Genomic DNA, 144,179 nt, shown 5'->3' with positions numbered 1-144,179 from the left:
TCTTTTTCTCTTCTTCTTCTGGAACCCCTATAATTTGAATGTTGGTGCGTTTAATGTTGTCCCTGAGGTCTCTGAGACTGTCCTCAGTTCTTTTCATTCTTTTTTCTTTATCCTGCTCTGCAGTAGTTATTTCCACTGTTTTATCTTCCAGGTCACTTATCCGTTCTTCTGCCTCAGTTATTCTGCTATTGATCCCATGTAGAGTATTTTTCATTTCACTTATTGTGTTTTTCATCGTTGTTTGTTTCATCTTTAGTTCTTCTAAGTCCTTGTTAAATGTTTCTTGCATTTTGTCTATTCTATTTCCAAGATTTTGGATCATGTTTACTATCATTATTCTGAATTCTTTTTCAGGTAGACTGCGTATTTCCTCTTCATTTGTTAGGTCTGGTGGGTTTTTATCTCGCTCCTTCATCTGCTGTGTGTTTTCTGTCTTCTCCTTTTGCTTATCTTACTGTGTTTGGGGTCTCCTTTTTGCAGGCTGCAGGTTCGTAGTTCCCGTTGTTTTCGGTGTCTGTCCCCAATGGCTAAGGTTGGTTTAGTGGGTTGTGTAGGCTTCCTGATGGAGGGGACTAGTGCCTGTGTTTTGGTGGATGAGGCTGGATCTTGTCTTTCTGGTGGGCAGGTCCACGTCTGGTGGTGTGTTTTGGGGTGTCTGTGAACTTATTATGATTTTAGGCAGTCTCTCTGCTAATGGGTGGGGTTGTGTTCCTGTCTTGCTAGTTGTTTGGCATAGGATGATGGTAGCTTGATGGTCGTTGAGTGAAGCTGGGTGCTGGTGTTGAGATGGAGATCTCTGGGAGATTTCTGCCGTTTGATATTATGTGGAGCTGGGAGGTCTCTTGTTGACCAGTGTCCTGAAGTTGGCTCTCCCAGCTCAGAGGCACAGCACTAGATCCTAGCTGCAGCACCAATAGCCTTTCATCCACACGGCTCAGAATAAAGGGGAGAAAAAGTAGAAAGAAAGAATTAGTAGAAGTAGGAAGGAAGAAAGGAAGGAAGGAAGGAAGAAGAAAAGAAGAAAAGAGGGAAAGAAGGAAAGGACGGAGGGAGGGAGGGACGGTGGGAGGAAGGAAAGAAGGAGGGAAGGAAGGAAAAAAGAAAGAAAGATAAAGTAAAATATAATAAAGTTATTAAATTAAAAAATATTAAGAAATTTTTTTTTAAAAAAGGATGGATGGAACCTTAGGACAAATGGTGGAAGCAAAGCTATACAGACAAAATCTCACACGGAAGCATACACATACACACTCACAAATAGAGGAAAAGGCGAAAAAATCATAAATCTTGCTCTCGAAGTCCACCTCCTTAATTTGGGATGATTAGTTGTCTATTCAGGTATTCCACCGATGCTGGGACATCAAATTGATTGTGGAGCTTTAATCCGCTGCTTCTGAGGCTGCTGGGAGAGATTTCCCTTTCTCTTCTTTGTTCTCACAGCTCCCAGGGGCTCAGCTTTGGATTTGGCCCTGCCTCTGCATGTAGGTCGCGGGAGGGCGTCTGTTCTTTGCTCAGACAGGACGGGGTTAAAGGAGCCGCTGATTGGGGGGCTCTGGCTCATTCAGGCCGGGGGGAGGGAGGGGCATGGAGGGCGGGGCGAGCCTGTGTCTGCAGAGCCCAGCGTGACGTTGCCCCACCCTGAGGCGCGCCGTGCGTTCTCCCGGGGAAGTTGTCCCTGGATCCTGGGACCCTGGCAGTGGCGGGCTGCACAGGCTCCCCGGAAGAGGGGTGTGGATAGTGACCTGCGGTCGCACACAGGCTTCTTGGTGGCGGCAGCAGCAGCCTTAGCGTCTCCCGCCCGTCTCTGGGTTCCGCGCTTTTAGCCGCGGCTCGTGTCTGTCTCTGGAGCTCCTTTAAGCAGCGCTCTTAATCCCCTCTCCTCGCGCACCAGGAAACAAAGAGGCAAGAAAAAGTCTCTTGCCTCTTCAGCAGGTTCAGACTTTTTCCCGGACTCCCTCCCGGCTAGCCGTGGCGCACTAGCCCCCTTCAGGCTGTGTTCACGCCGCCAACCCCAGTCCTCTCCCTGCGCTCCAACCGAAGCTGAGCCTCCGCTCGCACCCCTGCCTGTCCCGGCGGGGGAGCAGACAAGCCTCTCGGGCTGGTGAGTGCCGGTCGGCACGATCCTCTGTGCGGGAATCTCTCCGCTTTGCCCTCCGCACCCCTGTGGCTGCACTCTCCTCCGCGGCCCCGAACTTACCCCCTCCGCTACCCGCAGTCTCCCCCCGCGAAGGGGCTTCTAGTGTGTGGAAACCTTTCCTCCTTCACAGCTCCCTCCCATGGGTATGCGTCCCGTCCCTATTCTTTTGTCTCTGTTTTTTTTTTCTTTTGCCCTACCCAGGTACGTGGGGGGTTTCTTGCCTTTTGGGAGGTCTGAGGTCTTCTGTCAGCGTTCAGTAGATGTTCTGTAGGAGTTGTTCCACGTGTAGATGTATTTCTGATGTATTTGTGGGGAGGAAGGTGATCTCCGCATCTTACTCTTCCCCCATCTTCCCCTCATCCCCTGCCCTTGATTGTTGAATGTAGTTAACCGGTGTCCTGGGTGGGCCAGAGCTGAGGCTCAAACTGTCCAGCAAGTAGAGTCCGTGCTTCTTCAGGAACCTCTTTATGGCCCTAATTTTCAGCTGAGGGCATACACCCGACCTTTGTCTACAGCTGACACCCAGACGTCTACAGGCCCATGTGACATACATGACGGGGGTGGCAGATTGAGGTCAGTTTTCAGTGAGCGCTATCAAGCCTCCCAAGAAAAAGTGCAGCACGGGGACGAGGAGGTTGGGCAAAACACATAGCCCCCCTCCTGGCCAAGTTTCCAGAGGGTGTGGTACTTAAACCCACCCTCACCAAGACACCTGGCCACACTCATGGTGCGGCCTGAGGAGCAGAGTAGCTGACTCTGGGACGTGCGGGGGCCCCTCCCCGAGGTGCCATCAGGGTGGTAGGTTCTCTTCTGTCTCTGGGTGTCACTGACTGGGAGAAAACTGCAGGGCCTGACATGCAGGCAGAGGAAGACATGGCCTACCAGGTGGAACACTGGTGGCCCTGCCAGCCCTCCACGGAGGGTGGGTGGCACCTGGCCTCCTGTGCAGGCTGCCCAGAATCACCCAGGACCGCTGCGTGAGGCCTGACGTCAGTGTTCGAATAATTGCTTTCAGACCAGCGGAGAAGCCAAATCTTTGGGTGGTTTGTGGGGGGGAAAAAAAAAAAAAAAGAAAACCACAATCTAAACTACAAAAAAACCCAACAACAACCCAAGTAGGGAATGTTTGTCCTAGAGATTGTAAGATAGGGGCTTGAAAATCGCCAGGCCGCACGCAAGCTTCTCGACTTGAAGCCACAGACTTGAGGCGGACGTTCTAGGCAAACCTTCCAGGAATGTAATCAGAATCCCATTGAGTGCCCATCAGTCATTTTTCTGTAAATGTCTGCCCCTTAAAGACGACGTCTTGCTTGGCTGTGACATCTCTCAATGCACCCGTGTCACAGCCGCCCTGGTGAAGCTCGTGTCTGGAGAAGGTTCCTCAAAGCCGCTGTGAAGTCATCGGCTCCCAGACCCTCACAGCCGTCCCCAGAATCTCACTGAGGGACGTGGGGACGTGGGGCACACATCATGGTGCCCAGAAGTGCCAGCCCCTCTGCGAGATCACAGCAGCCACAGGAGGCCCAGGTGCTGGGGGCACAGAGCCTTTGCCCCAGAGGAGAGGGGTGAACAGACTGCAGGCGTGACAGACGCAGGCTGATAGCTTTTAAGCCGCCCCCCTGCATCTGTTCACGGCTGGTCAGGCGCCCCCTGTGGTACGTTTTATGCCTGTGAGACATTCGAACCACAGGAGTCCCTCCCAGCCTGTGCCCGACCCTCGCCCTGGCCCCAGTCCCTGAATACCAGAAAAACCCCACGCCCGTCTTCCCCTGCAATCTCAAGACATTTGGGGACCTGCTTGGGAAGCCTGCCCGCTCTCCCCAGGAAGCCTCCTTGTGTGAGTAAAGAACCTTCTACACCTTCTTGGCGTGTGCGGGGTTCATCGTTTAAACACCTGGGGCCAGCTTCCGATGAGACCCACCCTGGTTCCGCAGGTGCCCCCAGCGTGGCCACAGGGAGCACGGCCTTGGGCTCTGGATTAACTAAATGAAATTCAGCTGTTGAGTGGGGGTGCAGGTGGGCCCCTCTCCCCACCGCACTGTGCACACAGCTAGGATCGGGGGCCACGTGTGCCCCAGAAGACATTTGCATAAAGCTTTTAATTAAATTCGCTGGCTGATAAGGTCATTCACGAGGAGCGCTGCTGCAGACCTTTAGGGGAGCCCATCCTAACCCCCAAGACCTTGCATCCTGTGACGATCAGTCTGCTAGGGCTGCCATGCTGGGGGGCTCAAAGCAAGACATCTTTCCCTTGCGGTGCTGGAGCTGATGGTCCAAGGGCAAGGTGTAGGGGGGGACTGTTCCTTGCAACCTCCAGCTCCAGCTCACCCCGTGTTCCACAGGGCAGCATCCTTGGACAGGCGTGAGGAGGGCGCCCATCCTGATCTCTAAAGAGGTCTGACGGGAAGGTCTGCCCTTGACACTCCCCCGCTCTGCCCAGCTACAGGGGCTCCAGCACGCGGAGTGGACCAGCCAGCACCCTCCCCTTGCCGAGTGGCCTCCTGAGGCAGCTGCCCACGCCCTGTCTGGAGGCTTCTCTACTGAGTCTGGCCATGGCTTTAGGGAACCGTGCAGCAAAATCCCAGCTCTGGTCCCCTAGGCACTCGGGGCCTGCTGGCCCCCAAACGAACTGGAACCCTCCTCCTGCACTTCAGCACTGACTAGAGCAAGGCTTCCGCAGGCTTCTGAACACAAATCACGGTGAGAAACACGACACCTCACAATCCTCTACGCACGTACACTAAATGTTCTATTTCTTTTTGCCGATGCCGTTTATGACCTCGCAAGTCGATTTCACACCTTCTAACAGATTGCAACTCGCATTTAGAAAAACACTAGACTAAGGAATTCATACCTCGGGGATCTGTTCATTCTTTCAGCGAAAAATTTTGAGTCCCTCCCACACGCCATGCCGGCTGGACACCTAATAACATAGTGCCGAGCTAAGAGGAAGTAATCCCCGGCCTCAGGAAGGATACGTTTTACAAGATGGGCATTCAGTAAACAAGTACATTTGTAACCGTAAATTGTATGAAGGGCTTGGGAGGAAAGAGCAGGAGAAGGGGACAGTTTGTCTGATGTGATCAGTGAAACGGCTCTCCAGGCAAAGAGAACTCCGCGTGCCATGGACCTAAGACTGGAGAGAACTCGACAAGTTCAAGGATGAAAACCAAAAGCCAGTGGACCTGAGCGCAGTGAGCCTGGGGGACACTGCAGGTGGGTGGCAGCCAGAGGTGGCAAAGCTGCCCCATCCAGTGAGGGAGCGGCCGTCATGGGCACCGCTGAGTGTTGGAACGTGTGTTGAGATGTGTCGTTCCTGGAAAATATACCAGGATTGCCAAGACTTAGGGAAAGAATAGTGTCAACTATCTCAGCAACTTTTTATATTGATTTCGTGTTGATACTGTATTGGGTTACATATATTATTAAAATTCATTTCACTTTTTAAAAACTTTGCAACGTGGCATCTAGAAATAGAAAATTATACACGCGGTTGGCATTTGTGGTTTGCCTTAGAATTCTATGCAACGTGCTGCAAGTCGCAGAGGTTTAATCAGGGAGGTTATGAAATGACCCGGCCGCTCTTCGAGAGGCAGATTTCAGGAAGCAGGGTGACACAGAGACTGGTGGGATGGGGACGCCCCACCCAACAGAGAGGGGGAGGGGGAGGGAGAGAGCGCTGACCTGGATGAGGGGGCCGTGAGGACAGAGAGAGGGGGATAGTGTCCACATGTGTCTTGGAGGGCGTGTTTGCGGAAGCCAGCACCTACCCTGAGCATCGGGAAAGGAGCCTGTGGCCACCTCCTTAGTCTCATGCGTGTGGCACATAAATCTTGCCTATGTCCCTTAGCGGCATTATTAGTAGCAATACTGCCGTGTCCCTTAGCCTGTTTTGGTACGTGTGCCAGCTAGAGCCACCCACTATTACCCGTGAGATATGGGCAGATCCCTCATTTTAGCATTTATGTCAATAATGGGGGCATTTCTATTTTGAGCCAGAGGGCAAGGGATCTAATACCCGACATCCTGATCATTCCTTCAAGAGTTTAGTTCACTGTACATGATCAATATTTAATATAACTTCCTCAGTTATTAAAGCTCTGCTTCTCTAAAAACAATGATTTGCCCTCTCCTGCCATGGGATTCAGTGACACCGGAGCCCTGGGAGCCTGTGATGCTGGTCACTCTGTGGTAATGATGGATGCCCTTCGTCTGCAGGTATATTCTTCTCTTTGTAAAACTGCACTTGATTGGGACAAACGCATGGATGATGTTTTGAAAAATGACCCAAACTCAGCTTTTGGGAGAGAGTAAGATCTCAATATAACCAATCTTTGCAAAGAAGAAAGACAGGAAGGTAATAAGTGACTCAAAAGAACACTAGGGTTGGGGACAGGAAGGGCCAAGGGCTCCCCAAATAAGAGGCTTGTTCGGTTCAAAGTGCTAGTGATGGGATCACCTTCCACCGTGGTCCTAGGAGTCACAATGCTTGGGTTTCAAATCCTCATCCTACCTCTGTGACACAGGCATGTGAACTCAATCCTCAAAACAGCTCCCCCTTCCCTGTGTTCCGGATGGGGAAACTGAGGCACGGAGAAGTTAACATATGCAGAGGACTTAGAAGATGGCTCAACACGTGGTGAGTCCAATATAAATGGTAGTTACTCGAAAACTGGCAGCTGGCTAAGGGCCACACACGAGATGAATAGGGTTCATCTCCTAAACTACCAGCAACGGTAGCAAGGTTGCAGGATACAAGGTTTAATACACAAAAGTCAACCACTTTCCTATTCACCAGCACAACCTGGGCACTGGGACTTTCAAAATCGCCCCAGGTGATTCTTATACACAGCCAATGTTGGGAACCCCGGCTCCAGGGCATTAAGGCACCCCTGACCCACCAACCGAGGCCTGATGAACAGGTGGCTTTACATGATCATGATATCAAGTTTGCATTCTGCTAAGAAAAGTCAGCTATCTTGCTATTTTGCTATCTTAATCATGCTAACATTGTAGTGCATGGCACAATTTGGAATCTTAATGAGAACTACTTTCTCAGTCTTAATTGGATTCCAAGTCACATTAATTCTTTATAAAATCTCTCAATATATTATGCTTACTAGGCCAGAAATATTTTGTTCACGCTGCATTTTAAACATGAGAGAGAGAGGGAAGGGAAAAAAGGACAGAGCAGATAGCTCATTTTAAAATACTCTGAAAGGCAAGCGCAGCCCTTCACACACGCCAGCGTGGCAGACGTGGATTCAGTCCCAGCTCATGCTGTAGAAACGAGACTTCTTTTTGCAGGACACGGAAAACAGCAGCCCAGGAAGCAGCGTGACTCGGGGCTCACGACCTGCCCGGCTGGAGACACACCCCTGCCGAGGCCACCTAACCTCTTTGAGCCCCTGTTTCCTCAGGTCAGGAAAGAGAAGAAACCAGCTCTCACTACCTGTGTGGGGCAGGTGCTGGGCCAGGGCCCTGTGTTTACAACTTAATGAGATAAATTATAAGATTTGCTTTAAACTCAGGTGAAATGGAGGCCCAGGCACGTGAAGTAAATCGTCCAAAATCACACAACCAGGAAACGCAGAGACAGGACTCAAGGCTGGGTACCTCTGAGTGCAAAATCTTTCTGTCTGCATCACTCTGGCTTAACAATTCCAACTGAGATTTAAAAAAAACCAGTTAAGACCTGAAGACACCATGCCAAGCGAAATAAACCAGACTAAAAGGACAAACACTGGGTGACTCCGCTGACACAAGGTGCCTAGAGCTGTCAGATCACAGAGACAGAAGGTAGGATGGTGGGTGCTGAGACTGGGCGTGGCAAGAAGGGAAGTTAGTGTTTAACGGGGACAGAGTCTCCGTTTGGGAGGATGAAACATTTCTGGAGATGGATGCCCAGGGATGCGGACACACACGACGCTACTTAGCTGTCCACTTAAAGATGGCTAGGATGGTAAATTTTATGTCCTGAGTATTTTACCACAAGAAAAAAAGATAAACTATATTAAAAAAAAAAAACCAGGTGCCGAGAAATGAGCAAATAGAGGGATTGAGACCCACTTTGGGGCATGAAAAGCAGTGGAATGCCTGAGCCCATGACTGCCTGCCCAGCAGCTGGCTCCTCCCACCGAGGGCTGAGCCCAGGGACTCGTCCTCCAAGGCGGGAGGAAGAGGAAACCCAGAGCTCCTGATGTCAGGTGCCTGGTGACCTGGGACAGCTCCTCAGTAACTTTTCCAAACCCCACCAGGAAGCCAACGACGTCAGTTGCCATGAGACGCGGTAAGACGCGGCTTTGCTTCAGGCTAACCCCCTCACCCCGGGGGAGGACGATCCGGAGGCCAGGGGCAGATGTGCCGCACCGCATCCTGCAGGGTTCATCCACTGGGGGCCCGACTCAGCAACGGCCCCACCCCGGACCTACTGAATCAGAAGCCCAGGGAGGGACCCCAGCCATCTGGGCTTTAACATGCCCCCCAGGTGAGTCTGCTGGCCGCTGGTGTTTGAGGACCAGCTGTGTGTCTCGCTCCCCATGAGGGAAACACAGTCACCTGTGTACTCACGGAATCGCCAACAGGGCTTTTAGAAAACATTAGAAACAGGGAGACGGGAGGGCTGTCATGACAAATGTACACTCAGTGTGGACGGCCTTGGTGACAGTAGCTAACGTTGCCAGAGTGACCAGGACAGTCAACGTGGTCAGCGGTTCGAGACAGAGACGGGACTCGTAACGCTGGTGACCGTTCTGAGAAGCCAGGGAGACCAGGGTCTGTCCTCAGAACAGGGCAGATGAAAGAAGGAAAGGTGGGACCTTGGAAAGGAGGCACTGAGCAGGGTAAGAAGCGCACCGGAGTGAAGACCAATGAGATCGCACAGCACCCAGATCATAGGGGGCAGAGAGGCGGGGCGACAGCCGCAACGTTGGGGGTAAAAGTCACAGACCGTTCTTACCAAGGCCACGCGTTCCTGGTATCAGACCCTGAGCAACCCTGACAGCGAGAAACCCCTTACACAGTCCCGTGTGGGCAGCAGGTGCGTCCCTGGTGGGCACACCGTCAGCGGCCGATGCTGTGTGCTGTCGACTGTCCTATTGTGGCCTCACCCTTCACCCCGGATCTACTGGATTTGGAAGCAGAGGGGGGTCACTTTCACTGTCTTTGAGCAGAATAGTACAATTCTCAAGGCAGGACTTATGCTGGTGAGACTTGTGTGTTTGGGACTTGCTGGCCCTCGTTCTCTCGGAAAGGGATCCTGAAGCATCTAGGGTTGCACCCCTGCTCACACTGTGATGGACAGGGTGTCAAAGGGCTGTCACCTGAGGCCACATCAGGGATTACACCTGAGGTGAAGGTCAATAGGTCATACCTTATAATCCAGAAAATCCAGTTTCATGTTGCTCTCTCTTTTTTCTTCTTTCGATCTTCCTGAGGCTTAGAGAAAGGCTTCTCTGAAGTCCAGCCTGGTCTTAGTCACACTCTGGGGATATGAAGATACAGTCATAAGTCCCTGCGTGGCTGAATAAGTATAAGAACACATACAGGTTAAAGGTAAAAGGATGGAAAAGATACATGATGCAAATCTAGTCCTAAGAAAACTAGAGTGGCTATTTTTTAAATTAATTAATTAATTTATTTTTGGCTGCGTTGGGTCTTCGTTGCTGTGTGCAGGCTTTCTCTATTTGCCGCGAGCGGGGGCTACTCCTCGTTGCAGAGCACGGGCTTCAGTAGTTGTGGCACGTGGGCTCAGCAGTTGTGGCTCGTGGGCTCTAGAGTGCAGGCTCAGTAGTTGTGGCACACGGGCTTAGTTGCTCCGTGGCGTGTGGGATCTTCCTGGACCAGGGCTTGAACCTGTGTCCGCTGCACTGGCAGGTGGACTCTTAACCACTGCACCACCAGGGAAGCCCCTAGAGTGACTATCTTGAGTGGACTTCAAAACAAGAAAAATCGGGCTTCCCTGGTGGCACAGGGGTTGGGAGTCCACCTGCCGATGCAGGGGACACGGGTTTGTGCCCCGGTCTGGGAAGATCCCATATGCCGCAGAGTGGCTGGGCCCGTGAGCCATGGCCGCTGAGCCTGTGGGTCCGGAGCCTGTGCTCCGCAACGGGAGAGGCCACAACAGTGAGAGGCCCACATACCACAGGAAAAAAAAAAAAAGAAAAATCGAGAAAAAATACTTCAAAACATATATTTTGCTCACAAGTCTGCAGTTTTGGCCGGCAGATCTCAGAGGGGGTGATGTCCCTGCCCCAGCGGGTGTCAGCTGTGGCAGTTCATGGCGGGGACTCGAGAGTCCTCTGAAGGGATCTTGCCCACTCACGGGGCTGGCAGGCGATGCTGGCTGCTGGCTGGGACGGGAAATGGAGTTGACGGACCCCATCCACGCTGTCTTCCACAGATGTATTTGGCTGCAAGGAAAGAGGCTTAAATTAATCAAAGAACAGTGGCTGAAATTATAAGGACTTGGCTGTGGAGGGAGGGAGTCGCAGGGTGAAGGAATTCTGAGGCTCAGTGAATCCCAGGCTCTTGTCCGGACCTGGGAAGGGTCTGACGTTTTACCTACTTGCAGAGTCACTGTTTCATGGACACTGGCGGCCACGGCTCCTGACTTCACACAAGATCTCAGGATGAGAAGGGAGACAACCAAGGTCTCTTCAGGCTAAACTGCAATCCAGAGCTGGAGAACTGACATGGTCTTGAGTGAAGAAAATACAGGTGAATTACTGATACTGGCCCGCAAGCAAGTCCACTGTTTTATCAGAAGGTCCGTCTCTTCTCACAAGCTCCACGCTGACTGCTCCCAGGTTCCAACGCGAAACCATGGCTCCATTGGTTCTGTTTCTCCAGGGAATCCTGACCAGTACGGGGACAGGAAGACAGCAACGGTTCTGTATCCGGGCAGGCTCACCCTGTTTCATACCTATTTCTCTGGATGGTGGGAAGCGTGCATCAAGCCCGAGTAGCCACAGGACTCGGGAGACCTGGCCCCAGGGGACCCTCACTCTCACACTAGGACATTCGCCGGGACCCTCTGCTTCGGCTCTGTCCCGTAGGTCGGGGCTGAATGGCAGGAGGGAGCAGATCCGGCCACAGCCAGGCTCTCGGAAATGGGGCTCGCCACCTCCAGTTGCGGATTCCCAGGCCGGGCAAGGTCAGGTGCCACAGGGACAGGCCCTGTTTCCTCCGCTCCTGCCTTTCTCTGCTGAGCGTTCTTACCAAGCACACACGGCAACATAATCCTTCTCACAACACCAGCCTGCCCAGAAGCTTCGGCCCTTAGTGCACCTTGGTTGGAAGACTTTACTGCTCAGAGTGAACGAGGCCAGGCCCCCAAGATGCAGAGCTGACAGGGCAGGGAGACGGGGAGTGCGCTCAGCTGGGAGCCCAGCCATGCAGAGCGTTTGCGTGGGGAGTAGATCAGGGTCAAGGGCAGAACCGAGGTGTCCACCTCCTAGAACCCGGCGCTGAGAACCCGTGGGACTGGTGGATGCAGGGCAACTTCCTGCCGACGCTTGTCGACCTCCACAGGTGGGTCTTGGCTTCCAAAAGAGACTAGAACTTAGAGATGATAATCTCATCTCACCCACCGTGCCCTCGACGGAGCTGTATCGTCACTGAGGCAGCTCAGTTGAGATCTCTACACTGTAACGTGTTTAGAATCAAAGCCACTGATTCAGAAGAAATCCTCCGAAACCTTACATGGAGCAAGCCCGCCTGCTCCGATCCTCTGCACAGGTACCCTAACCTCCAACACCAGAGGGCCAGTTGGTATGTGCCCGTTTCACTTTACTTCTGGGAGAAAAGAAGAGTACTCAAAAGTCTTCAGCGAGGCGAAGCACAAAACCAGAGAGCCGTAATGAACCTGCTGGCAGGAAGACTACGGTGGATAAAGGGGTTTCTCAGACCCAAGGCGGTAAGTAGCAGAGGTGGGGACCAATTCATTCTTTCACTTGATGTGCCTTTGGCCATTCAGCTGCTGAGTCCAGGAGACTCAGGGTCCCCTCCCGCAGTGTAAGGGGTCCTCCTCCCATCGGCCCAGGGATGGGAACGGGATGCGGGGCCAGGGAGGCGAGGGCAAGGGGACGGGGGTGCACACGATGAGGCACGGCCAGAATCCTCCCTCGCCATCCTCGGAGGCCGGCCCTCCCTCCCTCCCTCCGTCTCCAGCCCCCAAGAGGGCCTCAGGGTCCCAAAGCACGGGTGCAGGTAAGTCTGTGGCTTTCCTCCCCCACCCAGCCCCCATCCCAGCCTGTCCAGGGGCCACGGCAGCCTCGGCTGGCCGGTCCAGCCTGCTCTAGCCTCGGTTTCTCTTGTACAACAGCCTGGCAGCTCCGAACACGGAACTTACTTACTGTACTTCTTGTCACTTCTGTTTTTGAGTCAGCGGCTCCGTGGAGCAGAAGATGCTGTGGGGAAAAGCTTCCAGGTCAGGGAGGCGCTCACCCACCGGTTGCTCGGTCTGAAGTGACAGCCGCCTTCACTGAACACGCAGCTGTGTCCACACAGCCCCCAACCCCCCATCGAGGTCTCTTAAAGTGTCCTTCAGGCCCATCAGGCAGCGGTTAGAGAGCAGACGAGGGCTACGTGACACAGCATCCTGCCAGTGAGGACCCGCCCACTCAGACCCACATCTGGACGCAGAACTGACGGCCTGCAGTTGGAGGAGGGTGATTTAATACCTGCTCCTTCCAGGCAGGAGTGAGGACCCAGGCCGGGCACCGACACCAGCCCGCTCTCCCAGGCTCCATCAGGGGCACGTTCCGTGCGGTAGGAAATGCCTACTTTCAGGCAGAAGTAGCCTTGGGAAGCAGAAGTTTTGGGTTAGACCACTCTGACTGCATACCCTACACTCAGAAGGCTCAGCTGGGGGGCCGGGAAGCCTCTGGGCTCCAGACCCCGGGGTGGAGGACGGGCCCAGCGGCAATGTCCACCTGCACTGGGCAGCTGGTCACTTGAGGGCAGGGGATGACAAGGCAGGTGGGAGGCCCCGCAGGGGTGCTGAGGGTCCCTGCGCCGGGTGACACCTCATCCTGGTCCTTTCAGACACATCCAGGCGGGAAGCTTCCGAGGTGCTCAAGGCAGTGCTGACCCCCTGTGGAAGGTCCCTGCGCTTCTCCGTGAACTAGCTTCCCAGCCAGCTGGTTCCCGACAGCACGTGTAGCAGCAGCGCTAAAATCCACTCGTCACTGGATTTGGGTCCACCGACGCTCCCGCTATGGAGTAGGCATCGTTCTCACCTTGTTACAGGTGAGGAAACTGAGGCTCAGAACCCGTATGTGAGTAAGGCCAGCAGGTCCGGGGAAGGGCCCAGGGAGCCAGACGGAACCCCCGCCAAGGAGGCGGATGCAACCGACACCCAACATTGCCACAACACCCGAAAGATTACCAAAAAGGGTGGCTGCTTCACACAGCAAGCGCCTCCCCTGCGTCCACCCCTATACATTTTGTTGGCGCCCGCACCCGGGCGCGACTTCTCTGGCCCCTTTCTCTCGGACCAGTGAACCTCGCCCGGGAGCGTTCCCAAATGAAGCTTGTTTAAGCTCTCCTCCGTTTTTGGTGCCCTTCCTTACATTTGGTGCCGAAACCTGGGAGGGGTACCCAGCCCCACAAATTACCGCGGGGCCACCCCTCCCCACCAGGGGACGACCGGCGACCTCTGCTCACCCACCCGATCCGGCAGAAGCGGGGTAAGTTCCTCCTTCGTTCCCCTCGACCCCCGGGGTCCCTACCCACCGGACTTCCTGTCCTTAACCGCGGCCGCGTCAGGGACTCCTCCGTCCTCCCTCCGAGCCTCGGGCGATTGTGGAGACGTCCCAACCGCCTGACTGCTCTCCGATCCGCCGTGACCAGAGATTGAGACCAGAGACGTCTCTCTCTTTCTCTGTTCACCTGGGGACAGACCGGAGGTCATGGGGACTTCAGAATCCAAACCAGATCCTAAGGCACCCCTGGGGTGTCTCCTGGCCAACTTTACAAAACTCGGCTTTTCTCAAGATCTCCGCCGCAGGCGGCTCGTATTCTCTTCCACCGAGGCCTGGCCGCGGTACCCTCTAGACAATCAGTCTAAATGGCCTCCTGAAGGGACTTTCGATTTCAACATCCTCCGCGATTTAGATAACTACTGCCGCAGGATGGGTGAATGGTCCGAGGTCCGCTACGTCCAGGCCTTCTGGTATTTACGCTCCCGCCCTTCCCTCTGCGTCGACTGTTCCACTTCCCAGATCCTTCTTGCCAAACAGACATCTACTACATCCAAGCCCCTAATTTCCTTTGACGATGACCCCTCTCCACTCGCCGACCCACCCGAATCTCTCGCCTCTCCCCCCTCCAGAGCTCCTCTCCAACCCCCACCCTACCCTGGACCGGCCCCTCTCCCTCCCGAGCCCACTCCATCACCCCCCACCTCTCCCCCCTTCCCCCGCTTCCTCTCCCTCCGTCTCTCTCCCATCACCCCTCTCCTCGCCGGTCAGCTCACACACCCGCTCTCACCACCACGACTCCCAAAACCCAAACCTTCTCTGTCCCTTAAGAGAGGTGGCCGGAGCGGAAGGATTAGTTAGGGTTCATGTTCCCTTTTCCCTCCAAGATCTCTCTCAAATAGAAAAGCGATTAGGCTCCTTTCCTGCCGACTCCTCCCGCTACATCAAAGAATTTCGCTACCTCTCTCAAGCTTACCATCTAACCTGGCACGACATCTTTGTGATCCTATCTTCCACTCTGACCCCCGACGAGAGGGAACGAATTCAAGCTGCTGCCCATAACCACGCAGATCAGGCCCACCTCACTGATTATGCCCGTCGGAGCCACTGCCGTTCCTGGCACCGATCCAGGCTGCAGTTATCAGGACGGCCAAGACGGTCGCCGCAAACGCGATCTAATGATCCAGTGCCTCTTGGCTGGTATGCTGGCTGCCTCCCACAAGACTGTCAACTTCGAAAAGCTAAAAGGGATAACCCAAGAGCCCAATGAAAATCCAGCCGTTTTTCTCACCCGCCTTATAGAGGCCCTAACTCTCTACACCCGCTTGGACCCTGACACCCCCGCAGGTGCAATGGTCTTGGCCACCCACTTTATCACCCAATCAGCCCCTGATATCAGAAAAAAACTTAAGCGGGCAGAGGATGGCCCCCAGACTCCCATCCGAGACCTGGTAAAAATAGCCTTTAAAGTCTACAATGCCTGTGAAGATTTGGTAGAGTCCAGCCGACAGGCTCGGATGCACCAAAAGGTGGCCCTCCAGACCCAAGCCCTCGTAGCCGCCCTGCGGCCGGCCATCTCCCTTGGACAACATCCACGGGACCCGCTGAAGGCAGCCCCACCAGGGGCCTGCTTCAAGTGCGGAAAAGAGGGGCACTGGGCTCGCCAATGTCCCAATCCCCGGCCTCCTTCCAAGCCCTGCCCTGGCTGCGGGCTAACAGGCCATTGGAAGAGTGAATGCCCTACGGCCGGCCCTCCCTCAGCGCCTCCACGCGGAGGGCGAACCGACCCGACGGCTCTACCACTCGAACTCCTGGGATTGGCTGACGACTGACATCACCCGGACTCGAAGACCCCCATCACCCTCGCCGAGCCCAGGGTATCGCTACAGGTAGCGGGTAAGTCCATCTCATTCCTGGTGGACACAGGGGCTACCTATTCGGTCTTGCCTACATATTCCGGGCCAGTTTTTCCTTCCCAGATCTTGGTTATGGGCATTGACGGTAAGCCGTCCTTCCCGCTCCAGACCGGCCCCCTCTCATGTTACATCGAGAGGCTCCCTTTCACTCATTCTTTCTTAGTCACACCGTCCTGCCCGGTTCCTCTGCTAGGTCGTGATGTTCTCTTCCAATTAGGGGCCTCTCTCCAACTTGCCAGACTTGATCCTAAGGCCTCCTCCTCTCGACTCCTGCTCCCCCCCCTCGGCCTGGTAGCGGAGCCCTCTCCCTCCTCCCATCTCCCCCAACCTGATAGACCCCCAGGTCTGGGATACATCAAAACCCATAATAGCGACACACCACCCCCCGTCCTAATCCGTCTAAAAGACACCTCCAAGTTTCCATCCAGGCCCCAATTCCCCAGCTCTGAGACTCATCTAAGGGGCTTACAGCCTATTATCACCAGACTCTTAGACCAGGGGCTCCTCGTCCCCACGGACTCTCCCCGCAACACCCCCATCCTGCCTGTCCGCAAGGCCTCAGGAGATTACCGCCTGGTCCAGGACCTCCGACTGACCAATGAGGCGATAATTCCCCTCCACCCAGTTGTGCCAAACCCATACACTTTGCTCTCCCATATTCCACCATCCACCACCCATTTTACAGTCCTCGATCTCAAAGACGCCTTTTCTATCCCCCTACACCCTGATTCCTACTTCCTTTTTGCTTTCACCTGGACAGATCCGGATACCCAGGCTTCCCACCAGCTCACCTGGACGGTTCTTCCCCAGGGCTTCCGCGACAGCCCCCACCTCTTTGGCCAGGCTCTAGCGCGGGACCTCGCCTCTCACCCCCAGTATAGTCCTCCCATACGTGGATGACCTCCTCCTCTGTAGCCCATCTCTCAGCCTCTCAAAACAGCACACTGCTGACCTCCTCAATTATCTTGGCTCTCGTGGCTATCGGGTCTCTCCAACCAAGGCCCAACTGTCTACACCCTCAGTAACCTACCTGGGAATCCACCTCACCCCCACAACAAGGAGCCAGACAGCCGACCGCACCCAGGCCATCCGCGACCTCCAACCTCCAGAGACAGCTGACCAGATTCTCTCCTTTCTGGGCGTAATAGGATTTTTCCACACTGGATCCCTAACTTTGCTCTTCTTGCTAAGCTCCTATATTTAGCTGCTAAAGAAACCCCCCAAGGACCCCTTACCTCTCCCTCCACTGTTCAACGGGCCTTTCTCACCCTCAGAGACGCCCTGATATCCTCCCCTCCCCTCTCTCTGCCTAACCCAGACCGTCCTTTCCACCTCTTTACAGATGAACGGACCGGAATAGCTACTGGACTCCTTGCCCAACCCGTAGGGCCTTCCTACCACCCCGTGGCCTACCTCTCCAAACAACTGGACCCAACCATTCGGGGATGGCAACCATGCCTCCGAGCTGACCAAACAAACACTCAAACTGACCCTGGCCCACCCGCTGACTGTATTTTCCTCCCACCGTAAGTCTCTCTCTCTCTCTCTCTCTCTCTCTCTCTCTCTCTCTCTCTCCCCCCCACCCCCACCCCGCATCCAGGAATTCCACCTGCTGTTCATTGAAAACCCTGCTATCTCCCTCGACCTCTCCCCCCACCCCCGCCTAAACCCGGCCTCCATCTTGCCTATCTCCGATACCAGGACCTCCCCTTCCCACTCCTGCCCCCAAGTCGTAGAGGCCCTCAGCCCGCCGAGGGAGGGACTCTTTGATACTCCACTGTTAAACCCGGACCGCATGCTCTTCGCAGATGGCAGCTCAATACTCGGCCCCGACGGACGCCGCCGGGCGGCCTATGCGGTAGTAACCATCTCAACCATTATCGAGGCCAACCGCCTCCCAGAAGGGACAGCCTCTCAAAGGGCTGAACTGATAGCACTCATGCGGGCCCTCGACCTCTCTAAGGGCCAAAGGGTCAATATCTATACAGATTCTAAATACGCCTTCCTGATTGCACACCGCCGTTCAGCTCTTTGGAGGGAGCGCAGATTTTTGACCACCAAGGGCTCCCCGGTGGTCAACGCCTCCCTCATCGCAAAACTCCTGGATGCCCTCCAGCTGCCTGAGGAGGTGGCAATCATCCACTGCAGGGGCCACCAGGCTCCCTCTAACCCAACAGCACAAGGTAACTCAAAGGCCGACTCCGTGGCCGCGAGCTCGCCCAACAGGCCCCTCCAGCTCTGATCTTGTTCCTCACCACCTCAATCCGACCCGCATACGACCCCCACGAAGAGACGGCCCTACTATCCAAAGGGGGCCACAAGGCCGAAAAAGGATGGATTTTTATGGACAACAAAGTTGCCCTCCCTTCAGCCCAAGCGGCCAGCCTCCTAGCAGACATCCACAAGTCCCTACACATTGGCCCGAGGGCGATGTTCCGTTTCCTAGATCCCCTCTTTTACATGCCTGGACTCAGAGATGCCATCTCAAAAACTCACGCGGCTTGCCAGACTTGCGCGTCCGTCTCTCCACAAGGAGGGCTACGGCCCCGAATCCCTACTCACCAGATGCGCGGACACCAACCTGGCGAGGACCGGCAGACTGACTTCACCCACGTGCCCCGCCATAAACGCTTCCGATATTTGCTCACTCTCATTGACACCTTTTCAGGTTGGATCGAGGCCTTCCCAACGGCCCAAGAAACGGCAGATACGGTCGCCACCATCCTTCTCCAACATATCATCCCCCGATTTGGCCTGCTGATCTCCATCCAGTCGGACAGCGGACCCACCTTCGTGTCTCAGGTGGTTCAACAGGTTTCTCCGCAGCCGTATACAAGAAGCCTCTCGGGTGGCGGTGAATCAGATGCTCCTCCACCCACATGCCTTACTACCCACAGAACCCCCCGCTGCCACCCTCCCCTAACCTCCAGACCGCTGGCCGCCCAACTTCCTTCCGGCGCCCCCATACAGCAGGAAGTAGCCAGCGACCAAACGTCACCCCATTACACCAAAGAAGTCGGGATGTAAGGCCAGCAGGTCCGGGGAAGGGCCCAGGGAGCCAGACGGAACCCCCGCCAAGGAGGCGGATGCAACCGACCGGTCTTCCCGCTCCCCGAGGGGCGGAACCAACGGCTCTGAGGCTGATGCAGCCGACACCCAACATTGCCACAACACCCGAAGGATTACCAAAAAAGGGGGCCGCTTCACACAGCAAGCGCCTCCCCTGCGTCCACCCCTATACATTTTGTTGGCGCCCGCACCCGGGCGCGACTTCTCTGGCCCCTTTCTCTCGGACCAGTGAACCTCGCCCGGGAGTGTTCCCAAATAAAGCTTGTTTGTTTAAGCTCTCCTCCGCTTTTGGTGCCGTTCCTTACAGTGACCTGCCCGGGGCCATGCAGCCAGCGGAGGGCCGATGGGTGACCAGAGCTCCGGACACAGGCAGGGCCCTGCTTCCCGCTCTACCTCGGTGCTGCCCCTCCCCTAATCCCACCCTCTCCTGATTACTGCAGCCTTACAGTGAGCCTTAAGCAGGAGCGTCAGCCCTCTGACTCTGTTTCCTCCTTCAACATCGTGCTGGCTGCTCTGTGTTTTGCCTCTTCTCAGACCAGCCCTGGCCCAGCCACACCCTCTCCTGAGCCCAGCCCCCCTGCACCACACCCTGTGGCCAGGCCAGGTGCCTGCCTGCCCATCCTCCAGGAATAGTGGCCGCTGTATAGACCGGTGCCAGCCCACAGCCTGGCAAAGGGCTTGTTTTGTCTTAGTCTGGTTTCCCCCCAGCAGACTGCGGGTTCCTGCGGGACCGCCGTGTGGGAGGGGTCCCTGCCCTAATCCTTCATTCCTTCACTGCCCCCTCTTGCCCAGCCGAGAAGCAGTAGCTGTTCTTTCATACCTCTTACCTCTGCACTCCTCGGGGTCCTCTTAAGGAATTAACCACCTGGTAGGACTTCACCTGTTAGGAATTAACCACCTTGTCTTGTTCTACTTAATAATTCTTTATAGAATTCCCTGGTGGTCCAGTGGTTAGGATGCCACATTTCCACTGCGGGGCGCACAGGTTCAATCTCTGGTCGGGGAGCTAAGATCCCGTAAGCTGCAGGGCCAAAAAAAAAAAAAAATCTTTATATTAAAATACCCCTGTTCAAATAAGCAGTAAGTTTCTGTCTCCCAATTGGACACTGACAGGCCCCGGCAGAGCTCCAGGCTGGCAAGAGGGGCAATGTCTCTGGCAGACTCCCCGCCCCAGGGCACAAAGCAGGGTGGGGAGAGGGGGTTGGGGGACGGGGTGTGCCTGTGGAGATATGGGAGAATCACTCAACAACGAACTGAGGGTGAAATAAAGATGTTTTCAGATGAAAAGAATGAGTTCTTTTCCATCAGCAGATACTCACTGAAACAAATTCTAAAATAACATACTTCAGGACAGAACGAAGTGATCCCAGATGGAAGTCTGAAATACGCAAAGAAAGGATGCGCAAAAATAATGATAAATATTGGGATAAATCTACAAGGACATGAAACAATGCTATCTTATGAGGTTAAAAAAAAGGAACATGCAAGTCAGATGGGGGCGGGGGGGAGCTATGGACAGAATCGTATTTCCCCAAAATTCACACGTTGAAGCCCTACTCCCACTGTGATACCATTTGGAGGCAGGGCCCTTGGGAGGTGATTAAGTTATGAGAGGGGCCCTCATGACGGGATCGGTGCTCTTATAAGAAGAGACCCCAGGGACTTCCCTGGCCGTCCAGTGGTTGACTCCGCCTTCCAGTGCAGGGGGTGCGGGTTCGATCCCTGGTCGGGGAGCTAAGGTCCCACATGCCTCGTGGCCAAAAAAACCAAGACATAGAACAGAAGCAATATTGCAACAAATTCAATAAAGACTTTAAAAATGGCCCACATCCAAGAGTAAATCTTAAACAAACAGAAAAAGAAGAGACCCCCAAACAGCCCTCCCTCTCCCCCCGCCCTGCCGTGTGAGGACACAGTGGGAAGGCGGCCGTCTGCAAACCAGGACGGGGGGCCCCACCAGAATCCAGCCACACTGACACCCTGATCTTGGACTTCCAGCCTTTAGAACTGTGAGAAAATACATTTCTGCTGTTTAAGCCACGCAGGCTGTGGTACTTCATTATGGCAGCTGAGCTAAAACAGGGATAAATGCTGCAAAGACCCTTGTTATTGTCCTGAAGGAGTGAGCAGACAGGGCTGGCACCCAGGCGGCGTGAACCCGTACATCGTCCCAAGTGAATTGGCCACTAGGGTTCTGATTGGTCCGTGTGTGTCATAAAACAAATATTTTCATTACCTCTGCAGAAAATTACTGACTAACTTTAGACTTTGATAAATTAAGCTTTCATATTATAATTCTTAGAGTAATGACCCATTAAAATTTTTCCATTTAAAACAAAGAAACTGTCAGAATGAGGAAAAAATCCAAATATTTGCTAACAAGAGGCATATCTAAAACATAAGAATACAGATGTTGAAAGTAAAAGGACAGTAAAAGATGCAACAGGAAGATGTTAATCAAAAACAAAAAAGCCACTGGAACATTATAAATATTAGACAAAATAGATTTAAGGCAAACATAATCACCAGGACGAAGCTCGTGTCATAATGATAGAAGCTCTTTCAGTAGAACAATGTCAGTTTGGTTAGAAGAACAGGTTCCAGAGTCGGTCTGTTCAAATTCCAGCTCGGCTACTGACTATACGTGTGATCTTCAGCAAATTGCTTCGTCTCTGTATTCTTCAGTTTCCACACGTAAACGGGATGCATTATAGTAAGTACCTTGTAGGATGGTTAAGAGGATAACAGAGTTAGCATATATTTAAAGCACTTAGAACAATGCCTGCCATGTATGGACACAGTAGGCATTACACACATAGGGCATGAAATTGCAAACCCTAATAACATTCATCAAAATATGTGAAGAAGGGCTTCCCTGGCGGCGCAGTGGTTGAGAGTCCGCCTGCCGACGCAGGGGACACGGGTTCGTGCCCCGGTCCAGGAAGATCCCACATGCTGCAGAGCGGCTGGGCCCATGAGCCGTGGCCGGTGAGCCTGCGCATCCGGAGCCTGTGCTCCGCAACGGGAGAGGCCACAACAGTGAGAGGCCCGCGTACCACCAAAAAAAAAAAAAAAAAAAAAAAAATATGTGAAGAAAAGTTTAACAGAACTACAGAAATGAACAGATACCAGTCCAAATTCTCAATGGGCTATTTTAAACACATCCTCTGAGTGATTAAAAATTCAGTAGCAATATGGAAGAGTTGACAATACAAAAAGTCTATGGACACATAAAACACTGCATCCAGTAACGTATACGTTATTTTCCAAAATTTGCCGTATACTGGGTCGTAAAGTGAATCTCATCAAATTTCATACAAAGCATGCGTGAAATCATGAGAAACATGTTCTAGAACTACGTGCAGTAAAGCTAGAAATCAAGAACAAGCCAAAAAACCTCGAAAATCCTCATTTGGAAATTAACATTTCTAAATAATTCACACAAGCTGGAAAATGTCTTGAACTGAGTGCACCATCACTCCCCATTGTACAGAGGAGGAAACTAAAGAATCGGTCATTTGAGTAACTTGCCCAAGGTCACAGAGCAGAGGCAGGATTTGAACCCCAGAAGCCTGATTCTAGAGCCTCACTCTTTACTGTCGTACTTTACTGTTTCCCTTAATTGTAGAAAAATAAGGTGAATGTTATGATGGGCAGCAGCAGTCTTTCGTCTCTACATCACCATGTCCAGCATATCAAAAGGCCTTTATACATTTAAAAATAATTGATTCGTTTTTTTAGGTAGGTGAACATTTACTTGGTTACAGAACTGACAGGTACTGAAAGGGGAGCGTAGCAGAGATTCCCCTCCCCACCCCCAGACAGCCGGGTGCCCTCCAGAGGTAATGCTGTCACAATCTTATGGGTCCTTTCAGAAATATTTTATGCACATATAAACGAAGACACATATTTTTTCTTTTTATCTAATGAATAGCATATAGGCACATTTTTCTGCTCTTTGTTTCTTCACTTTAATGATCTATCTTGAAAATCACATTAATGCATTTGAAACACCCTCATTCTTTGTACAGTTGCAGGGTATTCCATTGTGTACGTACTATAATGTAATCCATATTCTGTTGCTAGAACAGTAGGTTGTCACCAATCTTTTGTTATTTTAAACCATGCTGTGGGGAATATGTCATTTTGCACATGTTCAACTAAGTCTGAAATACCTATCCATCCCAGTTACTGGAATCTGTCTCGGTTCCTAAAGATGTATAACCAGTTACACCAAATCTGAGTTACCTAAAATGATGACATTTATTTTTGCTCACGGATCTGCAGTTTTGCCCTGATGAGCTCTGTCGGGATGGATGTCCCTGCCTCAGCAGGTGTCATCTGCGGCAGTTCATGGCGGGGACTCTGAAGGGGTCTTGCCCACTCACGGGGCTGGCAGGTGATGTTGGCTGCTGGCTGGGACCATGGCTGGAACCAGACTTTGCATGTGGCCCCTCAGGTGGCCTAAGCCCAGAGGTGGGTCCTGAGGGAGAGCCAGGCTTCTTGCCTTTGTGACCTTGCCTTGGAAGTCAGGCCTGCAGTGAGGCAGTCCCATCAGCTCCAAGGGGAGGGAAATAGAATCCACCTCTTGCCAGTGGAGGGGCAAAGTGCTGGAGGAGAACGTGGGGCTGAAAATACTGTCCTCACACTTTGGGAAAATCCACTCTAGATGTGGATTTGCTTGGTCACGCATAGGTACAGTCTTTTTTTTTTCTTTTCTGTCCTTCGTTGTTGGCATTGCCTACCATTATTACTATTATTATCGTCTTGGCTGTGTTGGGTCTTTGTTGCTGCGCGCGGGCTTTCTCTAGTTGCGGCGAGCGGGGGCTACTCTTTGTTGCAGCGCGCGAGCTTCTCATTGTGGTGGCTTCTCTTGTTGCAGAGCACGGGCTCTAGGCACGTGGGCTTCAGTAGTTGCGGCACGCTGGCTCAGTAGTTGTGGCTCGTGGGCTCTAGAGCGCAGGCTCAGTAGTTGTGGCGCGTGGGCTTAGTTGCTCTGCGGCGTGTGGGATCCTCCCGGAACAGGGATCGAACCCGTGTCCCCTGCATTGGCAGGTGGGTTCTTAACCACTGCGCCACCAGGGAAATCCCCTACCATTATTTTTAAAAAAATTTTTTATTGGTGTATAGTTGATTTATCAACACAGTGTTGTGTTAGTTTCTGCTGTACAGCAAAGTAAATCAGTTACACGTATACATACATCCACTCTTTTTTTTTTTTTTTTTTTTTTTTTTTTTTTTTTTTTGTGGTACGTGGGCCTCTCACTGCCGTGGCCTCTCCCGTTGCGGAGCACAGGCTCCGGGCGCGCAGGCTCAGCGGCCATGGCGCACGGGCGCAGCCGCTCCGCGGCATGTGGGATCTTCCCGGAACGGGGCACGAACCCGTGTCCCCTGCATCGGCAGGCGGACTCTCAATCCCTGCGCCACCAGGGAAGCCCCATCCACTCTTTTTTAGAGTATTTTCCCATACAGGTTATTACAGAGTATTGGGTAGGGTTCCCTGTGCTACACAGTAGGTCCTTATCAGTTATCTATTTCATATATAGTAGTGTGTATATGTCAATCCCAATCTCCCAGTCTATCCCTCCTCCTCCCCTCGGTTTCCCCCCTGGTAACCACGTTTGTTTTCTACATCGGTGACTCTATTTCTGTTTTGTAAATAAGTTCATTTGTGTCATATTTTAGATTCCACATATAAGCGATATCACATATTTGTCTTTCTCTGTCTGACTTACTTCACTATGACAATCTCTAGGTACAGTCAGTGTTGACAGATGTTTGCTAACTGCCCTTTGGAGAATGTGTCCCAATTCACTCCTAACAGCAGGGCGCGAGAAACACATTCAGGACGGATTGAGGGAAAGAACGGGTTAGTGGACGTGCCGCAGGAGTGAAGCTGGTGCACCATGTGGCCACTGGGGGGCGGAGCTGCGCCCTCGGGAGGCTCCCTAGCACTTGGTGACACGCACTTTAGCAGAAGGAGGCCGGAAGCTCCCTGCATCCGGTCCGTACTTCGGGGTCGCACGGCACGGATGCCTCGGTGGACGGAAGAGGGGAGCCGGGATCACAGATTTCCGTTTCTCTAGCTCATCTGTACAGGGGGCGTCTGTTCCCCGTGGAGAGTCCTCCCAAAACCACGGGACCGGGACTCAGAACCCACCTGTCTTCTGCAGGGGCCTCACGGGGTGATGCAATTCCTTTACAGGCAGGTTTCCAAACGGCCTCCGTGTTAAGCCGGGAGTCGCTCCGCCCCGGGAGAACAGGAGATGCTGCTCTGCGGCCCAGAGACCGTGCGGATGCTGAGCCCCGCTCCGGCTGTTGCCCAGGTGATTCCAGGGGCGCCGCTCCTCGCCCCGCCCTCCCGCGTGCAGAATCCTCAGTCGCTTCCAGGGACCCCAGACCAGAGACCCCGAGACCACGGGCGTTGTGGGCTCCGGGCGTGGCATCCTACGGGCAGCAACTCCCACTCTGCAAACGTCTGCCCACACGGTCGTTTGCGGAACCTCACATCCTGAGATGCAGGCCCGCCCTGGTGTCATCATCATACAGATGCCTATTCCTGACAGACCCAGTGGGGATGTCCGCGTCCACCACTGAGACCCGGGCGGGGCTCGGGACCTGCTGGAGTCAGGGAGGGTCGCGGGAAGCAGCACAGCGCCTCGGGACATCCAACAATTTGCTTTTAGTCCAAAGTGGGGGACCAGCAGCTTTCTTCGGCTGAGCCCTGCCGCCTACCATGAAGAGGCCGTGTTGCCCCTTGCATGGACTCGTCTAGTTCTGGGGTCCATTTGTGCCCCAGCCCCTCGCTTCCACCTGCAGTCCAGCCTCAGTCCGGCAGCAGGGAAGGCTGCCCAACGAGTCCTCCTGCAAACTTCTCCAACGCCTGGGAAGGCGGGGGCGTGGAGTCCCATCAGGAAGGCCTGGTTTGAACCTCAATCCTGGGACCCCGGGCGGGTCACGTGGCCTCACTTTTCTCACCTACGAAACGGATCACAGCCCCCACGGCACAGAATCGCTGTGTTCAGTCAGAAAGCACACGCAGCCATCCTAGCGTGAGGCCTGCCACGGGGGGCTGCCGGGGGGTCAGCCCCTGTGCCAGGCCCGCCACTCTGGCCCTGCCCTGACCTTACAGCTCCCAGCCCTGATGCCTTCATCCAAACAGGAGATGCAGGCGTCCTGGCCACACTCACGGCAGAGGCGGGTCACGCTGAGACTCAGCACCAAGGCTGCCGGGGCTCACGAGCCTCCCTCCAGCTTCCCCCCCCCACGCTCTGTTCCTCCAGCTGACGTGGACAGGCCCTTGGGGACACGGCAATTGCTCCCCCTGCATCACCTGTGTTGGGGGGCAGGTTGAGTGTCAGGCCTCGAGTGCCGGCTCCACCAGGGCCCAGCCCCGCCTGACCCTCTGACCCTCTGCTGGACTAAATGGATGCTGGACTTGGCCCTGAGCCCGGCGCTGGTGGCTCCAGGCCACAGAGGGGTGAGATGCGCTCCTCTCCATGCCGTGGCTGGCCCCTCACTGCCCTCTATCCCCATCCACTAAGGAGCCCGAACACGGGGAAGCCTGCCTCCTACCCTCCCAGGTCGGAAGCGAGGCCTCTGTGCTAACCTCCTTTCCGGATTGCTTTCTTGCAGTGGCCTCGGAGCAGACTGCGTACGAGCCAGCGGGCAGGGCCGGTATGGGTGGGCAGGCTCCAGCAGGCTCCCTGGGCCCCCAGGCTGAGCACAGGCGCGTCTTTTTCGTGCAGAGGTGGAGGGCCCGCCGGGGCGTTCATTAGTCTCTTTGACCGCTTGTCTTAGCAGAGGGCACATAACCATGGTACTAGGTGTGGGGCTGACTGGAGGATGTTTATTCTGTTTCCCATTTAAAGGCAGTTACCACATGGGAAAGGACAACCTAGGGTGCTCCCCACCCTGGGTGGTTAGGGACCCACCCGCCTGGGTCAGCTCTGCAGACCAACTGCACCCGGGGCGAGGAAGCCCCCTGCCCCCCTTCCCCACCCCGCGTGACGGGCCAGGACCCCACAGCAGCATCTCTGTAAGACACGCGGCCCGAAGAAAATCAAGGAAGTGCTTGGCTCTCTTCCACGCCACCTTTGACGCTGCCCGTCCCCGCGGGGCAGGGCACCCCCCGCCATCATAACCTGCCCCACAGGCTGGTTTTATGGGCCATGAAGGGAGATATGGGAGCCTTTAAGAGTGGGGTGCTCACAACCCCAGGAGAGAAGTCCCGGGAGCTCGGGGCCAATTCATGCACCTGCGTGCATCATGCCACCTTGTTCCCACCCCAAGGACCCCACGGCGGTAGAAATAGAACCGAGAATCAGACTAACATCTCCCAGTCCAGCCACGGGAGGACGAAGCCCTGTCCAGTGAGTGACATCAACGGGGACAGCCCCCAGGCAAGGATCAGGCCCCAGCATTTGTCTTCCCAGGTTCTGAGGCCAAGAGCTCAAAGGGGCTCCTAAATTACCTGCCCCGGGACCATAACATCTCCCAGGGGCTTTGGGCAGCCAAGACCCATCGATATAAACAAGTGAGAAGCTTGGTGGAGGTGCCGAGCCGCAGGCAGGTTTGGAAACGAAGGGACAGCTGCCCTGAAAGGAACATGGAGCTGGGCCACCGGATGTGAAATTAGGGATGGCGATTCTGCATCCCTGCGCCTGGGGTCCAAAGACGAAGATGACCAGCAGGGACTCAGCTCACCCCCGAGTGCACCAGGGCTGCACAGAGCCTCCTTCAGGAGCCAGAGTGACAGACAGCCCCTTCCTGTGGTCTGGGGCCCAATGTCCAGTCCATCTGGTGCCTCCGCCGGCTGAGTAACAGCCTAGGTCACCGCAGGGGCATCTCTGGGCTCCTGTCAACCATGTAAGGGCACGTGCTGACCTGGTGTTTCTGGAACTTTGGTGTCCCTAAGAATCACTTGCGTGATGGGATAAACTGTGGATTCCAGAGTCTCGCGCTCAAGGTTTGGGAGAGGGCCCGGAAATCTGCATTTTAACACGCATCCCAGGTAACTTTGAGGTGGGTAGGGTGAGGGACCGCACTGGGAGAAAACCCCGGCTCTGCTGGTAAGACAGGGAAGGGGCGCCTGGCCTGGCTCCTCCCCCCACATTCAGGAGCACCTCGGCTCCGATGCCAGGCTGAGTCCTCTGTTAACTGCCTTGGGTCCCTGTGCCCCCAGCGTTGCCTCAGAACCCGCTGTGGCCGCCGGGGGGCGGGGGGCGGCGGGGGTGGGGAGTGGAGGGGCGGGAGCGCCCTGGAGGGGATTACGAGAATACCCCGCAGTGACTCACTCAGCTCTGCCTCTGCACAGGCCGTTGAGACTCTCTAACTTACAAATCAAATGAATGCCTGGGTCCTTGAAATATTTCAAAGGAGCTCAAAGCTAACAACACCCGACCTTAATTATCAAGGTCATAAAGTCTCGATTTCGAGAGGGTACATTTCGACCAACCGTCACGCGCGCACGAGGAAGGCAACGTCTGATCCACGGGAACGCTAAGTTACACTCACGTCTGCAGGATGTGAAGGCTACATACTCTTCAATTGCCCGACTTCAATTGAAACTGGTTTTAGGCCAGAACAGCCGAAGCACATCCTAGAATATTAAATGCTTTGAAATGTCACTTCATGCGAAGGCTTGGTAGACTTTAATTACTCTCAGAGGGCATATTTTCTTCATTTATCTTCATTGTGAATCAGCGACCAATTCACCACCTCTAGCTAACCATGGTGCCGTGTTTGAAGCTAATTACTCACATCACAAATGTGCGGGACAAATGCAGTGGGGGATTTGGAAAGACGACAGAAGCAAATATTCACAACAGAGCTGTTGTGTTTGGGCAAATACACGTCCAGCAGGTGTCAGCTCTGTGAAGAAAGTGTACTTTGAAAGCAAATCTCTTTCTCATCTAAGTCCCTGTCAAGAAAGATACCGCTACAAGTTACTCACACCTGCACGTTCAATGTGTAAGTCTTCTCAAGCTTTGACATACCTCTGGATTAGCGCTGCCTTTGCAGAACACAAAACTGGCGCACGGTACGATGCGCTGTTAGCGGCGTGAATGCTTCTTGGTCTAAGGATACGAGAATCAGAGAGCGATGATGTCAAGCAGTGGTTCTCAAACCGTTAAGTGGTGAAACCATATTTTCAAATGAACCCCCAATAACAGAATTTACATCTCTAACACTCAGTGAAAACATTAAGGTTCTTTGGGGAACATAAAAATTTGAGACTGGGGTTAATTAAGGCCGGCAATTTGCAAAAGTAGCTTCAATCTCCACATTACTTATGTGCTGTGTTTTGCCGGCGGTTTAGAGAACATCCCGATTCACAGACATAAGGAGGTGCGTACAGCAAGCGTTTCAGAGCACGCCACGCGCGCAATCCTTCTATACCATATGAATAAAGATGTCGCAAGCTTTACTGCAGAGTCCTTGCAAAAACAGGTTTGCCTGGTAGAAAATCTGAACCGTTGGTAGTCTGTTATATTTTGGCATTCAACAACAGTCTGCATTTTAAAAAATCACATTTAAAAAGATTTAAAAAAATAAACATGGCATCAAATATTTACAGACTGAGGGCTCCTGGGAAGGAAGGACTAACCCATTCCAGACCAATTCTTTACAGAAAACAATTATAAACTGGACAAAATAGACCTCACAACTATTTAAGGCACTGGAGAGAAATCAAAAAGACAGTAGAGGAAGCTGATGCTTGGGAAGGAAAGAAGTTTGGTGCATTTCCTGTTTTTTAATGGCTTTTTTTGCCTGAGGACAGGCTCCATCCTGCCAAGCAGGGCAGCTAAACTTGAATAGAAACCCTGAAGCCTTGCTGGCGTATCCCAAAGTCCACTGGCTTAAAGAATAAGAGGACCAAGTTCAGAGTGACCAGAGGAGATAGAAAGTGGAGGAGGATCCAAGAAAGGAGAGCCAGAGAAGGGACATTCTGTGAAAAACTGCCCACCTCGCGGTGATCCTGCAACTAGGCCTGAGTAACGCCAACTCCAGGCAGCCTAAGCCAAAAGAACTTAAAAGATTTCTGCTGTTATACATTGCAAGGGGAGTGGGGACGCATTGGGAGCTTAGTTCTAGCCATGTTAACTGTCTCTCTTAAAAAAAAAAATTGGCACTTTTCAGAGGAACATAATGGAATCCAGAGTCTCTAAAATGACTTATCACCAAGTTTAGGATACAAACCCAAACTACTAGGCATCGTGCGCTCAAGAGAGGAGGCCATCAATAGAGATTCATCCTGAAAAGATCCAGATGTTGGAATTAGCAGGCAAAAATTTTTAAAGAGCTCGCGTAACTGTGTTCGAAGATGTAAAGGAAAATAATTTTAATTTTTTTGCTGTGCTGCGAGGCATGCAGGATCTTGGTTCCCCGGCCAGGGATCGAATCCGCGCCCCCTGCAGTGGAAGCTCAGAGTCTTAACCGCTGGACCAACAGGGAAGTCCCGGAAAATAAGCTTTTAATAAATGAACAAGTAGGAAATCTCATCAGAGAAACTATAAAAAAAAGAACCAACAGCAAATCCTAGAATGGAAAAAAAAGAACAATGAATAAAAGATATGCTAGATGGGCTTAAGAGCAAATTATAGATTACATATGAAGATCCAGTGAACCTGAAGATGGAGACATAAAAATTATCCAATCCGCAAAACAGGAAGAAAAAGAATTTTTAAATCGAAAGAGTCCCAAGCAATTGTGGGCCAACATCAAAAGGTCTAACATATGTATACAGGCAGACCTCGGAGATACTGAAGGTTTGGTTCCAGAACACTGCAGTAAAGCGAGTCACATGAACTTTTTGGTTTCTCAGTGAATATAAATTTATGTTTACACTATACTGTAGTCTATTAAGTGTGCAATACATCTAAAAATTAATGTAAATGCCCTAATTTAAAAAACTTTATTGCTAAAAAATGCCAAAACAATTAACAATAGTAACATCAAAGATCACTGATCACAAACCACCATAACAAATATAATAATGAAAAAGTAAAATATGGAGACAGTTACCAAAATGTGATGCAAAACATGAAGTGAGCAAATGCTGTTGGAAAAATGACACCGACAGACTTGCGTGAGGCAGGGCTGCCACAAAGCTTTGATTTGAAAAAAATTCAGTATCTGTGAAGGGCAATAAAGCAAAGCACAAAACGAGGTCTGCCCGTAACAGCAGTATAAGAAGGCAAGTATGGAAAGGGGCAGAAAATATATTTGAAAAAATAATGTCCAAATATTTCCCAGATTTCATGAAAGACATAAATTTACAGATTCAATATCAGTGAACCCCAAGCAGGATAACTACAGAGAAGATCACATCTAAGGATGTGGAGCAACATCGCTGATGGCGATAAAACAGTATATCCACTTTGCAAAAGTCTGGAAGTTTCTTATAAAACTAGACAGGCACCTACCTACGATACAGAAATGTCACTCCTAGATATTTATCCAAAGATAGATGAACATGTATGTCCAGAAGGGACCTGTGTTAAGTCTTATCCAAGAAAATGGATAAACCCACTGTGGTATATTCATACAAAGGAACAGTACTCAGCAACAAACAGGAACTAACAATTGACACACGCAATAACGTGAATGAATTTCAAGAACGTTACGCTCAAAGAAGCCAGATGCAAAAGGGCACGTACTGTTTTATTCCATTAGATGAAGTTCTAAACAGGCTAAATTAACCCATGGAAAACAAACAAACAAAAAGCTAGAACAGTGGTTGCTCTGGGGACTGGAATAGGAGAGAACTGAATCTGAAAGCGCCCGAGAGAACTTTCTGAGGTGAGGATAATGTGTCTATCTTGATGGGATTTGCACTACACGAGGGCACACATTTTCAAACTCATTGAATGGTATACCTAAGATGTGTGCATTTCACTCTAAGTATGTTTTACCTTAAAAGACTAAATGCAAATATTAAACTCTAATTTATGATATACTGAAGTGCCCAGGGGTGAAGTATACTGGAACTTTGAAATGCATAAAATAAGGTGGACTGATGGACGGGTGGATGGATAGATACGGGTGCGTGGGCATTTACTGAACAGGTCTGCTGTGGAACAGGGGTGCCACAGTTTGAAAATAAGACTTAAGAGACCAAGTTCTGCAACCCCAGCAATGGCCAGATTCCCCATCTTTAAGGCTAGGGAGCTGGACTAGCCTAGCACTAAGAAGCCTTCTAAATATAATATAAATAAATAAGTAAAACTGACCTAAGTGAAACTAACACGCTACATAGAGTATTAGTACTAAGGCACGAGGCTGTCAAGATCAATGAATAACCAACATGCTGCAAATATGGAGAGATTTTCTATACGTTTGAAGCTGCAGCTGTGGTGGCTTAAAAAGCCCCCTCAGGGGCTCCCCTGGTGGCACACTGGTTAAGAACCCGCCTGCCAATGCAGGGGACATGGGTTCGAGCCCTGGTCTGGGAAGATCCCACATGCTGCGGAGCAACTAAGCCCGTGCGCCTCAACTACGGAGCCTGCGCTCTAGAGCCACAACTACTGAAGCCTGCATGCCTAGAGCCCCTGCTCTGCAACAAGAGAGGCCACCGCAATGAGAAGCCTGCGCACCGCAACAAAGAGTAGCCCCCGCTCGCCGCAACTAGAGAAAGCCTGCACATAGCAACGAAGACCTGATGCAGCCGGAAAAAAAAAGCCCCCTCGGTCCTGAGTACTGGGCCCAGGAAGGTCTCCATCCTATTTGTACCCCATCTCATGACACCCCCCTTCTTCTCGCTCCATTTCACTGATACTTGGGTTCCATGGTCACCTGTCACGGTCTTTCCCACTCAGCAAACACCAATGCTGTCCCCGCTATTGAGAAACTCCCTCCCCGCCCTTGGCTCCCAGCTAATTTCTGCCCATTCCTAGACCGCAGCTTCCCCTGGTCCCGTCTAGACTGAGGAGACCTCACCTCACCCCTGACTAAAGTACACAGACAATGATCGAAATTACTTATTCGACAACATATGACGTCTTTCTCTTTAGACGAGATGCTCCACGAGGGTTAAGACCGACCTGTGCCTCATCATCAGCAAGTGGCCTGCGGACGCCTATGGCCCACATCCCCGTCCGCCGACAAGGTGTCCGGCACAGTTCTATGCACTTTACGCGGGTTATTGCATTTACACTCTTCTTAAGCCTTCGAGTGTGTGTTGACGAAGGCTTCTCTTCTGCTCTTTGCTCTTTCTTCTGCAGGCGACCATCAGTCAGTAAAGCTGTGTGGACCCCTACGAAGTGCCAGGTGCTGGGCTCCACAAACCGGCTGTAACAGTAAACACGAGGCCCCACGTCTGTGCTGCGGAGCCCAGGCTGTCGCGAACACACCCAGATAGAGTGGGAGCCGTGCGTCCAGGGACAAGGAGGAAACACGGGGTACCTGGCAAAATGCTTCATGTTTTAAAAATGGCACACAATTAACTTTTGGTGAAAAAAAGTAACTGGAAAATGTCATTCATCCAATCACTGCACAAGCAGCTGCTCGCCATCGAGGGGTCGGGCCGTGCCGGGAGGGTCTCAGGACATGCAGGGGAACGTAGCACACGCGGAGCACACCATGCACACGGGCAGCTCGGGGCAGCGGCCACAGCAGCCTCGACGCCAGCCTGCTCCCGCTAAGGCGCCCCTCTTACCCCCCGACCCCCTGCAATGCTGCAGTTCAGATCCCCCGGGAACCTTCCCCGGGCCAGCAGCTGATCTTCACTCTGTTCCCTCCCACAGGAAGCAGAGAGAATGCCCCTTTCAAAGGTTAAATGGAAGCATCTCAGAAGCAATCAATGCTCCAGAGTATCAGTCGCTATGATAACCGAGACTGGATGCGGTCGAGACGCCTCTGTCTTCCGGGCAGGTTGCTTCCTGCTCTGGGAACGGCTTCTTCTTTCTAACTATACCAGTGCTTTCCCGACTCACTCGAGAATCCAACCTGAACTCCTGGTTACGCAAGAATTGTGCAGAAATTTAAATGGAAATCAGAGCAGTATCTTCTGTCACCTAATAATGAAAATGCTAATTAAAAGCCCCACCCTTGGGCTTCCCTGGTGGTGCAGTGGTTGAGAGTCCGCCTGCCGATGCAGGGGACGCGGGTTCGTGCCCCGGTCCGGGAGGATCCCACATGCCGCGGAGCGCCTGGGCCCGTGAGCCGTGGCCGCTGAGCCTGCGCGTCCGGAGCCTGTGCTCCGCAGCGGGAGAGGCCACAACAGTCAGAGGCCCGCGTACCGCAAAAAAAAAAATAAATAAAGCCCCACCCAACCCCCAACTTCCCCCCCACCCACGTCCCCGCCAAAGATTAAACATACAACACTGTTATAAACAAGCAAAAGTGTTTAGGGTTAAAAGTGTAATTTTATTTAGATGTTACTTGTACATAATCTATAGTAAGATATACAAACAGATAAAAATTGTTTACTAGGAGGTTTTTTTTTTTTTAATACCACTTTAAATTCAATGTACAACAGCATTGGTAATACTGCAAGATGACAGACTCTGGTTTAGAAAACAAAAATTACTTGCTACTGTCGCTGACACATTCCCATGAGTGTTCAATGGATGAAAATGTATCATGAATTTCAGCTGCAAATTATTACAAAACTTTCACAACCTAGCCACTTGGCGCTCAGAAAAGATTTCGATATTCTAAAAATTCACTGAAATGAAAATGCTAATTCTCCAACAGTATACTTTTTACTGAAGAAAACCGTAAGTGACCAAATCTTAGGGTTTGGGGCCAAGAACAGAAAATCAACCACATCATGGGTGGTTCTGAGGAATCTTCTCATCCCTCTGCCTGATCTATGACATGAGGAAAAGCTTGTAAGAAATTAAACTAAATACACACTGGGGGAAACGGGACAATTTAAAATAACCTTACAACATACAACTACTTTAAAATGTAAAATCCACGGATATGAGGGATGCATTTACATGTTTTTCTCCATCTGTTTTGTAAATACTTTTTGAAAATGAGAACGGACAATTCAAAATAGTCACCTTTTCCTTTTCATGTACTATCATATTAGAAAAAGTCTGGATTTCATTTTTAGAATAAATCAAATGCGCTGAGAAAAATACTGCAAAAAATAATCTACACTGGATTTTAGTCCTCTCCCCTTCTGTTAAAGGCTACATAACACATCAGGGCAAAAGCTTTTTCACTAGTCAGAATATCAAGTTGAAAATAACTTGCTAATTAAACTACAGGAAGACAACCAATACTTAACAGGCTCGTGAATATTTACGGATAAAGTGCCACTAATTTTATCGTAATGAGATATAAATAGAAGAAATCCTGACATGGATGGTAGCTTTACGCATTCTCTCCATCCTGAGGACAGAAGGGCCATAAAAAAAAAAAACCAAAGAAGCATTACCAAATACAAGTTCTAGAATGACACAGGTGATTCCTTATCCAAAGTAAAGCTAAAGACAAAATATTATAAGAAAGACAAAATATGATCAAAACTGTCCCAAGGAAAATGCCAACACAGTTGGCCTCCACATTGGGGGAAAAAAAAAGGAGAGAAATTAAAGAGAGAAACTGAGAAGTTCATTAATAACTACTACTTACAGGCAATAAACGTATGGCGACGAGCTCCAAGACACAGAAACTCAATCAAGGACCACGTGCCCAGAGAGCTGGCTTTAGCTGAAAAGACTCAGATAACCCGGCCCGGGCACTGGGAAAGGTAATACAGACCTGAGGCTTTTCAGAGCTCCAACCTAGGTGACTAAAAGCCCGTCAGCCTGGCCTTACAGGATGACCACGACCTTCCACAGGCCACAAGTGTCCCTCGGGGACACAGACGTGGTGGGGGGCCAGTGACGTCCCGAGGAGAGCTCACTGACAAAACCCGGCAGTCGGGGTCCTGCTGACATTCTACCACCCACCCAAACACCTCCGTCTCAGCTACAGATTCCTGGGTCGCAACTGAGAGTCACTAGGACCCACAGTCCGTTTGACACACGGTACGGACGAAAGAACTGCTCAGTGGGTAAAGTGTCTCGTACATCTGTGAAGTTATATCTGAGATCAAAGCCTGAGATGTTTATTCCTTCCAAACAAGCAGTTACCCTTCACCCAGCATTACAGAATGTCAGCTCTCATTCATGAGTTTCCCAGGGGTTTGCCTTGGGCAGGAAAATCTGCCTGGGCTCACGTGTCACCACATGGGAGGGGCGACTCTCCTCTGAGGTGCCTGGTCCAGCCTCGTGTGCTGACGACCGTGTGGGAAAGGGACCGATGTACCTCTAGGACAGAGCGAAGGCCCTACTCGTGCTGGGTCCCTAAACGGCCACAGCACCAGGAAAGGTGAAAAGCTGCCCAAGTCTCCTTTCACCTAAACTGAAGCGGTCAGGATTCAGACCAGGTGGGGCGAGGTGCCACCCGGCCCCTCATCTGCAGCACCGAGGCCTCCACGCGGCCTCACTTGGCACATGGCTCCAGAAGAGAGGTTGTACAGGGCTCTGCACCCGGGGCCACCCGGGTCCGGGCAGGCTGGCACCCGAGCTGCAAGGACTGCCAAGGGTTCTGTGTGCCATCGCAGACGGCAGTGGCCCTGAAGGAAGAAGGGCTGTTCTCCACTTTCATTACGACTGCGCTGCTGAAACCTCTTACAAAACTCCTCAACAAGCACCGACTCCATGGATGCCCACAGGGGATCCTGCCTGCAAAGGGCCAAGTTCCCATTTCACAAGAGTGAGCAAAGGAAACGCAATTCTTCAACAGAGCGTTCCAACGCACAGAGGCTACCGGGCCGAGAGACTGAAAACAGAAACATCTAATTCTCCTACTTGTCAAATCTTTCTCTCTAGAACCAACTTCTTCTGAAACACATTAAAAAAAAAAAAAAAAGTGGAAACAATATCACTTACTGATAGGAAGACATCAGTCTGACGCAGTCATTCATCTTGCAAAGACCAGACATCAGGCAGCTTCACAAACACACAGCGAGTCTGCAGGATTCTAATGATCAAGGGGAGCGAACCCAAACTGCACTAAGTACTTTGATGGCCAGGAGAAAGGAAGCAGAAGGCTGTTTTCAGGACAATGCAATAGTTACAGCTTATTTCCTCGTATGCAGCACGGTTTGCTATGTTTCGTGGCACTTAAGTATTCCACAGTAAATACTGAAAAACCCAGAATTTTTGCATGTGCTAGAGCAATCTCACATTATCGATACAAAAGTCGCTAAGCTACGGGATTATAATACCACTATGTGGGCGCCGGGGCCACAGAGATCGTCAGCGCACTCCCCAGCCCGGTGCCCCGGGCGCCAGCCTCAGTCGGACCAGTCGTTCTCGTCCAGCTCCGAGTCATCGTCCGAGTCGCTGTACTCGACGGCGATGCGGCGGGACAGGATGGTGGCCACGTCGTTGCCCACGGGCTCGCGCTTGGCTTCCTGCTCCTGCAGTTCTTGCACCTTCTTCAGCTGGATTCCTGGATACACGGGACACGGCTTAGAATGACACCCCTCGGCTTACTGCTCCAACCACACAGAACGGACAGGGAAGGCTACCCGGCGGCTGTTCTCCCTACTGACACTCTCAGAAAAAGCTTGAGAAATCTGAGGGGAGAAGCTTGGGAAACAGAGTTTCACGAGCAAGAAAAAAGGAATGTGCAAAGTCATAAGGTTCTTTACAGCGATGCGTTGAAATGTAAGAAAGTCAGTTACAATTTCAGCGCACACAGCACCGTGAAAGAAAACTCCAGGACGGCACAGCCTGACCTGGCAGCCACCGGGCACGAGAGGCTGTTTCAAGGTAGATTTACGGTGGCCGGTGGCCCCCATAGTGGACCGTGCTCCTGGACAGCCTGGAACCCAAAGGCTTGGGAAACAGAGCCAAGTTCCTGGCTAGGAGGGCGAAGTAAGTGAGGAAGCTCAACTTCAACAATTACCGTTGAAAATGGGTATGAGATCGCAATCATCTTACTCTCTTACTTTTGTAAGTAACAAAATGGGATATCTAACAATGTGCTGTGTTATTTCCTTAACCTTTTCTTTCAGAGTAATTTCAGACCTCTAAAGTAGCCGTAAGACTAGTAGAAAAACGTTCCCATATAACCTACTCAGATTCCCCAACTGATAACATCTGACCAAATTTATCCGCTTTCGCTCTCATTTACACACACACACATACTTTTTTTCTGGACCATTTGAGAGTTAAGTGGCATATAATGTCCCTTTGCCCCTAAAATACTTCATGTGTCTTTCCTAAAAAAAAAACTGATCAAAATCAGACTATCAGCAGAGATACAATAGCACCATCTATTCGGGCTTCCCTGGTGGCACGGTGGTTGAGAGTCCGCCTGCCGATGCAGGGGACACGGGTTCGTGCCCCGGTCCGGGAGGATCCCACACGCCGCGGAGCGGCTGGGCCCGTGAGCCACGGCCGCTGAGCCCGCGCGTCCGGAGTCTGTGCTCCGCGACGGGAGAGGCCACAGCAGTGAGAGGCCCGCGTACCGCAAAAAAAAAAAAAAAAAAAAAAAAAAAAAAGAGTACCATCTATTCTATGAATTTTATTTAAATTTTGCAAACAGACCTAATATAACAAACGAAAAAAGTTTTCCACCAGGTTTGGGATCCGCCATGGGATCTCACCTGTTACATTACTTGCCACGTTTCATTAACCTCCCTTAATCTCTGTGTTCTACGACCTTCATGTTTTTGTAGGACGTCCCTCGATGTGGGCCCCTCAGAGGTTTCCTCTGACAGATCCAGGTTACGGATCCCTCTCATTGGACACGGCTCACAGGTGTCAAAAAGCAAAACACTGTCCTACCAGGATCCCAAACGCATGATCAGTGAGGTATTCTGACTCTGGGACTTTTTTCTTGACAAAATCATCGTGCGTCAGTAACGTCAATGCATACAAGAGCTCCCCGCCCTGATCTGACCAGAGACGCTCCACTTCTTAAGGTTTCATGCTCTGGGGTTTGGTGTAGGACCTTCACCTGACAAGGGTTTTGCTACTTAAATAAATGTTGAAAATCTACTGGCTTAGCACATCAAACTAAAAATATGAAAAGGCTAAGTAAGTTACATCCTAGGTTTCTAAAAAAACTAAATCACTGACATGAGCTCATGTTCTTTCATTTATACTTTGGCCCTGAGAGTAGAACGCAGAGAAAAAAGATCCCATTAACTCGTGATCATTTTTATTATCCGTTTCTGCTCAAGTAAAGCTTTCCTGAATTCAGTGCTTTATCACTGAGCTTACTTTGCACTGAAAAACAAATGTATCCACTATTAAGAAAAAAGAAAACCAAACAAGGCTCCTTCAACCCTCTTCTACCGGCCCTCTGGGGCAGAGGGGGTCCCTGGAAGCAGACGAGGCTGCAGCCGCCGGGACAGGGGGCAGCGTCCCGGGACGCGCACTCACCCATCCGAATGGCAGCGAGGAGGTCGCTCCGGGCGTCGCTCACGGGTGGCTGCGCAGCCTCCGGCCTCTTTGCCTCGGCTCCAGGCGGGCCGTGCATCGGGGAGGGGGAGAGCGAAGAGCCGGCACCTGGAGGGCCCGGCGGCGGCGGCGGGGGGCCCGGGGGGGGCGGGGCCGTGACCACCAGCCCACCGGAGGGAGGGTGGGTAGGACCCGCGTAGGAGGGGCCGGCGGACGCTGGGAAGGGGGGCTGCGTGGGCATCTGGAGGGGGCTGACGAAGGCAGTCTGTGCGGAAGGGATCATGGGCGGGGGCGGCGGCGGCGGGGGTCCTGAGGGGTTGTAATACTCCATGATCTGTGCCGGGAGCATCCTGGCGGAGACACGAAACAAGAGTCACCAAAGAGCAACCCAGGGTCCCAACCTCGGAGGTTCCTGCACGCCTCGGAGAGGGGCCTCCCCGGACAAGACGCACACTGGCAGCTGAATTTACAACACTGCAGGACACGAACATCCACGCTTTGGACCACAGAACCACATAAATCCCTAGGTCGGAATTCAAGAGCATCTACTGACGTGCACCAGAAAGTTAACCACTGAAAACGTAACTTTCTGTGGAACACTGGAACGGCTGACTGCAGAGGTAAGAAGGCAGCACAAATGCATCCTTTGCACGAGGCATCTCAGAAGTGGGGGCTTGAAAACCCATCTTACAAGGGTTCTGTGGCCAATCAGGTTGGAAAATTCTGTATTTTATATCGCGTCTCCATGGCAATTCCCCAAGCCCATGACGCCCATCAGAACACCCAAAGCTTTGAAAACCCCTCCAAGCCAAGAAATCTGCTGAGTTCTGTTTAGCCAAGAGCTTTCCAAACCAACTGGACCGCAAACCCTCTCTGCCTGATACTTGGTAAGAGCCACAGAACACACTCTGGGGATCCTGACTTAAAGAGAACCAACCACAGGGAGAAAACCTCGGGGAGCTGAGGGACATACATTCAGAATGTGACCCACGCTGCTCTGGAGTGAAGAAAAACACTGTTGATGGAAACACATTTTCAACTTCCCTGGGCGCTGACTCGGAGGGGCTAACTCTTTAAAGACTGAGGTTGTGCGAAAACTACAGCCTATCAAAACACAGGCGGGGGCTTCAATTAACAAACGCTAAACAGGAGGGTCTTTGTTTAGGTGGTGTTCGAATTTCTCCCGAACGACGGAAAGCAAGAGGACCTGGTGGCAGAAGCGTATTTGGGCACCAAGAGGTCCGGGTCACATGTACAAGTGTAGCAAGAACCACACTGTATAGCCTTCTCCTTTGAGATGCGAGTTCTCTGCGGTTCGCCCGGCATATCAGAGAGACACTGGGGCATCTGGGACAGGCTCACAAAACTGGCAGCTCATCCTTTGTCAATGCCTTGGCTCAGCCATTCAGACATAAAGGGGACGTGCGTTCGCGAATACAGACACCAACCTGAGGTTTCTCTGTAATAAAAAGGGGGAGCAGCATGACACTGCATTTTTTCACACAGGATCTCTCACGACTCACAGCATCCGTATCCGGTCATTCTTGGCTGCATCCTGGCCTCCACAGTGTGACTATTCAGTGAACATTCTTCCACCACGCACAGCAAGACCCCAGCGCAACGGCAAGCCACGGTCAGAGCCGGGAAGTGGGGAATTACCCGTAGTCGGCGGGAGCCAGGGGCGCGGGGGCCTGCGACGCCTCTGCGGCCTGCGGCGGGGGCGGAGGCGGCTTCTGGGGCCGGTTCAGGGCCAGGTGCCTGGCCGAGGCCGACGGGGGCCGGAACTCGTGCTCGGGGGCCTGGGCTGCCGGCCCGCGTGGCGGTGCGTCACCGGCTCCGTGGGAAGGCGTCCCGGGCTGCGGGTGCAGAGAATGGTTGGGGGTGGCAGGATACGAGTAATCCGTGACGTCCGACGCGTGGGACCTGACGGCCAGAACCAGGGGTGGGAGAAAACGACGTAAGTGAAAAAGATTTCCCCTGCCAGGCATCAGCATGTATTTGAATAATAACACGGCCAAGGCACAGAAATCACACGCTTATTCCCTTTCCCGTCAACTAGGTCTAGGCCCACAAGCGACAATGTAATCACGACTTTATCAGCAAGCGCCAGGGTTACGCGGATTCAGAGCCGCAGCTTTGAAGTGAGTGCATCAGACGGACACGGGCGGGCAAGCGGCAGACAGCAGAGCCCCCTTCCTCAACATCGCAGCCGACCCTTTTCTAAGAGAGGCTGCGAGACACACTGTGCGTAACTTGAAAATGGCATCGGAGACCTCAGATTTTAGGGCAGCGAAACTGAGCGCCTATGATGAGACCTTATCAAATGGCAGACGAACCGGATACATATTAACAGTAAGAACAGAAAAAGAAATCAAGGATGCGATACGGTGAGTCGCAGTTTTCTTAAACCGAAGAAACGTATTTAGCCAAAAAGGAGAGGAGGAGTGCGGTGCCATGCGCAGAGGCCCTCTTGCTGTCTCTGAACGCACGGGTGGGAGGGAAACTCTGAAAGGAATGCACGTCTCGTTTTAGTCAGCAGGGTTCAGGAGGATGCTGGTACCCGGCCGCTGGGGGAGGGGAGGGCTCGGCAACGTCACAGGGTGTTAGTCACCCGGGTTACGGGACGCGTGGTCAGTACAGGGGGCACATCCTCTCGTGACGCCGAAGCAGGGGGCTGCTGAGGCTGCGATCCAAGAACAAGCGGAGCGACAAACCCTCTGGGCGTCCTGTCGTCTCCCGAGCTCCCTGCCTGCTGCAGTTTCCTGGCGTCACTCATAAACTCAATGCCCATCTTCCTTCTCTCCCACTCTTCTCTTCTCGTTCTTACTTTTCTCACACTTACTTGCTGGTTTCTGTTAGGATTCAGCTTGTGTCTCTCCCTCTGAAGGAAAGAGGCAAACACACATCGGGTCTTTGGAATTCAGACAGTAGCGTCCCTGGAGCGTCACACCACACCGAAAAGGTCTTTAAATGGCAAAAGATCGCTGGCTCTTTTCTTTTTCCTTCCCTAATTGCAATATAATAATAACCTGTAACTCACTTTCTTCTCCCCGAAGTGCACTATAAACTCTAGATTACGGTGTGCGTATGACTGCCTTCTGAACTATGGCAACTGCTTGCTGGTCAGAGTTAAAAATATTTTCAGCGGGGGAAGACTCTGACCTGTATTTAGATTTATCTTATTTTAAAAACGTAAATACCTAAAACTCTGGAGTCCTTGACGATGGGTGCCTGGCTCTGTCGGGGGGGGGGGGGGGGGCTACGTCACAGACTGGGCATAACTTTCTAAGGGAAACGGACTCATCTACAAAACACGGAGTGCTTCTGAGGGGATGAGCAGCCAGGAACTGGGAGTACTCTGGCACAATTTGGAAAGCTGTCCTGTAAAGCAGCTTGGTGATAAAGGGCCGAAAGGAGGCAATACAAACGGCATAATCGGATGGAGGAAAGGAACGGGCGGTGAATGTCCGACATCAAGAATCACAGCAGGAGAGCGGGAAGGACAGGGCTCTGACGAAGGGTGGGTGGGAGACGGGACCGGTCACTCGAGGGGTCACTGCCCAAGTACAGGGGACACCGGTGGGCTGGAGGAGAGGTGAGGAGGGGGGTGACCTCTGAGAGACAAGGACCCCTACAGGAAGGCAGAAATCAGCCACAGAAGACACGGCACTAGTGTGGGCGTGAGCGGGTGGTCCTGAAGCTGCATGAGCGTCAGGAATTATCTGTTATGGGAAAGAGAACTTGGAGGAGTGAAGACAAGATGGAAACAGGAGGAAGTAGGTGTAGGCCAGTGGAGACCCAGTGGGAGAATCAAACGAATCCCGCAGGGTTCTGTGGGTGGGAGGGTGGGCAGAGTCGGACGTCTGCAACACCCAGGACAGGAGGAGGAAAGGGGCGAGGACGGTGGGCAAGGAGGCATCCTGCTTCCGGATCGCTGGGGAGAGCAGGGGGCAGGCACTGCATCAAGTCTTATCCTAAACGTACGCTGAGAATCAAACCATTCCTGACCATCTACAAAGAGAGTAAAAACTTATCATCAGTTTATGCAATCAGCTTAAAATATGTCAGTTATATGAACAACTTGCACACATACCATGATACTTGATACTCAAATTTCCCTCAGTTATCCTGAATACATCCACTAAAAACCAAGTTTCTAAGTAATACTTAAAACATGAATACAAGAAGTTAAAAAAAATCAAAAGATAGAAAACAGAGCAGGATTTCACTTTTGTAAAAAAAAAATTTGCACGTTTACAGGAAAAAGACCAAAGAAAGAAACACACAAAAATGCAAAAAAAGTGGTTTCTTTGGATAACAGGATTATGAATACTTTAATTTTTTCTATAATTTCCAAATATGGAAAGTTTATCTTATTTCATAATAAGAAAAATAGTGATATACTTTAGTCAAATAAAAAATCAAAATTTCCAAAATAATTTAAGGGATATCATCCATCAATTGTACACCCAGTATGGCACAATCCAATCTCAGATTCTAGAATAAATATCAATTATTCAACTGAGGGATTAAAAAAAGTCATTTTCCATCATCTACCTACTGAAATGAAAGGGAATATATGGAGAATTACAAAGTATATGTTTTGCATGAGTCAACAGTCACAACTAAGTTAGCTGTAAAAAAACAAAACCCAAATGGCCCTCCTGGGAGCTATCAAGTTCAAGCACTTCTCCCACCCAAAGAACTATGGGCACAAGTGTGTCATCGTTCTTACTTTCCACAGAAATAAACTGACATAAAGGTTAAAACTTGAGGCCAGGGCTCAGTTAAAGCTCCAATAATTCTCTAATAGCTAACCGATCACAGCTTGTACAGAAGAATGACCTAGACCTGCCTCATAGACAATGACTGACAGCCCTTGTGGGGTAGGAGTACCTATAGGGCTGTAACCACCAAATATTAAAAGCATCTTCCGTCTGTCAGTCTGTGCTAAACACTGAGGTTAATAAAGACAAACATAAAAAAAAAAACAAAAACCCAGATCTAACGCAAGGTCCAGGTTGTTGCTGTTTGTGAAACATCCTTGAATCACGTAAGAATTCTCTATTCACATTTTTAAACACTGACGGAAGACTCCAACTTTACAGAAGCAGAAATAGGAAATTAACCGTAAGTTACAATTGACTGGTCAGTTCTTCTCCTTCAGTGAAGCCCTTTTGGGATAAATGCTGCTTACTGACCACATCTTTCACATCTGCAAGAGAGATTTTTACTTAATTGCTAACAAATTTTTAAAATAAACTTCAACACAATTCTCCTCCTGCAGTTAGAATACATAAGATTAGCGAACTGAAGGAAAAAAGTCTTTGTCCATCACTTTTAGAAAAGGTTATCAAAAAGAACAACAGTTATTCCTTGATCACATCAGCCACCACCTACCAATCGGTTCAGGTACCAAGTGGCAAAGGAAAGGCAACATTCTAAGCAAAAGAGGCAGAGAGAGAATTAAATGATTATTAAAATTAAAAGGGTCAGTATAGGCAGTTACTATGCCAAATTCAGAATCAATGTTAAAACAGTACATCTAGGTTAATGGAATGCTCGAGTTAAGCCAGAGAGACAGGAAATCCCACAAAGTAACCCAACGTCATAGAAAACTGCTGTAAACTATTATTTCGAAGTCAAAGCATATATACCGTTCATTTTTAAGGAAAGTTTGGAAACACACTGTGGGCCACAGAAGCACAATGTTACCATGCATGTCCATTTACAGGGAAGCCAAGGCCGGCTTTGCACACACACACGCACACACACCTAGTGTCTGGGGACAGGGATCCCTCGGAAGACGCTCCGTGGTGTACGCTCTGCGACAGCCTGGTGTCGGGTCTAAGCTCTTTGTCATACGCCATCATGTTCCATTCCTGGCGCCTGTTTCTCGCTTTTCTAACCTTTTTCACCTCCCGGGTTGTGCCATCTATACGCTTTTGCTCCTGACGTCCGGGAAGGAAGGCAAGCGTGCCGAGACAGAGGGAAGGAAAAGAGCGGGTTAGTGCAGCGGCCCCGGCAGCCACGAGCCTGGCGTGCAGGCAAGGCAGGCCCGTTTCTATCACTCCCGGGTCAAGAACGTTCTAACACGCTTACCCAACTCAGACCCGACCAAGATAACACATACCTAACGATTTAACGTCGACACATCAGGGTTACCGTGCTGCGACTTCAAGAGTCGCTTACCATCATTTTTGGTCAAGAATTCTCACTTCACTAGGGTTCAGCTCGTTTTCAATGTATGACACCTTTTAGATCCCTATTATACTCATGAGATACCTGCCCGCACCAGACAGAGAAATCGTTTCCCACCCCTACACCATTCTGACTTGTTAACGTGCAGTCATCTTTCAAAGCATAATTTTAAATGCTCCATTTCAGTTTGAAAAGGTTATTGCAGAATATTTAAGCGAACCCTGCAACTAGCTTAACAAAAAAAACAAGAACTTACCTTCCCTCCCGTACAAAGAATCATTCCTGCTCCAGCCCTACTTTGCCAGCAAAAACGTCTTCGATAAATAACTTGGGTCCTACGCAGGTGCTTCTTTAAAGGTGAGGACAGTTACTTCTACGTGTGTTTACGTCCCTCCTGCTTCCCCCGTGAGATCTGCTGACCTTTAGGGAGGTGAACTATGCGTCTTTAAGTCCTACGCTCCCCTCACGGCACCTCCACGCACGGCTCTACAGAGGGTCCACGCTCAGTAGACGCGGACTGAATGATCACGTCCAGGTGAGCGATGGTGCTCACTACGTCCCAGCACCTGCCAGGCCCGGACGGTACAAACAGCAAACAACAAAAGACAAGAATCTGCCCTCATGGAGCTTGAGGTCCAGCGGGGAAGCCCGCAGAGTCACACGGGTAAATGCACAATTATGAAATGTGCAACAACACGAATGTATTACACAGAGAACGCTGTCCGGTCTGGAAGTCAGGGAGGGTGCCCGAGAGGCTGGGACGAGCTCTGCAGGGTGAGGAGGCCTGAGTCCTGCAGAGGAGGGGGGCAGACGCACTCAAGAGGCCATGGGACAGCATCTCGCCAGGAGAAGCGACAGAAGGCGAGTGTGAATTCGGGCGAACGGTGGGTAAGACCTTGAAGGCTGCGTAGAAATGTTGTTCTTTATCCCAAGAGTAACGGGAAGCCATGAAGACTGAGAGGGGAGGGGCTGGCACGTGAGAGGAGCCCCTGTGCTGGGGACAGAGTCCACGGGGAGAGGCAGGCATGCTGGGCAGAAAGCTGCTCAGGTGTCCAGAAGGAGAGGAGGCCCATGGGAGAGGAGGGGAGCTGTGAGCCCAGGTACCCAGGAGGCTCAAGTGATGTGCTGGCAGACGGCGTGAACGTGAAATTCACAGAACACATGCCAAGTGTTATAAAGACACGGAAAGATGTGCAATTGGTATTCGATTTTTTGGTGGGTGGGGAAGCTCATCAAAAAATAATAATAGTTCATCAGCAGATGAATGGATAAAGAAGATGTGGTACATATATACGATGGAATACTACTCTGTCACAGAAAAGAACGAAATAATGCCACTTGCAGCAACATGGATGGACTTGGAGGGCATTATTCTCAGTGAAGTAAGTCAGACAGAGAAAGACAAGTACCGTATGATACACTTATATGTGGAATCTAAAAACTACAACAAACGAATGAATATAACAAAAAAGCAGCAGACTCACAGATACAGAGAACAAACCAGTGGTTACCAGTGGTGGGGGGCACGTAGGGATGGGGGAGGGGGAGGTGCAAACTAGTGGGTGTAGGGCAGGCTCGAGGATGTATGTACAACATGGGGAATAGAGCCAATATTTTGTAGTAACTGTAAATGGAAAGTAACCTTTAAAAACTGTATAAAAATTTTTAAAAATTTTTAAATAAATGAAGATAATGCCAAATAATAATAATAATCTTCAGGACTGGAGGAGGCCCGTGAGGAGTATAAACGGGTTCAGTCCGTAAAGGGTCAGGAGCAATAGGATGGTACCTTTCAAATTTTCAAGTTCGCATTGGACTTCTGGGAATTTACTCTGACGAAACATGTGCATGTGAGCACAGGTACCCCCTACAGTGCTGTGACAGCAACAGTTTAGAAGCAACCTAAATGTTCACTAATTCGGTAATGGGTAAATAGTCTATGAAGCCTCCGAACTCTGGAATATGACACAACTATTAAAAAGAAGGAAGTACACCTTTATTACGTCACTGTATGTATATGTCTGTGTGTGTGTGTACACAGGTCAATGCTAGGAATAAAAAATACTCCGTGAAGTGTGTACACATGTATTTATGAACGCCCTACGAGGTCGAGAAGTATGCACGTGTGTTACCAGAGGGTGGTTATGCCTGGGCAAGGGAGAAACTCACCCCCAAGTTTTCTAAACGAACGTGCTTACTTCAGGGTGGGTGGGGCATTTTACAACTGGCATGTATTGTGTGAACACTTTTAAAGCCAAAAGAGAAAAGAGAAGGGAGACCTCAATATACATCTCACTCAAGCGTGACCGTATGACACTAATTAATAACTATCACCCTTACTTTTAAGATGTATGCTGGCATATTCAGGGATAAGTGTTATATCTGCCACTTTCTTTACAATGGTTTAGCCTCCAATCTACCCATCAACACGCACCCGACACACACACACACACACACACACACACACACACACACACACACACCAGCTATGCTAAAATGCTAACCATGAGGTGCCTGCATCTCAACTACGCGGCCCACGTTAAATCCTGCGACTACTGCAAGCTGTGTCCTGCCCCAGGAGGATCCTAGCTGCTCCTACCAACACCTGAAAGCCCCTCCGTCCTCCCAGCACGCCTCCGGCATCCCCTCTCACGTACGTGCACGCACAGTCGCACACACGCTCACTCTGTAGCTAACTTCTGCTATCAGTCCTTGCACCTCAGTGAGCAACACCGAGACGCCTTCCTCAACTCACCACCTCACCTTCTGCACTGTCACCCCACCCGCCGCGGCCACCTCCCCCAAGGCTTCTCCTTCCCAGCACTGTCACTACAGCCTTACAACGACATAATTATTTGCGTAACTTAGAAAAAGTGTTTTTAGACCATCAAACCAAGGAAATTTAATGTTCAGAAACAATGGATGTCTTATCCCCAAATTTTCTAAACTAATTCTTCCTTCAGATAGAATTGTCTGTTCCAAAGTGAAAGTGACTTTTGGGTTTCTAAAATCCTGGGAAATTAAGGATATCTTGCCTCATTTTCTGTTCCTATATAAAGCAGATTTGTATTAAAACTTTCAAATTTCCGTCCCTCTTTATGAGTTCCAAAGGACAGCATGGTTATCTAATGTTTGTTTCCCCCGCTATATTTTCATCTCCATGAGGGTGATAATCCTTTCTTTTTTATCACAGCATTTACAAGCCATTCAAAAGAGAACCATTATATAAATGAATGAATAAGAAATTCTCATCAGAATTTTATGTCTTTGAGGAATATGGAATGAGACAAAACTGCCAAGGAAATGACAAATAATTTTGAAGACACAGTAACCAGAGTAGATTAAGACTAAAGAACAGTGGCAAAAAAGTTAAATATTTTTGTCAAAAGTATCACTGATGCTTCTAGGAAATCCTGGGAGGCCACTTTAAAAGCAGGAGATTTTTAAAGGAGAGTACTCTTAAAAGTACTTGGGGGTTTGCCCTGTTACCATAAAAAAGTTCGGGGATTCAGACCAACAGGCCTTTAAATCTCTGTTCCTTTTCCTTTGGAGAGATTAGTATCTTCTTTTTCTTCACCTGAACACTTTGCAGCTTCTTTGCTTGGATATTTCTCCATGTGAATACCCAGCAACTCTTCGAAGATTTCCCATTAAATCTCCCCAACCCATCCGCACGAGACGTGCACACAGATAACCAAGTCTGTGGAATTCTCTCCCAGAATTCGTGGTAACCTCTCACACTTGCAGTCTGCAACCTATTTCCATGTTCCCTTTCCTAAATCCTGTTTTCAAATCTCAAGTTCTCTTCCATCTCGAACTGTCACTCCTACTGGGCCAATACACCTACTAGATGTCTCAGAACCTTCAGGCAGCCAGCCCACAACACACTAAGCTCTTAATTCACACACCCTAATATTTGTCAAACAAAGCAGGTGGTCATTTTTTAAAAAACACAGCTCACATATAAAAGGCTTGGCAAATATCTGCCTTTGGAGAGTTAACTCTGATTTTCAATGGTTTAAGTCTAATTTCTGGGCCCCAAAGGGATAATTTTCAAAACAGAAGTTCCTTAATCTGAGAGTGGGTTTGTCCTCCCAAGAGCGTTTGCAGTACAGATGTCTCTCAACCTTCCAACTTGCAGTTCTCCTGCCTACGACCACCCCACCAAAGGGAATCTCATTTTTAGTAAATACTACCCTCCTCCAAATGTGCAGATCACACACGCTTTTCAATCCAATATGAGCCTCTCACCACGGTCTTAATTACAGTTAGGTGACAACCCAACAATTAATAATGTTAAAAAGACCGAAGCAGAAAATTCTAACTGATGTGGAATGTTGACTACTTTACGAAATTTGAAGAGCAAGAGAAAAGTTATAAACCACAGTTACGAACAAAACTGAAATTTCAGCCACTGTATTTATTAAAGCAGAGCAAGTATTAGAGAACAAATCAACAGTATTTATTGAAAATAGTATTACTGTGTTAGACTGAATGGTATCTTCATGTGACAAATGCAACCTCTAAAAAATCTTCACGAAATTCAACATCTCAACCGTTTAAAGAATTTACTGATTTTAAACTTCTAATTTCTAAGGGAGAATCCCATTTACACATTTATACGCACGTTTCCCATACTAGAATTATTTACCTTTTGACGTCTTTTCTCTTTCCTTTTGTCTTCTGTGTCCTGTAGCATTTTTTCTTTCCAGAGGTCAAAGAAATAGGAAGGATCAGTATAGAACTTCAGCCCGTCCTTTTTATCATCTCTATAAACCAATGTATTACAATTTGGGGGGGGGGGGGAGAAAAGGTCGTTAGAGAGTTTCATATGGGGTAAACATTAATGTTAATTCTAAATCATGAGATAACATCTACGTGAGGAATTTGAACTGTCCTTATACACGGTTAAGTCTCCCAATTTTCCTTATTTGGAAGAATGTGTGAACATGCAAGAACAGCACTTTTTTCCTAGAATAATGAAGTAAAAGCTACTCTGCACATTTGGATTTCGGTATAGCCAAGTGCTGCCCAAATCACAATATGGCTCGTAACCAGCAAGATTTAGTTCCACAGTTATTTCAAGGTATGTTCTGTTTATTCCAATGGGGGCTACACACACAGATGGATGGATTCTTAGTATACACGTGCATTCACTTCTACTCTGGAGCGACAATGTTATTAGGATAAAAATTAGCAAGTACTCTGTGCTTTTCTCTTAATCAGGTTTGCCCAATGTCTACAGTTCAATTCGGAAAGGAGCAAAAGGTTCATGGTGTATAAATGTAACTAGGATAAAAAGTGATGACCTAGGTAGTTTTTTAAATGGAGGTAACCGGCAAAGAAAATTCACTTGTAGCCATTTCATTGTCAAGAACTGCTACAATCACTATATTCTAAAACATACTTCAAGTCTTTTTCAAAAAAATTTATTTATTTATTTTGGGCTGCATTGGGTCTTCGTTGCTGTGTACGGGCTTCTCACTGCGGTAGCTTCTCTTTGTTGCAGAGCACCGGCTCTAGGTACACGGGCTTCAGTAGTTGTGGCTCACGGACTCAGTTGCTCCACGGCATGTGCGATCTTCCCGGACCAGGGCTCGAACCCGTGTCCCCTGCATTGGCAGGTGGATTCTTAACCACTGTGCCACCAGGGAAGCCCCAAGTTTTTATGTAAGTTATTCATTTATCATAAAGCCAGTAAGAATGCAGCCAATATGAATCCAAAGTTGTAATATAAATCAATAGATAGCAAAGCTCAAAATAATCATGATAAGAAGGGAACACTCTATTTATTCTACTAATGCTTTAAAAAGTATCTGGACTGTATATTACCTTCAAGAGAAGGCAAAACATTTACATTTAAAATTAGCATGTCAGGGACTCCCCTGGTGGCGCAGTGGTTGGGAATCCACCTGCCAATGCAGGGGACACAGGTTCGATCCCTGGTCTGGGAGGATCCCACACGCCGTGGAGCACCTGAGCCCATATGCCACAACTACTGAGCCTGCGCTCTAGAGCCCGTGAGTCACAACTACTGAGCCCGTGTGCTGCAACTACTGAAGCCCGTGTGCCTAGAGCCCGTGCTCCGCAACAAGAGAAGCCACCGCAATGAGAAGCCTGTGCACCGCAACGAAGAGCAGCCCCTGCTCGCCACAACTAAGACCCAATGCAGCCCCAAATAAATTTATTTTTAAAAATTAGCTTTTCAATTAGTCATTTAAGGCATACAGAGGAAGAAAAAAAAAATCAGAGAAATGAGTATAGAAAAGAGTTTGTGGCCACACAGTCAAAGAAAGTGACATGAATTACTCAAGGAAACCTGGTCTTGAAGTTCCTGCTATGCCGTGTTCTGTAAGCTTCTCAGCATCAAATAAAGAGACCCAGGCTTTCATGAGGGTCATCTGGTAGCTCTGTCTTAAAGTCGCTAACAAATCAGCACAATTCACTCTGTACTTTAAACTTTAATTACTTAAAATCCTTTCTTTTCCAAATTTCCTAAGTGAGAAGCAACCTGCACTATTGAGATTTTATTAATAACATTATTGTGAAAAATATAAATTATTTCCCTAAGATACTAGGCCTTCAATATAGGTGAAGACAGAAAAACTGAGCAGGAACTTGCTGCAATTTTAAGATGTATAAAATGCACCTTCTTTTTTTCAAAAATGGAGCTAATACTTAATGGAATAAATATGTTTAATAACTTAAGCAAATGTTAACCTTGACATCAGAACATAAGCAGAAATGTCCTATGTTTATCGCAACTAAACATTCGATTTTCAGTCACATTGTACGTCTCATATTTAAGACTGCATTGTGACTGTGTCATATTTAAGTCCAAATGCAAAAGTTTATGTGTTTTCTTACCCCAAACATTTCTGTATTAATAAAAAGTAGATTTGAGCTGGCACTATTATTCTTAAATACCATTAAAAAGTCAAAGACATTTTTCTTTTCCATAAAACTGAGTAAACACACAATAATATAATATATAAAGGTCGATCCATTTTTTATGCAATTAAACATTTTAAGTCACCACAAATATTTAATCATGATCTTGAATAATCAAATACAAGTGGTTCATTGAATTTTCTGGGTTTCTTTTTTCCTTTAGAACAATGTATTTAGTGAGGTTTCTTAGGAAAATTTTACTAAGTTCTCATGGCTCTGGGCTAATAAGTAAAACTGAAATTGTCCCAGAAAAATGTCTATTGAACAAAAGCAAAGTCACAAGTTAAAACGTTAGGCTTGCAATACCACTATTCATCTACATCTTTAAGTGAGTGTGCTAAAACCTCCAGAAAAGTATGCTTGTTTCATATAAAAATGTGGTACCCTGGTCCTCTCCCATCATGGTTTCCATGGAATCTCTATTACATTTTTTGGAGAATCTTTCTGTCCATGCTGAAAGACAGGGATGCAGTCTGAATTACTGCTTTACTAGCAGAGCCGCAACAAAGCACAGCTCCAAACGTCTCCTTTTGGACCCTGCGAAAGGATAGTTAATTCAGACCCAAAAAACCTCTGGGCACTCCCTGAGAAGGGCCACTGGGCCCAGGAGGGCAATAATGGACGTGAAGGACACAGTGATTTCAGGAAGGCCTCTGCAGGGGTACTACCCAGCAGAGCTAATCCTGGGGGACCGTGGGGACCCCACCACCAGCCTGACTGAGCTCATCAGAAGCTGGACCAGTGAGCTCGACAGTGGGGTGAAAAGACAGGGAAGTACATGAAACGGGAGAGAACACACGGATGTGGCCAGCGGGAGGAGAGGAGTTCTAAAGGGCATTTTTAGTTAGTTTCTTAATATTCATTTTTTGCACATTTTCTATTCTTTTTCCTGGAAGTTTGGTCCTAATGATGTGTCCTACCACTTCACACAGAAGGTTAATTTCTTGACTATATATTCACTCTTAGAAACCTCTAATGCTGTAGAACATGTTTTTCTGAATTCAGTAACAAATGTCTGCAGGGCTGAAATGCTGAGACAGGTGTTTTGCTGCATTAGAAGTGAATTATGCAGTTCCTTTAAACTTGATTTTGAACGCGAGGAACAACACAATCACACAGGGTTATTACATAATGTGCCCACTTCTGCTTTAGATATCTGCATTTAAAAGCTAACATGAGCGCTCCCGCTTCTCTTGGTAAACTTATTTATATTTTGAAAGACTCAGACTTCAGCAATTCTGTAAATGACTAATTTCACTGTGGCTAACACCACAATTATCATTCTCAAGGTCTGAAAAGCTATTTTCACCGCACTGCTCGCCTCTCTCAGCTTATTTACACTGAAAAGGCTCTGGGGATGCACAAAGCCGTACCTGTACGGTGTAAGGATGCTCAGAGGAGGCGGTTTGTCGCTCTGGTTGTAGATGTCGGCAACAGGATTAGGAATGCTGCTCTTAGAGACTACCTGCTGGTCTTGGACTGTGGAACTTTTGAAAGCCTTTTTCATGTTGATATCCTGTAGTGACACTATTTAGAGAAAAGTCCAAGTCGGGTTATACGGAAATATTTTAGAAACAAGTATAATTTGACTCACAATCATACACATCTCCTAGAAGAGCCAAATAATGTCTTTTATTGTTCACTTAAAACCATGCTTAAATAGTACATGCATTCCCTCCCTCTGATAAACAGTTATCTCTGTGAGTCACGCCTTTCCTTCTTCTGTAGCGATATAATGATTTCATTGAACCTAATATTAGAGCACCATTCTTTACTTAAATAGCATTTCTCAGAAACCACACAGGAATAGAGTTATGAGTATAACAGGAATGTAAACACAATACCCCTGGGTATCTTAGGGGGGAAAATCACTCAAACAGTTAATACCAGTTTAATTACAATACATGTGGGAAATACTTCTGCAAAAAACACACAAACGTAAAAACTGCATTAAATTTTTCTGACACTAACATTAAAGAGAGAGGGCAAAGCTTTTCAACCTACCTGTAGTCCTAGAAATTAAGCAGCATGATACAAATCTACACTAAGGGATGAGAGAACCAGGCTAATTATCCTCATTTCTTGAGTCTGTACAACATGTTACATCTCAGGTTTCAACTCATCTGACCTCCACACAGACTTTTGGAGGTGGGTAAACTGTTGCATTAACCCACTGGACCAATGAAGCTGACGGTCAGGGGTGTTAAATGACCTTTCCAAGGTCACCCTGCAGAACAGTGGCAGGCCCAAGTAGAGCACAGATTTCCTAACTCGGCCGAGGGATTTTTCTACAGTTACATCCATGGCAAGGAAAGTAATAAGGTAAAATCTTGATTGGAAAGAAATTTTAAGGATATGAGATATGCTGTAGACTCTCATGAGATTTAACCTACAGACTAACCTTCTCCAGTGTAAGGTTTATCACAAGCGTTACAACTGCAAGAACCAACAAAAAACTGAAGACAGACAAATATTTTTTAAAAAAACACTTGTGATACCATTTGAAAAGTGAATGATTGATTTAAAATGTTAAAAATTTCTTATCTGAATAGACCAAGCAGCTATTCAAATTTTTATCTTTTAAAACAAGAGATAAATTTTAAAAATCAGATTAAAAAGAGCACAGCTTCAGCTTGCTACTTATTGTTCGAAAAGTCAGTAAGAATGCTCATAACAGATATTAAAATATCAATGTTCTACATTTCTGTTAAATTTTTAGTTTGCTAATTTAATTTTGACCTTTGAAAAAGATCTGAACATGAGAAAACATGTTTTTCTTAAATGATGAGGGATGAATTCCATAAATAACTATATTAAAAAAAAAGAAAACCTTCTTATTACTACTACTATTAAAGGCCTAGCAGAAAAATCAGATGCTAGGATGGTTTTAATGCAACAAGAGAAATTGTAAGTACCCTTATATAAAGGTAAAAATAACTTTTCAAAGTAAATATAAAATGGCACATCTTGATTTTGGGGGACAGATTTTTTCCAGTCTAATTTCAGTCTTTTGTTCAAAAGAGACAGCAAGTGGAAAAATTTTAAAAGGAATTGTTGAATATTCATTTTGTTGAAACTACCCCTATTTCAGGGTATGACCATCAATTAACTACACAGCGCCTGTCAACACTAACTTTGTTTTAAAACCCTGAAGCCTAGAGGCCTTCAGTAAATGTTATTTCTGGGTAGTTAACCCAGCAGGATCAGCGGCATGACTTAGAAGCCTCGGCCCAAAGGAGAGCAGCAGGTGGTAGCACACCCTCCCCCTTAGCTGGACAGAGTCTGTGATTTTTAGGTAAGAAACTATCTTTACTACCAATAACTACCAATGACGTCCATGAGGACTTCTAATACTGAATGCATTCAAAGAGTCCTTTAAAACAAATACTACATGTGTAGTTTATTTAAAAAGAGAGTGTGGGGCTTCCTTGGTGGCACAGTGGTTGAGAGTCCGCCTGCCGATGCAGGGGACACGGGTTCGTGCCCCGGTCCGGGAGGATCCCACATGCCACGGAGCGGCTGGGCCCGTGAGCCATGGATGCTGAGCCTGCGCGTCCGGAGCCTGTGCTCCGCAACGGGAGAGGCCACGGCAGTAAGAGGCCCGCATACCGACCAAAATAAAAAAGAGAGTGTAGCACACAAGGCAGACAAGATAGGACTCTCTTAATTACGAATTAACCCCATTGTTGTGGGTTTTCCCCCTCATCGTTCTTCTAGAAAAAGACAAGACGAAATAACAGCATACGACCCCAAGGAAGAAGCAGGAATTACCCTGTGATTAACCACTCCTGTCCCGTCCGCATCATTTCCAGCTCACAGCTCTCAGGCAGTTACCTACCCTCTTCCACTGTTGAGTCCAGCTGGGTGACTTTGACAGCAAGGCGATCGATTCTGTCTTGAAGAGAATTTGCTCGGATGTAGAAGTTGTTGGCCTCATTAAACAACTCACCAAATATGTCTTCAGCGTGTTTGCCTGGAGAAGGAACGCATGGGAAAGGCCACCTGGTCAGAACCCACATTCTCACCCAAGCCAAACTCCAATCTCAACACGTGGGGTTTTTCGCAAATGATCACAAAAATAAAGTATCACAGTCAAAGGCCTGTAGAATTTTTCAAAATTTATTCGGCATGTTCACACATATCTGAGACTGACCCAAAGTTGTAGAATTTTAAAATGCCCCAAAATGGTACAGAATTTTTACTCGATTGTTCCACGAGCTATCCCACCAGCTGCTTTCCATTAAACTTCTTTAGAAAAAACTGCTCTCTCATTTTGCATGCTGCATGTATAAACATCTCAGGACCTACGGTTTCCCTTTACTTCCCAAGGTAATTCAGTAAATCATGCTGTTTTCTGAACTTAGGATTTTACCCATTCACAATCGGAAATGTTAGACATCTTATTGGCGCCGACGACTTTCCAACAGCATTAACTTCTTCTAATTCACATTTCAGAATCCAGGTATACAGCACTGGCTCTGGCCCTCCCTAAAAATCGACATGCTGAATTCTGAGTTCAGTTTTTTCTCTGTGGATCACCTCTTCATGCTTGTGAGTGCTAGACATACTTCCCAATTTTTCTTAAAGTGTAATTAATAACATTTCTGAAAGTTTAACAAGCAAGATAGGAATCAGTATCTTACGATGAATTTCCAAATCCGAACGCTATTCCTTTATTCTCTCAACAAACATCTAATAACTGCCTACTGAACGTACAAGGCATGCCTGCATCCTCTCTCCCCGGACAGAGACACCACTTTTTTTTTTTAAACTAGATTTCATTTTTTAGACAGTTTTAGGTTCACTGAAAAACTGGGCAGAAAGCAGAGAGTTCCCATGTAACACCTGCCCCCCACACACACACATAGCCTCCCCTGCTATCAGCACCCTGCACCAGATGGCACATGTGTTATAACTGATGAACCCACACTGACATGCCATTATCACCCCAAGTCCACAGTCTACATTAGGGTTCACTCTTGATGTAGGACATTCTATGGACTTTGACATGTGTATATAATGACGGGGATCCACCATCGTAGTTATCATACAGAGTATTTTCACTGCCCTAAAAATCCTTTGTGCTCCAGCTGCTTACCCCACCCCATCTTGGCGACCACCGATCTTGCTTTTACTGTCTCCATAGTTTTGCCTTTTCCAGAATGTCATAGGATTGAAGTCATATAGCAGACAGCCTTTTCAGATTGGCTTCTATCACCTAGTGATATGCACTTAAGGTTCCTCCGTGCCTTTTCATGGCCTGATAACTCATTTCTTGTTGTCACTGGATAACAACCCATTGTCTAAAAGTAACACAGTTTTATTTATCCGTTCACCTACTGAAGGACATCCTGGCTGCTTCCAGTGTTTGGTGATTATGAATAAGCATTTGGGTGCAGCTTTCCGTGTGGATCTAAGTTTTCGACTCACTTGGGTAAATACCAAGGAGCATGACTACTAGATTCTACGGTACGAGTATGTTTAGGTCTTTAAGAAACAGCTAAACAGTCTTTCAAAGTGGCTGCACCATTCTGCACTCCCACCGGCAATGAACAAGCGTTCCTGTTGCTCCACGCCCTTGCCAGCACTTGGTGTTGTCAGTGTTTTGCATTTTTGCCATTCTAATAGGTGTGTAGTGATATCTCGTTTTAATTTGCACTTCCCCGATGACATATGATGTGGAGCATCTTTTCATGTGCCTGTTTGCCATCTGTACACCTTCTCTGGTGAGGGGTCTGTTCAATAAAAAGTCTGCACACAAATTATATATGTTTTTAAATACTGTAACTAGATGTGGCACCCGGAGTTAACGTTTGTTTGCTGCCTTGTCAACTCTTTCCTGAGCGAGACTTGTGCATCTAATTACCTCATAAACATCTCCACATGGATGTCCTGTAAGACTCTCAAAGCCAGTACAAGTTCTCATAGGAACTCATGTTCACCTTAACGCAAACGTGCACCCCCACGTGGAAAGGCACTGACCACCCCGAAAGAAGCCCAAGTGAGAACAGAGTCCTCCGTGACAGCTCCCTCCCTCCACGGCCACTGACACCAAACCTCGGCCCCTCACGCCCCCAGCCCCTCGGCTCTGGCCCTCCTTGTCTCTCGCCCGAATTACATCAACAGCTTTGTTTTTCTGCCTCCAGACTGACCTTCCACTCTCAAATCCCCGCAGCACGCTGCTACTGGCGCCGATCCTGCACAGCTCCCAGCAGCCTAACGCCACCCCTGAGGCTCTCAGCAGGACACGGGGGGCCCTGTGCACCTCAGCACTGCCGCTTTTCTGGGCTCCAGATGAACGCACTGCCGAAACCTGCCCCACTTGCTCACAGACCCTGCTAGTCCCTCCTCAGGTTCGAACCCGTGCACTGTCCTCGCTCAGGAGGTTCTACGTGGTCCGGCTCATCTGCCTCGCTGGCCCATCCCCTGCTTCCCTCTCCCTCACACGCCCCACGGGGGCCACACGGGCCCCTGCTGACGACGCTCAGCTGCACCGGCCACGCCCGCTCCTTCCCAGGCTCACATCTCCTGTCCCTCCTGCCTGGGCCACTGCTGCCATCCAGGTCTCGACCCAAGGTCACCTTCTAAGGGAGGCCTTCTCCAGCAACTACAGCTAAATGACCATCGCCTCCCGCCCACACTCACAGACATAAACAAACACACAGGCAGCCCGTCCCTGCCGGGCTGTATTTTTCTCCCGAGCACTTACCACCACGTAGTAAGTTACACACCCGTACTTATTCATCCTGTTTCCTGCCTGGCTCCTGCCACTAGGACATACGATCCGGAGAGGAGGTCTCTCCTCGGTCTGTGCGCTGCTGTTTCAGTCGCCAAGGTCTAGGGCGTGCCTGGCTCATCACAGGTGCTCAGAAAGAGTTTTGAATAAACGAATAAAAACGCATACACTTAAAATCAATCCTTCCAGATGCAGACTGGGGTCTGTGAGATCAGAGGCCCCTCTCTGTGTTCGCAAATACAGTAAGTCTGTTACATACGATCCTTCAAGTTGTGAAACTTCAAAGACCCGAACATGCGTTCCCAGGTCCAGTCATGTGAATTAGTTCACGTGTCTGGCGTACATTGCCATGTGTGTGCGTCCTCTACACGTGGTTGTGCTTTTGTGTGCGTTACTGTACAGTACTGTATAGAGCACAGTAGTCCAGTCCCTTTACTTCAAGCCCAGATGTCCAGAAGCAAGTGTAAAAGCAGCAATGACGTGGCTGGTACTACTTTTCAAGGGACTGTACTGTAAGATTAAAAACGTTTTATTGTGTGTGTCTGTTTTTTATGTATTATTTGTGTGAAAAGTATTATAAACCTACTAAAGTACAGCACTATATAGCCAACTGTGTTAGCTGGGTACCTAGGTTTTGTTGGCCTTATGAACGAATTGGACTTACGAACGCACTCTCAGAACAGGACTTGTTCACATGTCAGGGACTTACTGTACCCAAAGGACGCCTCAGTCACAGGACGCATCACATGCCCCTATTCTTGTCTTTATTGACGGAAGTTCTTTAAGGGTGTGAGCCATGCCTTATCTGCACTGCTTCTCTGCACTGTCTGTGCTGAGCCTGTGCTCAGTATCTCTTGAATAAAAACACATAACCTGTACCAGGTGTTTTCTTGTTAACAAGGACACAGCCGACAAAGGCTCCCTGCTCATGTAAGTTTGGGAAATGCTGGACTAGAAGGATTAAACGTGTATCTACGCCTCAGGGCATCTTAAAATCTTTAAGACACTCGTGTGTGTTAGGATTCTGCAGAAGCCCCTAGCACACCCTGTTTTCAAACTGACTGGGCCTGGAAGCACCAGTAACACCTTTCAGAAATACTGTTTTCTGAAGCCCATTTGGGAAAATGCCTGCCCGTTCACCGGGATGACCTGTAGACAGAGCACCGTGTTCCGAATGCTTTAGATCCAGGTCTAGCAGTTGCTTATTCGGAATGCCAGACATAGTCAAAATGGAACCAACTGATTTTTGTGTCTCTACTTGCCCATTCATGGTTAGAAAAAAAAAAAAATTCCAGTGCAACTCCAGAAGAACCCTTTTCCCTTCAACTCTGCAGAAATCTAATTAATAGGGACAGCGTATACCAGCAAGAACACAGGCATGTACGGCACAACCTCTTGCAGAAGAGATATCAGCGTTCTCACAGCACAGCAAGCACTGCTGAGAAGCACACGCTGCTAGATGCTGAATAAGTTGGAAAGGGTCAATAACACGGGCCCTTACCTTCCATGCTTAACCCTACTTGAAAAGAACATACAACCGCTACTATACTCCCACTGAAGTTCTCAATTTATAAAGAGAAACAGAAATTAAAGACTTGCATACTTAATCCCTTCCAGCTGCTGAAAGCTGACGAGTGACTAAAGAGAAGGAAATGGAAGAACTACATCTTCCGATGAACAAGAATAAAGTGTTGCAATCACAGCATTCCGTTTTGCAGACTGCAACTATTCCGAAAAGCTTAATTGTACTCACTCTTCCAGTGGCAAGTCCAATAATAGCTACACTAAAATAATTCTGAATTGAATTAAAGACCACACAGAGGTAAGCACCATTTATTCATTCTTTACTGACAAAGAATCCATTTACAGATTTATTGGCACCACCATGAGCTTACGTCCAAGTGTGTCAGGTCGCGAAGTGCGCCTCCCTACTGCCAAAGCATCAAAATTATGTGCAGATTTTCTGTTGTATTTAGGATTTTCGGGAAACAATCAGTGTGTCTGTGAGAGTCCTTTCTGCGGAACAAGGAACCAGTCATAATGAGGTCCTTCAGAAATTTTAATCCGTACACCCAGCACCTTGATTTGGGCTTTCCATTTTCCACTAAAAGGAATGAGGCTCCTTGAAAAAATGACTGATTCTAGGGATGAGGGTGAAAAAGTACAAGATGTGCTTAGAATATCTTGGTGTGCTTTTCAAAAAAAGCAAAGAAGTATTCAGAGAGTGGTGGGGACATGTCAAAAGGACACAGGAGCCAGCATGAAAGGGTCCCACTGCCCAAGTCTGGGAAAATGTGAGTACTAAGACAAATAATCAAGATGATGGCTTATAACCCACGGAATAAGAGTCCATGAGTCCATACTGTTGTAAATAAATGAATGAATGAATAACAGGCAAAGAAGTGAAAGCACTTACATCAGAATTCCAACTAATAAACCCAGAAGAAATTAGGGAATGACAAAAATCACCATTCTGTAACCACCCCAATAATAAGTGCTTTGGCCAAGGATCATCCATGGATGCTAAGACTACTGGGTAGAACTGGGATAGAACATAGTCTCAAAGTGTCTCCCCACGAGATACTTACTAATTACATAGGGGATAAAACTTTACAGTACAGAAACCCACAGACAAAATGTTAACCAAGCAATCAGAGTTCACAGGGGCAGTTACGGGACAAGCCAGTAACGTGTGCTTCCAGATAGAATGCCCTGAGTGGGAGGTGTCAACCCTCTGTGACAGTCCTGAGAACATCTTAACATCTAGTCATGACGGAGCATCAGAAGATAGACCAAGGAATGGTCCATAAAACCATGGCTGGTTCCCCTTAAAATGTCAAGATGTCAAGTCATAAAAGTCAAGACAGACTGAGGAACTGCTCCAGATTAAAGGAGAAAGATAGAAATAGATATATGTTTGTATATATAAGAACTATATATGTATGTGTATGCATGTATGTACACACAGAGACACAGGAGGGGACAGAGGAGGAGAAAGCAGGGCAGGAGGAAAAGAGAGGAATTTCTGAGAAAAAGAAAAGATGAGGTAAAATAATATGTGGGTGAAAGTTTGAGAATTCTTCATATTCTTTTTGACCTTTTTGTAAGTCTGAAATCATTTCAAAATTAAAAATTAAAAAATAGGGCTTCCCTGGTGGCGCAGTGGTTGAGAGTCCGCCTGCCGATGCCGGGGACACGGGTTCGTGCCCCGGTCCGGGAAGATCCCACATGCCGTGGAGTGGCTGGGCCCGTGAGCCATGGACGCTGAGCTTGCGTGTCCGGAGCCTGTGCTCCACAACGGGAGAGGCCACAACAGTGAGAGGCCCGCGTACCACAAAAACAAAAAAAATAAATAAATTTATTACTGTGTCTGTAATAAAGTCCAACTGCTTCTGAATTCCATGAAATAATGTCATAATTATTGGGCCCTATGTTATTTTTTTTTCCTTTTTAAAGTTTCACTTTTTTCCTACTATGAAAGTAATCCATGCTTACAAGAAATATAGAAAATATGGAAATGTAAACAATAGGAAAAATGGCCCAAAGTCCAATCTAAGACAGCAACTGCTAACACTCATTTCTTTTGTCTTTGTTGTATTTATAAGTATGTATAAAAGTTAGACAAACAAACAAACAAACAAAACAGGGCTTCCCTGGTGGCACAGTGGTTGAGAATCCGCCTGCCGATGCCGGGGACACGGGTTCGTGCCCCGGTCCGAGAAGATCCCACGTGCCGCGGAGCGGCTGGGCCCGCGAGCCATGGCCGCTGAGCCTGCGCGTCCAGAGCCTGTGCTCCTCAACGGGAGAGGCCACAACGGTGAGAGGCCCGCGTACCAAAAACAAAAACAAAAACATAGCATACAGCCTGATTCTTTGAAATGTCTTTGTGGGTATATAAAAGCAACACAAGCTCATGGAAGAAAATTTGCAAAACTCAGAGAACAATAAAAAGTAAAACATGTCACGCATAGTTAACCACAGTGAACTCTTTTGTACACTTGTTTACAACACCCTTTCTAGGCATTTTATAAGAACTAAGACAACAGATGCTGGTTGTTATGCATCTTCAGCTTATTCAGCAAATATGTATCAAACACCCACTGTGTACCAGGCACTATGCTAGTCACTTGAAGAAATACAGCAATGAACACAGCTTTTATTATATGCAGACAATACCACACAGACCATAAATAAACACACAATCCATCACATGACAAGTGGTATGAAGAAAACAAAACTGCAAGAGAATATGGTAGGAAGTGGGTGACACTCAGGTGGTCACAAAAGGCCTCTCTGAGGAGGTGACGTTGGGGCGGACGGTGGCTGGAGGTGAGGGGGCACCTTCCAGGCAGAGACAGGCTGCAGGTGAGGACAGCGTTCAGGGAGGAGGGCGAGTGGTGGAGGAGGACGGAGAAAGGGATGTCCTTCCCTTGCGGTGGGGGGACCAGAGTGGGGCGGGCAGGTCCCACAGGGCCCCCGTACAGCAGGGCTGGGGCAGCTGGGACCAGAACTGCGGCAGCAGAGGTGGGAGCAGGTGTGCGGATTCGGTACACACTGTGAAGATGCAGGAAGAGAGAAGGGGAAGACCACGGCAGCTGGAAGAGCAGAGCCCCCACCTGCTAAGATATATAGGGGGGAAGAGAGAAGAAAATCATTATTTCGGTTTGATCACGTTGCACGTGAGATGCTTCCGGAAGCAGCTGTACACACAAGTTTGAGGTCTGGGGAGAGGTCGTACGTTTGGAAGCCATCAGCGTGAAGGTGGTATTCGGGCCACGGCGGGTGAGGTGGCCTGGGAACCGGGAGCGGGGGAGGGCTTGTGGCCACACCCTGGGGCCCCACGACGCAGAAGAGCTCGTGAGGCGAGAGACACCCTGAGGGTGCTGGCCCGAGGCAGGTAAGGAAGCCCTCCAGGACGGGGAGGGAGTTATCAGGGGTCGAACGGTACTCAGCCATCAGGCCACACGCCTGAGACTGAGCACGGGACTTAGCAACGTGGGTGTCACTGTGGGTGACCCTGACAAGCACAGCCTCAGGAAAAGATGCAACAGAACTTCAGTGGAGACAAGAGACGAGCGGGGGGAGGGTAAAGGCAGGAGTGGTTCTTTCAAGGAAGCTTGCTGTGAAGGGAGCAAGAAATGGGGCGACGGGGAGAGGATGACCTGAGCGTGATTTCTCAGTGTGTTAACATTCGGTAGGAATGATGCGGACGGGGGTGGGGTGGAGGACACGGGAAAGACGGAGCTTAACCCAGTCCTGGAGTGAGTCCTGGGGTCCGCACTGTAGAGCAGGGTGGGCGGGGCGCCGGTGCACAGGCAGATCGGAGGGCTGATCTGGCAGGAGGGGGGTGTTTGGTTCTCCCCTGAATGCTCTTATTTTCCCAGGGAAATAAGCAAACCACCAGCTCAGAGTTTGGGGTGGAAAGAGAAGATATGACACGGGCACCTCCGGGCGGGGAAAACTAATGAGCGAAGGAAGTTCAGCAGGACTGCCACGCAACTGGGTGCTCACCCGAGGAACGCGCGTGGTTCTACACCTCTCTTCTTTCCTGACGTGAGCACTTAAAGGTACAAATTTCCCCCTAAGCACCTCTTTACGTTAATCCCACAAATACACTGGTGATTCTGTGTGTTCATTACCCACACAGTTAGAGACAGCTCGCAATTTCCTTTTTGGTTTCTTCTTTGACCCAAGGAGTTATTTAGAAGCTATTGCTTGATTTTCCAATATGTGAGAAGTATCTAAAAAGGTTATTGTAATTATTTCCTCATTAACACCATACTCTTTATGGTATCAGTCCTTTCAAATGTATTATTCTCTGGCTAAGCATATGTCCCACCTCGAGGAACATTCCATGTGAACGGAACATTAGAAGAATGTGTATTCTACAGGTGGGCGTTTAGCGTTCTGTAAAGCTCAATTAGGTCAGATTGGCTGGGAGTGTTGTGCAAAACTTCTATATCCCGGTGAGTTGTGATTCTCAGAATCTGTCTGTCTTTCCAAATTTGGGGACAGCGGTTTGCCCTGTGACCTCAGTTCTCTGAAGGATCTAAGAGAAGCTGGTGGATTTCGGTTTGTTGAGCTCCTTTCCTGTTATGCAGGCGGGAGTGGCTTCTAAGTTCCTGAAACGCCGGGCTGGAGTCATCTGTGGATCCTGTTTCTACTAACTCCTCTTTCTCTTAATTATGAGTCATGCTTTTCTCCTTTCCCATGTGTCTCCTATTTTAATTTTTTGCTGGACAACGTGTGTAAAAGACTAGTCAAGAATGAAGTAGACAGGGCTTCCCTGGTGGCGCAGTGGTTGAGAGTCCGCCTGCTAATGCAGGGGACACGGGTTCGAGCCCTGGTCTGGGAGGATCCAATATGCCGCGGAGCAACTGGGCCCGTGGGCCACAACTACTGAGCCTGCGCGTCTGGAGCCTGTGCTCCGCAACAAGAGAGGCCGCGATAGTCAGAGGTCCGCACACCGCGATGAAGAGTGGTCCCCGCTTGCCACAACTAGAGAAAGCCCTCACACAGAAACGAAGACCCAACACAGCAAAAATAAATAAATAAATTACTGAACTCCTACCCCCAACATCTTCTTTAAAAAAAAAAAAAGAATGAAGTAGACAACGTTCACTCCTATGGAAGGGGCTACGTCAAGGAGGAACACGACTGAACTCAGGACGCCGGTAATCACAATCGTGGACCTGAGAGGGGAGTGATCATGGTTAGGACAACTTTAGAAAACAACATTAAAATCCTTGAAAATCTTCCCCCAAAGTTTTTAGATGATAATAACAGTGTAAATCACAACCATCAGAAAGACACCTGCAAGTCACTGAAGACACGTTACCATAAGCCTATGAACTCATGAAGTGGAAAGAATACCGATGACAAAAGCAGAGAGGTTTGATGGCAGACTTGACTGAACATTCGGACGTGGCTAGCTCTCCACATGTGCTCTGGACAATTAGTCTACACTTAAATCCTGCCATGTCGCAACCTGTCCAGGGCAAGAAGTGAGAAACGGCCCCCTCGTCGTTTCTTCTGTTAAGGAAGTGTTTCCGATGTTCCAGGTGGGGCGGTAAGTGCTTGGATTCCCAACAGTCCTGCCTTTGTGGGGGACTCTCATTATACTCACCTCCAGTTCTACGGCTGACGGAGTTGTGCCTTATACTTTCCTAAGTACACATTTCTCTTACCTCTCTTCACTGGCTTCCTATTTTTATCCACAAGTAATGCAAATACTTATCTCAGATTGAAGCAGTAAACTTTAAAAAATGTGTGCTGTTTCTTCCAGTCAGTTCTGTCCACTACATTCATACGTTTTCTCTTAAAGTACCCCAACCCAGCCTCAACCTGCATGGAAATGAACTTATGATCTATTTCTTGCATATACTGTGTTTACATCTTCCCTTTCACTTCAAAAATCCCATTTGGCTAAGAACATCCAAGAAACCTATTCAGTGCATGCCTTCAAAATACTTAAATCTCTATTCTGACTAGAACTGCACTTGGTATAATCAATTAATACAACCCTGAATTTCAGATCCAATTACATAAAGCAGATGTATTATACTGCAAGCCCTCAAGGAAGCATTTTTTTTTTTTTTTTTTTTTTTTTATGCGTTACGCGGGCCTCTCACTGTTGTGGCCTCTCCCGTTGCGGAGGACAGGCTCCGGACGCGCAGGCTCAGCGGCCATGGCTCACGGGCCCAGCCGCTCCGCGGCATGTGGGATCTTCCCAGACCGGGGCACGAACCCGTGTCCCCTGCATCGGCAGGCGGACTCTCAACCACTGCGCCACCAGGGAAGCCCCAAGGAAGCATTTTTATGACGATTTGGCATTTGGTTTGATACGAGACATAATACATACCATAAAGAGTAGCAATAAAAATAATAATCACTAATTAAAATCTGAGAAAACAGAATTTCTTTCTCATTTATACAAGTACTCAATGTAGAAATTAATAGAAAATAGATTTTGTAATAACTTTTTTTCAGAGACTCACGTTTAAAATTAATGGAGTCTCAAAATTTTAGACCATTTGTAAGAACGATCCTAGCTCTTTGTGAGGAAGTTTGATGACCTATAAGATGTAAGAAATCTTAAAAAAAAAAAAAAAAAGTGCCAAAAAAGACTAGTGCCTCCCTGACAAAGAAACATACGGTTATGTCCAACAGCAAGATAATGGTTAATGATACTGTATCAATATAACACAGTAATCTCTAGCTATTAAAAATGTGTCTTAGAAGACTCAACAAAGATGTTTACTATATACAAGTGAGTATAGGCTACAAAACCGTATGTATGAGGTATCATTTTTATAATGATATATACAAAGCATTATCAATGATTTCCCGATTAATAAAAAAATTTGTAATTTTTTTCCTTTGTGTTGTCCTGTGCTAAGTTCTCTATATGATCTTATTAGTACCATCAAATATAACCAAAAACTTTGGGGCAGGGGAGGCACCTAAGGTCTAACTCCTTTCCTTGTGACATACTTTTAAGAAAGGAAAGGGAAGACAGCTATAATCACAAGAACGAAGTGAAAGAAGTGGAAACCAGCCTGGGAGGTATTGAAGTGGATTTGCGTCATCCTTGGCACAAATGCCCTACTTCCTTTTTAAAGCAAATTATATTAAAATGACACTATAATATCAGTAGGAATTTGATTGCAAGACACTGTAATTTTTTTTTTTTTTTTTGCGGTACACGGGCCTCTCACTGCTGTGGCCTCTCCCGTTGCGGAGCACAGGCTCTGGACGCGCAGGCTCGGCGGCCATGGCTCACGGGCCCAGCCGCTCCGCGGCATGTGGGATCTTCCCGGACCGGGGCATGAACCCGCGTCCCCTGCATCGGCAGGCACTCTCAACCACCGCGCCACCAGGGAAGCCCAAGACACCGTAATTTTAATTGAGCAACTAGCTGATAAGAACAAGAGCACTCAGATAATTAATCAAGGAAAATGATGAAAAAGCACTCCTGATTTAATGTTAACTGCTACACTAAACTATCATTATTTGAAGAATATCAATATTCCATTACTGGAAAACCACGTGACACACAAATGTTTTCTCAATGAAGTAGAGCTGATTTACAATATTATTTTAGCTTCAGGTATACAGTACAGTGATTCAGTATGTTTACAGATTATCCTCCATTAAAAGTTATTAGAAGATAATGGCTGTAAGTCCCTGTGCTGTACAATATATCCTTGTTGCTTATCTGTTTTATACCCAGCAGTATGTATCTCTTAATCCCATACCCCTATCTTGCCCCTCCCACTGGTTACCCCACTGGTAACCACTAGCTTGTTTTCTGTATCTGTGAGTCTCTGTTTTGCTAGATACATTCATTTATTCTTTCAATTCCACATATAAGTGATATACAGTATCTTTTTCTGACTGATTATTTCACTAAGTATAATGTTCTCTAGGTCCATCCATATTGCTGCAAGTGGCCGAATTTCATTCTTTTTTATGGCTGAGTAATGTTCCACTGTATATATGTACCGCATCTTCTTTATCCATTCCTCTGTCAATGGACATTTAGGTTGCTTCCATGTCTTGGCTGTAGTGAATAGTGCTGCTATGAACACTGGGGTGCATGTATGTTTTCAAGTTAGTGTTTTCATTTTTTCTGGATATAAACCCAGGAGTGGAAGTGCTGGGTCATATGGTAATTCTACTTTTAGTTTTTTGAGGAACCTCCATACTGTTTTCCATAGTGAATTCACCAATTTATTGATACATTCCCACCAACAGTGTACATATCCTCACTGACATTTGTTATTTGTAGACTTTTGGATGATGGCCATTCTGATAAGTGTGAGGTGATATCTTGCTTTGATTTGCATTTCTCTAATAATTAGAAAAGCTGGCTATATCACCCTCCCAGACTTCAGACTATACTACAAAGCTACACTAATCAAAACTGCATGGTACCAGCACAAAAATAAACACTCAGATCAATGGAACAGAATAAACAGCTCAGAAATAAACCTACACACTTATGGTCAGTTAATCTACAACAAAGGAGGCAAGAATATACAATGCAGAGAAGACAGTCTCTTCAACAAGTGGTGCTGGGAAAACTGGACAGCTGCATGTAAAAGAATGAGATTAGAACATTTCCTCACACCATATACAAAGATAAACTCAAAATGGATTAAAGACCTAATTGTAAGATGTGAAACCATAAAACTCCTAGAAGAGAACATAGGCAGAACACTCTTTGACATAAATCACAGCAATTTTTTTAATCTGTCTCCTAAGGCAAAAGAAACAAAAGCAAAAATAAACAAATGGGACCTAATTAAACTTAAAAGCTTTTGCACAGCAAAAGAAACCACTGACAAAATGAAGAGACAATCTATGGAGTGAGAGAAAATATTTACAAATGATATGACTGACAAGGGATTATTATCCAAAATATACAGACAGCTCATACAACTCAATATCAAAACAAACAACCAACCCAATCAAAAAATGGGCAGAAGACCTGAACAGACATTTTCCATGAAAGACATACAGATGGCCAACAGGCCAAGTAACACACTATTAACCAAAACCACTTTAAAAAGTGGCTTTCCTTCTCCCTCCCACTCCCCTCCCCACACCGTCACTCATATTAGAAGTTAGTAACACTCAAAGGAAAAAAATCTGAAAACTACTAAACACCGATTTTTTATTTTATTGGACAAAGCTTTGAAAGCTTTTGATACTTATTCTCTAATTATAAGGCTGTTCAAGTTACAAATTTCCTCTTCCTCATTTCTATGACTGTTCTTATACTCAATACCAATAAGCAATATTTTTTCATTGAAAAGAAACAATTCCCTGAAAAGCCTGGGAAATATCTAGTTCTGACAAAATTTCTGGCCCTTTAAAGTCAACTGTCTAGTTTGGATGTAGTGGGAGCACTGTAACTGGCAAAAACCTAAAGATTTCCCCAAAGTTACGTAGAGTCACTGGGGCTTCAAAGGCCTATCTGGTACCAGGACCAGGTTCTCTTGTTTGATGTAAAGTTATTTAAACCCTCATGACCCTGAACTGTTCCCCCATGGATGTGATGAGAATCAGAACGATCTGGTGAATCGGGCTCTCAATTGCTAGTCTTCCTTTTTGGAAAAGACCAAAGAAACTCCTTCTGGCCCCTTGGTCTGTTCTTCCTTCCTTAGACCCACCAGAGAATTAGTTACTCTGGATTACGGCAGGAGGACAAGTCGGCTGCTCAGGCAGGTATGACCACTCTAGGATCAAGGCAGATCCCTAAAGTTCCCCCTTGGGATTCCCCCAAGATGGCCTTTGTAGACAAAGTCTAGCCTCCCTCTGTATCACTTATAGGAAGTTCAGATGACTGTCCATCACCTGTCCTAATCTGGGAGTGGAGGTGTTGGGGCAGGGTGGGCAGGATCCTACTGAATGACGGTCAGAAACTCAAAGGAATAAAAAAATAGACTCTGTTTTGACTTTATCTTGAAAAAATTCATCCTCAGTAATAGACGAATTTTAATATGACAGACTCATACTTTCCTAAAACTTCACTTTAAAAATAACTGATGAATGATTAGAAAATCAGAAAACACAAAAACTCTACTCAGTGCTCTGTGGTGACCTAAGTGGGAAGGAAATCCAAAAGGAGGGGATATATGTGTATGTATGGCTGATTCACTTTGCTGTACAGCAGAAAGTAACACAGCATTGTAAAGCAACTATACTCCAATAAAAATTTTAAAAAAAGAAATCTATTTATGTCCAGGAAAAAAACAGAAAAAAACATTGTTTTATTGATTTATAAACATTCTTTTAAATTCTTATTTTCCTTAACAATTTTAGATCATAAAAATTTTTTTGCATATACCTTTTCTCATCTCCTATATTTCCACTCAGTGGGGAAAAAACCTACAAAAACTAAAGATTCACCCAAAATGTAGACGTCACTCATCACGTGTGAGAGTTTATGGCAGGTCGTAATTGCATATGTTGCCTACTGTATGACCATATTGACGTCAATTATATATGCTTTTGTAACTTCTAAGTAGGGACCCAGTTGACTTTATTTGCTGTAGGCTGCACCTAGAGGAGCACCAAGTGAATAAACAGGAATAAATAAATCGCTGGTTATCAGTAACTTGCTGCTCCACCACCAATTAACAACCATCCTCGTTTTCTGAGGCTGCACCCTTGGCTCTCGCGCCCCCGTCCTCCCTGGGCGGCGAGCACGGGGCACCTGGGCACCTGTGAGGATCTGCCGTGAACTGGCCACGCGGCTCCTTGACCGGGAGTGGGGCCATCAGTGCAACCCTCCTGCCTCGCCGGCCCAGGGCCTCGCTCGTGCCCAGCGCCTGTTTCTCTCCCCGCGCCCTCCTGCCTTTCTTCGCCCGCTGGCTTCTTCTAGCTCCTTGCGGCCTCCCTCCACCCGCCGCAATAACCACGCAGGCCTGCGATGGCCACCGGGACCTCTCGGTCCTGGGCCACACCCCAGCGGTAGATCCCACGATAAACGAGCACACGTGCTGTGTCTTAGTTCAAACTTCCCGACAGAACACAACTGGCCCAGGCAGGCTTTTCGATCCAGACACGCAGCATCTGACTTCGTAGGTCACCCCGATCACAATCCCTGCAGTGATTCCTAGCATCTTCTGTTCAAGCTCCCCCAGTGATTCTAGCAGAGAATCAGGGCTGAAGCAGGCTGACTGGGGTTGGACTGTGCTTGAGACCAGGACCCATGCCTGGTCCACTCACGAGGCTAGAGCAGGATGTGTGTACAAAGCGTCACCACGGCTCCAGTGGTGCGCTGTTTCCTACTGCTGCTGTAACGAATTTTCACAACTTTAGTGGATTAAAACAACACAAAATTACCATCTTACAGCTCGGGAGATCAGACGTGTGAAATGTTACCACTGGGCTGAAATCCAGGCGCTGGCAGAGCTCTGTTCCCTTGGAGGCCCCAGGGGAAAGTCCAGTTCCCAGCCTTTTGCAATGTACAGAGGCCACCTGCACTCCTTGGCTTGTGGCCTCTTTTCCTGTCTTCGGAGCCAGCAACGGTTGATGGATCCTTTTCACATCCTATCACTCTGACACTCCTTCCTCCCACTTAAAGGACCCCCGGGATTACATGGGGCCACCAGACAGCCCAGGATAACCTCCTTCTCGTGAGGTGAGCTGACGAGCAGCCTTAATCCTCCCCTTGCCCAGTCACACAGCACATCTGCGGGTTCCCAGGGTGAGGATGCAGACATCTTCAGAGGGGCTGTGATCATTCTGCCTACACACGGACTCTACAGAACAAAACGTACCCTGCGGGTAGTTTCACTTAGAAGAGACTGTGGCCAAGCAGGCACCTCTGATGTACCACTGCACACGAGGCATGGTGTGATTATTAAAACCTTAACAGTTCATGTTGGTTTTCATCACTTAGACCTTATGCCAATAGACGTTTCAGCCATAAGAAAACAAGAGACTGAAAAACATTCTTATGGAGATATATGAATGCACACAGAAATACGTTCACCCTTCAATAATTTACAAGGTATCCTCCTGTAATTATACGAATTTATACATTTTACCAACCACCACTACCAAAAATCAATTATAATTAGTTCAGATTCCAGAAGAAATCTATTTTGAAGCACATTTTAAGCAATTTCCAAATGCCTTTTGTTTAGCCAATGATTATAGACATAATATATCAAAAATATACCAATAATGATGCGCTACAATTCTTCTAAAGAAAAAGAAAATACTCATCCATAGTGTTTCTTCTTCAAAACAAATAAAAGCACTTGAGTTGTTTTTAAAACCACTCTCCCCTGCTGGACGCGTCCAGGATGTGAAATTTCATGGAGAATTTTCTCATTATTAACAGAGGTTCTGAAAATTTAACTGTGAAAACCTGTCATCCAAAATGCAGTGTGAACCATCTAAACTGAAAAGGAGTGGGACGAAGTGAGAAAATAAGATCACGACGTAAATGTAAAAGTTAGGGAGAAAGACTGCAACTTCAAAAAGCTTTGAAGGAAAAGCATTTTCATGCATATGTGAGGCTTAAGAAATGGAATATTTCTTGGGTATTTCATATTCATGTTCAAAGTTAGAGTAACAGGAAGTCCTCTCTTCCTTACGCTTGTGTTTGCTTATATTTCTACAATCTGTGTATGTAATGTGTACATGGCACTGCGTACGTGTAACCATCAACTCATCTGCTGACCTCAATTTGGAAGTCAATACCTGCATTTTGACCTTCACTAGGTTAAAATCAGCAAGTCTCACTAGCTTGGGGCTTGATTCTTTGATTCATTTGGAATATTATTCAATCAACAAACATGTATTGAGCCTCTATTCTAACGCCGGGCATATCACAGGTGCGACCTAGTTTTCAATTCGTTACACTGGAAAATAATTAGTCCTGTCCAAGTTTAATGCATAATTCACGTTTTTGAAAATGCCAATTATTTTATCCTCATTTTTAATAAGCTTTTAAAAATGAACACTACTTTAAATCTACACCTTTGGTGGTAGCTAGTGACTTGTGAACTGGTCAATGCTAACTTCGTCACACGAAGCTGGTATCACCAGACCAGTGAGGGGGCCACAGCTGACTGCACGCTGGGAAATTCAAGAGGGAGGATGGGAGGGAGGGAGGCTCTCTCCTTCAAAGCCGCAGCCTCTTCTCTGGACAATCACGTAACTACTGAATTGAAATCAATTTGCTAATTTGTTGAAATATGTCACTGGTAATCAGAAGAAAGGAGCCCCGAGGCAAGACACTCACTCAGACTGCTCAGCTGACGTATGATGGCAGCCAGGGTGCTGTTGGTCACACACTCGAGTTCACTGGGGATGCCCTCGGGCAGGGCTCCCCGGCACAAGTGCCGGGGTTCGATGTTCCTCTTCACTAAAGGCATGGCTCACAATCTGAAAATTAAAAAGACAGTTTTAAAAGCTCATATTCACGTTTTAACAAGCCTAGAGTTTCAACTCCCTGGAAAACGGACTCTTTTCCGGGAATCTGCATTATCCTGCCATTTCCGCGTGAGAGAATAGGCTCAATGCGCGACAGGTGTCCAATTACTTACAAGAATGCCACAGACTTCGAAGATACATGGACAGCACAATCCTACTTTGATAGAAAAAGGATGCACGCAAGACTTCCAGTTAAGCATTAGCGACTGAATACGTGCATTTTTACCTTTCCCCCACTCCGCTAAAATGACAAGAGAGAGGAAAGGCACAAGCCCACACGTACTAAGAGAGGAAAGGACACAACAGCCCAAAACCACAGGCAGCGCTTACAGACTAGGACACAGGAAAGGCTGAACCTGGGCTGCCAAGGAGGGAGCAGGACGGAGCCCACCTACCTGGGCGAAGGGTCACCAGACACTCAGGAAAGCCTTCCCCATTATCCCGGGAATTCAATCCACTTCTCTCCTCAAAAAGTACGTTACACATCCAATGACATCTCAACTTTTTGTTTAAGGAGGTATATAGAATTTCAAGCCTACCACCTATACAGCACATCTACTGCCCCCTACAGCAGGAGAAAACCCAATGACTGGGACACACTGTCACCCTGACAGGGTGCCCACAAGGCCCAATTCACAGGAGGAGCGACCCAGAAAAGCCAAGGAGCCTGGTGGCGTCTGAGCAATTCTCGTTACATCAGACAAATCATACCTTGCTTAAGTCACTGTTGCTGGGTGTTCTGTTACTGAATTAAATTTATTCCCAACTGGTACAACGGCTCACCTCAAGAACCCGGAACTAGCGAGGCACATGGTAAATCTTTCTTCCCTTCCTCCCTTCTCCATTACCTCTGTTCACGCATCCCATAAGCACCTGCTGAGCACTGACCCGACACCGGGCAGTGTGCAAGGCAACGAGGACCCCGTGGTGAGTGAAACAGACAAGGCCCCCCCCCCCCCCCCCCCCCCCGCCGGGGAAGTGAGACATCGGTCCAACCGCCCAGGTCAGTGGACTCAGGTTATGAAACCCCCTGGGGGACCCTGGGCAGCCTCTCTGTGGACGTGACTGCTCAGCTGAAATCACAAGGGTGGACAGGGCTCTAGCCGAGGGCGAAAGGCGGGGGCAGCTGCAGAGGACAAGTTCTGCTCAACTGGCCAGTGTTTTTATCAACTATTTCCGCCTCTTGTCCATTAAGAGGCTGGTTGAGCACACCGACCACATCTTCCAACCCAAATACTACTTCATCCACCAACCTAGGTGCACAGCCTGTGGTACATCACTTCACCCCTCCATGCCTTCCTCTCCTCCCCACAAAACGGGCATCACAACGGGACCTACCTCACGGAGTGAGGACTTAATGCGTTATTACATAATAAACCACTTAGAACAGGGCCTGGCATATAGGGACACTCAAACAATGCGACTGATTCTATTAATTTTATTACACCTCATATGTTGTTATGATGTTAATTCTGACTCTGATTATAACAATTAAAAAAGCAACAGTTCACTGGTTGAAAATAAGGCTGAACCACAGAAGACGGATAACAATATCTACATTAAAAGTATGTCTAAGAACATATATACACTATTATGTATAAAACAGATAACTAATAAGAACCTGCTGTATAGCACAGGGAACTCTACTTCACTTTGCTGTCCAGCAGAAACTAACACAACACTGTAAAACAACTATGCCTCAACTTTAAAAAAAGGAAGGTAGAACTGCACATCATCTCAATAGCCGTGGATCCATCAAACACTGAGCACCGACTGTGTACCGGCCCGACGCTGACGTCTAACACCTTCACAGATTCAAGTGGGAGACTGAGAGGTACCAAAGGAGAAGGGACTGGAATTATCTAGAACCTGGAAGAAGTGAGGAGAAGCCCCTGGCCCTTTCAACCGAAAGCCTGTGGGCCTCCTTCCGCGCAGACACGGCGGTGTCCACTGGGCAGGGTGGGTTTAACAGGCCTTGTGATGCTCTCACTGGCCTTCCAAGGCCATCCCATTCCCCACTCCCATCCAGAGCATCAGACTGGGATGTCCCAAAGCCACATCACTGATGGGAGAATATCTGAGTCCTATTTGGGGGACTAGTTTGGGGAAGTCAGGCACCCGAAGGAACTGTTAGAGTCTGGTTCATCTCAGTGATGTTAGCCATACTTCTACATCCGTTCCTAAAATTGTTTTTCTTAACGTACACATATGCTGACATTAGGAAGACATGGGCACTGCCTCCCACCCCGTCCTTAAACATCTCATGATTATTAAGAATAAGAAAGGGAGCGGCTGGGCCCGTGAGCCATGGCCTCTGAGCCTGCGCGTCCGGAGCCTGTGCTCCGCAACGGGAGAGGCCACAACAGTGAGAGGCCCGCGTACCACAAAAAAAAAAAAAGGGACCAGGTGGTGATGAGAGAATCTTTATATGCGTAAAAATAAACTGAAAATTTCCCAGGGTGCCAGAAAAAAGAAATGATGTCAAAGAAGAGGTACACATCCAAGGAAAGCCTGTTAAACTATGAAAATTCTAGATATACTAGTCTCTAGTCAAACGTGTAACTATGATTTATGCCATTTCTTCCTGAGAGAATCAATCAGAGCAAGAGGCTGGTAACTAGTCATAATAAACTAGAAAATCTCATAAGGAAAAAAAAAATCATTAACAAACTTAATAAAAGCATAAAGTATAGGAAAGAAAAATACTGAGAACCAATCAGCAGAGACTGGAGAACTAGAAGGAAATTAGGCAACAGCAACTACCATGTACATAAAGAGGCAGATAGCACTGCGGGGGCGGGGCGGGGGGGGGCACAGCTTCTACAGACGCAGGTGAGCAAGGGATGCGGACGGGGCCGCAAGGCTCTGAACCCACCTGCTCAGGACGCTGCTCAGTGAGAACGGCCCACACGTGAACTAGCTCTCGAGTAAGTTCTCACAAGAGGGTTGTACAAGGGCTTGGGGTAGACATGAGCTCGGAGCCGAGCGCCGACTGTGTATATAACATTCTCTTCCACGTGCATTTGTATTTATTCAAGATGGAATGTCCCTCCTTCCCCATATTTTTCGACCTCTGACAGCCCCAAAACTTGCCAGTCTGACACCCCCCGGCCCACCACCCATATTTCTTTGGATCCGCCGTCGTTCAGATACACAAAATCCTAACTACACACGCACCCCGCAGACGTCCCACCTGCCCGTGCAAAACAGGCCAAGCGGTCACCACCTCCCCCTCCTTCCCTGACTGGGTGGCTCTCCGACGTCAGATATGCCATCACGTCGTCGTCCTGGCGTATCTGGAGCTAACACCGCCGTTTCCCACAAGCCGTCCTGAAAACTACACCAGCCTTTTCAGAGCCTCCCCCTGCCCTGCCGCCCTGCCCCGCCCCCGCTGAAGTCCTTCACGTTTACACCTGAGACACCCCCTCCGGCATCGGTGAGCTGCCTGGAGGCTCCATGTGTCCCTGACAGACGTGCTGAAGGCGCCCACCCGAACACTCACCTGTGATGCTATCAGGGCACAAAGGAGAAGAGCTTAAGTCTCTGCAGGGGCATTAACCACATCTTGTCTTTTCTGGATTCTCATGCTTCGACACCTGAGCCCACGCTCAGCCTGCAGGAGCTGCCCCTCCCGGGACTGGCCAAATCCTGAACTCACTTTGCCCACCCAACCCACCAGTGCAGGGCCCTCGCCACCACCTCCACTGCTCTCAGCAGGCCACCTTCCACCCGCCCTAATCACCCAGGCGCCAGACACCAGGGGTGACCTCACACCCCCGAGCCCCTGAGATTATTCAAATGAGCTGCTCCTAAACCCGCTCACCCTGCCTCACCCGTGCCTCCGAGAAAATCCACAATACAGGCTCCTTCCCCCAGATCCCCCCCCCCCACTCCCTCTGCCTCCCGACGGCCCTGGTGCTTCCCCGTGTGGCCCCCTCCCCTGGGAGCTGGGAGCGACTCACTCTCTCGTCAGTGGCAGTTGTCTCTGGATCCACTGGCTTCACTACACCTCGTGTTTCCTATTAATACACCATATTCTAAACAGTGAGAGGTCTGAGAAGGATTCAGAAGAGGCTGCGTTGTCAGACGCTCACACAGCTCCCCGCTTACTATCCCAAGCACCCCGCAGAGCCGGTGTGCCTGCACTGGGCCAGCACAGACGGCGTCTCTCCCCCCAGGGCAGACCGTAAACTGCCCAGATTTCGGGGCTGAGTCTATCGACTCTTCCCCACAAAGCCCTTCACAGCCCACACCATGGCTCGAGCATCCCAATGATGCCTGCTGATCTCGTGCCCATATACATACACACACATATGTCTATCTGCCCCTCCCTGGGCCCCTGGCCTATTGTTGTTCAGTATTTCAGCTCTAATTAATCCCAGCCTTCACTTCTCACTGTCATTATACCTAGATGTGGGGTTCCCGCACCTGTCTAAATACACAAGACAACAGAGAGAGAGGACATGCTGCCATCTGTATAATTTCAGAAGAAGGCTTGCATTTCACAGATCCTTTTGAAAGTTCTAATCACCCAGCAATGACTTTTATGGCTTTCCTGTCAGTGTGAAGTACTCTAACAGATGTATTTTTTCCCAGACAGCCTTTATCTGACACGAATCCAGTTTTGAATAAATGGAAGCGCAAGGAAGAGGTAAAGGAGAAAATGTTGAGTCAATCGACTCTCTTGAAAACGCTTTGCAATTACAGAAACAGATGTGGAATGAGCGAATCCAACCAGTCACCAGCAAACAATTTCCATGTGCTTCACCATCCCATCCCTGGAACATCCCAACCATTCTTCAAAGCCACCCTACGTGCTAAGAAAAAAATCTACCACTGCTAATCAAATGCTTCAGGACTACTGAGGTAGCATGAGGTTTACTGTTAAGCCTGCGGTTTGTCCAACTTCTCCGGGAAATGTCTCAGTTTACAGACACAACCTGGTTCACGCAACTGTGAACTAGATTCCAAGGCACGACCGAAACCAGGCCAGGGTTCCTCCCCAGGAACCTGGAAGTGGGACCACGATGTCCAGATTAGTTGCTGCTCTTTGGAGCAGCAGAGATGGAGAACTCTTCACCACTTGAGAGGGAGGCTGACGGTCAGTCAGCAGCAAGAAATGAGAACGGGACAGCTGAGGGGAACCAGCAAAGACCAGACAGCGACGGGGCTCCCAGTGGCTCTGCCCAGGCTCCTGCAGACCTCGGCCAACCAGGACGGAACCTTCTCCTACACCCCCACCTCGGGGTCGGACGTGCATCACGCAGGATGCCTCTTCCAGCCTCCTCTCCTCTTTTCACACAGGCACATCCCCCGTCAAACTTTTGCAGGTGGGATCCCATAAGGACACAGAATAATATAAGCGGACATTAGACTTTGATTTTTGTGTCACCTTTCCAAAATAACCCCGAGTCAGTGTGTACTAATTACACCTTCCGTGGCTTCCTTACAGGCTGTATGGAGGTTCACGTGAAAATGTGTGCTGGGCAACAAAATGTAAGATACTAATGATCCTATTACTTTAATATTAATATCACACTCATTACTGAAATAAGATACTTAATATTTCCCATCTAATTTTGCTTATTGCACAATTAACCGAAACCTGAATTTTTCCTGTAATTTTACTCATTATAACTAAAAGTCTGCAAACTGGCATTTAACTTCTCCAAGTAGTACTCTTGTGATTAAAGTCAAAGAATTTCAGAATCATATCAATGTGTTTTCTACTTTCACTCAAACTTTCCTATCTTCCAATGACTTATTTAACCTCTTTTAAAAATTCCATATACTGAAACTCTTCAGTTTTCCTACAGCATCATTAATTGGAATGCTTTTTTTCCTTAAAAAAAAAATTATAGAAGCAATTCCACAGATGTTTAAAATAGTATGAAGTTCTCAGAATGTCCCTTTCCACAGCCATTCCTGTCCATGTGAACCATCTGGAAGATCTCTTTCGGGCGAGCAGTCGACTTAGTAATACAAACACAGTGAGTGGATTTTTCCAGATATCCTACTGCGGGTGGTTTTCAGTTGAATTTCATTGTGTTCAGAGGACATGCTTTGTCTGACTTTAACTCACTTAAATTTGCTGAGATTTGTTTTATGGCCCAGAAACCCACGATTGTGATCATTCCCCAGTTTATATTACGATTGTAGAAAGGGTTGATTGGATGCAGAGTGTAACTTAAAGAAAGTGCACTAAGTCCTTATTACATATGTAAAACTATATTACTGATGGCCTTGGTTGAGTGTATAAAACTGACAAAACTGTGATGGATTTCTGTCTCCACCCTGCAGCCATAAAGACTTCCTGAGGCTGGAGAACACGCACAGCTCAGAGAAACTGACGGTGTTAATGATGCTTTCTTTTCTGCTCCCGACGTGCTGGTAACCTCTGCTCTGACTGCCACACGCCTGGCACTTACAGCGCAGCACGTAGCAGAGGAAATCACACGCCCAGACTCTCCTGCACACAGCAGACTACACGTGTGCCTACTGCACATGTCTGGATTTTTAATCACATTGACTTGTATGTAGGGGTTGTGTCCTCAGAAAAAAACGTGGTCCCAGCACATGTGGCCCCATCCCTGCACCCACACAGAGCCGGTCCTCTGACTCCCACCATATTTCCCGCTGTGCCCCTTTTACTGTGAGGGGCAAGGACCGTGTCTGCTCCTCCCCGGCTTTATGGGACCCCGCCTGCCTGCTGACGTTCCCCGGAAGGTACCCCCAACGCCGTCACATTCCCGCAGCCAGAGGAAGAGCCTGGGCCTCCTCAGCGCCCACCCTGTTCTGTGATCTTCTAGAGCGACACTGCCCTCCCCCCTTTTACGTAAGCTTCAGAGGAAAGTCGTGATGAAGTCGGGGGGCGAAGTGGGGGAAAGACTGCATAAGTGTGACAGTTGTGTTTCACTGGGATAAATGTCTAGGCTTTGTTACTAGAACATGGTCTGTAGGCTCCTGCATGATGAGGGACAGAAAGGCGCAGAGGGACCGGAGGCCCTGGCTTCCAGGCCCAGTTCTGCCACCAGCACTCAGTGACCCTGAGCAGGTTTCTTAACCAAGGTGGGCCTCGGTTTCCTCCTCCGGAAAAACAGATTTGCTCTCACAGGGCCCCCGAGCTCTGGCGTGCTTTCTTTCCTTCCAGTTAGATATTCAGCTGGCTTCCATAAATATCCATATTGGATTCGCCTGTGCTCCAAACACCTCGTGCATTTTTACTATACTTTAGCCAATGGAAATACAAAGAATAAACATCAAAAATAAGACAAAATCCCTTTCCTCGAGGAAGTAATGGTTCAGTGAGAGAGGCAGGCATATCAATAAAGTTACAATCCAGGGTGACAAGCACTAGTTTAAGGTATTTCTCATACCTGGGAAATTAAAACACAACCGGAGGGCTTCCCTGGTGGCGCAGTGGTTGAGAGTCCGCCTGCCGATGCAGGGGACGCGGGTTCGTGCCCTGGTCCGGGAGGATCCCACGTGCCGCGGAGCGGCTGGGCCCGTGAGCCATGGCCGCTGCACCTGCGTGTCCAGAGCCTGCGCTCCGCAACGGGAGAGGCCACAACAGTGAGAGGCCCGCGTACCGCAAAAAAAAAAACCACAACTGGAAAGACTTCACTGGGGGATGGGGAGGTCACACCGCTTCACCGACCCTGCAGCGCACGCTCGGCACACGGAGGCTACTCCGGAAACGTCAGGCGGTGCAGGAACGCAGCTCGTTTCCAAGGGTTGGAAAGTATCATCTCGTTTTTGCTCAACAGCCTCAACAAGTAAATAATAAGTACCCCAGGGGAAAAAAGCAGATTTATGCCTATGGAATAACATAGTGATATGAAACCCCTGTCAAGTGCTTATTTTTGGAGGACGCTCAGAGATAAGAAATGGTCGCTTGTCTTTTATGGGCTACAAAACATCACCTGGACATTTTTTCAGGTGGACGCTAACATCTGGTTCTAACTGAAAAGGCAGAGAGTAGAGCTTGAGGCGGAGATTCCTCTGCACCAGCGTGTTCTCCACTGGCTCCTGTCTTGTCGTTTGTCTGCTGTAGAAAGAAACCTCGAGGCCAGAAAAAGTGAAGAAAATAACCTACCAGGAGTGGGATATGGAGAAGCAAGTGGTGAAGAGCATCCAGTAAGTGAAGGACAATCCGCGGTCTCTGGCCCGCCCTCCTCTCCTGGGCACCACGGGGGTGGCCATGGGGCTCAAGAAAGCTTCTCTTCTAGAACCTTCTACCAGTTATCTGGGTATCTGTATTGAAATTGACTTTCAAGCTCTGTTAGGTCCTTCTTTAGTTTGGACTGTTTTTTTTTTTTTCAATTTCAAGTGATGAAATAAAATTATTTTTAAGGCAGAACAAGAAAATGTTTAAACATAAAATTTTCTCTGCCATTTGAGCCACTACCCTCCCCCCCTCTCTAGTGTGCACTTTGCATCTGTATCACACGTTATATTAACTGGATCCCCTTAAAGACACAGGAATGCCTGCTCACCCAAAAAAAGCAACTTCCTACCGGTGCCAGTGAGGCAATGACTTAGGAATAACACTCCTTTCTCAATCCTGCAAGAGGTCACCGTGACCCACTCCTCGCCTTGTTGGGCTCACAAACTGTCAATATGTCCCTTTGATGTATGACTCTTTGTCTCAGAAACTTATATAACGTGTGCTCTGACCTCCGATGAGCAGAGTCTTCAGAGATTTCCAAAAGACTGCCTCCCGGGTTAGAATCTTCAGGATGGCTTGAATAAAATTTTCTCTTTCTTTCTTAGATTGCCTATTGATTAATTTTTCATCAACAAATTACTAAATTCCTTTTAGATGTAAACCGCTTTAAAAATAGATTCGTATTTTATTTCTAAGTCATTTTATAGTGTCTTGGGATCCATATAATCACTCAGTACATTTGGGACTGTAGAATATACTTTATATTTGAGCCTACACCTGTTTTCTATTTCTCTGTTGCACATAAAAGTTTATTCTGATTCATGTTACTAATCCAGGAACCTCAGAGACGCTTTTACCAGGAACTGCTTTCCTTCCCTGTTTTGACCAGCCAGACAAAACCAGCTACTTAAATAAACATTTTTTAAGATAAATGGAACCTGGGAGATCTAGACTGTAAAATAATCCCAGTCACTCCCAGAAACTTCATTCTAGAGTAAAGGGGGAAAAATTGCTAGTAAAATGGATGAAAGTACAAATCACTTATTGAATGAAGGTCTTATATGCAAAACATACAAAGAACTCTCAAAACTCAATAATAAAACTATCCAATTAAAAACATGAGCAAAATATATGAACAGACACTTCACAGAAGACAGATGGCAAATAAGCACCTCAAGGACATTTCACACCATCAGTCATTAACCATGAAGGAGATGCAAATGAAAACCACAAGGAGATCGCACTGCACACCTATTAGAATGGCTGAAGGCAAAACCACTGACCACACCAAACATCGGTAAGAACCTAGAGAAACCGGAACTCTCTGCTGAAGGGAATGTAAAACAACCCAATCACTTTGGAAAACAGTTTGGCCTTTCTTAAAAAGTTAAACGCACACTTCTCAGGATGACCCCCCAGGGACCATTCCACTCCTGGGAATTCATGCAGAAGAAATAAAAAGCATATACCCAGGGACTTCCCTGGTGGTACAGTGGTTAAGACTCCGAGCTCCCAATGCAGGGAGCCTGGGCTGGATCCCTGGTCAGGGAACTAGATCCCACAGGCATGCCGCAACTAAGGAGCCCGCCTGCCGCCACTAAGACCCAGCACAACCAAACAAATAAATTAATTAAAAAAGAAAAAAAAAGCACACGCCCACACAAAGACCCGTACATGAATGTTCATACAGCTTGATTTGCAAAAGCCAAAAACAACCCAAAATAGAAACGACCCCAAAACCCACCAACGGGTGAGTGGATAAACAAACTGCACTTTTTTTTTTCTTTTTTGCGGTACGCGGGCCTCTCACTGTCGTGGCCTCTCCCGTTGCGGAGCACAGGCTCCGGACGCACAGGCTCAGTGGCCATGGGATCTTCCCGGACCGGGGCTCGAACCCGTGTCCCCTGCATCGACAGGCGGACTCTCAACCACTGCGCCACCGGGGAAGCCCAAGAAACTGCACTTCTTACCGACAACGTGGACCGAATTACTGATGCGGGAAACAAGAAGGATGAATCTCGGACGGTTATGCAGAACAAAGGCCAGACAAAAAAAGAGTACACACTGTAGGGTTCCTCCTATGTAACTGTGATACTGTGATTTATAATAACAAGTACGTATTTTGTCTTCATCACCACTAATGGCACAGAGCTCCTAAAACTCTTAGAATTTCCTAAGTGGTAAGAGCTATAAAGGGGTCTTTTGACACAAACCAACCCCTCTGAACCACACTTGCATATGTTAATGAAGTGACTTCCGGACCTTCCCTAAGGATGGGGGCTGGTTGCCAGGGGAACCAACCCAGTGATTAGAAGGTTGGAATTTTCAGTCCCACCCCCAGACCTCTGGGGAAAGGAGAGGGGCTGGAAACCATGTTCAGTCACCCACCGCCAACGATCTAACGAATCGTGCCTGTCACGAAGCCTCCAGAAACCCCCCAAAAGGATGGGGTTCAAGAGCTTCTAGGCTGGTGAACCGGATACATCCACATGCCAGAAGGGTGGTGCACCCCAAACTCACGGGGTTCTGTGTCTCATCATCGAGCTGCTCACTCATATCCTTGAAGGCCCTTCGCAACAGCCTGGTCATCCATCTAGTGGGTAAACTGGTTTCCTGAGTTCTGTGCACCATCAGGCTCAGACAGGGGTCACGGGAACCTTGGATTTACAGCCACTCGGCCAGAAGTGCAGGTAACAAAGGAAGCTGGGGGGCTTGGGTGGGGGGATCTTGTGGGACAGGCCCTTCACCTGTGGGATGGGTGCTCTCTCCACCAGATAAACGTCAGAACTGAGTTGAACTGCAAGCCACCTGGCCGGTGTCACCAAACTGCTTGCCGTGGGGACACCACATGCCTGGTGTCAGAGTGAAGAAGCAGGAGACACACAGAGGACTGCTTTTCCTTTACAGTAACATTCTGGAAACGCACACCAATCTCACGACAGAGAGCAGATCCGTGGTTGCCTGGAGGTGCGGGAGACACGGGGGCGGGGGTGGGGGGTGACAAAGGCCGGAGGAACCTTCCACGGGCGACAGCGTGCGCGCTCACGGCTGTGTGCACAGGTCAGAACTCACCAGACTGCACCTTTCAAACATGCACCATTTACTGTTGGCCAGTTACGCCTTATTGAATGAAGGTCTTATATGCAAAACATACAAAGAACTCTCAAAACTCAATAATAAAACTATCCAATCAGTTTAAAAACTGGATCCGTGGGGTTGGATAAGAGATAAGAGCAGAATACAAATTGGGAGATGCCTGGAAAATTATTTCATATTTAGATTTTGACACGATGGTCAGGGAGAAAGAATTACTGTGAGCCACAGACACGGGACGAAAGACCACGACAGAAAAAAATCAGAAAAAGATAAGTTTAGCAACTCGTCAGGCGCCACAGTTAATGGCTCGATGAATACAGCAAACAGAAATGCTAACTCACTTCCTAGGAAAAGTTTTCCTCCTACAGAGTTCCATCCTCCAAAGTGGATGTGTCCCCGCTCCACAATCAGGGAGCGGGCAGTGCGAACAGTGAGCACAGACAGCCGTCCTGAAAGGGGCCTGGCCCCGGCACAGCAGCCGAACAAGCCAGGCCAGCGAGCAGAATGCAAGTTCTTCAGGATCTCAATCCCACTACACCCCAGTCCTCACCTCCAAGACGGAAGCAACGCCTGCCTGCTCCCCTCCGAAGGCTCCGATGAGACCTCCGATGACATGGTACACCAAGGCCACGAACAGCGTAAAGTGGATCCCAAACCCCAGACACTACCCCCGTGAAGGAATCAGTGCTTACCTGACACATTAAAAAACGAACTCTGTACCTCCCTTTTCCCTTTAGTTGGACAAGAAGGGGAAGAATGGCTTATCAGCACCACGATCAGGCTGTGATGCGTAGGAAAGGCTCATGAGCTGCTCAGTGCGCTATTATCGTCACTATTTATGACCCACGCTAAGTATCTGTTACATGAATGCCCTTTTAAATGAAGCGAAAATTGTCAGCTTCTTATTCAAAGTACAGTAAACATATGACCCGTGGACACTTTATAAACACAACATTAAACTGAGTGAACACTGCGTTACTTTCATAACATGAAACACATGAATAAACCCTCAGAAGCTAAAACCATCCAGAGTGGCTTTAGCACTTGTGAGGGTGAATTGATCTCAGAGAATTTCCAGGGACTCAGACTCTACCTGTATGACCTACGACCTCAAGGTTTAATTCTCAAAAGCCTCTAGTTTTTGTTTCTAATTATTTACTTGACCATAAACTGAAAGTCTTCTCCCAGATGAGGCAGCATCTCCTCTTTTTGTTAAGGAAGATGCAGCACTTATTTTTCTCCGCCCTACTCTTTTGCACCAATTACTTGAGAACGACGTTCACCAAACAAATTAATGAAGAAAATCCAAAATGCGTTAAAAATAAATGTAAGCTCCTAGAGGAAACAACAAATTATAAGATATAAAATTAGATCATTTACCAAGTGTGTAAAGAAAACACTAACAGCAGAGCCTGAAATATGCACTTGGACCATATGGAGCTTCCACTTTTGTTGGTCAAAAATAGCCAAACGTTGGCAACTCATACGAACGACATCCTGAAATAAGGTCAAAATAGCAGAAAAGCTGTAGAACCTACCAACTGTTCCCTAGCAGACACGCTACAGATCTTGAGTCTGTATTTTTAGAAACCAAAAGCATCCTGGTGGCAATATTTTTGGCAACTAGAAGCTGTGTTCATGAAAGATAGTTAAGATAAACTGAATGGTTATTTTAGTTAACCACTCCCAACTGTTTGCACTATGCAAGTACCAGAGAAATACTAGTAAAATATCTAACATTTGCAACACTTGGTCTCAAAACATCAAGCCTGGCATCCTATGGGCTTCATTCTTCTTAACACGGTCCAACAGGTGAACCGTGACCATTCGGGGTTTCTAGTTCACTTTATAGAAAATCAACCAAAGAAACAAAATCATAAAGCTAACGATGGTAACCCCGTTACAGGTGACAAATGGGAACATTTTACACACCTGAGCATTTTATTATATACGTTATGTCATTTACACCCCACTACAACCTTATGGGTTGGCACTGCCCTCGCTTAACAGATAAAGAACTCAGGGCTCAAAAATTAACTTATCCAAAGTGACATGATTCGTAAGTAGAAGAACTTAAACTCAAAACCAGTTCTGCCACATGCCGTGGAGCGGCTGGGCCCGTGAGCCGTGGCCGCTGAGCCTGCACGTCCGGAGCTTGTGCTCCGCAACGGGAGAGGCCACAACAGTGAGAGGTCTGCGTACCGCAAAAAAAAAAAAAAAAAAAAAGTTCCGGTGGGTGCCGAAGTCTTATGATGTTTCTGCAACTAAGACCCTCTACCAGCATCACGATCCGAGGACCCACGGTCTCTCAGATGCTCTGAGGAATCTTTTCAATGTTTTCAGCAGCTTATCAAGATTATTACCCTCCTTTTACAGATAAGGGAAATGAGGATCAAGGATTTACGTGGATTTTGCTCAAAAGCTTAATTAAGCCTCTATGTTTTTAGCATTTGAACCCAAGATCTTCCATAACTTCTAAATCTACACTCCTCCTCTGCGCCATACCAAGTACCGAGCACCAAGTGACAGGGCCGGTAACATGTAATGAAATGCACACAATTATTAAATTTGTTTAATATTTGTAAGTATTCTACTTAGGCTGAAAAACAATTTCATTGCAAGAGACTTAGAAATGATTCCAGTATAACCACCCAGAGACGCTGTCCTGTCATAATTCTCCCAGACAATTGGGACCACGACTCAAGATTCCCTCAGTCCCACACTGCCAACCACCGCAAAAATGAGCAAGTACTTGGAAATTACATAGCAGCCATTAAAAGGCACAATATGTGTCTTATATTATTACACAAAACACGTCAGTATGTTCTAAGAACTGTTAACTACTCCAAAGTTAAGTGAGGGTTGTAACAGATTTAACAAATAACGTTGTTTGCCCTCACAAAATTTTAGAGGACATCTTTATATTGTTTCAGATAGCCTTTTTCTTTAACTTAATAAACAGAAGCTATTTAATGAAGTTTAAACCAATGTGTAACTTTTAAATACTACACGTGGCTTTCCAGTTATATCAACGGAAAGAAGAAGATGCTGAAATAAGACTCTCACAATAGATTATGCTGACTTTTAAAACTTTAAAGAACAGTAATTTAAACCCACAAGTGATATAAAGGTTGCCTTGCTTTTATGATTTTCAGATCATGACCACAGAACCCAAAATGCAGTAGATTTTATGTGCTGGCATTCGACAGCTATTCCCCAACTCCTGTTCTCCCTTCTATATCACAGAGGCTGGCAGGCTAAACCAACATTTCTCAGGCCCCTTGCTAGGGGAGTTCTAAATTTGCTTTTGCTTCTTTCCCTATCCATATGCCTTTTATTTCTTTTTCCTGCTTTATTGCACTGGCTAGGACAATTCTGAATAGGAACGTTGAGTGACTAGCCTTGCTCCTAATGTCAGGCAAAAGCATTCAGTCTTTCACCAGTAATTGTAATATCAGCTGTAGGTTCTTCACAGACAGCTTTTATCAAGTTCAGGAAGCTCCCTTCTACTCCAACTGTTTTGAGAGTTTCCTTCTGTTCTTAGTTTTCTGAGTTTTTAATCATGACTGGATGATGAATATTGTTCAGTGCTTTTTCTACACCTATTGAGTTGATCATAGGCGCTTTAAAAATTCTGTTGTTTAGTTTGTTGATATTGTGAATTATTCCTGCATTTCTGGAATGAATGGTCCTTTGGCATGATATATTACCCTTTCTATATAAACTGTACTTAATTTGTTAATATTTTGTGGAGAAATATCCGTTTTTTGTATCAGAGTAATACTGACCTCATAAAATAGTGTTCCTTTCCTTCTGTTTTCTGAAGGGTTTGTATATAATTGGTATTGTTTCTTTCTTAATAGGTTGGCAGAATTCACCAATGAGACCATGTGGGCTCAGAGCTTTCTTTTGGGGACAATTTTTAACTACAAATTCAATTTCTTTAATAAAGAGCTATACAAGTTACCCGTTTCTTTTTTTTTTTTTTAAGATTTTTTGATGTGGACCATTTTTAAAGTCTTCATTGGATTTGTTACAATATTGCTTCTGTTTTATGTCTTGGCCTTTTGGCTTGCGAGGCACATGGGATCTTAGCTCTCCAACCAGGATCAAACCCGTACTCCCTACATTGGAAGGCCAAGTTCTTAACCACTGGACCGCCAGGGAAGTCCCTATCCATTTCTTCTTGAGTGAGGTTTGGTAGGTTGTATCTTTGATGGAATTTGTCCATTTTTCTAAGTTATCATATGTATTAAGTGGCTCATAATATTTCCTTATCTTCCTATTAATATCTGTACGATCTATATTGATGGTCTCTCTTTTCTAATATTAGGAATTTTTGCCTCTTCTCTCTCTTTTTCCTGATCACTATGACTACAGGTTTGTCACTTTTACTGATCTCATCAAAGAAACAGCTTTTGGTTTCACTGATTTTTTCCTATTTTTTTTTTCCTGTTTTTTATTTCATTGTTTTCTGCCCTTATCTTTATTATTTTCTTCCTCTGCTTGTTCTGGGTTTAATTTGCTCTTTGCCTTCTAGTTTCTTTTTTTTTTTAATTTATTTTTTTGAAGTATAGTTGATTTACAGTGTTGTGTTAATTTCTGCTGTACAGCAAAGTGATTCAGTTATAAATATATATATTCTTTTTCATATTCTTTTCCATTATGGTTTATTACAGAATATTGAATATAGTTCCCCGCCTTCTAATTTATTTTCTTTTTTAACGTCTTTATTGGAGTATAATTGATTTACAATGGTGTTAGTTTCTGCTGTAGAACAAGGTGAATCAGTTAGACATATACATACATCCCCATATCTCCTCCCTCTTGCATCTCCCTCTAACCCTCCCTATCCCACCCTCTAGGTGGATATAAAGCACTGAGCTGATAAAGTAAAAGTTTACATTATTGTTTCAAAACTTCTGTTTTCTAATATAAGCCTTTAACACTATAAATTTCCCTCTGAAGTACTGCTTTAGGCACATCCCCTAAATCTTGATATGTTGTATTTTCATTTTCATTCAAGATATTTTCTGATTTCCCTTGTGACTTCCCCTTTGACCCGTGGGATCTTTATAATGTGATATTTAATTTCAAAATATTTGGTGATTTCCCAAACATCTGATACTGATTTCTAGCTTAATTCTGCTGTGGTCAAAGAATTCAGACATATTCCTGGAAAATTACCTGTAACATGAAAGTATGGGAATCAACATCAATTTTTTGATAGGAAGTTACTGGAGTGCTATGGCCAAGGTCAAGGTGAGGCAGGATTAGAGGTCAAGGCTTCTGGCATGCCCCACACACAGATATCAAGAGTAATACGTTCTCTCTCAATACCAACTCAGAACCAAGACTTGTTATTCTCCCTCTACCCTTAATGCAAAAAAGGACAATTCCACAAACATCAAGTGATGTTTTTCACTCTGTAGAGCAGGCAAGACAGACGGCAGAATTTTGTACAGAAGGAAAGTGAGGCTCCAAGCAGGACCTGCCTTCCTCGTGCACCATCCTCGTTACTCTTGAGGCATTCCTCAAAGATAGGGAAATACAGGTCATTTAAACCCGTAAATAATTCAAAACCTCGTTTGAGCCACTGCTGGAATCACCACTTCACTTCAGAGAGAGTTACAGTAACACCTGAGGAGGTTTAAGTTTTATCATCTTGGCTTCTCCTGCCCACTCGTTATAACAAGATCCAAAAAATAATGAACTGGTTAAACCTCAGGAAACAGAAAGTAAATGGGCAAGATATATAGGGGGGGAAATGAGACCCCAGGTTAATGAGTCAAAAACTGCGTATCCATACTGGTTCACGTAAAAATTAATAGGAAATGAATATATCAAATTATAGTTTTTCTCTTTCAACCTCTCACTGTTGATTAGGACCAAAAGCTCTAAAATATTATCTGCTGTTAATATTTATATAGTAAAATATATTGATATTTTAATATTTTGAAACACTAACATATTTTATCCTACTCCATTTCAAATTCTAAACTCTAATGTTATAGAAATTAAATGGCTTTAAGGGTAAAAGGCACACAGTCTTACCGTGTAACTGTTGACTTAGGGGTTGCAGAAATGTCCCTCAGGTAGCATCACCACTTTGGCTCAGATATCAGTAGTAACAGCAATCAAAATTAAAACTAAGAAGAAAGAAAGAAAAAAATTAAAAACCGGCAAGCAAAATGCATTCACGTCTCCAAGAAAGTCTTAAATTCAAATTTCACGTTCCAATAACTTCGTCAAGGGAGCTCTAGTCCCAGAACTAGTTCTTTTTAAGTTAGTTTAAGCAGGGAGCTAATAAGGAATGTGAATTCCGGTATAATTCCCACTCTCTATCCTGGAATAAGCTCTGAAATTAACTTCAAGGTATCCAGTAAACAACAGCCGAAGGGCAGAAACACAAAAAAGCCCAGTATACCACAGGTCTATTCAACCGAACCGCTCACACACATTTTAGGTTTGTGACCGCCCACAATTAACTGAATACAGATCATTCGCATAAGAACTCAAGTCAATAAAAATCTTGGTGGTCACTTCACAAATATTGTCATAGTACACGTGGGGATAAAACAGTAACGACGACTTAAAACCTGCTGAATTGACCCTAGAAAGTGTTTCCGGGATAACAGATTTTAACAGCAAGCCTACAGAGTTATCTGAAGATAAACACTGTTTGTGGTACCAAAAATACAGTACAGTTTCCTACCCAAATAGAGTTACCGTTCACTTAGGAGAATGCACTTAAGAAACATGTAGAGAACAAGCATTCGTTCATTTGGCAAGACATTCATTTCTAAGCGTCCTGCGTAAGCTGGCCCGCCTCCAAACCCTGCAGACACAAAAATGACTGAGAAAACGCCTGCTCGTGAAAGAACTGAGTCTTGCAAGGGTGACTGATGCGCGCAGATAATTCTAACACAACACGGTAGATTCCGGAAAGAGCAGGGCAGCCCAGAAGTGGGCTGGGGTATAGCAAAGGCTTCGTGGGAGGTCAAGGAAGGGTGGGGGGAGGGGGAAGGCCGTGCAGGCCCTGGAAAGGAGGGGGTGTGATCTCCGTAGGGAAGGAAAGCAACTTGAAGTCTAGAAGGGACTGTCTGGCTGTGCGTGAACTGTATGTGGGCCAGTGGATAACGAGAACGTCCACAGTTAAGACTGTCACCATCCCTTTGAAAGTGTGAAAGAAAACAGAAAGGTCATTCGATAATACTACACACGTCCTCCTAGTTTGCTCAGTTAAAATTAAAAGCAGCACGCGATTTTCTCTCCCTCCCTTCGGAGCGGCTGGACAGCACTTGATGATGCAAAATGTAAAAGTGACTTTTCCCTGTCGTTTGCGTAAGTGATCATCCTGTTTCCAAACACAGAGGAGCATCCCTGGGTTTTAGATGATCCAGGCCAAATTTCACCTGAAGCAGATCACCGTATCTGCACGACTTTGAAAGTAACCAGCACTATGTAACTATACGACTAACTGTACCTAAGGGCAATCCAAATGTGTGTGCCCTGGACGCCCCTTTACATTCGCAATCGTGTGTGACCTCTTCCTTTGGGAAACACAGCTATGAATTTTCCCATGTGTGCGAAAGGCTATGGAAGTAGAATTTTGTTCCTAGTTACCACTTGGTGAATGCCTGACTGAGGACTAAGCAGAGTGCCGAGTCACCTATGATTAACTTAACCTTCACAAGGCAGGACGGAGACGTGTTGCCCGCCATCAAGCTAGCAGCCGCTGCAGCTGCCCTGATGGTGCGCCCTGAGGGGGCTCAGGAGGGAGAAAAATAGGATACCGGTCCTAGACAGTTAAGATGCACATCTAAGGAAGAATTTCAAAGAGCCCAGACTCTTGCATCTTCCCACACACAGAAAAACACTAAAATCATTAACTTGAGATGTTTGGTTTTTGTGATCGGCAGTCATCTTTAGATGTTCCACTACATGCCCCAACCCCCCCACCCTCCACCCCCACCCCACCACCCCCACCCCCGCCAGCAAAAACTCCTATCCTGGCTCCCTCCTCACCTCTTTGGAATACTTCCTCAGAGTATCTGAGAGGCTGTCTCCCGGGCTATAGTCCTCGGTAAATTCCCAAATAAAACATAACTCAAAGCATTTAGCTTGTGTGATTTTCTTCAGTCAACACAGGTAACATCTCCGTTAAAAAATGAGGAAATTGAGGATCGGAAGGTGACTTGCCCCGGCCGACACAGCTTGGAAGAGGCAGAGCCAGGACAGGGCTGTCTGGCCACCGTCACTGTTCTTAATTACTGTATCAGATGGCCCCCTCTGGACGTGCATACCTGCATTTTTCTTTCCTACTGAGCTGATAACCCGTCTAACCTAAGTCAGGAACCACGAAGGTCTTGAAGAGTTAACTGGACTCTGTGAATGTGTTGCCTTACTTTACAGGGGAAAAGCGTATGTTGAACTCCTCTGAAGGTACAGGTTAAGGTTATTAAGTGTGAAACGCAGCACCTCTACTAAGAGGTGTTGCATTAGCACAGGGAAACACATTTATATGAAGCACCAGGATTTACATGGTTTCTGTCGCTGGTTAAGCCCTGGCCATGGTGCTGAACACGCCACTCCGGCTGCACCTGGGAGCACAGCCACCCTTAACTTCCTGCCAACTGGCTTGCATCTGTGATGCTCCCCTGCCACGAACGCCTCTCCTCGTGTGGCTTCCGTGCATCCAAATTGGCTCCAGTCTTTACAGCGCAACGTGTGAAGCCTCCTCCACCCACCATTCCTCCCTCTATCAGTTTAATAAACACCTGCCGGCTGTGGTGATGTGTCAGGCTTCGTGTGCCCCGACCATGGAAAGCCAAAAGCCAATCCCGCACCCCCAAGAACCTCTCGATCCCCCAGAAGAAAGGCTGTATCAACAAGGAATTGGTATTCAGTGTGACAACTGTGTGTGCATGGTATCGAGAGCGGGGGGGCAGCCAGGGTGGGGTGGGGCAGGGAGGCTTCACAGCTCTGGTAACACTGTGGCCTTAATTCAGATGACAGATGACCCAGACCTACAATAAGCTGGGAGAATTTATGAATGGGAATGAACTTGGGAGAGGTAGGCACTGAGTGGTAGAGCGGATGGGCACCGAGGGGTCTCGGGGGTGGAGCCCAGGAGCAGAGGCGGGAATGCCAGGCTCAGCCCCCCGCAGTGATGGGCGTGTTCCACACGTGGACGCCGGCCCACGTGGTGGACCCAGTCGCAGAGAGCACTCGACAGACCACTTTACCGGTGCCAAGTGTGGCTGAGGGACTGAGCTTTCCATTTTATTTCTTTTTAATTAATGTTGATTTGAAGGGCAATGCGTGGCTAGTGGCTACGGGACTGAACAGTGCAGCTCCTAACATTGCAGACTCGAGCTTCTGAGCTGAGGGGCTGTCACCAGACCTGGGAAAAGGATCCCCAAGAGAAAGGGACGCGGACACGCAAATACTTGTTGAATAGATGGACGAACAGGCCAACGGGCAGAGTAACAAAGTGGGTGGTCTTCAAGGATTCCTCTCTTTAAAATCCCATCGAGAGGTGCCTGTCCTCGCCATTCGGGTCTAGAGTAATGCCCTCAACACGGCGGCATCAAAATGTACTCATGCTGGCTCCAGATCGCAGCCTCATCCTTAAAATACTACTACTAACTTAAAATTCCCTACACTATGAATTCCTTATACTCTGAAGAAAACAAGAGAGAGAGAGAGAGAAGGGGGAAAAAGGAAAAACTACATTTTTGAAACCATAATTTAGAAAATAATCACAGATTAAAGATAATCAATGAAGCCAGGATAAATTGCTATCTAGTAAAATATGTTATTTTCTAAGAAAATGAAAGAAAGCAGGGAGGGGAGAGGAGCAGCAGCTTTACCATGAGGTCAGGTAGTTTCAAATACATTGCAGACCCTCCAGCTCCTAAGCAGTTCAGCTGACATTCGGTCTATACTCTTCTGTACTCCGATGACAGAGAAGACTGAATTTACTCACGAAATACTTTATTTTGTTCTAGAGAGCATTTTAAAAGGTCAATGATAATAAGGTTTTTCCTAGGAATATGCCCTTTCCTCTTAGTTACCTACAACATCCAAAGTCAACATGAAAGAAAGAACTCTGTGACACGAAAACATTTAAACTGAGAACAGGTTGTGTCTAAGTAACTCACTGGTAATCTGCCAATATTATGCTAATCTGATCGTATTAGGATTTGTTTACTATTTTGGTCCTTGCCATCTCACCTAAGCTTCTGAATTCCAGTTTTCCAGAAATGGAAAGCCGGTACATACAACACACACACGTGGTCCAGGACAGCGGTTTCTGCACTGCATTCCAGGGCCACCTTCTTCACCAGGCTCAGATTTTAAGTTCCTCTCCATCCAGGAGGTCGTGTCATCAACGTTCTTCACTATGCACATAGCAAGCTCTACTTACAAGACTGTTAGACACTCTGCAACATGCAGACTCCATCATCTTCAGAGAAACATCTCATCAGCACATCTAACGGGAATGTTTTTAGCTAGAAGCGTTTCTAACAACACGACAAAACAGCAACCTCTGTGCTGCCTTGCTCGGCCTCTCAGGTCGGTTATCTGAGCTTCAATTCCCACGGCTAGAATTGCCCTGCATCACTTAGATCAGAGCCACACGGAACACACTTAGCTGGCCCCGCAGTTCACCTCAACGCGTAAGTGAGCTCTTACGTAGGAGGGATGAGGAATAAGACACGGTCTTCATGCCGAGAGAGCTTTACCTGGTGAGGAAGGATGTGTGTGTGTGTGTGTGTGTGTGTACGCGTGCGCGCCCATAAAACAAGCAGCAGAAGGAATACTGCTGTACACAACACAGAAACAGTGTCAGCCGACACTGACTGAACACCTACATATAAGCCCATTCCCAGTTAGGGACACATTCAGTTAACAATTAATAAAACCACATTAATTATTCTATGAGGGTGCAAATGAAAAATTCTCCCAGTTTTGTTTTTTTTTTTTTTTTTGCGGTACGCGGGCCTCTCACTGTTGTGGCCACTCCCGTTGCGGAGCACAGGCTCCGGACGCGCAGGCTCAGCGGCCATGGCTCACGGGCGCAGCCGCTCCACGGCATGTGGGATCTTCCCGAACCGGGGCACGAACCCACGTCCCCTGCATCGGCAGGCAGACTCTCAACCACTGTGCCACCAGGGAAGCCCTAATTCTCCCAGTTTTAAGTAATTTGTTCATTTAAAAAGTATGCATCACAGACCTAAATACTAGCATCATAAAACAATAGTTTCTTCCCCTTAACCTGATGAACAGTAACTACCTAGTGAAATAGGAAGACAAAATGATCAATTCTTGATATAACATGGCTGTGCAGAGAGCCACAGCTGGCCCATACCTCTGGGCTAACGGTCCCCGGCCAGAGAACTGAATAACGCAGATCAAGATCTGGGCCACATCAACGGCCCATGATCTATTCAGACACTTAGTTCCTTTCTACAATACAGGAGCAACACAGCCATGAGTCAGCCAGCAGGGACACGACATACAGAAAGACAGCACACCAAGGTCCGAAAGTGCTAAGTGGCAAGAGAGATCCGTGCACAGTGTCGTGGGAGGAAAGGACCAATGCCGGCTTCAATAAACAAGACTTATAATGTGCGTGTGGAGCAAAGCGACACCGAGAGGCTGATTCCTGCCCTCTGAAACGCACAGAGGATGCGAGGCTAACATAAAGACAAGTGCTACCTCACCACCTAAACATGAAGACATCACGAGGGGGTCCAAAAGTTCCCAGGTCCAGAGCTTGCTCATAAAATAAAGAGTGTGTACTGCCTGCCTGGGCAGCTACAGGATACGCACAGGCCAGAGTTGTAAGGGCCCAGAGATCCACCCGCCATTCAGTGTGGACTCCCCTCTGCCCCATCCCTGGATGCTTCTTGTGAACACTGTTCAGGGAGAGGAATGTGTAACCTCTCGTTGAGAACCCAAGCTCTGTATTCGGTTAAAGCCTGTATCTTTAACACTTCAAACCAGTGCTCTCTGTTCTGCCCTCTGAAACCAGAGAATCTACCAAAGCCTTCAACTCTGCAGGCTTCCAAGGGTCTGAAGGCACTCTGGCCTTTCCCAGGTGCTCCAGTCTGCCCTTCACAGACGCAGGGACAGCAGGGGAGCCGAGGGAAGCAGCACACCCTCTGTTAACGCGGCCAGTCGGGCTGCTCCATCGGCTTTACCTTGGGGTCCCTGACACCGCCGCCCTGCCCCCACAGGGACAGGCCAATTCCTGGGGAGGGTCTGCAAGCTTCCCTCCCATCACTCCTCCCCACGCTGCCTTCGTGCACGCACCCTCCACACCTGCACCTCCCCTCCCCACACCTGCATCTGCCCTCCCCACACCTGCACCTCCCCACACCTGCACCTCCCCTCCCCACACGTGCACCTCCCCACACCTGCATCTGCCCTCCCCACACCTGCACCTCCCCTCCCCACACGTGCACCTCCCCACACCTGCACCTCCCCTCCCCACACCTGCACCTCCCCTCCCCACACGTGCACCTCCCCACACCTGCATCTGCCCTCCCCACACGTGCACCTCCCCTCCCCACACGTGCACCTCCCCACACCTGCACCTCCCCTCCCCACACCTGCACCTCCCCTCCCCACACCTGCACCTCCCCTCCCCACACGTGCACCTCCCCACACCTGCACCTCCCCTCCCCACACCTGCACCTCCCCTCCCCACACGTGCACCTCCCCACACCTGCACCTCCCCTCCCCACACTTGCACCTCCCCACACCTGCATCTCCCCTCCCCACACTTGCACCTCCCCACACCTGCATCTCCCCTCCCCACACCTGCACCTCCCCTCCCCACACGTGCACCTCCCCACACCAGCATCTCCCCTCCCCACACCTGCACCTCCCCTCCCCACACCTGCATCTGCCCTCCCCACACCTGCACCTCCCCACACCTGCACCTCCCCTCCCCACACGTGCACCTCCCCACACCTGCATCTGCCCTCCCCACACGTGCACCTCCCCTCCCCACACGTGCACCTCCCCACACCTGCACCTCCCCTCCCCACACCTGCACCTCCCCTCCCCACACTTGCACCTCCCCACACCTGCATCTCCCCTCCCCACACCTGCATCTCCCCTCCCCACATGTGCACCTCCCCACACCTGCATCTCCCCTCCCCACACTTGCACCTCCCCACACCTGCATCTCCCCTCCCCACACCTGCATCTCCCCTCCCCACACTTGCACCTCCCCACACCTGCACCTCCCCTCCCCACACCTGCACCTCCCCTCCCCACACGTGCACCTCCCCACACCTGCATCTCCCCTCCCCACACCTGCATCTCCCCTCCCCACACTTGCACCTCCCCACACCTGCATCTCCCCTCCCCACACCTGCATCTCCCCTCCCCACACCTGCACCTCCCCTCCCCACACGTGCACCTCCCCACACCTGCATCTCCCCTCCCCACACCTGCACCTCCCCTCCCCACACCTGCATCTGCCCTCCCCACACGTGCACCTCCCCACACCTGCATCTCCCCTCCCCACACCTGCACCTCCCCTCCCCACACGTGCACCTCCCCACACCTGCATCTCCCCTCCCCACACCTGCACCTCCCCTCCCCACACGTGCACCTCCCCACACCTGCATCTCCCCTCCCCACACGTGCACCTCCCCACACCTGCATCTCCCCTCCCCACACGTGCACCTCCCCTCCCCACACTTGCACCTCCCCACACCTGCATCTCCCCTCCCCACACCTGCATCTGCCCTCCCCACACGTGCACCTCCCCACACCTGCACCACCCCTCCCCACACCTGCATCTGCCCTCCCCACACGTGCACCTCCCCACACCTGCACCTCCCCTCCCCACACGTGCACCTCCCCTCCCCACACCTGCATCTGCCCTCCCCACACGTGCACCTCCCCACACCTGCCCTCCTGCCCCCTACCTTCTCACCAGCGAGGGGTCACTTCCACCGCAAAGCTCTGCTCAGCTGCCGGCAGATTCCACCCCCTCCTCTGTGCCCAGCAGGTCAGCCAGGGGACAGAGGATGTCATGGTGCAGTGGGCTCTCAAGCCAGGATTCAGCTCAAACTGGCCTCCCACTTACACCCTCTAAGGCAGGTTATTTAAGCTTAAATTCCCCGAAATACAACGAGAGCGAGAATCAAAGGAGTGATCCCTGGGACAAGCCTGGCCTCACACGTGGTAACAAGCCCCTGAGAACATCCATCACTGACCCGGCACCACTCCTGCCTGTTGCCCGGGCACTGCGACAGCCCCCAGCGTGGGAAGAGGGTCACCCACGTCCGTATACCCGCAGGGCTTCACACAGAAAGGAGCTCCGAAGCCTCCTGAACAGTGTGGAGTCCAGAACAAAACAAACAGTGAATCAATAAACGAGCGCACAGAAGCCTAAAAGCAAGGTGACTGAAGAAGCCCAGACTTAGTTCTGGTCTTACCCGTTTGCCTGGTTATCATTACCGCAACACAGAGTACCGCACTGCCGAGAGATCAAAGGACTCAGAGGCGGAAAAGGTTCGGAAATTCACGGCAAACAATCAAAGCAAAAGTGCATTTTCTAGTTACGTGTTGCTTCTGCCTACCTGTGACTGTTAAGCTTTTATTAAAAATATGTATATATATTTTAACACTCATTGCAGAGAGGCCTGGCCCTGCACCACCACCGGAGTCCCAAAACTGCACTCTTCACTATCAAAGACCTTTCTCATTTTCTTTTTTTTAATTCCTGGCTCAATGTTCGGTACACAAGCAACACTCAAAAAACATCTGTCAAATAAGTGAACTTTCTCAGATGACTCGGTTAAAAAACTCATCACGCATCTTCGTGACCTACTTCAACCAGCAGTGTCCTGCGACCTGGTGCTGGCCCTGTGGTCACCATTTCAAGGGCTGCGCTCCGCCCAGGGCAACAGCAGGAGAACTGGGGTCAGCAGAACACCACTTTCAGGGCAACCACACAGTTAATGAGCTTTTGCGGAATGGGCATAAAAAGATAAAATAATAATAACTTGCACAGGATAAAAATAAGGCTTCCAGCTTGAAGAAAGATTGCTGACTGGGAGCAAGTTTTCAGAAAGCTGTTTAGCAACATTATGGAACAATCCACAACCACCAAACACAAATGTGGAGTGGGACCAACTGGCAGCGGCACGCCGTTTGCTTTCGCAATATTCACAGGCAGCTGGAGAACGGAAAAAAACAAAGGAGCGGCAGGACAGATGCAGGAGACAGAGGGACAGAACTGACCATCGGGGAGGGATGGAGGACAGGAAAACAGGGGGAGGCCTAGGGACCCCTGAACACTTGTTCCAGAGTCCCGCAGATGACAGTTACAACAAGCTTACCCGTTAAGACATCCCTTCTTAGAAACGGGACACTGTGTCCTTGGCCGAGGTCCTGGCACCCTTCCTGTTGCTTGTGACCCCACAGGGATGACAAGCCAACGATTCCGGAGGGGGGCGGGGGGTGGCTGAGGATAATAGTCTAAAACCCTGAAACACATCCAACTCAAGTAAAAAGATTTTCTTGCCTAAACGATGTTATATTTTTCTCTGCTTTAATTACTGAATCCTGTAACTGGAATTCACCACTGATTCAAAGAGATGCTAAAAATAGTCTGTTCTAGAATGAGGAATGAGAAGCATCGGGTAATTTTGCTACTAAATGGACTCCTGCTTTTTTCACAGCTCAGTAACTTACTCTTCAAATATATTTCCTCTTTTCATTAACCGAAAATGTAAAAGCACTTCAGATGCACATTAAACGTTCATTTTCAACACTAACTATGTATTTATAAGTTTATAAGTAAAATCTCAGACATACACCAACCTTACTTAAAAACAGTCTCTTTGACTCTTTTCCTCAACATCTAATCATGACCTTCATTAAACACCTCTGACTGCAAGAATGCAGCCTCATTTCCATACGATGAATGACAGAGCTGTGATCCGACAGGCTCCCGCTGCAAGTGGCAAATTATTAGTAACACCTCACATTTGAATCCATGGTGCCGTTTACAAAGGGTTTTCACGTAAATCATCTCGTTTAATCTCTACAACAGCCCTGCCACAAACAAGCAAGGCAGAAATTACTTTAACCAGCTTACAACTGAGGACGCAGGCTCTGAGAGTGACACAGCTTGTAAAGGTGGGACAAGCCCTCACCTACGTCCTGCTCACGCTAAGTCCCACCTTGTACTCCAAACTCAGCCCCTCCTAAGACTCACACAATTCCCATCCTCCAAGTCCAACAGAACTCAGGATGAGCAGAACCAGGTGACTCCCAACACCTCTCCTTTCCACTGACGCTTACCTCCAACGCACAGGCTCTGTCTTCTCAACTCAACTAGAAGCCCTGGAGGGTAAAAATGGAATCTTACGTTTCGTACTGTCTAGAATGGTACCACACACATCACAGGGATACACTGAATTACTGTCACGATGCCACCGATCAGAGAGTCATCAGGAGACCAAGGTCTAACTTCAGCACCCCAACGATGGCATGACTCTTGGCTTTGGCCCACCTTCCTAGCTGCAACTAGGTTAGAAAATCCTGGATGTCTGTCCCAGGCCATCGTAAATAAATATAAAAGAGGTTTCCTTAGCAATGACTGAAGTTGCCTTACATTTTCAACTTGTTTGAGTCTTTGCTGCTCCCCCACACCCATAAACGGTCCCTGGATTCTGGCTGTGTGTTGGTTCCTGAGCACCCGGGAACAGGACCCACTGGGTGTCTCCGTGGTGTCTATTCGTTTGATGTGCCCCGCCTTGACTCCCATATTCACCTGGCTTCTGTTCTCGCCAGGACACACAGCTTGAACTTCCAGGCCCCACTTGGTTCTCTCGACCCTGGCTTCCCAGCCCACCCTCACATCAACCACAGTCGGCCCGTACAGGGACCTGCGGAGCTTCTACAACTGACCGAGAGAGGGGTCCAGCCTACTTTTTTTATCTTCAGCTTATACCTGGAGTTCTGCATGTCCACAACTCCTTCAAGAGAAGGACAGACGTAACACAGGTACCAGAGCAGTCACTCTGACTCCCCCCCGCCAGTGAAACAATGTCCTTCCCTCCTCAACCTCAGACTAAACAATATAACAACCTCCTAAAATACCATTCAGTCAGCAATCAACATGCTGTCAGATACCAAATAGATCATAACCAAATCAGGATTACTGTTTAGTTTCATTAAATATGCTGAATCTTAAATTTGGACCAAAAAATTATTACATAAATATATAAAAATACTTAGGAAATCTGCACATTATCAGATGGAAACAGCAGATGTAAATGCTGCATAGCAGACGGTTGGGTTTTTTTCCGATCACCATGACAATTTTTACATATTCCAGAATCAAAATCTATTTCAAAGCTTTCTGTGTAATATTAAACCTGACATAAAGATTACACAAGCAATTCAACAAGTAACATCAGTTATTTTTCTCCCTTAGGAAAGTATAGTAGCAGCTGCTGTAACAAATGGGTCCATAAACTTCCCCCCGCAGGGGACCTATGCGTTCAAACAAGACTGACACATGCAGCTGTCACATTCAAGTCTCCCAAGCCCCCAGTCATACCTTGCCATGGCTGCGTCTCGGGTGTGGGAGCTGAATGGCTCAGCGCACACAGTGAGAAGGAAGAACACAGCCCAGGAGAGGAGACAGAACAAGGGGAATGATTACCGCCCAGAAAGGAAGGCAAAATTTCAGTCGCCTGTGGAGAGTAACTCATCACCACTGAATAAACAGGAAAAGGGAAGGACTGAGAATCACTCCCCCACCTCCAACTTCAATCTGTCTCAAAAGGGAGCAGAGGGCTTTCCTGGTGGCACAGCGGTTGAGAGTCCACCTGCCGATGCAGGGGACATGGGTTCATGCCCTGGTCCGAGAAGATCCCACATGCCGCGGAGCGGCTGGGCCTGTGAGCCATGGCCGCTGAGCCTGCGCGCGTCCGGAGCCTGTGCTCCGCAACGGGAGAGGCCACAACGGTGAGAGGCCCACATACCGCAAAAAAAAAAAAAAAAAAAAAAGAAAAGAAAAAATCTAACAAACAAAAAAAAGGGAGCAGAGCAGGGGAGAGCAGGTCGCGATGGAAAGACAATAATTACACGCTTGGAGGTGGAGAACTGACGTGCAGGGGACCTCCAGATCACCAGTGAACACAGAGCTGAGGCTGGAATGAGAAGTCACAAGCCTCCAGCACTGCTGTAATTGAGGGAATGGAACAGAGACAACAGATGGCAAGGCCAAGGGGAATGAACACGAGACGGGGAGAAAATGGCATCAGAGACCAAATTCCAGGGAAAAGGGGCTCTCCTAAAATGTCAGTGGGGGCATAAACTGTGACACTTTTGTTGTCAGTATGTGTTAAGAGCCTTAAATTATTTAAACTACTAATTCTTTAGCAATATAGCCTAAAGGAATAAACACAAATACGGGCAAAGATTTATACATAAAGTTGTCCCCCTTAGTGTTACTTGTGATAACAAAACACAAGAAAAACTAAATATGCCAAACAAAAGAATTAAAGTAAATTATGCTAGCTCTATAAAATAAATTATTATGCAATACCTACGTTGCATTTTAGAAGACTTTTTAATTATGTGATAAAAGTCTTATGAGATTACATGCGAAAGCATACAAAATAGTATATACAATATTTACTTATGAAAGAATTATTTGTTGAATACCTTCTATGTACTAGCACCTAGGTACTGGGGAGAAAATGCAATAAAAGAAATAAGTCCTTATTTTTGTGGAGCATGGATTCTACTGGTAAGTGTCCCAGAAAGGGTAAATAAATAAATCTGCAAGAGAACCTCATACGAAATAAATGCTAACAAGGCAAACATAACAGGTGATGTAAAAAGAATACTATCAACTATAAAAAGTATCTGAAATTGACTTAAAATAAATAAACTGCAAGATTAATAGTAAAAAATAATGTCAACTGAAAACCAAAAGCAAATTTCAGGTGGCTTAATAAATGGTCTAGAAAAAGAAAGGTGGCATTATTATAACCGGAAAGTGTCCGGGCCCTTTATGGTTTACCCTTCAGCATCCCCGGGAGGCAGAACTTAACAAGCTCTCACCTTTCTCAACTTCAAACATAAAAATCAGGAAGTGCACGAAAGCAGCCTGGCTATGGAGGCCTGTGCCCCTGCTGGACTGCTCTGGACCAAAACGATCTCCTCTGTAATTTCACAAGAGAAGTGATCCTTCCAAACACAAGCTAGGATGGAAATTGGTACCTTTCCATTTTCACGACAGATCAACCCCCCCTCCCACACACACACACACACACACACACACACACACACACACACACACACACGCTCTCACTCACCTAAGTTTGTTCATTCATTCATTGAACCAATATTATAGGGCAGGGACTCCCTCAAAATCACAACATCCCCTATAGAAACCAAGGACCAGTTCCCCAAATGCAAAATGTTCCATTCCTTAAGCATTTGTGAAAACACTAAACTGACGGAAAGCACTGAGAATACTGACGGGAGCTGTACAACATATTACACAAACGCTCTGAAAAATGATGCGTCTATACTTAAAACACATGCACAAATCGAACGACATTTATCCTCCAAACAATTACTCTTCAGCAGATAACTGGTAAGAATGTCCTCATAGTAGATATGGAGAAATTGAGAAAACATTGTAAAGTAAAAATACTATATAATTCCATGAGGAAAACTACTGCAAAAAGCCACACAAATATTCCCTGTATTCTGGAATATTTCCTGAAAAGTAAGATTTAAATGCATACTAATTACTTATATTTTTAAAAAGTCAAGTTTCAGAATGAGATATTATATTATGGAGGTTGGTTAAATAAAGCATTTTGCAGAGGTAGGTGACATCATAAACTTCATTAAAACCATAATACAGGAAAGCTTATCCTATGGAGATCAGGCAAAGCCCGGAGCAATCTAGAATCACTCTGACGTAGGAAGCAAAAGAGAAAACCAACTTCCTCTTTCCTTCTAGGTCCTTCTAAGCTACTCCCTGATAAATATTTCCTTCCATCAGGTGGTCAGCCACCCACCCTGAAGAAGCAGCTGAAGGGGGTTAACGCAGAACAGAAGGGCCCACAGCTCAGTCCCCGGACCTTTGCTCTCCTCCATCACAGCCCCTCCTCTCAGATCTCATCCAGTCCAGACAACTGCCAAGTTCACATCACCAGACCAGACCACTGCCCTGAATTTCAAAGCAGTGCCCTCGCTCTGCTCTCTGCTCTCACCTATGGCTCCGCCAAGCCCCGCAACCTGGTCTCCACTTCTCACCTTGACTCTGCTGGCCCCAACCCGATCTCCCACCTCCACCCTTGGCTCCCAATAGCCTGTTCTCCACTCGGGAGCCAGAGCAATTCTGTCAACAGGCAAGTCGGATCCTGTGTCTCCTGGATTTGAAACTCTCTGAGGGCTGGTCACCTCACTCCGACCGTACACGGCACGTGACAGGGAGTCAACAGCTAGCTGCTGGGAGTTTGCGTGGCATTTCATTCCTACTTTTTATACAGAAGAAACTAGAGAATTGTGAGATTATCAGACTTCTGATATATTTATCTGGAACGTTTCTTTGGTGATCTCATCTAGTAACCTCATCTATATCTGCCTGTACTTAAATCTCAGCCAGATTACCTTCCACGAGTAGATTTTTAGGGGATATTTCTGGTTTAAGATCTACATTTAAAGATGAGATCTGTAGGGAGAAAGACATTTTAAAAGAATCATCAATTCTCCACCTTACGCCTCCTTTTAGTTTTTCCTCAAATAAAAAAGGTCAACATTCAAAAAAAATGACTGAAGCAGAAGTAAATACCACGTTACATCTTTATACAGAGAGTGAGAGGCGGCAACCTTACCAGTACAGAAACAATTAAAAACAGGTATCAGGTGGTTTACCCTTTTTTTTCTGAAATGGGGAGGGGAGACCTTCTCAGCAGAGGATCACGGATACGAAATGAACAGGATGGAAACCCAAGCATCCCGGCCTACAGCCAAGAATACCCTGACAGTGTCTTGTAATGAGAAATCCTGTTGTTGCGCTACTCAGATACGGCCCTTCAGCATCAGTTTCCCCAAAGGAACTGGTTTCATTCACAGGGGGAGGGAACGTTACACACACGAGAACAAAGGCCTGTTTACATTTTCCATTCACTCCCGTAACCTGAGCTGATGAGGTCACATTCGCTGGCACTGGGGGTGGGCGGGGGGCAGTCAAGGAACTAATGCAGAAACGGGACCCTGCTTTGCTCCAATTCAGTATAAGAGGCACGACAACAGTGCTCGCTGATGCTAAAATCTAAAGAAACATCTAAGCCGTGAGACTCTGTGTTCAAGACGATCCAAAGCACGAGGTCTAACGTTCTCTCGGAGGGAGAAGGTTCACTGCAACCCAACCTCCACCAACGGGACTGTTTTTAATTTAATTTCAAGAGAGGTACACACATAAATTTGCCCAGCTCTGTGGCGCTCGGGAGAAATAACAAAAGGGAAGATTTAAATACCAGATACAGCAAAATCATTCCCTAAGTATTATCATGGTACCGAGTTTCCTCTCAGAATTCCATGAATGCTGAAGCAGCCACACCCCTCCTACACACCCATCTATTGACAACGCTGCACCAGGCTGGAATCTCTGACCTTCACGGAATTTTGTCACTTGAGACATCAGGAACTGTCTAGACCAGCAGTCCCCAACCTTTCTTCCACCGGTTTCGTGGAAGACAATTTTTCCACGGACAGGGGCTGCGGTACGGTTTCCGGACCTTTCAAGCACATTACATTTGCTGTGCACTTTCTTTCTATTATTATTACATTGTAATATATAATGAGATAATTATACAACTCACCATAATGCTGACAGGAGGCGGAGCTCAGGAGGTAACGTGAGCGACGGGGAGCGGCTGTGGATACAGATGAAGCTTCGCTCACTTGCCCGCTGCTAATCTCCTGCTGTGCGGCCTGGTTCCCAACAGGCCACGGACCCATAGTGGTCCGTGGCCCGGGCGTTGGGGGCCCCTGGTCTAGACCATACAGCTCCTGAGGCCCACTGGGCTCAATGTGTGGTCTACCGATGCACCCATCACCGCGGTTCCCACCAGACACGCTGCTCCCCCATCACTTCCTTCTGTGCTTTGCTGGCACCTGCCCACTCCCTCTGCCCGAGGCAGTCTCGAGATGAACCATTCCTAGTGCTATATTTGATGCCTGATGGAACAAGCTGAAACTTCTCCCAAACGATTCCTCTAACAAAACAGAAGACTCCCTGCAGCCCAGAGATTCAGCTGAACAAAAACAGAAGAGAACCACGTCACACTCCATCCAGCGATGAACAGAAAAGCAGGCGTGAAGAAATGCCCGACCTCGAGTGACATCCATATACGCTAATGAAAGCCGCAATGCCATATACATATACTCTTTTCACTTACCGTATCAGCAAGGATTGAAACACAAAAACCCCCGTGTTGGCCAGGATGGCGTTCCTCAGGCACTCTGACACTTCACTGGCACAAGCAGAAGCTATAAATGAGGCTTTTTTTAGACTGCAAAGGGTGCCCAAGATCAAATTAGAATCTAAGGAAAAAAATATGTATTTCCCAAAAGGTAGTCTGTGATTGACAGCTGACACAGAAGTCAGTTTGGGATGCTGTTTAGCGCTGGCGGAAACCGGAAGGGTTAGCGTGACACCCCCCAACTCCCCACACTTCCTGGCCACGCGGTGACCAGGACGGACACAACCCAAAACGGGCCAGTCGGCTTCCCTCCCAGAAACGGGCATCTGAGAGCCCGATTCTGGTGGACTCCCATCACGTGAGCTGGAACGAAGGAAACTGAGCTCACATCGAGAGCTTCATCTAAAGAAGTCCCGAGTTCCTGGCGTATTCTCTTCCTGCTTCGCACACAAACGGCATCTGGATTCAGTGAACCGACTTTCACTTTGAATTTTTCAAATTTATACTCTAGGATTATCTTCTGCTTCTGTTCTCGTTTTTCCTAAACTCCGAATTCCACCAGTTTGTTTGACGACCATATTGACCTCCTGTTTAAGAGCATGATGGTGTATGTTTCTTAAGCAGACTGAGTCTGGTGCAGCTAGATTCAACACATCCCCAAACTCGCCCTCCGCTTCAGAGTATTATTCTGATAGGATTATAGGATTTCTGCTAAATTTGTTTAGGTTTTTCTTTTTTTAAGTCCTATAACAATTTTAAAATCAACGAATCCTGAAAGTAATTTTCCAAAGGGGGCAAAAAAAGAATTATCGTCTCCTCATTTTTAAAACTCACTTTAATTTAATGGTAACTGCCATTCACCAACAGATGAAGGCCAATTTTCTCTCATCGTTTGTTCCATTATTTTCCAATCTGTTACAGAATCCTACAGACTATAGATGCGATGTGCCCTTCAAAATGTAAAGTCTGACTTTAGAAAATTAACACAGCCTGGATTGTCTTCTCCCATAATCATTCTGTCCAGGGCTCTCCCCCAACCTAACAATGAACACTCAGAAAGGGAAGAAGATATATACATACTTATTTCAATCATAATAGTCAACTATGACAACACAAAGAATTCAAGCTTTCAAAGCACTTAATTCTGCTGAAGATGCAATCATGTTACATGCTTCGAAAATAACACACTCCCCCATCCTGTTTTTAGAGAACTTTGAAAATCTAGACAATATGCTTCCTTTCAAAACACCAACTGCTTCCAGAGAAAAAGAAAGAAACAGACAAATGATCTTGCCAAGAACCATTTCTGCAGTTTCTCTTGGTAGAGTAGCCCTTTCAGTGGCTACAAAGATTTAAATTCAATCCTTGATTGGATTGATGATATACCACCTTTCATTTACTTAGAATTGGATTTTAGAACAAAAAAGAGCTTAGAGTACTCTAATTCAGTTGTTTCCAACTTTTGCAAGGACGAGGACCCCTCTGTGATGCTAAAAAACGTTAAGGACTCTTACAATAGCTGTGTCTAGTGATTGAGAAAGTAAAGAAAAAACCACGAGTACACAGTAATTCTTTAAAAGCCACCTGCAAACACCTGTAAAATAGTAAAACATGAATCTAATTCTTTTTTCTTATTACAGAGCCAGTTAACGTCAGAACTGAGTCTAAAAACAAGTCTCCAGACTTAGGACACAGATGGGGTTCTAAGATTCCAGAGCGTTATTCAGCACAGAGGAAGGTTTTCTCTAAGTATCCCCAACAATCCTCTCAGGAACTAGATAAAGCGATCTTCAAGTTCTTACGGGAAAACAAGCAAAGATACGGAATTCTGAAAAAGAAGACTGAAGAGTAGAGAGCATCCCTACCGGATACTGAGGCGCTGTGAAGCTACAGTGATTAATTAGCGCGCTGCTGAAATGCAGAAATGACTCCTAATAGCTAGGAACTCAGTATAAAATGGGTGTGGCATTTCGTATCACTGGAGTAAAGATTATTCATTAAATGCTACTGTAACAATCCATGGGGGGCGGCAATCAAACGGAGTCCGTCCTTACCACTCATGCCAAAAGAAGTTCCAAATGGAACCAACAAAGGACCAGAAGAAACACAGATTTTTTTTTTTCTAAATAATCTTGCAGTGGAGAAGGGTCTTGTGAAACATGATTGAACAACAGAAGCCACATGTGAAACTACTTGAAAAAATCAAATATTACTTCATTACTGAAAATCCGACAAACAAAGCCAACATCACCCACCGAATGAAGCCCCTCCGGAGCGTCACAATTCTAACCATCAGACAAACCCAGATTCTCTGCCATCCGAGCACAGCACTCCTGTTTGCCAGACAATCCCAGACTCCTCAGAAGACAGTTTTAAAAACAATGAAAAATTAAAGCTCACAGAATCCATGGAAACGACCTCAAACCTTCCTTTCTTGCCTAGGCCTGTGGAGTGAGATTTCTACAGCACCACCCTCAGCTGTGACCCCTACTCACGCTAGAAACCATCAGCAACACAGTAAGTCTTTCGTTAGGCATCGGGGGCCACAGTTTAACTTCAGCAAAACGTACACATGGCAAAGCAACAGGCATTTTTTCAGAGTAAGTCCGCTCTGGGATGTACGGTCTGACAGTCAGCACGCAGGCTCAGCAGTGAACGCTCACCTAGTTTACAATGGCAACAGACGCTCCTGGGCGCCTGCTGCATGTAAGCCAAGCTCTAAGATGAAGAAGAACCAGTCTTCTGCCTTCCGGAAGCTGACCATCTAATCTATCCGTGAAACAAACCGCGAGGAACGGATGTCCTTATCAACAGCAGCAACATATGTTTCAATCTTCGTATTTCCCCACGTGACTGAATAGAGCAAAATTACAGTTATCTAATGTATTACTTATAAGCAAATCCCCTCTAACCACGGGATTTTTTTTTTTTTTTTTTTTTTTTTTTTTCGGTACGCGGGCCTCTCACTGTTGTGGACTCTCCCGTTGCGGAGCACAGGCTCCGGACGCGCAGGCTCAGCGGCCATGGCTCACGGGCCCAGCCGCTCCGCGGCATGTGGGATCCTCCCGGACCGGGGCACGAACCCGTGTCCCCTGCATCGGCAGGCGGACTCTCAACCACTGCGCCACCAGGGAAGCCCTAACCATGGGATTTTTAAAAAATTAGTTTACGGGTATACCTAAGTGACTCGGCCCCCAACTGGAAGGCACCACGTAACAGCCCATCAGCTGAGCGGGTGCTCTATCTGGAGGGTAATGTAAACAGCTGCTATTTAAACTCAACCATTATTCAGTATCATATTGGTTCAGAAACCAGGCAATTTTGACCTCTTGTGGACTTTTCCCCCTTTATCCCTATCTGGTATCCCACCAAGTTCTCATCCATTCATTCTTTCTCTTTGACATGAAAATATTACCTGTTACAATTATGTATTCGCTCACTTCTGTCAATTTTTTCGAAGTTTTTCTTCCTCTTTTGCTTCCCACACTATCGCTTGGGAGGACGTTGTGTATTTCACCATGAAAGGTCTGATTCAGAAGGCATCTGCCCAGCTACCCCCCCCCCCCCCCCCCCCCCCCGTCTCTTCCCAGAGGCTGGACGCTACTTCTCCTCCATAACCTTGGCCAAATGGCACCAGCCATCAGAACTATCAAAGGAGGAACTGTTTTCACTTCGTTCCATTTACAAAGACTTTGAAACAGTTCTGACTCTCTGTAGGATCATCTACAGGGCAATTCTGACTTTGCAAGAGATGCCAAGACCTCCTGTCCTATATGTACCTTCAACACACAGATACTAGCAAGTAAAATTCCTGAATAATTATCTCACGTGTTTCTTTGCCGCCCATGAGTGCTTCCCAGATAACATAAAACTGAAAAATATTTTATAAGTTCCTTATTTTAATTTGAGGAATGACTGAACTCAAGACAGATCCTCCTTTTATCTGTTAATTATAAAGAAATGAATGAAATTATAAGTCAATCCCAATAAGGTATCCTTAATAATTTCTGTAATAAATAATTCTTTGGTTAACAACCAGACTCTCAATATTCTACAGTGAACATATCAACTATAGATTAGGTTAACAGAGGCCATACAGTCTTAATTCTAGATCCTATGAATACTGTTTCTGAAAAATTATGTTCACTGCCTAGTACTGGAAATTAAAGTCACACTTTTACTCTAAAAATAAGCGCTCTAGAGAAGCACTCTTAGCAAGTATTTCCCGTGAATTATAAGACACCCTCATTTGCCACAGTCAAGGATTTTCATAGTAAGATCTTTAAAATCCTGAGATGTTTCATTTGTATTCCAGCAGAAACCATCAGCCCTCAAGAAAAAGCAAGAGAAAGGCCCCCCATTCTGTTAATTTACTGGTCCCCTGTGACTAAGCCATGATGAAGTGCCTTTGTTATAATGCTTGCTAGATCTCCATAATCCTGCAAAACCAAGGGTGTCTTTTTTTTTTTCCTGGAAGGGAGGGGGATGGTAGGAGAGCACCAGAGGTACCACTTAAAAGTTAGAGATTTAAGTAAACATTAGGCAAAAATGCAGCATCTTCCAGGAGGTCAGAGATTCACTGCCCTGAGCCCCAAATGAACTTCACTGAACTGGGTTCTCAGGATCTTTCTGAGCAGATCACTTCCTGGTGAGCCGTGGCTTCTGCCCTCCAAACCTTTTTGGGCTCCTGAGGTAGCACCCACACTCCGGATGCCTGTTACCATCTGCTCCTACTATCTGAGGGGAATGAAACCGTCCTGACACAGCCTCCCGACCACAAAGGCAAATTTCAAGAAAGCAAGAGTGGCTTCACAAGACTGTCACAGCTTTAAGAAGGAAGAAGGGATATTCTACAGATTACAGAAGGATAATTTAAAGACAGCTCCCAAGCCCCAGTACAGTGTGTTTAGGGCCACTTTTCTGAAAAACTGCACAAAGAAGCAACAAAAACAGGAAATATCATCAAATTCATAATTTTTTTAAAAATGTTTTTTAATAGAATAAGGAATTTTTAATGAAAACACCACCTAACATAAAAGAACTGTGCTTGGGTTTGAGGATCCCTGGGCCCTGCTTCCCCCTCACCTGTGCCGACTCTGACTACGACCTTCTCTGCATCTTCTGTGTGACCGTTTTGGGCACAGACAGAATAACAACAGGTGCACAGGAGAAAGGGCCCCCCGCCGCATCAGGTCCTCAGCCAGCATTACCCATTCACCCGCTGCTTGAGGCCCAGGAGTAGCTCTCTGTGTCTCATCCATTAAGGAAAATCATCCTACTTTTTCCCATCCTTGCTTGTCTCTGTTGCTTCTGGAACTTGCCCTCACACGATCCGGGACCATCTGAATAAAAAGCTCCCGTAGAGGACTGCCGTAGACATCAAATTTGATCACATAATGAAGACACCTAACACGTAAATCATCAGACATGCACTCTTCTGAGAGCTGATACACATTGCCCACACGAACTCTGTCCAAGCCACGGCACCTCAGTTGTTACCCTCTTTTCACTAAGACCCCAGGCTGCAAATGATCACTTAGCATTCATTTCTTTCTGCCCCATTTTTAAACGTCCATAGAGGTGCCCTTCGACATCTTTCTTAGTGACTAATTATGCCCTCAAGGTATTGACCCTCTTAGGAGATCTGTTAACGGCTAAGAAGGACATCTAGGTTGTTCTGCCCTCGCTTCCAAGGTGTGGTCCCAGGACGCACACACAGGTCTGAAGGTTTCTTAGGAATTTTCTTGCTATTGTTCTTTATTCTGCCGATTCCTGGGTGATTCTTTACTCTCAGTACAGAAGTCGACCCTTCATTCAGTATTCACGTGGCTTCCATTACTCCTTACATCAACTCTGCGGGGCAGGCGTTGTTTTCTTAGACAAGGAAGTCAAGGCTCACGGAAGTTAAGAAACGGCCCCCAAACCACACAGCTAATAAACGGCAAAGCCAAGATGTGACCCCAAATCAGTCTGGCCCCAAACACCTGCTCTTGACTGGGTTGCAATTCTGTCTCTCATCGGGTCTGAGAGGCACTCAATCATCCAGCCCTGTGCACATCCCACTGTGTTCCAGAAACAAGACAGCATTTATTGGAAGTAGGTGAAAAAAAGAAATGGAAAATAAGAATAGAAGCGTTAAATGAGCTAGAAATGAGACACATACAGAAGGCATCCCTTAGATCCTGTACATCTGCTCCAGGTGAGCCACAAATCTGGTTCAAGAACCTGTGAAGGGGAATCTAAGGTTTTACAGAATAGTGTCCACAAGCCACACATCTACCAACTACTAAACCAAAGTGCCTTTACTCCTGATTCTAAGACCTGGAAGCAATTCCAGCAAACACAGAGTCCACACCTACTGACATCCTATCCCAAAGCAGGGGCTGAATAATCCCCAAGGCATATGCCTCTTTCTTCAATGTTCCAAATGGCCCCTCTGTTCTGATCCCAGAGCCTAGCTGGCAAAGCATCACAGCAAATGACTGTCAAGGAAAGAATCTCTAGTAAATGGTCATTAAAAATAAAAAGCCAAGAAGCTCTGATCGTCTTCCATTGATAATAAAAGTTGGGACCCCTTGCCCACAGAGCAGTAGTTTTGTAACTTTTTTTTTTTTTTTAACAAAATTTGCATCAGAATGCCAAGCAGCCAGAAGGGAGTAACTCTGGTTAGAACTAGAGTGAAAGCTTCCAACTGATTTCTTCATCATAACTTCTCTGAAACTTGGCAAGTCACTCAGGACTGTCCCCTGCCCTCCCTGACACTTACAGCTAACCCGTCTCCTACTGCTTCCTTCAAAGTTTACCGCTTGTTTTCCTTCCAAAAGGAGCAATTAGCAGCAAAAGTAAAACTCGGGGTAGTAAGTCTATTAAATACATACACTTCTTAAACGTACATACAGGATATCTCAGCAAATTAAGAAAACTAAAGCAATACGCAACAACTTACATATGGCAGCAAGGAAATATTAGTGACTAAAAAAGTTATAAAACTGTGCTAGATTTAGCAGTGAGAGTATTAAAACATAATACTAGGATACAGCATTTACCGTTTATACATCTGGGGGAGAGGGAAGGAAAATATCAAAAAGCTCTGGTCAACTCAAACCTCTCTGGGTTCCTATTTATTCAACTTTCCTAAAATGTGATTTAACTAACGACCGTTCATATCCCTAACACTTCAGGAATTCTGGGAAGTTAAATTTAAATGAAATTTGCCGAACCTTACGATTTATTTTAGTACTTTCACGAGAAGACCAGGATGAATCAAATTTCACTCAATTTAGGAAAAGAAATCACATTCCATTCATCCAGATAAGGAAGGATTCCTCATTCCACCAATGACCAATGCCTGCAAAACAAACATCATCTTTGAAAACAACAGAAAGAAATTCCAAAATTACCAGAAATAATTTGAGGCTGACACTAGAATTAAAGGGGGAAAAAAAAAGTCAACAAGCACCAAAATGTATTATATGAAATCCAACACTTCAGAAATAATATTTGAATGCTAACTGGACCTACAAACGCATGTGCGTCTAATGCTTGGCCGCTTTTATGCAAAGCCCACTGAAAGTGGGATTCCATGCACTGAGGTTCTTTGAGATGTTCCTGACAGAAATGGCAACTGCACAAATTTTTAAGCTACTTTATGCCACAGCACTTCTGAGGGAAAAACAGCAGGAAAGCCAGCTTTTGAACATATTCATATTAATAAAAACCTATCCTAATACCCTTCTAAATGGAAAAACCTAAGAGGTTATGTTTAAATGCAAATTTACATACTGGAAAGCCAAAAATACGCAGCAAGAAATGACTGGAAATACAGGCATCTCTACTTTTCAACATCTAAGGTTTCGGAAATGCAGTCAATCTAGAAATCACGCGTTTTTCGGCATGATTCAGTTTCATTTTTTCTGGGCTCATTCATTCGTTTCTGATGACCATCAGTGGGCACGCTGACCGTCGGGAATGCTGTCTCCTGGTGGAAGAGGGTCATCACAAGGGTGTATATCATGTCTAAGGGTCACCGTAAGGTGGGGACAAAGAAGGAGCAAGATACAAAGAGAATAATGCTTTCCTTGTCTTTCATTCTTTTTCCCCCAAAAGTTCAAAGAGACAAAAAAAATAATGGTAAACTAGGCACGGTGATAATGGACGTGAGATTTTGTTTTATCTGCAAAACAACCCCAAATGTCAATGTCTCCTCAGCAAAAGAGAACTGTTATTTTCAACCTTATTTCCTATTCTTGGCACTCCAGTTCCATGTTTGTCTGGAACCAGGCTACTCACCTATGTAATCCATGGAACGTTAAAATATTTGAATTTTGTCTATCATCTCAAATTACTCAATAAAAGGAAAGCAAAAAATAATAATAATTAAATAATTTGCTTATAATGAATCATCACCAGCCTTCCCCTTCTCTAGCTTGGATATTTTATTGACTTTTGTATTTTAATCTAGTTTCTCTCTTCTTGCTGTTCTACAGTTTCACAATCGAAAGACAGTTCCACACTATTATCATTCTAAAATTCTATAGTCTAAAACACAGTCAACATAAATAGGTACACAGATGATTTCCATCATTTCCTTTAAACTCATTTCCATTTTTCCTCTCACTTTTAACTTACCAAACCAAATTATTACTGAATAACGTTTTAGCCTCAGATAAGCTCTCAAATGTTTCTTTGAAAGGATGAACGTTAATTTTAAAACAAATGCTTTTCATCTCTCTTCAAAAAAATAAAAAGTAAAACACAGTCACAGATCATTTTTCGACAATTTTGACGTTAAGCTCTACCTAGATGTTAGGAGATTAACAAAACTGACAAACCTTTAGAATGACCACACACACACAAAAAAACAAGAAAAATCACAAGCTGGTCAAATCAAGAATGAAGAATAGACATTGAGGGGCTTCCCTGGTGGCGCAGTGGTTGAGAGTCCGCCGGCCGATGCAGAGGACACGGGGTTCGTGCCCCAGTCCAGGAGGATCCCACATGCCGCGGAGTGGCTGGGCCCGTGAGCCATGGTTGCTGAGCCTGTGCGTCCGGAGCCTGTGCTCCACGGTGGGAGAGGTAACAGCAGTGAGAGGCCCGCATACCACAAAAAAAAGAAAAAAAGAAAAATAAAGAATAGACATTGATCACTACCAAGCAGAAAAACTTCACAAGGATTACGAGGGAATACTCTCAAGAAGTTTATGCCACCAAACCAGACAACTTAGATGAAAAGGAAAAATCCTGGAAACATACAAATTAACAAAACTGACTTAAAAAGAAAGAGATAAGCTGAATAAGTGTATAGCAAGTTAAGAGATTGAATTAGTAATTAAAAATCTTCCCACAGAGAAAACCTCAGGCCCAAATGACTTCACAGGTGAATACCTAAAACAGAAATACCAATCTTTCACAAATTTTTCTAGAAGAGGAAACACTTCCTAACTCATTCTATGAAACAAGTTTTATGCTGACACCAACACCAGACAAAAATAGCACAAGAAAACTACAGATCAGGGCTTCCCTGGTGGCACAGTGGTTGAGAGTCCGCCTGCCGATGCAGGGGACGCGGGTTCGTGCCCCAGTCCGGGAAGATCCCACATGCCACGGAGCGGATGGGCCCGTGAGCCATGGCCGCTGGGCCTGCGCGTCCGGAGCCTGTGCTCCACAACGGGAGGGACCACAACGGTGAGAGGCCCGCCTGCTGCAAAAAAAAAAAAAAAAAAACCTACAGATCAATATCCCTCATGAATTAGATGCAAAAATACTCAAAAAAATATTAACAAATCAAATCTAGAAACACAGAAAAAGAATTACATACCATGAACAAACGGGATTTATCTGAAGAATGCAAAGTTGGTTTAACCTCCAAAACTCAATTAGTACTATATGTCATATTAATGAACGACAATACTACATGGGTGTCTCAATAGATACAGATTTTTCTTTCACAAAATCCAACACCCATTTGTGGTTAAAAACCCCCAACAAAGAATTTAGCATCTATTCATTCACGGTCAGGGCTCTCTATTTGAGACATTTTTCCCTACTCTAGGCCATGAAGCTACCCTATATTATTTTTTACCTTTCATCTTTAGATCTACAGTCTGTCTGGCATTGATTTTTGTGTATGTTATAAAGTAGGGGTCAAATGTCATTTATGGACATCCATCTCAAGGATCACACACCAATAACTGAAAAAACCATCCTTTCCAAACTATTTTACACTTAACATAATCAAATGTCTACAGATGTTTGGTTCTGTTTCAGGTCTTTCTGTTCAGTTTCATTCATCTGTTTGCCCACAGTTGTGACAATACCCCATGGTCTAGAATATTAAAACTTTATAAACTCTTGATATCTGATAAGTCCTGCCACCTGTTGTTCTTCAAGGGTGTCTTGAAATTCTTTGCCCTCTACATTTATATAAATTCTAGAAACAGACAATTTCCACCTCCTAAGATTTTTTCATGCTATGGACTAGGGTTGAACAGTATCTATATCAATTTAGGGTGAACGGACATCTCTATATTTAGTCTTTCATACCGTGAACATGGTATATTCCCTCTTTTCTTACCTGTTCCTTAAATTCTCTAAATATTTTTCGGTTTCCTATGTAAAGGTATTATAAATTTCTTACAAGTTCTATTCCTATATATTTGGATTTTTAATGCTATTATAAGTAGTACCTTTATTAACTTCGTTTTCTAATTGTTTACGGCTATAGAGAATCTAGCAACCATGCTAAAGACACACCTTAAGTCTAATAACTTACACGGATTCTTTTGGATGTTTCTGCATACACAATAGTTTCACCTGCATATACTGAATTTTTTCCTTCTTCTCCAACTCTAGTATTTTTTATTTCTTTTTCTTACCTTACTGCGCTGGCAAGAACCCACAATATAATGCTGAATAAATGTGGTAATTACAAGCATCCTTGTCTCATTTCCAATTTTAGAAGATAACTTTTCATTATTTCAACACTAATATGATATTTGCTCTAAGTTTTCTTGCCAATACTCTTCCTAGTTCGCTTAAAAGTTTTTCATCATGAATAGATATTAAATTTTAGTGTTTCCTGCATCTAACGATGACTGTATAGTTTTTTTCTCCATCAATATGGTGAGATGCATTGGATTTGTTGAATGCTAAACCGACACTGCATTCTAGAATAAACACAAATTGTTCATGATATATCATTTTATGTGGATAGATCTAATTGTTACTTTTTAGGATTTTTGCAAGCATGTTCATGAATGAGACTGTCCTATGATTTTTTTCTCGTAACATCCTTGACAATATTAGATATTAAGATTATGCTGGCCTGGCAGGACTTTCAGGCTCAGAGGATTTTGTCCACCTGCTTCCAAATCTCCTCATACATTCTCCCTCCAAAACATACACAAGGAGAGCAAAAAAATCCACATATGATCCATGCCTTCCAGCATTAATATAGGAGGCAGAATACAACAGCCTTCAAATCACCTGTAAGTGGAGGAATAAACTAACTGAATTCCAACAGAGCTTCCAACACACACCACTGCAAGCCAAGAGATGCTTCTCCTGCTGAGTCACTGACACGCTGCATTATTCAAGTAAGCCCACCACATCTAAAGCACCAACTTGGGAGGCTCAACCATCACTGAAAGCACAGGTTTTGTTGTTTTCATTCCTGATCCTCATGTAGTTTTGATTCTCATTATTTATATACAGCTTTATTATGATGAGTATTTCCTATAAGTTCATTCAAATCTTTATTTAATGGGGGACAAGACACACAAGCTCCCACCACTTACGTCCAATAAAATCATAAGCATCTCAAACAGTAAAAAACTGGATAAAGTATACATTCCATAAGAAAAACTGTACATGCAACTTTCACTTATACACAGTTGATCTAAGTTATATCAGTGTCCAAAAAGAGAAAAAGCGCTGAGTAAATACTAAAATGCAGGGCAATACTGTTTGTCTCAAATGAAATCAGTAGCAACCAAATAGCCTAAGAAACAAAGCCACAAACTTCTAAACTGCATAGCAGAAAAAGTAGCCATAAATGTAGTTTAAAAGAAAAATTCTGTCCTAAACCCTTTAATGCCTAAGCCCTCACACAATTCTTTCAAATGATACCCTAAGTTTTGTCATGGCCATAATTTTTTTTTTTTTTTTGGAGGGGTAGAATGGAAGGAACTGGGCATATTGGAAATGGAAGAAGTCTTTAATTAGCCTATGTGATGCAGTGGACAAACAGCACAGAAGCTGTGCATTTTTAATTACAGCTCAGGTAGGGACTTCATTATCGCTGATAAGCCTTGTAACCGTTCAAAATTACAATGCCGATTTTTAAAAAAAGAAGTAACGTTTTAATAATCTTCCTCCCTGGGATATCTCAAAGAACAATTCCCACTTTAGTCAAGCCTCTGGAAACAAAGTTGTTTGCAGTGTGTAATTAAAATCTGAAGGCAGGTGACTGGGGAATTTGGGGGTTTCTGTGACTGCTGGTTTTTAAACCAATAATCAAGGTAGTTAACTCTAAAAGGTGTTTAGAGTTATGGAAAACTAAGAACCAAGATATGTTTTAAATCTACACGGTTGGTTATAAAACAAATGTTTTCCCATTTCTATTGAAACAGACGAATGTCCTCTTCTGAAAACTTACAATCATGCCCCCAAAATTAAGGTCTTACTTTGCAGAGATGGAAAGTGAATCTATTCCTCCCCTTTCTAGGCTGCGGACAGCCTTGCACAGGATGAGACCAACGTGAGCACAGGCTCTCCCTCCTTGCAACCTTCTGGCTAATGTCATCCTCCCTTTGGATTGGACATTTTGCTCCCTCCTGTTTAGACACTACTCCTTCCATGCACAGGGAGTAATTCAAATCCATGGCCTCTCCTCAAGCATTCACTCCAACCTGAGGAAAGAATACCACCCAGCAAAGAGTTACAAAGTCAACAGAAAGCTGGTATCTGCCTAGGTAATTCCCTAACACAGGACTACGTAAGGTAATAGGCAAAAACCAAAACCCCCTGTGTCATACACATATTTTGAGGAGCTGAAAAACTAAGTGTGACATTAGTAGGGCAAAATGACTCAGATCAAGTTTTTAAAATTACATAGTAGGGGTAGTGTTCTGCTCAGGTCATGGATCAAAACTTATGACATATTCAGTCAATGAAAAAGTATCTGTTGAAGCCCTTCTATGGCAGAGAATACACTATTACATCCACTTAGCTGATAAAATACGGCTGCGTGGGTTGTGGTTCACAGTCAATCGCATCCATACTTTTATGCGGCAACAGAATTTCACTGAACTGTTCACACGCACGAAAACAGGTGCCAGCACGCAATGAGATGAACTAAAATGCAACGGCTGCAGTAGGCGATGCAATCTTTGGATTGTGCTGGGGCACAGCTTTTACGGGCCCAATACGGTTTTCAGAAATCAGAAGTACTCAGAGACCAAAGGTCACATCAGCTGGGGGAAGACAATGTGTGTTATCACTGCGAGCTAAGGCGATGGCCTAACGAGGCCTTTACCTGAGGTTATCTGACAAAGGCAGACACACCTATCAAACAGGCACCACGCTGTCTGGTTGCTGACCAGAAGGGAGTTTATAGTTACGTGAGCTGGACAATCGACCCTCTGCCTCACCTCTCTAGCTTTTGACGACAGGACCTTGGCTGTATCAGCACTGTTATCGCCAGTAACTAGTGTGATACATGGTAGGCACTCAGACACGTGTGGACCTCCTGAAAAGAACCAGAAAGCAAAAACTGACAGAAAAAAATTAAAATAAATAAAACACTGAAAAAGTTCAAGAATACAGCTGAAGACATCTTTACATTAGTTTCAAGACCACTGCTCCAGAAGGTCAAAGGGCATCCCAACAAGAGGAGCAAGGGACAATGTCACTCGTCCAAAGTTTAGAAATGATCCCAGATGCTGTGCTCAGGGTCAAGGCCCAGAGGCTCTAGTAGACCTGAAAGGTGGGAAAATACCCTGGGATGTTTGGGATGTTTAAAATTAAAAAAAAAAAAAAAAAAAAAGTCAACAGAAGCAAAGAGCTAACTTCAAAGAGAACAGGCACAGGTCCTGGGAAGAAGAAACAGAACAGGGTGGCTCTAAAGATCAGGACTGAAATCCGAGAATATGGAAAAATATTCTAATCTAGGGACATCTATTAAGTTAGGAGGATAGGCTCTGACACAAAACAAACAAGACTGGCCTTGAGGTAAGTGGCTGAGAAAGCACTGCCAGGACAGGGCAGCAACGGAGAGGACGTCACAGATAATGTGACCCCAGAGGACAGCAGGACCTGGAAAAAGACAAGGCTGTGCGCACATAAACCCACCCTTGGAAGGACCACCCGCCCTAGGAAAAGCATGCCTTAAAAGGAAAACAGCATCCTAAGAAGTTTGTTTTTAATAAGAGAAAATAAAGTCACTGTTAAAAACATTCCACCCTGCGCCAGACGTTCCTCTCTAGTGAAGGCCCTTCTCTCCTCTTCAAAATCCAGCCTCCCCTGACTGGCTTCACCCCCTTAGCACCATCACCCCTTAATCCACGGCAATAAGGCTCCACTGTGATGCCTCTTGCCAAAATCAGTAATTACATCCTAGGGCTAAAACCAATGGAAGGTTTGAAACCACCATCTAGCAACCTCTGTCTCTTGGTACTTTAATACGCACAAATCCCTCCATTAAAAAAGAAAAAAAGGTCCCTCTTCACCCAACCCTCCTCTGTCACCCTTCAGCACCAGCACACTTTGTGGCCCGCGCTCACTAGGAAACCCTCTTACAAACCAGCCATCTCACTCCTGTCCCCATCACTGTGTCATCACTGCCGTCAGCTATGTTACAATGACCTGGCTGTTATCATCCCTCTTTGCTGACGTCTTCCTGGACCATGGCTTCCCAGACACCCAACCCTTTCAGTCTCAGTGTGGGAGCTTATCTTTTAAACACAAGAGTCCTTCAGATCCCATTCTCCCCACTCCTTTTCTTTACGCATGCTCTGCACAAGCTTCTTGAATCTACTCCACTAACAAAGGCAGAGGTTCTAGAACTTTCTCTGCTCACTGCACCGGTTCACTCAGCCCTGATTGCAAGGACAAATGCCTACTGAGTAATGGAACCATTAGATACTGCAAATAACAAGTATCTATGTCCTAGCAACTTAGTACCCATCTGAAAACAGCACACTTCAACTGAGAGAAAGTGGGTATTTCACTTCTCTCTTCAGTAAAACACAAACAGCATAATTTCTCACACCTTGGAGTCAGACTGGATAGCACCTCCCCCGTTCCCTGGTCCACACCGATCTGCACGCAGAACAGCAACCAGTGAAACCCCAGCTTTGCAAAGATGACGTCATCAGAAGGAACGTGACATAAACTCCTGGAGAAACTGAGCAGGCAGGTCCCGCAGGGCTGACAGCTGTTTGCACTGCTGAGCGTCCTTCATCGAACTCACACTCCCTGCGAGTTCACTGTGGCAAACAGTTTGGGAACCGGTGCTGAGAACTCTCACACGCGTGCCTCCAGTCCAGACACCTCCCAATATCCGGATCCCAGTGCAGCCACTGACCGCTGCGTCCCGCAGGCACCTTGAACTTGACGAGGGCAGCATCTTTCCCCCAAACGGCGGCTGCTCGCTGTCCTGGGGCCTAAGGACGGCCTCACCACCCATCAGCCGCCAGGCCACAACTCGGCACTGCCCTGTGCCCTCGCTCTACCAGCACACGCGCGCGCACACACACGCGCACCGACAACGCCGTCCTACCCCCTCAGGCTCCCCTCCCTCCAGCCTTGCCCCGCTATCCGTTCTCCAAGGGCACGTCTGACTGCGTCCTTCTTCGGCTCGGAAGGCTCCGGCCGTTTTGGTCACCCAGCAGAGAGGCCAGGCCCCTCCTAACGGGCCTCGCAGGGCCCCGGAGGCCCGGCTCACCCCCCCTCCTGCCACGCGGCGCCCCGGCCCCCTACCCCCACGCAGCCCTAACCTCGGCTCTAGCTGCTCCAAAGCCTCGTGTCCCCGACAGGCCTCTGTACTCTCTCCTTCCCCCCTGGCACTTCTGGGGGCGCTTTCCTCGTCTCTCCGAACCGTCCCCAGGCTCGGGTTTCTGGTCATCCTGGCAGCTCCGCGAGGGCCCGTCCGGAGCACACCGCGCCGTGACCAGCGGCTCCCACGGGCGCAGATGCCGCCGAACCGGGAGCTCATCCGGGGCCCACAGAGGCACCTGCCTTGTTCCCCTGTGTCCCCGAACACCCCGTGAGCCCTGGAGTTCGCAGAATGAATAAAGCGGGCCAATGAGTGGGTCCGGCCACTCACGGGACGCTCCACGGGCCTCACCGCGGGCTCTGCCTCAGCAGCCGCCGCGCTGCTCGCGAACTGTTCGTCTCGGCACCATGAGCGTCCTCGGAGCTGTCGCCTCCTATTTCTGCAATCCCAGTATCGAAATAGCAGCGCCCGGTACTTCGCAGGCATCCACTACAGGGCTTCTGAATAAAAAAGGCGACTACCCCATGGCATTAAGTGCGGTTACCCCTGGAGAAAGGAACAGGACCAGACGAGGGGCGACAGGACCAGGAGGAAGGGGGAACTCAGACTTCCTGCTCCATTTATCTCTGCAGTGACAGTAAATGTATGTTACAACATGCGTTATTTACGCATTGCTGGTCTACGATATTCCTGCATTACCAGCCTTAAATGAAGGCAGGGGTAGAGAACCAGCGGGGAAGAGGCATGCATGGGTCTCAACGCCACGAGCAGCTCCCGAGAACATCTGCCCTCAAAGAGGAAAACCAGGCCCTAAGAAAAAAAAAGGACTTAAAAGAGAAGTCGAACATTTGCAGTCTGTCCAGCCATATGGAGGCGCTCCCAAGAAAACGTAAGGAATGATAGCAGCCTGTGAGTGGAAAACACAATCTCGAATATTCTCCAGAGAAAGTCCTGGGAACTCTAAAAGACCATTAGCAGTGGCCCATGAGCTATATGTTGAATACTTGTAACAGGCAACTATTTCAATCAAAACGTTCCAATAACCAGAAGGTTCCTTGCCACATGAAGGCTTCCATGGGAAGGGTAAGGCGCGTCTACAAGGACACACTGAGAAGAGATGGGTGCTATAATGTTGGCAGGACCGCTCGGCAAAGTGTCTTTTTTCACCTTTATTTTCAGGATTTTGTAAAAATGGTGTAGCACATCATTGCCTATTAGGTCATACATCTGAGGCAAACAGAGAAAACAATGCTATAATGCAACTTCATGTCAGCAACCAGACATGCAAGAACAATTTCTATAAGGAGATAGTTCCAGAACGAGCTTCTTTTCACTGTGTTAAGAAAACAGAGACTACAGGTCAGACGGTAACTATATAAAGCCAACCAAACTTTCCAACCTAGTGAGCCTGAAACATCTGAAAAGACACAACTCTCATGAATATCAATTAAGGAGGTCTTTAAAAAATGAAGAAAAATGAGTATGACGTGGACGCTCTTAGGAAGGAGACCAGACACACAATGAGAACTGCCTATGGGAAAGGCCAAACCCGGCTTTCTTTCGTTTAACCTCTCAAGTAGATAAAAGAACTAGCTTTAAAGAATCTCTGCATTGTTTCACTGCTAGAAAAGGAAAGTTGGGTAAAGCACATACAGAAAGAAGCAACCAGCATTCAACAGAATTTGCCCCAGAGGCAATAGAGAAGTAAGTCAATTATAACACTTTGAACCTAGTTTTGACAGAGAAGCAGACATTTTAAGTTTTAGACAAACCTAATTTTTTTTAAGATGCAAAACATTTCTAATGGCTGGCTCCTGCCCTTAAAAAATGTGGATTCCGATTCTTAATCTTTCATGCCCCACGATGCATTTGATTTGAAGAGCTTCAAAGCAAAAACAGCCCTTTTTAATTGTCAGTTGTTAAAAACTTAATAATTACTGCTGGTAATAACTGAGAATTTAAAATTCATCCCCAAATGAGAAAGAATTCCTATTTCGCCCAATAGCAGCTAAGAAACGAGATGCTCCATTCATCCTTAAACCCACAGCCGAGTTTCTTAATAATTAAGAACTCTGCTCTCCATCAGGGAACTCTCCCTTGCACAGAAGCTGAACCAAGGAGAAATCGCCATTGCCGGTTAAGCAGCACACACGGAGAGGCAAAGGCTTTCCCCTCGCCGAAGCCCCGGCGCGGAGGAGGCGCGAGAGCCAGGCCCCGCCGGGAGAGCCTCCCGGGAGGACGCATCCCGGCCCGCGGGCCCCGGCGCGCCCAGTCCTCGCGCCCCGCAGCGGGCCGCTCGCAGGCTGCCGACCCCTTCCCGGCACCCGGAGCCCAGCCCGGCTACCGAGGCCGGGACCAGGACCACGGGCGCCCGCAGCCCCGGGGGAGGGGGCACCGGCCGCGGGGAGGGCGAAGCCGAGGGGAGAGGGCCGGACCCGGGCGGCGGGCACGGGGGGACTGGGCCAGGTGCGGCGAGACCGCGCGCAGCCCGGAGGGACGCGAGGCTCCCGGACGCGAGGCAGCCCCGGGCCCACGCGTGCGGCGCGGGCCGAGGCCCGGGCGCCACCTGCGGCCGGGATGGCGGGCGCCTGCCCCGCAGCCGGGTGGCGCACACCGGGGCCGGGGGGCGGCGCGGGCGAGAACGGCGCCGGGCCGCGCGGCGACGGCGGGAAGCCCGGGCCGGCGCGGGAGCCGGCTGGGAGGATGCGCCGGGCTGCAGGGCGGGCGCGGGCGGCGGCGCGGCCGCAGTGGGCCCCACCGCCCGCCCGAGCGCCCGGGCAATGCAGCAAGTTCACTTGGCCGCGGGGCTGCGGGGCCCGCGCCCGCCTCTGCCCGCGGGGCAGCCGCCCGGCCCGAAGCCGAGCAGCGCAGGGGTCAAGGCCGGGCACAGGGAGCCGGCCGGCCGCAGCCCGCACTCACCGGTCCGCGGTTCCGCCGCCGGCGCCGACGCCGCGCTCCCAGCTCCATGGTCCCGCCGCTTCGCGGCCGCCCGGCGCCCCCACCCCGCACCGCCCCGCACGCAGCGGCGCCAGCGACGCCGCCTCCGGCCCGGCCACGGCCGCGGCCACGCCCCCTCCCGGCGGGGGGCCAGGCCGGAGCGAGAGGGGGGCCCAGCACCGGCTCCACCAACCAGGGCCGGCTCGCCGGCCGCTGCTCCCGGATTGGCGAGCGCCTCGGCCAATGGGGGCGCGGCAGGAGTGCGGCGCGTCGGCGCCGGGGGGCGGGGGATTGCGGAGGAGGTGGCTCTAGCCCTTCGTCCTCCGCCCCTGGGGTCGGGCTGAGGCTTTAGCCGGAGTCCCTCCCGGAGTGGACAGGTAGGGACTCTTTGGGCAGAGTTTAGCCTGGGGGCCGTGCAGCACCTCCGCTTACGATGTGCCACTGCAGTCCCTTTGGGTTTCCACCCATACCCTAACCTTCCCTGGGTTTGAGGGCTCTTGGAGACAGAGGTCCATCTATCTACCTGTGTGCTGCAGAGTTGAGGGTTCACGACCCTGAGAGGATTACAGCCATGCCCTCGGTTGGTCTTATGCCCTTCTCAAATCCGTCAGCATTCTGCCTGCAGAGTCTTCTCATTCCCTCTGCAGATTCCTCTCTTCTTCTCCCCCGCCCCCGACTTCAGTCTCCGTCCGCCCAAATGTGAGAGAATCCACAATACCTATTAAATACAGGGTATCCCTTAAACTGCCCAGCCAAGCCCCCTGGCAGTGGGACTTGATTGATGACTCGGGGGTAAGCTTAAGGAAAGAAAAGGGAGGAGGAAAAGGAAGGAAAGGAAGACAAGAAAAAAGAAAAGCCAATTATGTTCTCCTAGGTCCTGAAGGAAAGGGGTTTAAAAACATCAAATGGAAGTGTTATCTTTATTTTACTTGCCTTTATGCTTTTGGTTTACCAATAAGGTCACTAAATTGAAAAGCTTTTAGGAAATAAGTTCAAATCTCAATAAAGAGTCCTAGAAAAACTAACTCAGGTTGTCTTTACAGACATGTGATAACTACCCACATCTGATCCGGCCCCTAACAGCAACTAAATGCTAGGGAAAGTGCATAGCAGCTGATAACAGTTTTAACAAAGTTTGAAGCACCAGAAATGCAGAAGAAAAAGCATGCATCCCTCTTCATGTGTAATCTATTAACCTACATTACTTCCAAAGGAAGCGTTTTTAAAGCTCTATTTTAAGGTGACATATTTCATTTCCGTATCATGTCAACATGAAATACTCTGGTCACTAATGAGGTAAACGGGGTTTTAGTGAATTATTACAGTGCTCGGTCTTTGTAATATTGATAGTAGGGTGATAAATTTCTGTTGCATTCAAAGCTGACTTGTTATTCAAGTTGCAATGGCTTTCCTTCATTTTATCTTCATTTACCCAGGGGAATAGCTTCCAGGTCTATATTTAGGTCATTGATTTAGAATTCAAAAATGTGAAGGTGTAAGATACCCAGAGTCTGTTTTCAGGGTTGCTAATCACATTTCCCTTGCTTCTCCTGTCTTCAGTGACCCCCCTCCAACTTTATATGAACTGCTGCTACACTTAATTCGCACCCACTATTAGCCCTTAATTGTACTGTCCTGAAGTGTTCAGGATTGTTTCATATAAGTCGGTTTTATCTCTAATTAGATGGTAAGTTCCATAAGGGTAAGGTCCTTATTTTATACTACGGTTTCCTTCCCCCGTGATGTCTAGTGCAGTGCTGAATAGGTAGTAAATAGAACCCTACCCTTAGTATTGTGTCCATAATGTAGAGAATTTTCTTCAAATATAGTACTTCTGTGAACCAGCCCTTTAAGTAAAATTGCTCAGAGCAGTTGCCTTAAGGGGCTGATGCCTCATACTTAGCTGGAAAAATGTTGCCAAATCAGGGAGTAAATTGGTTGCCTGTAACAGAAACTTGAGTAAAGTGCAGACCAACAGGGGTTGCTTCTTACCACGTGACAGGAAGTCTGGAGACAGCCTGGAGGGTCTGCAATATCTCCAGGGTGTCAGTATATCTCAGGCTGCTTCTCCCCCGTTGGCTCTGCTGTCCTTGGCATGTGGCTTTGTCTTCCTCTCACAAGATGGCTGCTCCCCTTCTGGACATTGTATCATATTCTGGAAAATTGTAGGGGGATGGGTAAAGGACGTAAGACCAAAGAGATGCCCGCCAACTGAATCTTCCCCTTAACAACCTTTCTGGGAGGCCCCAACCAGCACCTTCTGTTTGCTTCTTATTGGCCAGACCTGTGTCACACTGTGACATACCCCTGAGTGCCAAAGAGTCTGAAATACTAAGTAATATAAGCCAGGGACCTTGTCTGCAGCAATGTGAGGGTTCCGTTAGTAAGGGAAAAGGGGAATGCAGTTTCTGCCACAGTTGCTGAATAAATGACGTTCTCTATTCACTCCTGTTCATTTATTCATGAAATGACCCACTTTTTTTTTTAAGCCATTCAAATTGCAGTAAGAAAACAACCCAGTATAAAAATGAGCAAGAGATCTGAAGAGACACCTCATCAAAATAGAGATGGCAATATTCAGATGTCAAACAAGCATTATGTGTCAGAGAATTGCAAGTTAAAACAATGAAATGCCACAACATACCTTCTAGAATGGCTAAAATTCAAAGAGCTGATAATACCAAATGCTGACAAGGATGGGGAGCAACTGGAATGCTCATTCATGGCTGGTGGGAACGCAGAATGGTACAGCTGCTTTGGAAGACAGCATGGCAGTTTTCCACAAAGCTAAGCATAGTCTTACCATACAATCTAGCAATCGAGCTCCTTGGTATTTACCCAAATGAGTTGAAAACGTAGGTCCACATGAAAACCTGCATACAAATGTTTGTTTATCATCGCCAAACACTGGAAGCAACCAAGATGTCCTCCAGTAGGTTAATGGATAAACAAACTGGTACATCCAGACAACGGGATGTTATTCAATGGTAAAAAGAAATGAGCTATCAGGCATGAAAAGACATAGAGGAATCTGAACTATGTATTACTAAATGAGAGAAGCCAGGCTACATACTAGTGACTCCAACTATATGACATTCTGGAAAAGGCAAAACTATGGAGACAGTAAAAAAAAAGGTCAGTGGTTGCCAGGGGTTAGGAGGAGGGAGGAATGTACAGGCAGAGGATTTTTAGGGCAGTGAGACTGCTGTTTATGATGTTATAGTGGTGGACTCGTCATTATACATATGTCAAAATCCATAGACTGTACAACCCAATGTATAACACAAAATGGGACCTTCATGTAAACTATGGACTTTAGTTAATAAAAATGCATCAGTATTGGTTCATTCATTGTAGCCACACTGAAAGAAGATGTTAATGACAGTAGAAACTGTGTGAGGGGCTAGAGGGGCAGCGGGTGGGCATATGGAACTCTATGTAGTATCTGCCCAATGTTTCTGCTAACCTAATAAAACTGTACGCAAAAATAAAGTCTGTTAATCATGTTTTCAAAAATGGGAATCATAGTTACCGTAATAATGTCAACATACTGAGGTTACCATTATAAAGAGAAAAAATTTGCTTGGGAGATGTCACCTTTGTTTTATCTATGGACCTTGAATGCATTCACAGACAAATTCTATTGCCCTTCAACTATTGCTAAATCTTAAAAAATTCTTCACATATACTTTTTTTTCAGTTTCAGTTCTGGGTAAAAGATTTACCAATTGTCCGCACATTGCCACTTTTTTTCCTCAATCTTTATCAGTCTCTGTCTCCCTCCCTGTCTCCCACTGCCACTTTATCTATCTCTGTCTCTCTACCTCTCTGCACACAAGAAGTTTTTTGTTACTCAACCACTGAAGGTGAATTGCAAACACCCAGACACTGTACCCTAAATATTTCAGCATGTATCTGCAAGAACAAAAATGTCTTATTCTATAATAAGAGACAAGCAGAGCCTATGAAATGGGATCACAGAGACTAGGTATCTCTAACTTCTCAAGACTTCATTACTCCCTTTTTTTCCCCTGTAAATATTTGTCCAACCTGATATATAGGTGCCTTTATCCCCAGGAACTGATATGCTGAAGCAGGAAAATTAAATTTGGGAGCATGGGAGGTGATGATAAAGCATCGCGCTGAAGAGAATTCTGGTGATGTGAAGCGATCAGTCATTTCGTGTTCCGTGAAATGATGTGTGTGAAGCACGTGGTGCGGCCGGTCCTGACCCGCCAGTGAGCTGAATGCACGCTGTCCCGTGTTATTATAACAACTGAACAAGCTCTCAAGCATGTTCCTAATGAGATCCTCACAGCTATATTTTTTTAAACCTTTTGAAATGCGCCATCTTTGTTCCACTTCACCCTTGCCTGGTCGAAATCTTGGATAAATTCCCAAAGTTAAAATGTAGGCAGCTTTAGTGTCATCTTTACTTCGAATCAGAAGAATCTGGGAGTGATGACACGGTGACTTTTTCAAGACGCTTTATAAATGAGATACGTACTCAGTGATTTACTTAAGTTCTCTTTTATCATTACGAAGTATTTAGTGGAAAAACAATTGTCATTCTTTTTACTTAATAGCATGTCATCTTACATAAAAATTACAAACTGTTTTGCATTAGGAAGTGAGTTCAGTCTCACTTCAGGGGAAGCAAAAGAACCAGAGTGGTTACTAATTAAAAGAACATAATTAGAATACGTAAGAAATCAAATTATAAGAGAACAATAACTGTCGGCATTTTTGACATGTTCATCTGTACTTGTTCTTAGAATGAAGTGAAATAATGACTATAAATACCTCAGTTCTCAAGAGTTAATTTAGCTCCATACATAAATCTTTATAAACACACTTCACTTATTTAGCTTTCTTTTGAAGGATAGTATCTATTTTTATCTTGACACTAGCGTGAGATAAATACACATATCTACATACCCACATCTCACAAGAATAAAATCTACCCCAGAAAAATGAGGACCTTTACCTTCAATCGGAATATTAGCCCAATTATCTCATGAGAGCAGGGCAGTATATTGATATTAACCTTATTTTCAAGTGAGGAAGATTATGGGAAGGTGAAAATAATTCACACATATTGACAATTCATAATTTGCAGTATGATGTGCTTGCTCTATTTAACATTCATAACATCTATTCAGTACATGGAATTACGCCCATTTTACAGATGGGGCACAGAGAAATTACGTTATTTAACCAGGGTCACTCAAGAGTCGGTGATAGGGGCTTCCCTGGTGGCGCAGTGGTTGAGAGTCCGCCTGCCGATGCAGGGGACACGGGTTCGTGCCCCGGTCTGGGAGGATCCCACATGCCGCGGAGCGGCTGGGCCCGTGAGCCATGGCCGCTGAGCCTGCGCGTCCGGAGCCTGTCCTCCGCAACGGGAGAGGCCACAACAGTGAGAGGCCCGCGTAACGCATAAAAAAAAAAAAAAAAAAAAAAGAGTCGGTGATATTTTCGTGGAAAAGCTATTTTTCCAATGAACCAGGACAGCTGTGAAAATGGCCACGTGTACACACTCTTCTGTGACCACAGCTGGTATGTCCCTTGTCTGTTCCCTGCCCTCCTTTCCTAGTGCCACTACCCAAGCTGAGGTCACTGCCACTGCCTTCTGTGCTGTAGAATATTTCTAACACATGTACCCTGGCTTTATTCCAATTCAGCCTGTCTTCACACTATTTTATGGGTGATTTTTAAAATTCACATAGACCTGATTGCACCTCTCTGCTGCTCAAAAACCTTCAGAGGCTCCTACCGTCTACAAGATGAGTCAAATCATCTTCCAGCTCCAACCAGTTTCCCTAAAGCATCCTGAACTACTAGCATTCTCCCCATGTGCCTGGGCTGTCTGAATACCTGTGGTGCCCTTCCCCTCTGCACCTGGGAAGCCCACCTTTCACAAGGCAGCTCAAACGTCACCCTCTCCGGAGCCTTCTTGCATTTATCCACGTCTGCCTCTGCGCTCACATCGTACCCCTCCACCTGCCTTTCCTCCCACAATTATTTCACTGTCCCCCGCCAAACAGGGAGTCCCTATAGGGCAGAGGCTATTTCGTATCCATCTTGAATTCCCAGCCCCTACGGCATGCTAGGCATATAACTAATGTTTGTTGAATGGATTTCACGATAGCAGAGGATTAACTAATGTCCGAGCCATCCAAATAGCAATTAAAGACAGAGGGCTCCAAGGTATCAGGCTTACAAATTTCCATGGTGAGCGCATGGGAAACAGGCTTCCGTCCCCCGCGAAGGCCATGAAGCTGATCACGGCAGCAACAGGAAGAGGGAAGGTGTCTGGGTGGTGGGCAGCCTGGCAGCGTGGGCCTGTGTGTCCTGCCTCCTCCACACTGTCCCAGCCCCACGACACTGGTCAGCTTCTCCTGACCTTCATCCAATAGCCTCACAGTCTGACCTTGCTGCGGGGAAAGCATCTGGATCTCAAGTTACCTGGCTGCCAAATGCGTTACAGCAAGATAAGCACGGGCCATAATTAGACGCCATTTATTGTCTGCTCACTCTGGGCCCCAGAACCTTGGGAGGCAGGGGGATGGGCTGCAGACAGCGTGAGCTCTTGAATGAACCTCTCAGGATCTGCACTCCACACCCCTGTTCACTTAGGACAGTAACTTAGTGTCTCTGAGCCCCCAGTTGCCTCAGATAAAATGAGCATAAAAGTGGTTGTACCATTGCCAGTGTTCAGGAAATGTTAATTATTCCTCTTCTCTGCCCTCTCCCTGTCCAGACAGCACTTGTTGATTTATCAGCTCCATTCCCTTCTCCACCTGAAGGAAATCTGTTTTAAGTCAGTATTTTACAAACAATGCAGAGGGTTACCTGGAAATGACTGAACCAAAGCTATGACGTGGACTCAAGTTCACGAGACGTATTTATTTATTTATTTACTTACTTTTAAAATAAATTTATTTATTTATTTTTGTCTGCGTTGGGTGTTCGTTGCTGCGCATGGGCTTTCTCTAGTTGCGGCAAGCGGGCTTCTCATTGCGGTGGCTTCTCTTGTTGTGGAGCACGGGCTCTAGGCGCGCGGGCTCAGTAGTTGTGGCACACGGGCTGAGCTGCTCCGCGGCATGTGGGATCTTCCCAGACCAGGGCTCGAACCCGTGTCCCCTGAATTGGCAGGCGGACTCAACCACTGCGCCACCAGGGAAGCCCACGAGACGTATTTAAACAGATAGTAAATTGGGTGTAGGATGAGCCTATGTATTGCAATAAAGAATTAAAAAAAAAATCACACCCTGTAAACTGATGTCGCTGAGGGCCATGACCCTGTGCTGGTCCCGTTGGAGCCCACAGAGAATGTGTTCATTCCTATCTGAGAGTGACGTTGCTTTTAGATCCACATGTACATTATTTTCATATTATTACAAAAATTGTGTTTGCTCACATGGCTTCAGACACCGTGTTCTGCCTGCCAGATGGGCTGTCCTTCCCACGCCTGTACCTTACCCGGGCCTGTCCCACCCAGGGCCTCCGTACGGCAGGAGTCAAGCAGGCTCCCCGCATCACGTCCAAGGACACTGCGGGAAAAACAGCAAGATGGGCAGTGAGAGGAAGACAGGCAGGCCACTGGGTGGAGGTGGGCTCAGCCAGGACGTCCAGCGTCTCAAAGAACAGGACGAGGAACCCGGCCAACTCAGAAGTCAATGGAGAGCCATAGGAGGTCCTAAAGCATCACTACAAAGGTTCAGCTGGAAGCAGTATGGAGGACGGATGCAGGGGCAGAGGATCAAGTAGTGCTTATTTCTGGCTTCTCTGACATCCCCTGGGAAGCTTCTGGTTTGCCCATCTTCAGAGACTTTAGTGTAACTGGTCTAAGAAAGATATTTTTTAAATACCATGAGGGTTTTCATTGGGAATGGGGAGTCTTAAAGAAAGGACATATCCCCAAAACACAGCTGAGTGGTCTACTCATTTTTTTAAAAAAAAAGCAGTCAGCAGAACGCTATCTCCAGGATCCAGTTCCTCCTTGGGTTTCGGGTTCCTGCTCTCTTTTCTGCGTTTGTTCCTGAACCTGGCACCCACCCTCATCCTCCACCACCTTCATCCCTACTCAACAGTTCCCGCTCACCTGACTCTCGGCTGGTCACCCCACCGCTTGGTAATTAGCCCTGGCTATGCTTCCAAACTCTGCATTTGCCGCCAGAGTTGCTTTGACATCTACCGTTGTCTTCCCGGCAAGCCCACACCCCCAGCCTGTGTGGAGCGGATAGCGGGGGAGGGATGTGAGAGGCATCGCGAAAGGAAGCACACAGGTCTCGCAGCTGATTAAAGTTGACAGGCTACCACTGAAGAAAGAAGAGCGAGACTTCACTGAACAGCCATGAATTCCTGCAGCTTATTAACATTTCCTGAGAACACAGAGTGCGAAGTCTGTAGGAGGAAAAACATCTCCGCGCTTGCACGTCCTGGGCTGTAGGAGGGTTTGCGTTTCTGGCAACAACACGATGGTGGTGGTTAATGATGGGAGGGGGGTGAACTGACAGGTGTGGAGAGCAGAGCAGGAGCCCATCAGGAGGAAAAGATAAGAGAAGATTAGTAAACCCACGGTGGGTGGATTAGAAACACGCAGGAGGTCCGGCTCCTGAGAAGCCAGAGCGAGGCCAAGGCTCGGCATGAAGGAGGGTTCTGGGCTTTGACTTGAGCCGTGATTTGAGTAGAATGAGTATCTGATAAGGATTTTCCCTCCTGGTATAAAATGAAATGATTAAGAGGCGTGGAGGCTTAATTTTTAGATTTCCTCTGTGAGTTTGGTGCTTCAGACGGGCTCAGTTTGGAATTGGCACATAAGACAAGGAAGTTCTGGTCTGATGGGAACAGAGCTGTGCATTCATGGGTGGAGAACCCCTAGTCCGCTCTGAGATGTTCCAGGGAGTCCACAGGCCCACACAGCCCCCGTCCAGAGACCTCAGCCTGAAACCCAAGATCTTGATATTCATTTCCTTATGTGCCTTCCCCTTAGGTTCTCTTTTTAAAATTCACTCTCATTTAGAGATAACACGTTAATCACATTTGCACCAAGGTGTTGATGATTTCTCAGATCTCCTTTCCTGATGACAGAATGTTGAGTAAAGGGTGAAATCACCAGAAACTTGGATTACAAATCAGAAGGAAGGAGAGGGAGGGAGGAAGGGGAGAGAGAGTTATTTGTATAGATGTTCACAGCAGCATTATTCACAGAAGCCAAAAGGTGGAAGGAACCCAAGTTTCCTTTGGGGGATGAACAGATAAACAGAATGTGGTCCCTCCATACAGCGGAATATTATTCAGCCTTTAAAAGGAAGGATATCCTGACACACGCTACATCATGGATAAACCTTGAGGACGTCACGCTAAGTGAAATAAGCCATTCACAAAAAGACAAATACTGCATGACGCCACTTATATGAGATACCGAGAGCAATCAAATTCATAGAGACAGAAAGTAGGATGGTGGTCACCAGGGGCTGGGGGAGGGGGACGGGGGAGGTCAGTGTTCCATGGATATGGAGTTTCAGTTTTGCAGGATGGAAAAAGTTCTGGAGACTGGTTTCACAACAATGTGAAACTACGGAACTATTCACTTTAAAATGGTTAAGAAGGGAAATTTGATGTTATGGTTTTTTTTTTTTTAATTCAGGGTAGTGAAAGTCAAAAATAAATTTTGCCTATTTTGAAATTCTGCACAGAGCAGGCCCTGAATGGAAATTTTGTGGTTTTATTTGGGTTTATTTTTGGTCTTGTTCTCTTTTTAAGCGACAGAAGGGAGAGATGCATCGTCCTTACTGCTTTTGTGCCTGGAGCTCCCACCTCGGAATCCTCGTTGGCAGGTGTTAGGGTCTGTTTCACCATCGTTGTCAAGTTCAGTTCCTACAGACTTAAGACCTCCTACGGCGTCCGTGCTCCAGGCAGCTTCTCTCTTTTGAGTCCTCACAGCAGTCCTAAGGAGGCAGGGACCACTACTGTACAGCTGGAGAAACTGAGGTCCCTAATCCTCCAGGGTCCAAGAGCTGGTGTGCCGAACTCGTTTTGGAGAGGTTTTCGTCTTTGTTTTTTGGCCCTAATCAGTGTTTGTATTCCCCACATCTTCTTTACTCACCTCTGAAGATTACAGAAAACCTGGAAGTGGAAAATAAGAGCCTTCATAGATCTCCTTGAAAACAAGCAGGAGACGCAGCGTGCGCGGAGGAGCGCAGTTCAGTGACAGCCCACAGTGAGCACGCCTCCCAGCCTGCGTCCTATGGCTGCACGTCCACACCGTGCGTCCAGTCAAAAGCCCAGAACAGGCACACGCCCCTCAATGTGAAGACGCGTACCTGCAAAGTTAGCAAACGTCCTTGAGATCTTGTGACATGGCCTGCGGGCTGGGAGCCAAGGACTTCTGAGCTGGTGGTCTTCCCTCTTTCAATCTCGTGAAGAGCCTTCAGCAAACAGCCGTGTTTCCTTGTGTTTACATTTCAACACCCGCGGGTAGAGATGGCTCCTCCCCTCTCCCCCCTCCCCTCCATCCTACTTTCACTCCTATCCCAGCCAGACCTTCCACTGGTTCTCTCTGGACTTAGGTCAGGTCCCAAACGCTGCCCTACAAGGCTCTTTGGAGGTGGCCCCGCCCCCTTCCAGCCTCCTTGCTCTTGGCTGACGCACACGTGGCCAGATCCACGCTTGTTAAGTTGCTTGTAGTTCCCTGAACACATCACTTTGTCATATCTTTTACATGGTAATAATTGTCTCTACTTACCGAGTGTGTTAAAGGCTTCACATATGTTATCTCCTTTCATTTGTAAAGCAATGCTGCAAGGTCAGTATTATTGACCCTGTTTTACAGATGCGGAAACTGAGGCTTGGAAATATTCAGGAGTTTGCCCATGATCACAAAGTTTGTAAGCGGCAGTAAGAATTTGAAACAGGGGACTTCTCTGGTGGTCCAGTGGGTAAGACTTCACACTCCCAATGCAGGGGGCCTGGGTTCTATCCCTGGTCGGGGAACTAGCTTCTCACATGCATGCTGCAACTAAGAGTTTGCATGCCTCAACGAGGACCCCGCAACTAGGACCCGGCGCAGCCAAAATACATAAATAAATAAATATTTTTTTTAAAAAAAGAATTTGAAACAGGCCTGCCTGACTCCAAAGCCAGTGCTCTCAAACATGGCCAAGTGTGCTTCTCAAAATGCTACAAATCCTTCTTCAAACCCTCCTTGAATCCCTGCCCTCCCCGCTTGCAGGCGCGCGTTCTGTGACGGATCCTTCCTGCCTTCCCGGTTAACGCCTGTGTACTGAGCGCCTGCTGTGGGCCAGGCCTGCGCGCGGTGTGCGGGACAGCGGTAAGTAACTGTCAGTCCCTCGAGGGCAGGGCCTGGGCTGTGTTTTGTTGCTTGCCCTCATTTTGCACAGTTCCTCGGTTGTTGAATAGATCGACCTGATTGTCAGCCTGGAGGCCATTGGTTAAGAGTATTTTACTCATGGAGTAAACCAGCTTTGTAAGTTTACTCTGGGGGGTTCTTCTTCTCTCCAAATCCTTCGGGACCCCCCCCCCCACACACACACAACAGGGCTGTCCAGAATTAGGCTCAGGGCAGCAGGTCATGGACCCATTTCCCCCGCCCCCAAGGTGTGTGGTCATCATAATCCCCAACTAATCATTTCCTTTAATAGATCCTTTCAAAATGATATCAGTCCAAAAACAATCTGGCTGCCAGACGACTTCTAAGAAATATTCCGCTCAAACTTGCCATGAACTGACTGCCTGGGCATGGGTGACAAAGAAAGAAAGCCAGGTGCTCTCTCCTCCAGAGGCCATCAGCGCCAGCAAAGCACAGGACACGTGGCGACTGGCCTGTCCTCGAGTCCTGCCAGGGCGCTCAAGGTGCTGGCTGTAAGAGCAGGTGTATCCACCATGGGTGCCTGCCCATTCACTGTTGACTCATTCCCACGTCCGTGAAGGATTCCAGTCTCCTGTCCTGACCTCCGGAGAGTGGCCAGGTCACCCATCCAGAGTCCCGCATCTCGTCCATCTGGTCAAAGGAACGAGATGCCCGGTGCCAAGGACTCTGCCCTGGATGGTAGCCAGAGGGAAGCTGCATGAACCCTTTTCGGCCATGAAAGTACCATTTACAGATTATAGAATGTTCAGAGCACCTGAATCGTGGAATTACATCCCGGTAGTCAGTGGTTCCACTAAAACATGTGAGAAAGGAATTAACCAGCACACAGAAACTTTGGCTGTTTATTCTGTGCCTGGGGAATCATGTCTGCTTTGCGAAACACTGCAAACCAGGGCATTTTATCCTATTTTATGAAAATCCAGTCTCCTGATACACTGTTAACAGGTCACCCGTGGTAGGTGCCACCTGTCTACCTCTCGCCTAACTTGAGTCATCGGTGTGGAACACTAAACAGCCTTGGGGAAAACTGCTTAGACATTGGCAGAGGCCTCCTTATGTAGATACAACCTCAGGACTGAGATTCTTTCTTTCTTTCCTTCTTCTTTCTTCCTTCCTTCCTTCCTCTCTCCCTCCCTCCCTTTCGTTCTTTCTTCCTTTCTTCCCTCCTTCCATCCTTCCTTCCTTTCTCTCTCTCTCCCTCCCTCACTTTCTTTCTTTCTTTCTTCCAAGAAACACTCTGGAGGGCACATCAATTAGTCATGTAAGCCCAGAGCTTTCACGCCATTTTCCTTCCATTGAGACATGTTGAATTTATGAAGCTGGGCTTACAGAGTAAATATATCCAACATCTCATGGGAAGCTCTTTTTTTTTTTTTTGCGGTACACAGGCTTCTTAGAGTTGTGGCCTCTCACATTGCGGAGTACAGGCTCCGGACGCGCAGGCTCAGCGGCCATGGCTGACGGGCCCAGCCGCTCTACGGCATGTGGGATCTTCCCGGACCGGGGCACGAACCCGTGTCCCCGGCATCGGCAGGCGTACTCTCAACCACTGCGCCACCAGGGAAGCCCTTTTTTTTTTTTTTTTTTTTGCCATTTTGTATTGTCTAAACTCTAGATATTTCAGGTGTTTCTTTAAAAAAAGACAATATTAAAACTTGTATTCTCACTGAGTTTCAGTCAATAATTTTTCTTCTGAAAAAATGTTCTGTAATATGGCAGGAATAAATTATGGTTATTTCTGAAGAAAGGAAAAGGGAACCAGGTTCAGAGGTGATAACAAATGGGATTCTACTCTTTTTCTAACTGTTGAATGCTTTCTAAAGAAGTATATACTCATGCACTACCAACAAAGTTGCAAATTAAAATTTAAGTAAATATAAACAATAATGTGTTACAATTAGGTCTTTAATCCATTTGGAGTTTATTTTTGTGTATGGTGTTAGGGAGTGTCCTAATTTCATTCTTTTACACGTAGCTGTCCAGTTTTCCCAGCACCACTTATTGAAGAGACTGTCTTTCCTCCATTGTATGTTCTTGCCTCCTTTGTCGTAAATTAGGTGTCCATATGTGCGTGGGTTTATCTCTGGGCTTTCTATCCTGTTCCATTGATCTATATTTCTGTTTTTGTGCCAGTAGCATACTGTCTTGATTACTGTAACTTTGTGGTGTAGCTTGAAGTCGGAAAACCTGATTCCTCCAACTCCTTTTTTCTTTCTCAAGATTGCTTTGGCTATTCAGGGTCTTTCGTGTTTCCATACGAATTATAAAATTTTTTGGTCTAATTCTGTGAAGAATGTCATTGGTAGTTTGATAGGGATTGCACTGAATCTGTAGATTGCTTTGGGTAGTAGAGTCAATTTCACCATATTGATTCTTCCAATCTAAGAACATGGTATATTTCTCCATCTGTTTATGCCATCTTTGATTTCTTTCATCAGTGTTTTATAGTTTTCTGAGTACAAACCTTTCGCCTCCTCAGGCAGGTTTATTCCTAGGTATTTTATGCTTTTTGTTGCAATGGTAAATGGGAGTGTTTCCTTAATTTCTCTTTCTGATTTTTCTTTGTTGGTGTATAGGAATACCAGAGATTTCTGTGCATTAATTTTGTATCCTGCAACCTTATCAAATTCACTGATTAGTTCTAGTAGTTTTCTGGTGGCATCTTTAGGATTCTCTATGTATAGTATCATGTCATCTGCAAACAATGACAGTTTTACTTCTTTTCCAATTTGTATTCCTTTTATTTCTTTTTCTTCTCTGATTGCCATGGCTAGGACTTCCAAAACTATGTTGAATAAGAGTGGTGAGAGTGAACATCCTTGTCTTATTCCTGATCTTAGTGGAAATGCTTTCAGTTTTTCACCATTGAGAACGATGTTGGCTGTGGGTTTGCCTATATGGCCTTTATTATGTTGAGGTAGGTTCCCTCTATGCCCATTTTCTGGAGAGTTTTTATCATAAATGGGTATTGAATTTTGTCAAAAGTTTTTCTGCATCTACTGAGATGATCATATGGATTTTATTCCTTAATTTGTTAATGTGGTGTATCACATTGATTGATTTGCATATATTGAAGAATCCTTGCATCCCTGGGATAAATCCCACTTGATCATGGTGTATGATCCTTTTCCTGTGTTGTTGGATTCTGTTTGCTAGTATTTTGTTCAAGATTTTCACCTCTATGTTCATCAGTGATATTGGTCTATAATTTTCTTTTTTTGTGATATCTTTTTCTGGTTTTGGTATCAGGGTGATGGTGGCTTTGTAGAATGAATTTGGGAGTGTTTCTCCCTCTGCAGTGTTTTGGAAGAGTTTGAGAAGGATGGGTGTTAGCTCTTCTCTAACTGTTTGACAGAATTCACCTGTGATGTCATCTGGTCCTGGACTTCTGTTTGTTGGACGATTTTTAATTACGATTTCAATTTCATTACTTGTGATACGTCTGTTTATATTTTCTATTTCTTTCTGGTTCAGTCTTGGAAAATTGTACCTTTCCAAGAATTTGTCCATTTCTTCGTGGTTGTCAATTTTATTGTCATATAGTTGTTTGTAGTAGTCTCTTAAAATCCTTTGTATTTCTGCAGTGTCAGTTGTGGTTTCTACTTTTCCGTTTCTAATTTTATTGATTTGAGTCCTCTCCCCTTTTTTCTTGATGAGTCTGGCTAAGGGTTTATCAATTTTGTTTATCTTCTCATAGAACCAGCTTTTAGCTTTATTGATCTTTGCTATTGTTTTCTTTGCTTCTATTTCATTTATTTCTGCTCTGGTTTTTATGATTTCTTTCCTTCTAATGACTTTGGGTTTTCTTTGTTCTTCTTTCTCTAGCTGTTTTAAGTTCAGGGTTAGATTGTTTATTTGAGATTTTTCTTGTTTCTTGAGGTGAGATTGAATTGCTATAAACTTCCCTCTTACATGTAAGACCAGACACTATAAACCTCTTAGAGGAAAACATAGGAAAAACACTCTTTGACATAAACCACAGCAAGATCTTTTTGACCCACCTCTTAGAGTAATGGAAATAAAAACAAAAATAAACAAATGGGACTTAATTAAACTTCAAAGCTTTTGCACAGCAAAGGAAACCATAAACAAGACAAAAAGACAACCCTCAGAATGGGAGAAAATATTTGCAAATGAAACAACAGACAAAGGATTAGTCTCCAAAATATACAAACAGCTCATGCAGCTCAATATCAAAAAAACAAACAACCCAGTGCAAAAATGGGCGGAAGACCTAAATAGAAGTTCTGTATGTTTTTCACCACGGAAGACATACAGATGGCCAAGAGTCACATGAAAAGATGCTCAACATCACTAATTATTAGAGAAATGCAAGTCAAAATTACAATGAGGTATCACCTCATGCCGGTCAGAATGGCCATCATCAAAAAATCTACAAACAATAAATGCTGGAAAGGGTGTGGTGAAAAGGGAACCCTCCTGCACTGTTGGTCGGAATGTAAATTGATACAGCCACTATGGAGAACAATATGGAGGTTCCTTAAAAAACTACAAATAGAACTGCCATATGACCCAGCAATCCCACTACTGGGCATATACCCTGAGAAAACCATAATTCAAAAAGAGACAGGTACCACAATGTTCATTGCAGCACTATTTACAATAGCCTGGAGATGGAAACAGCCTAAGTGTCCATCATCAGATGAATGGATAAAGATGTGACACATATATACAATGGAATATTACTCAGCCATAAAAAGAAACGAAATTGAGCTATTTGTAATGAGGTGGATAGAACTAGAGTCTGTCATACAGAGTGAAATAAGTCAGAAAGAGAAAGACAAATACCGTATGCTAACACATATATATGGAATTTAAGGGAAAAAAATGTCATGAAGAACCTAGGGGCAAGATAGGAATAAAGACACAGACCTACAGGAGAACGGACTTGAGGATATGGGGAGGGGGAAGGGTAAGCTGTGACAAAGTGAGAGAGAGGCATGGACATATGTACACTACCAAACGTAAGGTAGATAGCTAGTGGGAAGAAGCCGCATAGCAGAGGGAGATCAGCTCGGTGCTTTGTGACCACCGAGAGGGGTGGGATAGGGAGGGGATATGGGGACATATGTATGCAAATGGCTGATTCACTTTAGTGTACAACAGAAACTAACACAGTACTATGAACCAATTATACTCTGATGAAGATCTATTAAAAAAATAATAATGTGAAAAATGTAACTGATTTGGAGGTTGACATCGTTTCCCCCAACACAGTTAAACTAACGCCGTCCCGGGTCCTTGCTGCCTTCTGAGGAGCGTATTCAAGTCTGTACCAGCTGCCCCGTGCTGCTGCCTGGCCAGGCCTGCGGACAGCACCCTGAGTGCTGGGCACCTCTGTCTCCCGGCAGTAGTTTCTGCCACAACCTTCAGGGTGATGCTGGCTCTTCCCAGGGGGCTGCTTCCAACATTCCCAGAACTGCAAACTCTTTAGGAGTCAAAATAGCCTCCTGTTCCGTTCAGGCCTCCCAGCCCTTGGGCCGTCTTTTCGTGCATGAATTGGGGGAATATTCCTCTCCCTAAGGCCCATCTTAGCCCTTGGGGCTGGGATGAGCACCGGGTTCGAGGTTTTCTGCTTCTTTTCCTTGGCGTGACTTGAGAATTTACCTCGTTCATTGTTTGCTCCAAGCACCTTCAGAATTCTCCCTTTGAAGACCTTCTTCCCCTTGCAAATCACTCAGGAAGATAATGTGGGGGGGGAAAATGAATTCTCCCTGGCTCCATATGCAAATAGCTTAGATTCAGTCATATATGTTTACTTTATATGTGTATGTAAGAAAATATGTGTGTATTTGAAGGTGTAAAACCATATTTATATATATGCAGATGTGTGCGAACACACAATTCAAACAGAGATTCAGGCAACCACTAAAAGCAGTGCCCAGCTCATAATCTGCCCACTTGTTGCTTTTAGAATTTTATTTTCTTGCAGTCCAGTACATCCTTATTAAGGTAGTTCTAGCTTATAATTAATTCT

The 144,179-nt window shown here is 47.1% G+C and overlaps 1 protein-coding gene across 2 annotated transcripts; it reads right to left on the bottom strand.

The window, feature by feature from the left end:
• Positions 1 to 34,172: 34,172 nt before the first annotated feature.
• Positions 34,173 to 126,832, bottom strand: WASF3 (WASP family member 3). Of its 2 annotated transcripts, none has more exons than XM_032611682.1 (10): positions 126,769 to 126,832; positions 91,408 to 91,502; positions 73,900 to 74,042; positions 56,235 to 56,369; positions 53,770 to 53,923; positions 50,097 to 50,214; positions 45,020 to 45,195; positions 40,904 to 41,167; positions 39,227 to 39,594; positions 34,173 to 37,283 (listed from the first exon to the last, which is right to left on the bottom strand). In XM_032611682.1, exons 3-10 carry the CDS (start codon positions 74,030 to 74,032, stop codon positions 37,126 to 37,128), a joined length of 1,506 nt encoding a protein of 501 aa, XP_032467573.1. In that variant the 5' UTR covers positions 74,033 to 74,042; positions 91,408 to 91,502; positions 126,769 to 126,832; the 3' UTR covers positions 34,173 to 37,125. The 2 variants fall into 2 exon arrangements, with proteins under 2 accessions (XP_032467573.1, XP_032467575.1); XM_032611684.1 differs by lacking the exon at positions 45,020 to 45,195 and adding an exon at positions 41,959 to 42,125.
• Between the last annotated feature and the right edge of the window lie 17,347 nt (positions 126,833 to 144,179).

The sequence above is a fragment of the Phocoena sinus genome, chromosome 18 (assembly GCF_008692025.1).
Source record: "Phocoena sinus isolate mPhoSin1 chromosome 18, mPhoSin1.pri, whole genome shotgun sequence".
NCBI lineage: Eukaryota > Metazoa > Chordata > Mammalia > Artiodactyla > Phocoenidae > Phocoena > Phocoena sinus.
Note: the sequence above shows the minus strand (reverse complement) of the source record. Positions and strands in the feature narration are given on the sequence as shown.

Excerpts from the sequence above, each read along its gene's own strand:
- WASF3 (XM_032611682.1), bottom strand. The coding sequence starts at position 74,032 with ATGCCTTTAGTGAAGAGGAACATCGAACCCCGGCACTTGTGCCGGGGA. Across the intron at positions 56,370-73,899 it reads ACGTCAGCTGAGCAGTCTGA|GCAAACACGCTGAAGACATA; the intron begins GTGAGTGTCTTG and ends TTCCTTCTCCAG. Across the intron at positions 45,196-50,096 it reads AAGAGAAAAGACGTCAAAAG|GAGCAAAAGCGTATAGATGG; the intron begins GTAAATAATTCT and ends CCCGGACGTCAG.